We start from the raw sequence: 144179 nt of genomic DNA on the forward strand, positions 1-144179 counted from the left end.
CCCCATGGGTCTCCCGGTCGCGGCCGGCTACGACAGAGGATCTCTAGTGGCACAGCTAGCACTGCGATGCAGTGCCTTAGACCACTGCGCCACTCAGGAGATTCACCTGGGGGATCGTCTGAGGGGGGGTGCTGCTGAGGAGAATTTCTGTCTAATAAAGCCCTTTTGTTGGGATAAACTCATTCTGATTGGCTGGGCCTGGCTCCCCAATGCCCTCCCAGGCCCAAGCCCTTGCCCAGTCATGTGAAATCCATAGATTAGGGTCTAATGCATTTATTTCAATTGACGGATTTCCTTATATGCACTGTAACACAGTAAAATCTTTGAAATTGTTGCGTTTATATTTTTGTTCAGTATAGTTGATGATCCCTGGCCTTTCAATTAAGACCTAGGGCTCTATTCAATCTGTATTGATGAAACGTTACAGATTGCACGCTAGATATTAAGGTAATTTCCTAATTTAGCAGACATACATAGCTGTAGATTGATTAGGAAAACAATTTAATCCATTTTAGAATTAGGCTGTAACAATGTGGAAAAAGTAAAGGGGTCTGAATACTTTCCAAATGCATAGTATGCAGCGTTTACTGTGAATGCAGTCTCTGCTGACGCTGGAACACTGTCTTTAAATTTCAATCACGCTGTAATGCTGAATTTCCACAATATGGATTAAATAGATCCCCTAGACAAACAGGTGAGGGGAGTTCCTTACTAATCAGTGACCTTAATTCATCAATCAAGTACAAGGGAGGAGCGAAAACCCGCAGACCCTCGGCCCTCCGTGGAATGAGTTTGACACGTGATATAAATGAAAGGCTTTATTTTGCCAACATAGTGAGCTTCAGAATTATTGGGGAACATATAATGCACAACACAAGAACAAAGCAAATCTTAAACTTGTTTTCAGGATCCACACTATCAGAAAGAACAGTGGTTGTCAAGTCAGTCTGGCATTTCTCCCGTCCCTTCAAATAATACAATATCTCTAAAGTAGAGAGACCACAGTACACATTCCCAGAAATCCTACACTGTGTTCACTTCCACCCATAATGTATTGTTTTAAAAAGGAACGTATAAAGTTATCAGACAGCAAGAAAAGCAGTTACAACATTCTAGAAAAGCAGCAACTGTGTAACATATACATTTATCAAACTAACAATTGTGGAACTATTGTAGGAGCTTTCTGTCCATTATTATCATAGCTGATCTGATATGTACACACATAAGTGCATGTTGTGCGATGATGCTTTTCAAGGGGAATCACTAAACCCCACATTCTTTGAAAATAGCTTTCTAGTGTTGATGAGGGAATGTGTGGGGCTATAAAAAAAAGAAAAAAGGCCATGCACCTTTAAGGTTATTCCCTGGTTTCGGCACCAATACCCTTAAAAGGTGCAGGGCCTTTTTTTACAGGGCCATACAGTATTTCAGAAATACAGCAGGTTTACTAAAGATCTGTTTTCCAACATTCAGCTCTTCAGGAAAGAGCGCTACTGTTCATAACCATCCTGTCAGTAAGGCAACCAGAAAACAGAAATAAAACTAAGGCCACACACAAAGATAAAAACAGCCTGCAACTAGATATTAGTTTCACAACGTCGAGTACTAGGTAACTTGTAGTGTCCGTGGCATGTGCAGCCATCCATATTCTGAGGAAGAAAGATTTTTGAAGGCCAAGGGGGCGGGAGCAGTAACACCCAGTCAATGTGACTACCCAGAGAGTCAGAGTACAGTAGACCATCTTCACATAATCATGGTGACTGGTTTTGCATTGCTGGGCTTGCATCCAGAGTAGGCCGTCCAGGGTACCGCAGGCTCATTTTAGGTCCAGGACCATTGATGCCGGGTTCTCCAGGTAGTCCCTCCACAGGTTGGAGAACCGCGCCATGGTGGCCCCGTCGATGATCCGGTGGTCTGCCGACCAGCTGACGTTCATTATGTGAGCTTTCACCACCTCATCCCTCGAGTTAAACCTCGGCAGGACCTGGAAGCGGCATGAACATGTCAGGAGACCATTATTGATAAAGCAATCAAGACATCCATAACCGCTAAATAGATATAATGTAAGTACCGAGAGATTCATGAGGCTCAATCAGGCGTCTGTATCGTGTTGCCACCTCCCAGTCAGCCGGACACATGCCCACAGAGCTAAGAACCATCACCAACACTCAGCTCCCATTATCAGCAGAGGTCCGTACCCCTGTGCTTCTCACCATAGCTATCATGGACAACATAGCTGATAGTCATTTAGGATTCACAAACCTGGATCTTTCCCAGAGCTCCAATCGCCACCTCAGGAGGCAAAATCACTGGCTTTGCATACGTGCCTCCAATCTGATTCAAGGGAATACACAAATACATGACATGTAAAGACTGAACAAGCGGCCCAAGCAAGCATAGGAAACTAATAATGCAGTAGCTAGCTGTCAATTACTATTCAAGTTAGCATTACTAGATGGCTACCAAAGGCCAACCTGGCTTTTAATTATGAAAACATCAATACATTATCGGTAACACAAGCTTGAAAAAAAAATCTGTTAAATTTATCAGTATTACTTATCAAGCTCAACCTCCCAGCTTTAGCATTAGTTTCTCCCAAGGCCCCCAAACCCCACCCCCAGCTCACCGAGCCGATGTTGGAGAGGGTGAAGGTGCCTCCTGTGAGGTCGGCCGTGCCCAGCTGGCCCGTGGCGCCCAGGTTCTGCATACGGTTGAGCTCCACGGCGATCTCAAACACACTCAGCATCTGCACATTCTTCACATTGGGTACCAGCAGACCCTGGCTCGTGTCCATGGCCAGGCCAATGTTGTGGGACGCCTGGTGGGGACGGAGACAAAGCAGTACAAGTCACACCCAGTTTGGGTTCTCAATCATTTAGACGAGAGGATCTGAGAAGTTTCAACTCTCTCCATGTTCATGTTAATGATTCATTATATTTCTACCGTCCAGAATTCTGCTTGCCATGAGCAAGCACAAACACCCGAGTTATTTGAATATTTTGATGTATCAATCAATCGCATTTATTCATAAAGCCCTTTTTACAAAGTGCTATACAGAAACCCAGCCTAAAACCCCAAACAGCAAGCAATGCAGATGTAGAAGCACGGTGGCTAGGAAAAACTCCCTAGAAAGGCAGGCACCTAGGAAGAAACCTAGAGCGGAACCAGGCTCTGAGGGGTGGCCAGTTCTCTTCTGGCTGTGCCAGGTGGAGATCATTGTCTATAATAACACTGCAATATCTAGATCTGGGGGACCTAGGCACGGGAGATGTACAAACTATTGTCCCCCAACACCATCTCCCTTTCCGGCAGCCTTACCTTGTAGGTGATGTTCTGAACAGCCTCATCCACCGAGGCGTTGAGGACGGGGAAATGGAGTAGGCCAAGAGAAGCAGCCTGCTCAAACAGAGAAGATCATTATTATTATCACCACAGCAAGCAGACTATTTCTCCAAATCCTCCAACATAGTCCTTTTGGTATGACATGATGCATCCCACTACGTCATGAGACTTATGACACCCGTTGTAGTGAGGTTGCTCTTCAGGATGTTATATCACTTTAGTCATAACAGAAGCCATTTAATTGGTCATAACTATAATGTAATTTGGCATGAGTGGTCAAATGGACATGAGCTTATAACACTCATTTCAATGTCATAACAAGCATGTCAAATAAAGTGTTACAGTGCATTTTGACAATCGTGCCACTTTGACACCCAAAATGTCACTTCACAACATCATTATATCATGTCAGGAGTCAAAGGTCACCTTGATGAAGAAGGGCATGTAGCTGAGCTTGACCCCACGAGCCTCTGACAGGCCCTTCAGCTCCTTGCGCAGCTGTACCAGCCTGCTCAGGTTCACCTCATCACAGTATCCAAAGTGGGGGATTTTCAAGGCTGCAGTCATGGTCTTCACCATCGCTTTGTGGAAACCTGGTCGTTCCGAGGAATACATTGGATAAAAGGGATATGTTTTAATGAAAGAGCAACCCATCACCCATAGTGATTATTCTCTGAATCAGAGATGTATCCCAGAAAGCAAATACATTTATTGGAAGCATTAACCATCTCTGTAACGCTGCCTCTACCTTTCAGGGGCTCAGTGCTGTCCGTGCCCGAGAAGACGGGCCTGGAGATTGCAGGGAGCGGGACACTTGGTGGGAGCTTTGCCTTGGGCTTGGCGGCCGGAGAGGGGGCGGATGCTGCGGGAGGGGGGGGCTGGATCTCGTGGAATGGGGTCAAGGGTAAGATGGCCCCTGTCTGTTTTGCCAGGAAGTTGAGGATGTCCTCTTTGAGGATCCGTCCGTCTCTCCCGGTTCCGACCACTTCACTCAGCTTGATCTGAAAAGGAGTAATGGGGACAGACAGACAGGTGGACATGATGTAAAGGAATAATGGGGACAGACAGACAGGTGGACATGATGTAAAGGAATAATGGGGACAGACAGACAGGTGGACATGATGTAAAGGAATAATGGGGACAGACAGACAGGTGGACATGATGTAAAGGAATAATGGGGAGTGGCAATGAGGTAAAAGGACAGACAGGTAGACATTAGTGATGGGGGAAATAATACATTTACATATCGCAATGTTATTTTGGACGATATATAGATTTTTTTTTACTGTAGATAGCGTTAGCTAGCGCTAGTCAGCTGTACCTGCACCAAAACGCCGGATATGTTTTTGTTTGTATTTTACCCCCTTTCTCTCCCCAATTTCACTGCAACTCCCCAACGGGCTCGGGAGGCGAAGGTTGAGTCATGCGTCCTCCGAAACATGACCCACCAAACCGCGCTTCTGAACACCCGCCCGCTTAACCCGGAAGCCAGCCGCACCAATGTGTCAGAAGAAACACTGTTCAACTGACGACCGAGGTCAGCCTGCAGGCGCCCGGCCCGCCACAAGGAGTGGCTAGAGCGCGACGAGCCAAGTAAAGCCCCCCCGGCCAAACCCTCCCCAAACCCGGACGACACTGGGCCAATTGTGCGCCGCCCTATGGGACTCCCGATCACGGCCGGTTGTGATACAGCCCAGGATCGAACCCGGGTCTGTAGTGACGCCTCTAGCACTGCGATGCAGTGCCTTAGACCGCTGCGCCACTCGGGACGCAACGCCCAACACCGGTATTTTTCATCCTATAACTTGTTTTCCATCTTCTTTTTAAATAGTGAGCCACCATGTTTTCAGCACTTATTTTGTCGACTCATTTTCTCATGCTCTCTAGTCTCTCTGTAGTAGACACAGTGAGCAATATGTTTGGAACATCAAATCGCAATATCGAATCGCAATACATATCGTATCGGCACCTAAGTGTCGTGAGAATATCGTATTGTGAGGTTCCTGGCAATTCCCAGCCCTAGTGGACATCCACAAAACCAATTAGTTCTCTAGGAGGAGCGTGGGCACCACTGGTTTAAAGGGGCCGTGTGCTGCTATACTTGTGTTAACGGTTTGTGTGTGTTTTTTAATAACTCACATTGTTCTCCATAGCTAAACGACGGACAGCAGGGGTGGCCTGGGTCTTGTGTCCCTTGATTTCCTGGTGTGTGTGCTCATCGTGTGACATCGCCGGGGTCTCCACAACATCCTCCTCATGGGCCACCTCTGAAAGATCGACCATGAAGTCACCATCACCATCTTCCAACTGGAGTCAATGTTGTTTTTGGACTTCCAAAATGTTTTTTTTATGATGAACGGTAATATAAACGGTCAAGGAAACAGCTTCAAGGTTTCCAGTTCCAACTGTTCTAAAAATGTTCACTGTCAGCAACTTCATACATAAGAAGTTGGGACATTCCCATTACTCTAGTGTTGGTGCCTTGACGGCCTACCTACCCGGACCGGACTCCGTCTCGATATCCACCAGCGGTGTGCCCACTAAGGCTGTAGCATCCACCTCATAGTACAGCTTTTTAATGACACCATCATAGCGACTTGTGATGGTGACAGATGCCTTGTCACTCTGTACCTCACAGATGCTGTCAAACTGGGACACCTTGTCTCCCTCCTTTACATACCTATGGGAACAGAAAGAGACATTGAACCTAAACAAAATATGTATCTCGTAGCAGCAATGCTCTGTAATCATTAAACTTGTGTGCCCTCTAGTGGCAACGCTTATAAAAACCTAATTCATAAAGCGGTGCTCACATCGGTGTACCATATTTTCAAAACATACCATTCCTTCACCGTCACCTCCATGATGCCCTCGCCAATATCTGATAGTTTGAATGGCAGAATTAGTCCTGGTGTGACTGTAAAGAAGAATAAATGATAATTAAAACTACACATTCATTCTTTAGCCTATTACTTCCACATAGCCTTAGGTATATGACATCTGTTGTAATATAACTACATTCTTTCAAAGAAAAATATAATATTTTGTAACATAATTTGAACCTTTAAGATTGTTTGTTTACAGCCTGTGCGGCAGGTAGCTTAGTGGTTAAGAGCGTTGTGAAAGTAACCGAAAGGTCGCTGGTTCTAATCCCCGAGCCAACTAGGTGAAAAATGTGCCCTTGAGCAAGGCACTTAGCCCTAATTGCTCTTGTACATCGCTCTGGATAAGAGCGTCTGCTAAATTACGTTGATGTAAATGTGTACGCTGTCAACAGCGTTCTTCCTCATTGGGCTAGTTCGTTTTGCATGGCCTGGTGCCCCGGGTGGGTTGAGATTTAACTTAGGGAACAATGGAATGGTCAAAAAATTACAAACCCACCGGCACCGGGCCATGCAAAACGAACACGCCTTAGTTGGAATATACTGTTTGTGCAGAAGCCTACTCACCATAACTGGTGTGAAAAAACCTAGCGCTGCACAGCTGCGGGATGACGACAGAGTGGGGATGGAGGGTGTAGCCTGGTCGGCCAGTTTGGACCCTGGAACAGCAACGCTTGTGCCGATGTTCCAAAATCTGCGATGATAAACGCTGACAATAAATAGAGCCATGCCATGACCATTCATTTGATGGGGTCGTGTTTGGTCTGGGCACTAGCTGGCTAATTCAAAACACAGCATCTGAAGTTATTATATAGCATGATTGCTGGGTAGCTACCAAAAGTTTACTAGATACACAGCAAATTTAGTTATCTATTATCTAACATCCAACAAAGTGAAATCGTCAATCCCAAAATGTTGTAGCCATTCATGGATAAATTGTTTATCTAGATAGGTAACTGGAAACTTTTGTTGCAAAGACATTGTAACCGAGGGTTGACATTGGCATTCAAGTTCAATTCTGTCATACACATCGTCAACAGTTTGAGTCAATTAGCTGGCTAGCTAGATAGTTTGGCTAGTAGTAGCGAGCAGATAGCAATTTTTCGTCAATACAACACGATTTTTTTTATTTAAATCCCACTGTAATGTAGACTAGCTAGCTAGTTAGTTAACTAACGTTAGCCATTCAGCTTCGTAGTTTGTTTGCTAGTCTGGCTAGCAGCTGCATGGGTAAAGTATCTAGATTGATGTACATTGGCAGTTTTTCTAAATGTATGATCCTTGTGCATCATCAACTATTTTGCAAAGCTTTCACTTGGGGATTAACATTTGGGAAAAACTCAAACAAACATACCAAACGTCTCATAAATGTCAATGAGCCTCTAGTAAGTGCCGCCATCTTTGTCCCGTCCGGATCTGACGAACAATGCACACCCCCTTTCAATGGCCAATCAGAGATCAGTCACAAAAAATGCAGCATTTTTTATTTTTTTTAACTAGGCAAGTCAGTTAAGAACAAATTCCTATTTACAATGACGGCCTACAACGGCCAAACCCGGACGAAGCAGGTCCAATTGTGCGCCGCCCTATGGGACTCCCAATCACAGCCAGATTGCGATACAGCCTGGAATCGAACCAGGGGGTCTGTAGTGAAATGCAGTGTCTTAGACCGCTGCGCCACTCGGGAGTCCAAGCATAAAAGGGATAGTCCACTACTAATAGAAAAACAAGTTGGTTTTGACTGGACTAGTGGTCCACTAGTATAATAACTCATTTGATGTTCCAAGGAGTCTAACGCGCGCGCAAGTCAGAGGGTTTTCTCCGAACAAACCCCGCGCGCCGGCTGAGGTGGGATCCTGGCCCCGCTTGGCTGTTGATTAACTAAGAAAGTTTCTTAACACTTTTTTTTTAGGGGATGTTAATAACACATTCATTATCCATAACACATATGCAGTACAACCAAAGCTATTTATAACAAACCCAAGATAGTTAATCTGTGTCGTTTACAGTGGGAGCAAATTAATCATAGTGGGCAGAACAAGCAAGGAGGTGGGCAAAGCCAAGCATGAGCTAGCGAGATCCTATTGGTGCGTTGTGACATATATTTGCATATCCGTAGGGGAACGCCTCCTCTGTAAAATGCGCGTGTGCACAAACTCAGACCTTGCACTCCTTCTAAACAACAACAATTTTTTTTTTCCGGCAAAGCGTCGTCTATCAAACTTAGTGCACTGTGTTCGGAACATAAATGTGTTTATTGAGCTAAATAACCTGCGACTGGACTGCCTCTCACTACCATATTTGGTGGTGAGAAAACGTTCTAAACAGACGCTTCAGCCAAAGACTTTTACAACTAAACCCAGATAGATCACAGCCTGTCGTTTCCAATGGGAACAAATTAGTCATAGTGGGCAGAAGCAATGAGGTGGGCAGAACCAAGCACGTGCTAGAAAGATCCTATTGGCGTGTTCTAGCAAGCATCTGCATATTTCCGTTAAGGAACGCCTACTATGTGAAGTGCGACTGTGCAATAACTCAATTCGCCTCGGCATCCTTCTAAAAAAGCGGATTTTAAAACACTTTTGCAAAGGGTAAAGTCTACTAAACTTAGTCCACTCTGTTCATAACAGATTCTAGTTTTGAGAACAGAAAACTGTATTGAAATCAAATGTTTCATCAATGAGAAAATTTGCAGAAATCAATTTCTGCAATAATGATCAAATATTGTACAATCCAGGTATGCAAAGCTCTTACCCAAGAGAGACTTACCCAAAAACACTCACAGCTGTCATTTCTGCCAAAGGTGATTCTAACATGTATTGACTCAGGGGGTTGAATACTTATCTAATCAAGTTTAATAGTATATAGTATAATATTTCTTCAATTTAAGACATTACAGAGTATTGTGTGTGGATCGTTAACAAAAAAGGACAATTACATTATTTTTAATCCCACTTTGTAACATAACAAAATGTGTAAAATGTCAAGGGGTGTGAATACTTTCTAGAGGCACTGTAACTGTGAATTAGCAGGGATCTAAGGTGACCATTACAATTAGAGTATGCTAGCTAACTCGCTCTTACAGGAATAACATACAAAAACACATCCTACGATAACTCCAATATCTAACAGGTACCGTACACACACACACACACACACACACACACACACACACACAAACACAAATATATACACTGCATTCGGAAAGTATTCAGACCCCTTTACTTTTTACACATTTGTTACGTTACAGCCTTATTCTAAAATTTATTCAATTGTTTTTTCCCCCTCATAAATCTACACACAACACCCCATAATGACAAAGCAAAAACTGTTTTTTAGAAATAATAATATCACATTTACGTAAGTATTCAGACCCTTTACTCAGTACTTTGTTGAAGCACCTTTGGCAGCGATTACAGCCTCAAGTCTTCTTGGGTATGATGCTACAAGCTTGGCACACCTGTATTTGGGGAGTTTCTCCCATTCTTCTCTGCAGATCCTCTCAAGCTCTGTCAGGTTGGATGGGGAGTGTCGCTGCACAGCTATTTTCAGGTCTCTCCAGAGATGTTCGATCGGGTTTAAGTCCGGGCTCTGGCTGGGCCACTCAAGGACATTCAGAGACTTGTGCCGAAGCCACTCCTGTATTGTCTTGGCTGTTTGCCTAGGGTCGTTGTCCTGTTGGAAGGTGAACCTTCGCCTCAGTCAGAGGTCCTGAGTGCTCTGGAGCAGATTTCCATCAAGAATCTCTCTGTACTTTGCTCTGTTCATCTTTCTCTCGATCCTGACTAGTCTCCCAGTACCTGCCGCTGAATAACTTCCCCACAGCATGATGCTGCCACCACCATGCTTCACCGTAGAGATGGCGCCAGGTTTCCTCCAGATGTGACATTTGGCATTCAGGCCAAAGAGTTCAATCTTGGTTTCATCAGACTATAGAATCTTGTTTCTCATGGTCTGAGAGTCCTTTAGGTGCCTTTTGGCAAACTCCAAGCGGGCTGTCATGTAACTTTTACTGAGGAGTAGCTTCCGTCTGGCAACTCTGCAAGTGCTGCAGAGATGGTTGTCCTTCTAGAAGGTTCTCCCCTCTCCACAGAAGAACTCTGGAGCTCTGTCAGAGTGACCATCGGGTTCTGATTGCTCAGTTTGGCCAGCTCTAGGAAGAGTCTTGGTGGTTCCAAACTAATTCCATTTAAGAATGATTTTGGTAACTGCAGAAATGTTTTGGTAACTTTTCCCAGATCTGTGCTTCGACACAATCCTGTCTCGGAGCTCTACGGACAATTCCTTCGACCTTGTGGCTTGGTTTTTGCTCTGACATGCACTGTCAACTGTGGGACCTTATATAGACAGGTGTGTGCCTTTCCAAATCATGTCCAATCAATTGAATTTACCACAGCTGGACTCCAATCAAGTTGTAGAAACATCTCAAGGATGATCAATGGAAACAGGATGCACCTGAGCTCAATTTCGAGCCTCATAGCAAAGGGTCTGAATACTTATGTAAATAAGGTATTTCCGTTTTTTTATTTTAATAAATGTGCTAAAATTTATAAAAACCTGTTTTCGCTTTGTAATTATGAGGTATTGTGTGTAGATTGATGAGGATTAAAAAAAATCCAGGCTGTAACATAACAAAATGTGGAAAAAGGGAAGGGGTCTTAATACTTTCCGAATGCACTGTATATACACTGAGTATACAAAACATTAAGAACACCTCTTTCCAAGACATAGACTGACCAGGTGAATCCAGGTGAAAGCTACGATCCCTTATTGATGTCACTTGTGAAATCCACTTCAATTAGTGTAGATGAAGGGGAGGAGACAGGTTAAAGGAGGATTTTTAAGCCTTAAGACAATTGAGACAGATCCTTGTGACAAGGGGCCATGCAATGCTGAAACATGAGGGGATGGCGGCGGATGAATGGCACGACAATGGGCCTCCGGATCTCGTCACGGTATCTCTGTGCATTCAAATTGCCATCGATAAAATCAAATTGTGTTTGTTGTCCGTAGCTTATGCCTGCCCATACCATGACCCTACCGCCACAATGGGGCACTCTGTTCACATCAGCAATCCACTCGCCCACACAATGCCATACACGTGGTCTGCGGTTGTGAGGCCGGTTGGACTTAATGCCACATTTTCTAAAATGACGTTGGAGATGGCTTATGGTAGAGAAATGAACATTACATTTTCTGGCAACAACTCTGGTGGACATTTCTGCAGTCAGCATGCCAATTTCACGCTCGCTCAAAACTTGAGACATCTGTGGCATTGTGTTGTGTGACAAAACTGAGCATGGTGTTGCCTTTTATTGTCCCCAGCACAATGTGCACCTGTGTAATGGTCATGCTGTTTAATCAGCTTCTTGATATGCCACACCTGTCAGGTGGATGGATTGTCTTGTCAAAGTAGAAATGCTAACTAACAGGGATGTAAACACATTTGTGCACAAAATTTGAGAGAAATAAGCTTTTTGTACGCATGGACAATTTCTGGCCTCTTTTATTTCAGCTGATGAAACATGGGACTAACACTATCTACATCTTGTGTTTATGTTTTTGTTCAGTGTATATACATCAGGACATGTACATAGTGAACTCGTACACATTGTAAATATGAAAATAGAATATAGTATTTCAGAGCGTGACCTACCGCTTGCATGTCAATATCAGACTCTGAAGAATTTACGTTCGCGATCTTCCCCTATCTGCAAACGTAACCAATGGCATAACACCTTATTGATATTTAAATTCAATCAACCAATAGAAATACATAAATATTGAATGTTGAATGACATTTATTCAGTGTCAAGTGGAAACATAACCAATGTGTTATGTATGGTTTATGAATGCGTCATGTATGGGTTATGTATGGGTTATGAATGTGATATTTATAGGTTATGAATGGGTTATGTATGGGTTTTGTATGGGTTATATATTAGTTATGAATGTGTCATGTATGGGTTATGGATGTGTTATGTATGGGTTATTAATGTGTTATGTATGAGTTATGAATGTGTTATGTATGAGTTATGAATGTGTTATACATATTAAAACTGGGAAACAATCATACAATGGGTCAAAGGGGCAAAAACCTGGCTCGTCTGATTCCAATACGTATATGCTACTTGCTACTAGCCACAATGCCAATAACAATAGCAATATAATGTACCTATGTGGCAGTGGGTAGACTCAGCAATGTGACGTAGATGCAGAAAGTAAAAAGTGGGTCAATTTCCTTCAACAAATAAGAGCGTTGAAGCTCGAGGCTCAACTTCTCCGCTGTTTTAGTCCGGTGGCTATCACGCTGTAACAGCGTGAAGCGAACCCGTGCACTTGCGCAGATACTGTGTGTGTGACTGTGTGAGAGCGAAGTCTTGCATCTCGCTCATCTCAATATCTGCTGTGTTGCTCGTTGAAATGTCAAGCTGAGTCTAACTTTAATGCGCTCTCGCTCTCTTTCACACAAACACACACACACACACACACACACACATTATCTCACTGTAATACATATTTAAGGGATAGTTCACCCAAATTTCAAAATGACATGGGTTTCCTTACCTTTAAAGCAGTTTATATGGACAAGGTATGACAGCAATTCATGCTTTGGTTTTGTTTACCTGAACACTGTTTCAAATTTACATTCACATTTACATTTTCGTAATTTAGCAGACACTCTTATCCAGAGCGACTTACAAATTTGGTGCATTCACCTTATGATAGCCAGTGGGACAACCACTTTACAATTTTTTTTTTTTTTTTTTTTTTGGGGGGGTGGGGTAAGGGGGGGGGGGGTAGAAGGATTACTTTATCCTATTCCTTAAAGAGGTGGGGTTTGTACGTTTTTGGCATTTGTGGCACAAATCCAATGCAAGTCAATGGTACTTATATTAGCATGTTCACGCTTCATGTCCAAATCATATATAAGTAACTTCAAAGAATTTAGGATGATTTGGTCATGTAGCACGAAAATGCTAAATAACTAGGGTAAGGAAACCAATGTCATTTTGTAATTTCGGTGAACCACCGATTTAATGCCTATGCATTAGTTTATTGTTATGATTTCTCATAATTATTATATGATTTTGTTAGTAGTTTTTTTTCTAGGCCTTTCCCACTACTCTTCCAAATTTGAACGGGGAGGGGGTGAGTCATTTGGTTGCTTGCTGATCACAATTGCGCATGTGCAAACAATCAACATAATCAAGAGTAGCAGCTTTAATGCTGAGCGACATTTCATGGAAAAATGTGAATAACACGTTAACATCGCAGTTAAAATACAACCCGTTTTTTCGTGTCGTTGTGGGATTTAATTTTTTTTTCTCTCGAAGTAATAAGAAATTGCTTTCATTGATAACTACCGCACTGCGCAGTGACGGTTGGGGGAAGTTCTCAATTGGAGTTGCTGTCCCAGACGCCGGCGGAGTGTCTGCTACAACAAGCGCTGTAAAAAACTACTTCAGAGCAGACCATCCACATTTGCGTGTTTTCACATCTTTAAAGACAGACATCATCAATTTCTTATAGTGGGGAAGTAATTGAAAAGCATAAATATTTTTCTTCTTGTTTCAAAAATGGCCGCAGCAATGGTGGAAATGGACGGAAGTATAATGGAGGGTGTGAGTATTTCACACGATTAAAATACACTTTCTACTACATATTTTATCAACATGACTTGACATTGAACTTAGAATATGTCTTTACTGTGTATATTATGTTTTGCCCTCTTTCAGGGCGGGCAAATTTTGAGAGTATCTGCCGCACTGAGTTGCATCAACGGCGCATCCATCAGAATAAACAAAATTCGCGCAGGTAGAAGTACACCAGGATTAAGGTATTAATTTCATAACTCTATGTCTTGATATTATTGAGTATGTAGCTAGCTAGATCACAACAAAAGCCACATGTCATCCTACTAATAAAATAAAGCTTCATTCCAGTTGCAGTCTATAGCCCTGGGGCAATCCCCGGCGTCCCCAGACAGAAGTTTAGTGAATCAGAAAACAAAGCAAAGTTGGTTTAAAGGACCTTTCTTTTCCAAGCAGAACGAGCGTCAACTTTAATCTCTGACAATCGATAACTGTTTTACAGCCCATGGTCTGTAACTTGTCTGTTTTGTTTAATATTTAATGGCAGATGCCTACCCTCATAGCTACATTTTTCATGTGATCCTTTGTTGGTAATGGGCAAGCACATGGCTGTTGACTTATCGCTATCAACAACTGAACTACAAAACTTTTCCCTCATAGCCTTGTGTTATTCAGCGCAGATAATATCATAGCCAACATTTTGTCATTATTCAAGTGAAATAGTGAAGTATTTTTCCTTTCATTGTTAACCCCTACCCCCCCTTCCCCTTTTCACTACTAGACCACAGCATCTGTCAGGGTTGGAGTTGGTGAGGGACATTTGTTGTGGAAATCTTGAGGGAGGCTCAGTGGGATCCACAGAAGTCACACTCACCCCTGGGAAAATAAAAGCTGGGAATCACACCGCAGACCCACAAACGGCAGGGTAAGTCTTGTTAGGCTGCACCACCGTTATCCCTGACGGCACATTCAATGGGAGTATGGGACAGACAGTTTCTGGTTCCTAATCTCAGACAAGAAAGACAGAGCTGTGGATGGCTATCCAAACACACTTGTTAAAAACCTGACATGATACTTGATACCCATATAAACATTACCCAAAACAATATCTAAAAGTATTTGTAGAGTTTGACAATTTCACAAAATAGAAGGAAAGACATTTTGCCTCAGAAGATACAATATACTTCAGTGTCAATTTTTACATGGAAATCCATTTTGTGTATAACGATGGGGGATATTTACATTTGGGAGTATGTCTCCTGGGGCGGCAGGTAGCCTAGCGTTTAAGGGCGTTGGGCCAGTAACCAAAAGGTCGCCGGTTTGAATCCCCCGAGCCGGCAAGGTGGAAAAATCTGCCGTTCTGCCCTTGAGCAAGGCAGTTAACCCCCAACAACAACTGCTCCCCGGGCACCGATGATGTCTATTTTAGGCAGCCCCCCGCACCTCTTTGATTCAGAGGGGTTGGGTTTAATGCAGAAGACCCATTTCGGTTGAATGCATTGAGTTGTACAACTGACTAGTTATCCCTTTTCCCTTCCCTATTTATCGTGTACTTCTATGTCGCTCTGTTCCAGAAGTGTGGGGCTGCTACTGCAGGTCTCTCTACCCTGTGCCCTGTACGCTGACGGCCCCTCTGAGCTCTGTCTGAAAGGGGGCACCAACGCAGACATGGCCCCGCAGATTGACTACACCATCAAGGTATGGCTAACCCTAACCTGTGTTGGGAGAGGTACCAGTGGTTGTAATGTGGGTGTTGTGTTCCTGGGAAATCAGGTATTTTAGTTCTCTCAAATTCTTAAATGCCCTGTCTATAGATATGCCTGAAGATGGACTGCTTGGTTTATGACTGTCACTAAACATCCTCTTATTTGCCATCCTATTATTTTTAAGTTAATGTTTCTTTGTGTTGCTAAATGCCATTAGATGTACTCTAAAGTAAGTTTGACATTTTCCTCTAGGTATTCAAGCCCATTGTGGAGAAGTTTGGTGTACATTTCAACTGTGACTTGAGAATGAGGTTAGTATCGTCCCCCTGTTAGATTAATGTTGGTGTGAAAATACTGTCTGTACCCCAAAATATGACAATACATGTTCTTGTCTTGAATAGGGGCTACTACCCCAAAGGTGGAGGTGAGGTGGTGGCGAAGGTAAGCCCAGTGAGCGAGCTGAGCCCTGTCAACATGACCGAACGAGGAACCATCTCCAAGATATATGGCAGGTCCTTTGTTGCTGGGGTTTTACCCTATAAGGTACCATAACAAGCAATGACTTTGGGTTATAGTTGCCTATCCATTTTACTTTAAGTTACTGTTATACAGTGCCTATAGAAGGTCCACACCAGCTTGAACCTTTTTCACATCTTGTTGCATTACAAAGTGGGATTTAAGTAGATTTAATTGTACTTTTTTGTAATTGATCTACACAAAATACTCAATGTAAAAGTGAAAAGATAATTCTACACGTTTTGACAAATTAAATAACTAAAATATAGTCGTTGCTTAAGTATTCACCCTTTGTTTAGGCAAGCCTGAATTAGTTCAGAAGTCAAATTTGGCTTAACAAATCACATAAGTTATATGGACTCACTCTGTGGACTCACTCTCTCTCATCCCTAATAAATACAAAATGATGCTGTGGATGATATATTAAACCACCCAGACTCATCAAAGATGCAGTCGTCCTTAACTGAGCTACAGGACAGGAAGGAAACTACTTAGGGATGTCACCATGAGGCCATTGGGGATTTTAAAACAGCTACAGAGTTAAATGGCTATGATGGGAGAAAACTGAGGATGGATAATGACCTGAATGACAGAGTGAAAAGAAGAATACAAATATACAGAATAATACTGAGAAGAAGAAAAAACACGGCAAAGGAATGTACTTTTTGGCCTAAATGCAATGCCGTATGTTTTGGGTCAAATCCCACATCACTCAGTAACTGCCTCCTTATTTTCAGGCATGGTGGTGGCTGCATCATGGTATAGGTATGCTTGACATAGGCAAAGACTGGGGAGTTTTTCAGGATGTTTAGAAACGGGATGGAGATAAGCCAGCGTTTCCCATACTCGGTCCTCAGCACCCCAAGGGGTACATGTTTTTTTTGTTTTAGTTTTTTCTCCCAACACTGCACAGCTGATTTATATTTTAAATGCTTGATGATTAGTTGATTGTTTGAATCAGCTGTGGTGCTAGGGCAAAAACCAAAATGTGCACCCTTTGGGGTCCTGAGGACCGAGTTTGTGAAACCCTGAGCTAAGCACAGGCAAAATCCTAGAAAACCTGCTTCAGTCTGCTTTACACCAGACACTGGGAAAGGAATTCACCTTTCAGCAGGACAATAACCTAAAACATAAATCCAAATCTACACTGGAGTTGCTTACCAAGAAGACAGTGAATGTTCCTGAGTGGCCAAGTTAGTTTTCACTTAAATCTGCTTGAAAATCTATGGCAAGACTTGAAAATGGTGAAGTGCAAGGGCTGATTCAGGAAAGTTGTTTTATTGTATTCCCCAAAAATTTTTTGGGGGGGTGCCAGGAGAAGAGCTTGGACTGGACTGAGCGGGAGCTGCCAAGAGACCAGAGGTGGCAGTACGGAGTTGGGTTGGGGTGTAGTGTTTGAGCATAGCCTGGAGGTAGGGAGGCGCAGTTCCTCTTGCTGCTCCGTATGCAAGCACCATGGTCTTGTAGTGGATGCAAGCTTCGACTGGATGCCAGTGGAGTGTGCGGCGGAGCGGGGTGACATGCGAAAACTTGGGAAGGTTGAAAACCTGGTGGGCTGCAACATTCTGGATAAGTTGCAGCGGTTTGACGGCATAAGAGGGGAGCCCAGCCAACAGCGAGTTGCAGTAGTCCAGACGGGAGATGACAAGTGCCTGGATTAGGACCTGCGCTGCTTCCTGTGTGAGGTAGGGTCATACTCTACAGGTGTTGTAGAGAATTAACTTGCAGGAGCGTGTCACTGCTTTGATGTTTGCAGAGAACGACAGTGTTGTCCAGGGTCACGTAAAGGTTCTTTGCACTCTGGGAGGGCGACACTGTGGAGTTGTCAACCGTGGTGGAGAGATCTTTGAGTGGGCAGGCCTTCCCCGGGAGTAAGAGCAGCTCTGTCTTGTTGAGCTTGAGGTGGTGGGTCGACATCCAAGCAGAGATTTCTGCCAGGCACGCAGAGATGCGTGTCGCCACCTGGGTGTCAGAAAGGGGATAGGAGAAAAGTAGTTGTGTCATCCGCAAAGCAATGATAGGAGAGACCATGTGAGAATATGACAGAGCCGAGTGACTTGGTGTATAGAGAGAAGTGGCAAGGGCCTAGAACTGAGCCCTGGGGACACCAGTAGTGAGAGTATGTGGTGCAGACACAGATCCTCTCCACGTCACCTGGTAAGAGCGGCCTGACAGGTAGGATGCAATCCAAGAGTGTGCAGAGCCTGAGACGCCCAGCCCTGAGAGGGTGAAGAGGAGGATCTGATGGTTCACGGTGTCGAAGGCAGCGGATAGATCTAGGAGGTTGAGAACAGAGGAGAGAGAGTCAGCTTTGGCATTGCGGAGAGCCTCCGTGACACAGAGAAGAATAGTCTCGGTTGAGTGACCAGTCTTGAAGCCTGACTGGTTATCAGAGAGTTGATCATAGACAGCACGCTCAAGTGCTTTGGAAAGATTTTTAAAAAGAAGGTATACAGGTCTGTAGTTTTTGACGTCAGATGAGTTGAGTGTTAGTTTCTTGAGGAGGAGAGCGACTCCGGCCATTTTTGAAGTCAGAGGGGTGACTTGATGAGGGAAGTGAGGAATGGGAGGAGGTCTCCAGAGATGGTCTGGAGGAGGGGAGGGGATCAAGCGGGCAGGTTGTCGGGCAGCCAGACCTCACTAGTCACAGGATTCCATCTGGAGAGAAAGGGGAGAAAGAGGTCAAAGCGTAGGGTAGTTCTGTATTAGTGGGACCAGTGTACTCAATAGGCTGAGTGAATGAGTAGCGGATGTCGTCAACCTTCTTTTCATTGTGGTTGACAAAGTTGTCGGGGGGGGGGGGGGGGGGGGGGGGGGTGAAGGATTAAAGAGGGAGGAGAAGGTGGAAAATAGTTTCCTAGGGTTAGAGGCAGAAGCTTGACATTTTGTGATAGAAAGTGGCTTTAGCAGTGGATACAGAGGAAGAAAAGGTTGAGAGGAGGGAGTGACAGGATGATGGGTCCTCCGGAAGTTTAGTTTTCCTCCATTTTCGCTCAGCTGCCCACAACCCTGTTCTGTAAGGTCGCAATGAGTCACTCAACCACGTAGTGGGAGGGCCAAGCCGGCTGGGAGGAAAGGGGACCGTGCGAGTCATAGGATAAGAGAGGAGTGTAGGGTCGAAGAGGCAGAATCGGGAGGAAGAAGGATTTAACAGAAGGGAGAGATGATAGGATAGAAGAGGAGAGTGTAGTGGGAGAGTGACGATTGCGATGGTGCATGATCGGTAGGGTTTCAGGTGCTTTTGGAAGATGGGCAGGGACTCTGCTGTCTTAGCTTCATGGGGGAGCTGCTTCCAGCATTTGGGTGCCAGGTGAAGAGCTTGGACTGCACTGAGCGGAAGCTGACGAGACCAGAGGTGGCAGAACGGAGTACGGAGTTGGGTTGGGGTGTAGCGTTGAAAGGAAAGGGAGACAGAAACGGAAGCGAAGTAGTAATCAGAGACCTGTAGGGGGGTAGCCGTGAGATTAGTAGGTAAACAGCCTCTAGTAAAGATGAGTTCAAGTGTATTGCCAGCCTTGTGAGTTGGAGGGGATTGGAAAAGGGTGAGGTCAAAACAGGCAAGGAGGGGAAAGAGAGTTGGAAAGAAATGAATCTAAGGCAGACGTCAGGAGGTTGAAGTCGCCAAGTACGAAGAGCGGTGAGCTATCGTCAGGAAGAAAAAAAAGCTGTAATCGCTGCCAAAGGTGTTTCCAACATGTATGGACTCAAGGGGGTGAATACCTATCTAATCAAGGTATATTAGTATTCTATTTTTCATTAATCGTTATAAAATGTTTTACAAGTGTCTTCCACTTTGACATTACAGATTACAATGTGTAGATCGTTAACAAAAAATTGCAATTAAATTAATTTTTATCCTACTTTGTAACGCAACAAAATGTGGTTCAACGGCCGTAGGCTTTCTATAGGCACTGTACCTGTGTGTGAAAGATGTTCTCCGGTACTTTTGTATACTTTTTAGCCAGTAGTTCTAAAAGTAGCAATCACGATCCAAAAGTGGTCCCCGAAAATTGCGTATTTTGTGATATACAGAAAAAATTAAGAGACCACTGCACATTCTTAAATCAGCATCTCTACATGTATGACAGCCATTCTATTCCAGTGTCTGTTGAATTCCAACACAGGCACACCTCATTCTACTGAATTAGGTACTGATTAGGTGATCACATGAACCAAATCTTATTTAACGAGGAAAAGTATAAAAACCACTGCTGTGGTCATCACTATCCTCTTGCAATAGGACCAGCTGGATGGCAAAAACAGTGCTAATAGAATCTCAAAAGTAATATTAATAAAAAAATAACTATTGACCATGCCAAAAGAGTTGAAAAGGAACGTTTTGAGTGAGGAAAATAAGGGGTCAATTCTGGCTTTACTGGCAGAGGGATACAGTGAGCGTCAGGTTGCTTCCATCCTTAAAATTTCAAAGATGGCGGTTCATAAGAACAAGGTCAAGCAGCAGACATTGGGGACAACAAAGCTACAGACCGGCAGAGGGCGAAAACGACTCTACTGACCGGGATGACCGCCAACTCATTCGAATGTCACTCAACAACCATAGGATGACATCAAGTGACCTACAAAAAGAATGGCAAACGGCAGCTGGGGTGAAGTGCACGGCGAGGACGGTTCGAAACAGGCTCCTAGGGGCAGGGCTGAAGTCGTGCAAAGCTAGAAAAAAGCCCTTCATCAATGAGAAGCAAAGAAGAGCCAGGCTGAGGTTTGCAAAAGGCCATAAGGATTGGACCGTATAGGACTGGAGTAAGGTAATCTTCTCTGATGAGTCCAATTTTCAGCTTTGCCCAACACCTGGGCGTCTAATGGTTAGACGAAGACCTGGAGAGGCCTACAAGCCACAGTGTCTCGCACCCACTGTAAAATTTGGTGGAGGATCGGTGATGATCTGGGGGTGCTTCAGCGAGGCTGGAATCGGGCAGATTTGTCTTTGTGAAGGACGCATGAATCAAGCCACGTACAAGGTTGTCCTGGAAGAAAACTTGCTTCCTTTTGCTCTGACATTGTTCCCCAACTCTGAGGATTGGTTTTTCCAGCAGGACAATGCGCCATGCCACACAGCCAGGTCAATCAAGGTGTGGATGGAGGACCACCAGATCAAGACCCTGTCATGGCCAGCCCAATCTCCAGACCTGAACCCCATTGAAAACTTCTGGAATGTGATCAAGAGGAAGATGGATGTTCACAAGCCATCAAACAAAGCCGAGCTGCTTGAATTTTTGCGCCAGGAGTGGCACAAATTTACCCAACATCAATGTGAAAGACTGGTGGAGAGCATGCCAATGTTAAAATATTACTATTGTGTTTAAAAATTAACGTGAACTTATTTTCTTTGCATTATTCGAGGTCTGACAACACTGCATCTTTTTTGTTATTTTGACCAGCAAATAAATGCTCTAAATGACAATATTTTTATTTGGAATTTGGGAGAAATGTTGTCAGTAGATTATAGAATAAAACAAAAAAGTCATTTTTACCCAAACACATACCTATAAATAGTAAAACCAGAGAAACTGATAATTTTTCAGTGGTCTCTTAATTTTTTCCGCAGCTGTATGTGCACCACGTCATTGCTCTCTCACTGCTGTGTCCACTGAGCCGTTGGGCCCGCCCTGCAACCTCATTGGATAACACTGGGCAGGCCTTTTTGCTAGCTGTCACTCAAATGCGAGGGGCTGAAGCTCATTGGCTAGAACTCAAATTGCTAGGGGGCAGGCCCACATGGGAGGAAATGTAGGGTAATGGCGCGGCTTCAAGAAAAACGTTGCTTTCAAACTAGTTATTTTGTGGCTAATTGAGGTAAGATGTTATGCATGTATGAACTACACATTGACACATCCAGCCAAAAGCGGGTGGTAGTCACCAAGGTACCGGAGCATGTCTTTTAATGTAGTACTGTAGTAATTACTTTTAGCCCTACCTACATGTACATATTACCTCAACTACCTTGTACCCCAGCACATTGACTCCGTACGAGTACTCCTTGTATAATCTTTTCTTACTTTGTTGGGAAAGGGCTCGTAAGTAAACATTTCACAGTAAAGTCTACACCTGTTGTATTCAGTGCATGTGACAAATAAAATAACATTTTTAATTTGGAATTAGTTGTGGTTTTCATAATTACACCAGAGAAATAGGGATTGGTCCTTATTCCACTTGTGTACTTACAAACAACCGACTTACAGTGGGGGAAAAAAAGTATTTAGTCAGCCACCAATTGTGCAAGTTCTCCCACTTAAAAAGATGAGAGAGGCCTGTAATTTTCATCATAGGTACACGTCAACTATGACAGACAAATTGAGAAAAAAAATCCAGAAAATCACATTGTAGGATTTTTAATGAATTTATTTGCAAATTATGGTGGAAAATAAGTATTTGGTCAATAACAAAAGTTTCTCAATACTTTGTTATATACCCTTTGTTGGCAATGACACAGGTCAAACGTTTTCTGTAAGTCTTCACAAGGTTTTCACACACTGTTGCTGGTATTTTGGCCCATTCCTCCATGCAGATCTCCTCTAGAGCAGTGATGTTTTGGGGCTGTCGCTGGGCAACACAGACTTTCAACTCCCTCCCAAAGATTTTCTATGGGGTTGAGATCTGGAGACTGGCTAGGCCACTCCAGGACCTTGAAATGCTTCTTACGAAGCCACTCCTTCGTTGCCGGGCGGTGTGTTTGGGATCATTGTCATGCTGAAAGACCCAGCCACGTTTAATATTCAATGCCCTTGCTGATGGAAGGAGGTTTTCACTCAAAATCTCACGATACATGGCCCCATTCATTCTTTCCTTTACACGGATCAGTCGTCCTGGTCCCTTTGCAGAAAAACAGCCGCAAAGCATGATGTTTCCACCCCCATGCTTCACAGTAGGTATGGTGTTCTTTGGATGCAACTCAGCATTCTTTGTCCTTCAAACACGACGAGTTGAGTTTTTACCAAAAAGTTATATTTTGGTTTCATCTGACCATATCACATTCTCCCAATCCTCTTCTGGATCATCCAAATGCACTCTAGCAAACTTCAGACGGGCCTGGACATGTACTGGCTTAAGCAGGGGGACACGTCTGGCACTGCAGGATTTGAGTCCCTGGCGGCGTAGTGTGTTACTGATGGTAGGCTTTGTTACTTTGGTCCCAGCTCTCTGCAGGTCATTCACTAGGTCCCCCTGTGTGGTTTTGGGATTTTTGCTCACCGTTCTTGTGATCATTTTGACCCCACGGGGTGAGATCTTGCGTGGAGCCCCAGATCGAGGGAGATTATCAGTGGTCTTGTATGTCTTCCATTTCCTAATAATTGCTCCCACAGTTGATTTCTTCAAACCAAGCTGCTTACCTATTGCAGATTCAGTCTTCCCAGCCTGGTGCAGGTCTACAATTTTGTTTCTGGTGTCCTTTGACAGCTCTTTGGTCTTGGCCATAGTGGAGTTTGGAGTGTGACTGTTTGAGGTTGTGGACAGGTGTCTTTTATACTGATAACAAGTTCAAACAGGTGCCATTAATACAGGTAACGAGTGGAGGACAGAGGAGCCTCTTAAAGAAGAAGTTACAGGTCTGTGAGAGCCAGAAATCTTGCTTGTTTGTAGGTGACCAAATACTTATTTTCCACCATAATTTGCAAATAAATTCATTAAAAATCCTACAATGTGATTTTCTGGATTTTTTTTTCTCAATTTGTCTGTCATAGTTGACGTGTACCTATGATGGAAATTACAGGCCTCTCATCTTTTTAAGTGGGAGAACTTGCACAATTGGTGGCTGACTAAATACTTTTTTCCCCCACTGTAGATGTTTCTGAACAGGTGAAATCCATGTGATGGAGCAGTTTTCTTCACCTGTCCATCTGCTACCCCTCTGGACTTAAATGCACATGAAAAAATGAAGTAGATTCTGAGATCAGATTTGAGTGAGCTCAAATACTAATTTTCTTCCAGCTCGCCAAGGACATGGCAACGACAGCAACAAGAGTTATCAGGCGAGAGATAAAGGACCTTTACATCAACATCCAAACACTGCAGGAGAAGGACATGGCCTGTGGAAGTGGCAACGGCATCATGTGAGCTTATTTACATGACATTAACCATTGCATTACCACTCAATCAATCAAATGTATTTATAAAGCCCTTTTTAAACCAGCAGATGTCACAAAGTGCTTATACAGAAACCCAGCCTAAAACTCCAAACAGCAAGCAATGCAAATGTAGAAGCACAGTGGCTAGGAAAAACGTAGGCTAGGAAGAAACCTAGAGGAACCAGGCTCTGATGGGTGGCCAGTCCTCTTCTCGCTGTGCCAGGTGGAGATTATAAGAGTACATGGCCATTAAGGCCAGATCGTTCTTCAAGAAGTTCAAACGTTCATAGATGACCAGCAGGGTCAAATAAGAATCACTGGTTGTAGAGGGTGCAACAGGTAAGCACCTCGGGCATAAATGTCAGTTTGCTTTTCATAGCCGAGCATTGAGGTCGAGACAGCAGGTGGGGTAGGGAGAGGGATGGGCGAAACAGTAGGTCCGGGACAAGGTAGCACCTCTGGTGAACAGGTCAGGTTTTCCATCGCCTTAGAAACTGGATCAGAAGCACAACCAGGTGGACTGGGGACAGCCAGGAGTCATCAGGCCAGATAGTCCAAGGGTTCGGGAACTCCGGGAGGGGAGAGAGAGATGGGAGAATTAGAGGGACACCAGATAAAACTGTAAACACTGTCAAAAGATATCGATAGCTGTATGACCTCAGTAAACCTGTATCAATCACAATCAATGGTAATGTTTTCTGTGAAGATTCTTGTCAAGACAGTTGCACTAGTAGAGGATATTTGGTGTAATTGAACATCATTCATAGGTAGACTGATGGCTTGCGTAATGTTTTGTGTCCCTAGTGTGGTGGATGGACAATAGAGAAGGCTACTGTACCCATGGCAGTTCTGTTGAGTCTGTCATCTTAAATGCTATCCACCTCTACCACATTTTTGATATGGTGTCTCGATTCTCCCCAGAATCATCGCAGAGTCTTCCACAGGCTGTATATTTGCGGGGTCAGCTCTTGGCAAGAAAGGTGAGAAATCCACTGTTCTTGTGTACAGACCAATATGTACCACTAGTGGGCAACATTCTACAAAGAATGCCGACCATGTCTATGTTATGATGTGAAACTGTATATACGCTTGGATGGTGAGTGTATGCATCTGAATTATTTAAATATCAAACCGAACTCTATCCAATGACCTGGTTTGCACCTCCCCTGTGACTCTCTGGCACCCCCTCGCACACCGATAACCTCTGGGCCAGTATTCTCAAAGCTTCTTAGAGTAAGAGATCTGCTGATCTGGGATCAGTTTAGCCTTTTCGATCAGAATCGTATAAGACTCTTATTCTAGGGAGACCTGATCCTAGATCAGCGCTTCTGCTCTTAGACACTACAAATACGGGCCCAGATATAAAATAATTAAAAAGTTGACGACAAATGCTGAGAGGATTGGCTGTCTAATACTGGTCCCCCAATGCCTCAGGTGTGTACCCAGACAAAGTGGGCTTCGAGGCTGCAGAGATGCTGCTCAGGAATATAAGGCACAACGGCTGTGTGGACGAGTTTCTGCAGGACCAGGTTAGTAATGACACACACACACACACACACACACACACACACACACACACACACACACACACAGGGGTATTTCACAAAGCAAGCTTAGGTGTCCTCCTGTAAGTAATCTAGGATCATTGTAAGTAACGTGTACTTCCAAATTCAAGTTAAGAATAGGTGCTTGACACCACACCTGTCCTTGCCTCACTCTCCATCTCACAGCAGCCACTTGGACTTCCTCTGTTTGTAGTCAGCTGGTGAACTCTTCTTCTCCCTCTATCTCCCTCTATCTCTCTCTGGCAGCTCATCCTCTTCATGGCCTTGGCCAACGGCACCTCCAGAATCCGCACTGGCCCAGTCACCCTACACACGAAGACTGCCATCCATGTGGCAGAGCAGCTCACCCAGGTGGGTCCAAAAACACAGTTTAATTGATTTCCAAAGACTCCATGGGAAAATTAGTATACTCAATCCATGGTTTTATAAAGTCAACTTTTTTAGATCAAATTCTTTCCTTATTCCCAGGCTAAGTTTACAGTGACCAAGGCAGATGACGAGAATGCCAGCAATGACACCTACATCATCGAGTGCCAAGGAGTGGGCGTCACCAACCCTCATTTCTAGCCACGCCCACGTGTCTAACCGCCCCTTTTATGTTGAAGTCTCCACCTGCAGCCGTGGATAGAGGTAGAGGCACTGGAGACACTATTGTGATGTCACTGAACGGTCGGATGCTGCTTCTATTTATATTATGATTTATTATGGCCCTTGTGGCGCGATATTCAAGCAAATGAATTATTGGTTTACAAACGCACAGCCACATGACAGTTTCGTCATCGTTGTCCTTTCCCCCCTATTGCATTAACTGTCATTTACCCTCGTAGCTTGTATAACTCAGGGTATTAATGCCTTACACTGTTATAATAAAAACATTAGATTTCTGCGTAGAAGGGGTGTACGTTTCAGTAGTCTGTTGAAGCGCCTCAGTGCATACAGGCTTTTATGGCAAAAAAACATTGTTCATGTTCTCTGTCCCTAGTTGATCATTGTAGTGCCGTTATGCATCGTACGGGGAGGATTTCTCTATTTTGGAAGATATATATATATATATATATATATATCTTGAACTTGATTGCTGACAAGCTAAATGTAGGGACTATGGCACCAATGGACTAATGAAACAAATACCAATATATTGTTTTTGGGTGGAGTTTTCCTATAAGTCAATTATTTCACTTTTATTTTTTGTTGTTGCATTGTTTGTCACTCTCAGGTAATGCAGATTAGACTGCAGAGTTGTTGGCTACTGTATTAGTCAGTTAAGGTTTAAAAGACCATTTGGAGATTGTGTTCCACATTTTTTTGAGAAAATATGAATAAAATACCTTATTTTTCCTTCTCTGAACAAGAGATGATCTTGAGTAAAGGATTTCTGACAGATCATGGATTAATTAATGTATCTTCTCTTCCCCAGAAATGTGTAGCTGGATGTCTGTCATCACTCATAGCATTAAAAAAGTAAATCCATATCTTTTACATATCATGGTTGTGATTCAAACAAATATTTTAGTACAGGAGACAATTTAATTCCAATCAATGACACGTTCCAGAAGTCTTAGATGTGCTAAAGAGTACATAGACATAGCATGGAGTTGCCTGTCTGATGCTAATAACTATCTAGCTGACCCAGCATGATAGCATGGTCATGTTATCCTTGCCACCTAATGATTCACCAGCAAGAACCTTTGCTTTTTGCCACTACAAATGTTGAAGTGCATAGTGATCTTATTCCAGATCACTAGAAGAAATAGCTGCAGGTTTGTCTGACTGGAAAGCATGCAGGCAGACACCTTAAGCATTTCACTGTATTTGTGCATGTGACAATAAAACCTGAACTTGAAGTCTTCAGGAGTGAAGTGTAGACCTGTGGAAAACCTTATGTAACTTCTCTCAGCAATGCTGACTTTTTTCCTCCCGTCTGCGTCTACTTGACAACTTTTTCAATAAGCTCTCCAAGTAATGAAAATATAATGTGAAGGTCAACTACGGTGTGTTTTAGCTTTGCTCGTTGAGTGGTTATGAAAGTAAGTGGTGAATGTGAGGGCTTAAGGGTTTTACTGCAAGGCTTGTTGGTTAGCTATTTTTGTGGCCTATTCCAGTCCTCTTGACTCACCACCAGATGCAGGGACAATGGAGACAGATCTCATTGGGGATGTTGTTGTGACCACTGAGCTTTATTCAATCTCCAGTTATTCATAACAGTAATCTACATGTGTTGCTGATAAAGTCAAAAACTCCCTAATTTTACCCTATCGTTTTAAATTGAAAATAATATAGTTTTTATTGGGAGCTCGGTCAATGAATTGTATACCGATTTACAGTACATCCATAGAACAGAAAACTACAAATTCTCATAAATAAAACCGTACTACTACACCCAGAATAGTGGCACTATATAAACTATAGGCTGCTGTGTCTATTTCAGGGACTGGACACCAGGTCCTGGCTATGTACTCACGGCAGGGGATATTGTGTAATCTTAGGCTTATCAGTTATCATTTCGCCCTGTTTCCTTCCATCTTTTCATCGTTCTTCCTCTTTCTCCACCCATCCTGTTTCAGTCTGTTCTAAGACAATAAAAGGTACCAAACCTTAGACTGTTTAGAGAGCTGATGTAGGACTTGAAAGTATGTGAATGAGAAAGATTTGTTTGCTACAGTACAGTAGGCCTACAATGTAATCTCTGTGCGTTCTCAAACTTGTGGTGGTGCTGATAGATACAGTATGTCAACACCACATGACTTTAGGGCCGTTGTGGCATTTTCACTGCAGATAAAGCAAGATAAACAAACAATATAGTCAATATTATCAGGTTCATAGTGTAGGATGACATGAAAGAACAGGCCTGAAAATGTAAAATGTAAACAATATACTGTAACCTGTATTTGTCTAATATACACGCTTGTATGTTGTTCCTCGTCAACCCTTGCTTAACCTTTCTGAACTGCCCTAACAATGGTTGCGTAAGGTATTATTGTCAACACGCTTCTGAAGTGAAAATATTTACTGGGAGAATTGGCAGAGCCATAAAAGCCTATGTTTCAACACCAGTGCTATTTCAACTGCCCAACACTGAGAGGTTGGGGAAATTGCATCACTTCACTGTTTTAAAGTTAGCAAAACACACAAACTCCCTGTCAAGACAACTTCCTTGGTGTAATACGCCTATTGTCTGGTGGTTCTTTAGAATAAACAGATTAGAGGAAACTATGCACGTCCAAACATTCCCTTGTCTGAAATTGCTTTCCTTGTTGGCTTACCTGCACTGTACAGGAGGTTGGTGGCACTTTAACTGTCCCAGCCATTATTATGAGCCGTCCACTGCTTTACAAGTACAGGTTTGCTTGTCCTTCTTTTCCATGATGTCAGATGTGGAGAGTATCAGGTCGTCTCAACGTGTGCCCGATTGACATGACCCCAAATACGAACAACTCGTCAATGCATGTGGTGTGTGTAAAATACTGTAATACACAGCACAGCAATTAGATGACAAATGAGCAGCATTTATAGGGCAGATCGATATCTATCTACAGAGAGGAAATTACACATTAGTGGTTGATAAATCGGAGAGGGAACTCAAGGAAGCTTGAAATTCACACCTTGGCTGCTGTGTAACAGGAGCCCCATGTGAGGGCCGATCACATTGCAGTAACCTGAGATGGTTACCTGATCCCACCGTCCTTAGCTTTGTGTTCCTCTGGGACGCTCAGGGGTACAGCACTCACAAAGCCCCTTTTTCTATCGTTTGGTAAACATCGACTCCTTTATATTCTGGGGTTGGAAGGGGCACAGTGATCCACAGAGTTGTCGCCAAGGTCCAGGGTGGCCCCCAAACCTCCCGTTTTGTTGCACACCAATGAAGTCATGTCAGACGTTGCGTCCTGGAGGGCCCAGGAGCACAGTGACTGGAGCCAGCCTGCAGCCGCAGCATCAGCCTCGCAGCGGGTCTGGATCTCTCTCATAGCAGGTGAGCTGGATCCGTGGAAAACCACATTCTCTCCCTAACTGCTGCCAGAGGCATCAACCTTTATTAGGATCAATGTGTATTATAGTTTGTTTTGTGGTATCTCTTCTAAGATCCACTTATTGATTGGTAATAACCGTATTATGGGACATTTTCTGTGAGGTGAAAACAGGCACAGTCTTTATTGCAATCCTGTGATTGAATGAAACAGCTACTATCATAAATGGCATGCTATCACAGATGGTGAAACTGCCACGTCCATTTGTGATATTAAAACAAAGGAGTTAATGTAAACAATGAACAATTTTTTTCTGGCCACGCTATAGAACAGCAAAAAATATATATGCGTGACACGCCTCAGCTCTGCTTCGTCAACAAAACAAAAACAGCAGTGGGGCGGCCACTGACGCTGTTTCCCCTACTGTGGATTCCATCTTTAAAGGACGGTTCACTAAAATACAAATGTATATGATTTTGTGCTTACCAAATAAACCTGAGTATGCTCATAGGGTTGATACAAGCCTAGGTAATAAGTAAAAATTAGATACATGTATAGTTTTAGTGAACCATCCCTTTAAGAAAGCCTACCTTGAAAGGCTAGAGTTTGTCCTGGTCAAGTTCTGGATAATATTTGTCAATTTAGGGGACTTTGACTCAAGAGCAGCTCCAGAGGCATAAGTTCAGTGTAGCCTCTAACTTAGCCCCAAACTGTGCATGATGGCAATAACAAGGGGTTGCTTTACTCCCTCTCATTGAGGGTGACCCACATAAATACTGGCACAGGGAATGATACCCATATAGATCCTATTAAATTACTATTAAGTGACATAGTGCCTTCGCAAAGTATTCAGACCCCTTGACTTTTTCCACATTTTGTTAGGTTACAGCCTTATTCTAAAATTGATTAAATTGTTTTTTTTCCCCCTCATCAATCTACATACAATACCCCATTATGACAAAGCAAAGCGTTGCTGCACAGCTATTTTCAGGTCTCTCCAGAGATGTTCGATCGGTTTCAAGTCCGGGCTCTGGCTGGGCCACTCAAGGACATTCAGAGACTTGTCCTGAAGCTACTCCTGCGTTGTCTTGGCTGTGTGCCTAGGGTCGTTATTATTATTTACTTTTTATTTTATTATTTATTTCATACTGGCCCCCGTGGGAATCGAACCCTGCTCTACATCCCTGCCGGCCCGGTCGCGGCCGGCTACAACAGAGCCTGGATTCGAACCAGGATCTCTAGTGGCACAGCTAGCACTGCAGTGCCTTAGACCACTGCGCCACTCGGGAGATATTGTGTGTAGATTGCTTAGGATTTGTATTTATTTAATACATTTTAGATTATGGCTGTAGCATAACAAAATATGGAAAAAGTCAAGGGGTCTGAATACTTTCCGAAGTCACTGTAAAACAACAATTGACACATCAATCCATTAATTTCAATTTAAGCTATTATATAAAATACTTGCTACAAAAAGAATGCTCAGTTTATGGGGCATTGAACAGTCAGCCTTGTGCAGACTCTGCCACAAGGAAACACAATCAATAGAACATATTTTCTGGTACTGTCCATCGGTGGCTCGCTTTTGGAGTCGGGTCCATGAATGGTTGTTATGTCATAATATCAGGGTTCAGATGGACCTGCACACAGTATTGTTAGGGGATCTGAAAAAACACCATCCGTCAATGGGAAATATAATTTTACTCTTGGGTAAAGTATTTATTTTTAGGGCAACATCGGTATACATTTTACAAATAGGGAGGTTCAGGACCATGTAAGACATCACAGTAAAATGGAGGCTTAACCTGGTGTGACATTTTGATAACCGCGTAAATCTCTCAAGGACAAGGGGACTTTTATTAATATGTTCGGCTCTATTTACTCTCAGATTTGAAAACGCAGAAGAGTTTTGAAATCTGCCACACCCCCCTTTGAATCAGCTTTTGTTTTGTCAGTGGAGAAAAACATGCACAGGTTTTAAAACAATATGCTACCTATTGTTTTATCTATAAAATGTCTTGCACAAAAAAATTAAGTAATAATAGTCATTATTATTACTATACTATTATTAGTATTCTAATTCCTACGCTAATTATATGATGATACCTGATTCTGGTGTCACAGTGTACTTTAGGGGCAGTACTTATGTTTGGAAATAAAGATAAATTACACGTTGAGGATGAGATTAAGCTGAGATCAAGTTTGGTTGTATATTGTATTGAGTTTATCAGATAAAATAAGCACCATCCCACTTCTGACACCAGTGAAGCGAAATTCAGGGAATCGCCCCGACTCCATGATCCAAGTTCCAGCAACCAAGATCTTAGCCATTACTCCAAGAGGTCTGAAATTCTTTATGCGGTCGCTAAGTAGGCGTTTGGCTAAGGTTGCTAAAATATTAACTGACGTTTCAGTTGCTCATCTCAAGCTATATATTTATTTACATCTATAGTTCTGGTGGGTTTATAGCATGTCATGATGTTTTTTCCTGCATCCTATAACTTTTGTAAATAATCCACTGGGCCATGCTGAACAGGCATAATCAAAGTGTGTTACTGACATAGGCCTCAGTGTTCACCCATATACGTTTTTATTCTACTGTCTTTACTGGGTCCTTCCCTCCATTGTCGATTTTAGACAATGTTTTTGATCGCTGATTGGTTGAGGGAGACCATGCCCTGGCAACGTGCCTTTGTGTGGTGATAGGGTTTCTGGTTACCATGTGATCATGTCCCTTTAAGATGTGTGCTTGTAGTCGAATGACTATCCGCAATCATGGCAGGGATTCAGGGAAAAGATTTGTGCGGTGTCTGGGTCGGAAATAAGTCAAGAGGACGTCTGCTATTTGTAATGCATGGATATTTTCCTCAGCGCTGAATGAAACGAAGAGACACGCAAATATTTTCTGCTGCAGAGCTTTACTTTTCTTTGTCATGGATTTTGAATTGGAATTTGCAAATTACGTCTAATTTATTATTTTAGCCTAGAAAGAGCAGAGCAAAGTGCGTGGCTGCTAGCAAACCGCTAGCTACTAGGATAGCTTCTATCCAACTAACTTCATTAGCTACTCTACGTTTTTAAATGTTGTCTAATATCATTATCTAGTTAGCTTTTTACCAGTTTAGTCGGTCTTGGCAACTTGTCTGTGTGTCGATGACTCTCGAAAGCCTTAAACATTCTCCTATCCTTTCAACTTTGTTTAAAATGGCAGACGACATAGAATTGATAGGAGCGTGTGAATTAATAAAAGGTAAGTTAACATTTGTTAGCTGTGTGTGAACTTTCTGCTAATTAGTTATCGCCAACCTGGCTAGTTAGCCTTCTTATTTTGCACCTCGCGAGCCAGTCTAAGCTGTCTGTTATTGATACGAATTGGTTCGAGAACAACTAACTATGGCTACTGGCTAACTTGATAACTTATATTTTCTTATTTTCAAAGTAAACTAAGATAGCGAATTAATCTGCTATTTTGAGATAAACTGACATTTTGAATGAATGTAGTTTTGTACGGCAAATCAGATACTTTGTAATCACAGCTCGCGGAAAGCGAGTGATACAATCGCACGAGTAAACAATGTTGCCAACGCAGTCTTCCTTTGTAAAGTGTGATGACAGATTATTTTAAATAACTAAACCTAATTGTTCTATCTGTGGTGTGATGACTGTTTTTATGGCCCCTGAAGGTTTGCTGTTCATACATGTATGTATCCTTTTTATTTATTTATTTTTTAGATCGATTATATTTTGCTACCCTAAGAAGCAAACCAAAAAGCACTGCAAACACGCACTACTTCTGCACGGATGACGAATTTATCTATGAAAAGTAAGTTTTGTTTTCCCCCTCAGTATCTCTTCGCACTTCCATTCGCTTCAGTGCATTTCTTTAGCTACGCTCCACTGGACCGCGCCAACAAGTGTTGCTGGGGCTGCTGAAGAGCTTTCATGCAATTATGTAACAGCTTTTAATTGAACGTTTTCCAATTCAGATTAATAAAGCCATTGTGTTCCACTCGGCTTGGGGTTGACCAATGGTTTACATAATGCAAGCGTTTGATTAACCCTCCCTGTTGAACTTGTGAAAAGGAAAGTAAAACAAACAAAATGGTGGTTCAATACACAAATTTCATTGATAAGAAATATGACAGATGGGGTTCATTCCTGAATTAGGATAGCTAAGTCATCTCTATATTAGGCATTTCTATGTAGAATGGAAATATGTTTTAACCAGTCCAGTTAAATGTTAATTATATTTCAGCTTCTATGCGGATTTTGGACCCCTCAACCTAGCCATGCTGTACAGATACAGCTGTAAACTCAACAAAAAGCTGAAGGTAAGTCATGTGCCTCTCTGTTCATGCCTTTCCTCAGTAAGAATGTATGTTATGCATCTGTGACAACAAAACCAATTAGTGTAGTTCTACCTCGCACACCCTCATTGACAACAACCGCAAGGACTGTGGCATTTGAAAACATGCCAACACATACAGTATTGTAGTTTATGGGGTTAGTTTTTAGATAATTACAAAACCCACACACTGCCCCCTCGGCTAGAGTTTAGCTACTTGCAAGGACAATACTAAATACAGAGAGGCCTTTAGCTATAGTATGTGAGCATCTTTGGCAGTGCATCTCATTGTAAAACCATTGTGAAACTAGAAGGGTAGGTATGGAATGAATGGACAAAACAAAAGTCCTCTGACCATGTAAAATCAAGGCTTTGGCAAAGTAATTGGCTTTCTGTTTTTAGCCACTGACTCACCTGTCCCAAAGCTGCGTTGGCACTTTCCCTCGGACACAGAGAGTCATTGGAGATGCCAGGATAATCTGTGTGGGTTGACACAACACCACAATCTGCTACAGCTCGTAGTGTAGGCTACAATATACACTCAGTGGCCAGTTTATTAGGTACACCCATCTAGTACCATGTCGGACTCCCCTTTGCCTCCAGAACAGCCTGAATTCTTCAGGGCATGGAAACGTTGTTCAATTGGTATAAAGGGACCTAACGTGTGGCAGGAAAACATTCCCCACACCATTACACCACTGCCACTAGGCTGTACCAGATAGGATGGGCCCATAGACTCATGCAGCTTACGCCAAATCCTGACTCTGTCTTCAGCATGACGGAACAGGAACCGGAATTCGTCGGACCAGGCGATCATTTTCTACTCCTTAATTGTCCAGTATTGGTGATCGTGTGCCCATTGGATGTTTTTAGCTGATAGGAGTGGAACCTGGTGTGGTCATCTGCTGCAATAGCCCATCTGTGACAAGTACTGTTTCGTTCCGATATGCTGTTCTGCACACCACTGTTGACCTGCGCCGTTATTTGGCTGTTTGTGGCCCGCCTGTTAGCTTGCACGATTCTTGCCATTCACCTTCGCCCTCTCATCAACAAGCTGTTTTCGCTCACAGGACTGCCGCTGACTGGATGTTTTTTATTTGTCGCACCATTCTCGGTAAACCCTAGACCCTGTAGTGTGTGAAAAGCCCAGAAGGCCGGCCGTTTCTGAGATACTGGAACAGGCACACCTGGCACCGACGATCATACCCCACACTAAGTGGCTTAGGTAACTCATTTTGCCCATTTCTAACATTCAATCAAACAGTAACTGAATGCCTTGATGCCTGTCTGCCTGCTTTATATAGCAAGCCACGTGACTCACGAGCAATATTCCATCTAAGCTGTGCGCCTGGGTCCCCGGGGCAGAGTGCAGAAGAAATATCAACCCACAGAGAGAAGCACGAGATTGAACTTCACTCAACTTTCTAGAGTTTTCCCTGTTAGTTAACACTATCAACGTTTCCCTTTACTGTGGCAATTGTGTTCGAATCAACGCAATATTAGCCACTTTCAATGCAATATACCGAAACAAAACAAACTATGCACAAGATTTTGTTGTAGGCAGAACGCATCTGAGTAGGGTTCTATTGGGCACGACTCAGCCTGTACACAGACTGGTGCAGCATAAACAATCAGAGCTGCAGTAGGCCTATATGCAAATAGACCATTGCCATATATGGATCTGGGCCATTCACTTTCAACTGGACTGTATTTACAGCTGTGGTCGTGAGTAGATGTGCTTGTTTTGAGATCAAAGTAAGAGCTGCATGTAGCCACGTGTGCACATTTTGTTCATATCCTTTGCTAGGTAGTGAGTTATTGGCCCAGTTATAGATAATTTGTAGTCCGCAATAGGGGAGTGATTGCTTCCGACAAGAGCACAACACGTGTACGTTTCTAGACAAATTTGAAAGCGAATCGGGTAAAGAGTTTGTTTTTGTCTTAAAGATTTTGAGATAGGCTTGAATAAGCTGAGTAGCCAATAGGCAGAGGGTAGCATAATTTGTCTGATTCTCTGTGATAATGGTATGGGAATAATGATTTTGTAAAGTGTTTTCTTGCATCAAACAACACAAACATTTTCAGTCACCTCCTTGTCTGAAGGACAAGTGGATAAACAGGTTAATGTCAAGCCCTGCGTGTTTCAAAAGTCTCATGGAATGTAGGCCTACATTGAACACCACACATTGGCTGCTACTGTAGGCTGAATGATAGAACATCTATTTCCATGTTAAAATGGTATGGGATTAGTTTTCTCCATAGTTTTTGATGGTAGGACACTGGTAGGCCAACATTAGGATCAAATAGCCACAGTAGCCTACTTGGTCACTGTTAAAACTGTAACTTAAAGCGGGTACAGCCTCAGTGTTCACAGTAAACGCACGTTGGAAGTTGCACCGAATTTTCACAATGTTCAATTTTGCGCTCAGCAGACCTGAAATTTGCTCAGTGCCTAACATTTTTTGAAGGAACATTGCTCACAAACCATTTTCGTGAACGGGGTGGTGTACCTTATAAACTTGTGTACCTAATAAACGGTGTATTTTGGTCTATTCTGGAGCCTCCCCAAAGAATGATGAGATACTACTGTTTGTCATGTTTGGTGCAAACAAAATCTTCAGTGATTATTAGGCTACCACTATTGATAACAGGAGTTGTCATAGGAAATGTTTGTAGTTGACATCCAGAAAAAAGTATATGCCTATTGGCACACATACTAAATTAAAATTAGAAAGTAAAAAATGTTGATCTATAACCAGGTTTCCATCCAACCTTTTTTTATGCGAGTAAAGTAAATATCTGAGAAAAATTGTCATGACAGGCCTGATGGAAACAAAACATTTGTCAGTAAACTTTCCAAATGTTGACTAAACAAAATATGCTAGACAAGGTGCGATCTTTCTGTGTCTGTAAATTTATTTCTGTGTAAAATGTAGGTGGAAACACTTTTATGCGCAACTATTGATATAATGACCATCATATCAAAGTAAACTTGGAGTCACGCGATGACGTTGTGTGGTCCTCCCACTACGACTCGTCGGGAAAGCATGCAGTTTATTAGGATACAGATTAAATAAATTATGATGAACTTTACAGGGTGGTGAAAGGTGATGAGCTTGATGCTCCTTTCCAATAAACATCAAGGGTCTTATTCAGGTGACATGATCATCGATGCTTGCCGTTTGACAAACAAATTATCTTGCCCTTTTGTCCATAATAATCTCATCATGTAGGCTATACCCGCACTGTATCTGCCAGCTGTTGGCTAGAGCGCATGTGCCAATAACAGAGAGGGGACACTCGCTATATAACACAAACATTTTTGTGAGAGAACCATCAGTAGAGTTAAAAATGCGATGGAAACCCATTTAACTTTATTTAACCGCAAAAGGTATTTTTAAGTGCACTACGTCATCATGCACAGCCTTTTATCCCCAACAAGTCAATTTGATGGAAACATCTCTGGTGGGAAAATGTGCATATTGTTTTTATGCAGATTTGAGAATATTCGCATAAAAATGTCGCCAATTGGATGGAAACCTAGCTAGTTTAAAAGGATTTCAGTGGTTATGCCTGTCAAGTTCATGGCATGTTTATAAAGCTATCTTTGTTCTTGTTTATGGATGTGCATTAGAATTCATTTGAGTTCAATCAGGGCTTTTATCCAGGAGTCGTAACACTTCTGCTGTTTACGATGATCTATGACACTTTTATGCCAATTTCTACATTAATTCAGTTGCTGTTAGGCTAACCTGAGTATTTGAGTTCTTGTCGTCATTCTGGGTGCTTAAATTCTCCCAATATGTTTATTGTTCAGCAATCTCAATTATCTTCAGAGGTATGTGGGGTAAAGGAGATGTGAAGTTCTTGCTAGGTCAACACATTTTTTTTTGCTCTCAATTGGCCTTTTTAAAAGGCCCACCAGGCCAAAACCTTCTCATAAGACCCTGGTCAAGGGGAGCTTCCAACTTCTCGGACACACACACATTTTGTCTAACTCATATGCCTTTCTACCCCCATGTGAATGTTACTCTCGGAAAGAGAGAGTTTCATTAATAGAGGTTCTGCGTCTTTTTGTCCTGTCATTTTTCCGTCGACGCAGACAATCTGTAGGTCTGTCGTATGTAGGTGTTGGTCGATGTTGAAGGTAAAGTCTCAAGCAAGCATGATGTTTTTATGGCTGTCTCCCCCTCCCTCCTGTCCACGCCACCACGCTTTGTCCTCCAGTGTTTGTGTTGTGAACAGTGTGTTGCCTTAGGGACAACATTCCTTTGAACCTCATTGGTTTGGATCTGCTGCATGACAAGTAGAGTATCATCGCGGAGAGAAAAAACCCCCAAGAAAAGTGGACAACCCTGATTTGAGAAATGACACCGTTTTGGAGGATGTGAACATCCCACACCTGTGGGACTTGAGATCTGGGGCTTACAGAGTCCATTTGATATGTGTTGTTGCCCCCACTCACCTACCCTATTTCCACATCCTCTCACCACTCATGCTTCTGTCTGGCCTGGCCTCAGTTTGGTCTGGCTTAACCTGCTTAACTCTGACCTTTACCCAGAGAGGATCAAGCAAGTCTAAACATATGTTGTGTTCACTGCTCATGATATTTGTGAAGTAGAGTAGATTTAATTCATTTCCCAGATCATTTCATAAACATTACAAAGCCATAATTCAAATCCATCTGTCTTTTGGAAATATATTTATTCAATATCTTGGAGGTTTAGGCCTATTATTTTAGTCGTAGGCCTACATCCTCTAACAGCCTTGTTAGCTAGTCTTTTGAAGTATTTTACATATAAGGTGAAAGTATTAAAGCAGATTGAGTCTATTTCCCCCACAGTGCATTGTGGGCTATGTCCTCATGCTCATATAGCCATCACTGTACTGGAAACACTGACAGTGTAGTACGTAGGCTACATTTTTCTGTGATAAAGCATTTTTTTCTATAAAGACTAGCGTATTGTTGCCATGAATGTAACAAGTAGGTCGCTTCCCTCATGCCTGGGTGATGTTATTGGCCTTTTTCTAATTTGGACAAAAGTCCGTCCTCCACCCTCTCACCTCCGTCCTCTCTCCTCCGTGACCCAGAAGCCGGTAAGTGGTCGAAGAGTGTCTCCCCTCCTCGATAGCCACCTTTCATTGAGGATAGAGTTTTGAAATCTGCCACACCCCCTTTGAATCAGCTTTTGTTTTGAAAAGCATGCACACGTTTTAAAAACAACATGCTACTTATCGTTTTAACTATAAAATGTCTAGCACAACTAACTTAATTAGTTTGTATCACTTTACACATGTATTTTGGGATCCACCCCTGTAAACATAATTTGCCTGATGACCCGCTAGTGGCAAAGGAGTCTCATTTCATACAAGCGCATTTTCGTCCACGTTCCCTCTCCTCGCCACCTCTTCTCGATTTACCTTTGACATTTTTTCAAAAGGAGGCAAGAGAGGACGGAGGGGAGAGGACGCAGGAGTTGAGCAAATCCAATTGAGGAAAGGCCATTGATTCATGACCACACCCTTCCACTGTATGTTGCTGCCTAGGTTTTCCTCTCGGGGGCGGGTCATCCTTACAAGCCTTTGTGGTTTCATTTCCATACCACACTTCAATTAGGATAGACTCAAGCATGCTGTTCCTGATATTACTGATTAGCCCTATGTAGCAGCGTCTATCTTCTAGGTTGCCTGTGCTGCTTCAAGAGTGCTTTGGCCGCCTCGGGCAGTGATTCTGAACGAGAACACTGACTGGGCACACACACCTGCAGCCCACCTGTTCTGCCAGCGGCTCCTCTCCCTAACGGATCAATGGTGTCCTGAGCATCTACCACAGCGTCTATCTGCATCTGTCCAAATAATATAGCCTAATATAATATAATATACAAGCCAGCACAGTGCCAGAACCAGATGTTCCTTCAGGTCTATTAATTAGCCCCGAAACTGACACGTTCTTGCATCTTTTTTGAGTAGAAAATAGGAGGCTGCCGAGTTTATCGTTATTGATTTCTGTGTGTGGCATTAACACTAGTATTTATAGGACTAGTGTGTTTCAATGCCAGATAGAAATGCATGATCATGCACAGTGCTGTACAACCTTTGGTCACCTAACCATTGTTGTTTAGACATGGTTTAGTTGAGTTTGCTGTGACTCATCCAGTGTTTGTAGATATCTTTATCAATTATTCTAATCTAAAGTAGCTTTAATGTGAAGAGGTTCTAAATTAATGTGATTGTTGCTGTTTTTCCTTACATGTATTTTTCTCCTTTTGTCTGCAGTCGTTCACACTGACCAGAAAGCGAATCGTACACTACACCAGCTTTGACCAGCGGAAAAGGGCTAATGCTGCTGTTTTAATCGCTGCCTATGCTGTGAGTATCCCCTCCTCCTCCTCCTCCCTTTCTTTCTCTCTCTCATTCTCTGCAGGGAAGGAAGTTAGGCAAGGGGAAAAAGTGTATTTTGGGCCGTTGCGTCATGCTGCACCCCTCAAAAAAATGCAGCTCTACTCATTTTGCATTAGTATCAATGTACCCAGATGGCCCTGATGCACTTTTCCCCTAGTGTGTTTCTGCAGTATTGTTGTCGACCCAGGCCTTTTCAGTGCTTCTTTCAGTCAATGCTGATTTCCTTTTAAGGTGGCACAACCCCTGCAGTTTTAACCCTGCCAGCCAGGTCTCTCGCTGACTCCCTTGGAGAAACGGATGGGAGAGGACTGGTATAGACAGCCCTATTGTCCTGCCACAGTGGCCCAATCTTCCAGACCCTTTAAATGCCCAGCAGCTCATGTTGCACTAGTCCCTATTCATTTGGTCCCTTGCTGCCAGCCATGGTTGAAGGCTGTCCTTTCACTCCCAGTCAGATACCAGCCTTGACTGTAATGTGTGACGGCATCCCCTGCCAGCTGGCCGCTCTGTCACATGGCAGTAAACGAGAGGATTTATCCGGATCTTTTGTTGTTGCTGTGCTATGATGAGGACATGCCTTATGACAGAGGCCGGAGATGGCATGATGATGATCTTTTCAGGCAATGTGGGTCAGTAGTGTTTTACTCCGTGGACTGTGCCCAGTCCTTACCCCAAGGGAACAGACAGAGGAACAGCAACCGTCATGACATACTTTGTATGTAATTTAAGGCCCTTTTCTAAATATCTTTCCATTGTGATGCCCTGCATGGACTAGAAGCACGATATAGGCTATATCAATCTTCCTTCTGGTTTTGGCCCTTAATGGCTGTGCACATGATTGATAAAACGCAGATGTTGGGTTTCTCACTGTAAACATGGTTTTCTTAACTAGCTAGTCTATATAAATCCCAAAGTATATTCTTATACTGGCTTGGATTGAATAGGGACCATGGTCCTCAGAACTCTTTAGATGTGTTCGAATTCCCATACTAACATACTGTATACTACATACTTAATGAGTATATACTATTAGTTCATTTTAGTATACTGTAAACGAACGGTATCGTTTCAGCTGAGCATACTAGCGCTTCGCCTGTCTACCGGAAGTTGATGCTGTTGCTATGCAACCTCTTGCTAGCATGTTAGCATTACAAATGACTAGCTAGACATTTTACGATTTCGGGTGTGTTCCTAAATTAAACCTGGAGTGACAGAGAGACCTCTGGGCGTTCGTAAATTCAGAGCGTTGTCAGATTGTCCGTTCGTAAATTCAGAGCGTTTTGCTCTCGGAGCGTTCAGAGCGCACACTGGACACTGACATAGGAGTAGGGTTGATCCAAGCGTTCTGACCTTACAACGGTAGTCAAGCACCGAAGCTAACTGGCTAACGTTGGCTAGCTACTTCCAGACACAAATGAGAGAACACCTCACTCTGACCATTTTACTCGCCCTAGCAGAGCTGGTTAGGCTGTTTTCATGTTATCCAGAGCGCTGGTGACTGTAACTGTGCTGCTGGCAACAATTTAATAACGATTATTTTTGGCGCCGTTTACTGACACCGGCCATATTCAACGGGTGTTCAACGTTTGTAAATTCCTCAGTTATTCTGCACTCTGGCACGCTCTGAAATCGGAGTAGATAGCCAGAATGAACTATGTCCATTTGAGAACGCACAACGACTATACCACTTAGCTAAGAATGACGTGAATAATCAAGTCAATAAACGTTGGGTAGTTAGATAGCATATAGTTAATATACTGCCTGGCAAGTTCGATGTATTAGTAGCCAACTAATGTTAGGTAACTAGCTAACATACCGGTACATACTGCTGTAATACTATGCGGTTCGTAAGGATAGCGTAGCTCTAACAAATTGTCAGCCAACATAATGTGTAACGTAACTTATTTGAAAAGTCATTACTTTATTATATTGCTCCACATTTTCTTAACATTTGTCATAATTAGTTAAAGCAATGAATTTGTATCCCCTCTCGCTTCTCGTCAGGGATGTAGCTCAGTTGATAGAGCATGGCGTTTGCAACGCCAGGGTTGTGGGTTCGATTCCCAAAGGGGGTATGAAAAAAATAATGTATGCCCTAACTGTAAGTCGCTCTGGATAAGAGCGTCTGCTAAATGACTAAAATGTAAAAATGTAAAATGTAATGTCAGACTTCGGCTACATATTTTCTTCAAACGTTGTGAAGTCACGCCCATTTTCTGAACAATTGCATTATGGGCCCTAAAAGTGCGTAAATAGTGCCCACTGCTTGTATACCAAGTATTTTGGCGAATTTAGTACGACATCCGGGAACTTTTGGCATACTAATTATATCCATACTATGACCAATGAGCATACTACATACTCAATTTACGTCACAAATAGTAAGGTTAGTGAGGTTAGTATGAGTATTCGAACACAGTTTTTGTCTTGTTAGCATCCCAGGCAGGGCCCCAGTCTCATAGCTCTGGGTCTCCCATGCTAGTTTAGTCCTGTCAGCATGTCTAGACACTAGCCATATTGACACATGGTCAGATGCTTGTCAATATCTGTCCATGCTACAATATCTGTACATTCTACATTTCCTGGATTTGCCAATAGGAGACTGATGACCTTGTGGGTTGCAGGAGTTGAATTGCACTGATGGTGTGTCTAATCTGTCACTCAGTGACCCTATTAAAGCTGCTGTCATTTATTCCTTCCTAGACAATCTCTCAAGGGTAGATGCACAAGGCGACGCGCTCTGCTAAATTTAGCCTGAACCCTGATCGATTCCCAAGATGAACTCCTCATTCAATGACACTGAATTATCAGCACCTCTTTCAAAACCAGGCCATATCGTTTCTTCCCACTGCACGAGTGATTGGCTCACAAATGCACACAGAGGACATAGCATTCAGAAATCAATATCAAGCCTGATGAACTGGAACTTGGATGTGAGGTTCGTCTGCAATGTCGTAACCTCTGTTCTGCTGTGTGTGTGTCTAGCTATTTAGCCTCCATCATGTGGATTGTGTTGTCTTTAGTAATGAGAGCAGGGAACGTGGCAGGGCTTTCTAACACTCCTTGTTGTTTTCTCTCCGTGGATCTACATTGATCCGGTCAGGCTCCGTTGAGCCCTTCTGGCCCTGCTCTCATTACAGATGTTTTAATACAAATGACCCGCTTTGATCCCAAGAGGATTATGTGTGTGGGACGAACAGCTGGCCCTGTGGGACTCCAAATGATGTGTCATGGATCACGTGGGACAACATACACACACACCAGCAGTAGAATTTAAGCTTGTGCATTTCAGCGATATCCAATTGTCTGACTGGTGAATATTTCATGAAGCGGGAGCAGGAAAAACAAAGCTCTGTTCTACTTGCTGAGGAGACACAGGCTTCATGCACTATTTGGCCTCCATGTCACCAGACCTACTGACACACAAGCTGCATTCACAAGCCCACTCTCCCATCCAAGCCTCCTAGTTGAGACAAATCATCCAGTCAACCTTTGCAAAATGTCCAGATTTGCTAAGTGTTTCACACCAGGGCAGTTTGGACCTGTTATTTCAGCCTGGTCTCATAGACTAGACGTAACATAGTAAATGTAAATCCAGGTTACTTAAATTAGTATGATATGTCACGTTTGGTATGGTTACATAAGACAGATGGTTACTTAAGGCAAAAACGAAAGTGGGGCGGATAGGTGGGCAGGAAACCAGTCAGTTTCTGGTGTGACCACCATTTGCCTCGTGCAGCGCGACACATCGCCTTCGCATAGAGTTGATCGGGCTGTTGAGTGTGGACTGTGGAATGTTGTCCCACTCCTCTTCAGTGCAAAGTTGCTGGATATTGGCGGGAACTGGAACACGCTGTCGTACACTTCAATCCAGAGCATCCCAAACATGCACAATGGGTGACATGTCGGGTGAGTATGCAGGCCATGGAAGAACTGGGACATTTTGCGCTTCCAGGAATTGTGTACAGATCCTTGCGACATAGGGCCATGCATGATCATGCTGAAACATGAGATGATGGCGGCGGATGAATGGCACGACAATGGGCCTCAGGATCTTGTCACAGTATATCTGTGCATTCAAATTGCAATCGATAAAATGCAATTGTGTTCGTTGTCCATAGTTTATGCCTGCCCATAACCCCACCACCACCATGGGGCACTCTTTTCACAACGTTGACATCAGCAAACTGCTCGCCCACACGATGCCATACACGTGGTCTGGTTGTGAGGCCGGTTGGACGTACTGCCAAAATCTCTAAAAACAACATTGGAGGCGGCTTATGGTTGAGAAATTAACATTAAATTCTCTGGCAACGGCTCTGGTAGACATTCCTGCAGTCAGCATGCCAATTGCACGCTCTCTCAGAATTTGAGACATCAGTGGCATTGTGTTGTCTCTGCCCTCCACTCTCTGTCGTTACGACTCCTTGTATGGATGTGGGATTCCGAGGTGTTGATTTTAGCAGTGTTTAGTTTGAGAGTTGATTCAGATAAGCCCTGCTTTTCTGACCCAGGGTTGGGAGAGCAGCACGTTCATGGATGGATGAGTTGGCTAGTATGTGTTTATGTAGGCCTATGTCCTCCATTTGGAGAGCCTGTGGCGCTGTGACAATGCCGTCTGGCCTCAGGGCTGATGCCTGGGAAATCTCATGTGACACATTGTCTCCTTGGCCCAGTCCTTGTCTCCCTCTCCCTGTTATATTCCCTTTCCCTGTTATATTAGTGCTCTAAGAACAAATCTTTTCAAAACCAGAGTAAATCGGGAAGCTGAAGGATTAACAAAATGAGGGAATGAAAGCTGTGGCTTCAGTGATTCCAAGCCATGGTTTACTAACTGTGTTCTCTCACACACTTCCTCTCTCTTCCTCTGTCCTTCTCTCTTTCTCGCTCTCGCTCGCTCTCCTTTCTCTGTCGCTTTCTCTCTCTTTTACTCTCTTACTCACTCACACACTAATTCAATTTAATTTCAATTTAAGGGCTTTATTGGCGTGGGAAACATTATGTTTACATTGCCAAAGCAAGTGAAAATTTACATTAAATGTTACACTCACAAAAGTTCCAAAACAATAAAGACCTTTCAAATGTCATTATGTGCAAATAGTTAAATAAATATGGGTTGTATTTACAATGGTGTTTGTTATTCACTGGTTGCCCTTTTCTTGTGGCAACAGGTCACAAATCTTGCTGCTGTGATTGCACACAGTGGTATTTTACCCAATAGATATTGGAGTTTATCAATATTGGGTTTGTTTTCTAATTCTTTGTGGATCTGTGTAATCTGAGGGAAATATGTGTCTCTAATATGGTCATACATTTGGCAGGAGATTAGGAAGTGCAGCTCAGTTTCCACCTCATTTTGTGGGCAGTGTGCACATAACCTGTCTTCTCTTGAGAGCCAGGTCTACCTACGCCGGCCTTCCTCAATAGCAAGGCTATGCTCACTGAGTCTGTACATAGTCAAAGCTTTCCTTAAGTTTGGGTCAGTCACAGTGGTCAGGTATTCTGCCACTGTGTACTCTCTGTTTAGGGCCAAATAGCATTCTAGTTTGCTCTGTTTTTTTGTTAATTCTTTCCAATGTGTCAAGTAATTATCTTTTTGTTTTCTCATGATTTGGGTCTAATTGGGTCTAATTGTGTTGCTGTCCTGGGGCTCTGTGGGTTCTGTTTGTGTTTGTGAACAGAGCCCCAGGATCAGCTTGCTAAGGGGACTCTTCTCCAGGTTCATCTCTCTGTAGGTGAAGGCTTTGTTATGGAAGGTTTGGGAATCGCTTCCTTTTAGGTGGTTGTAGAATTTAACGTCTATTTTCTGGATTTTGATAATTAGCGGGTATCGGCCTAATTCTGCTCTGCATGCATTATTTGGTGTTTTATGTTGTACGCAGAGGATATTTTTGCAAAATTCTGCATACAGAGTCTAAATTTGGTGTTTGTCCCATTTTGTGAATTCTTGGTTGGTGAGCGAACCCCAGACCTCACAACCATAAAGGGTTGTATAACTGATTCAAGTATTTTTAGCCAGATCCTAATTGGGATGTAAAATGTTATGTTCCTTTTGATGGCATAAAGGCCCTTCTTGCCTTGTCTCTCAGATCGTTCACAGCTTTGTGGAAGTTACCTGTGGCACTGATGTTTAGGCCGAGGTATGTGTCGTTTTTTGTGTGCTCTAGGGCAACAGTGTCCAGATGGAATTTGTATTTGTGGTCCTTGCAACTGGACCTTTTTTGGAACACCATTTATTTTTGTCTTACTGAGATTTACTGTCAGGGCCCAGGTCTGACAGAATCTGTGCAGAAGATCTAGGTGCTGCTGTATTGGGGTCAAATCTGTCTCCACTTTTGTGGATTGCGGTGAACAGTCCTTGTTTACAAATATTGGGGAAGATGCCAGAGAAGTGGTTTACCCATACATCTCCGTTTTGGATAGATAACTCTTTGTGTTGTTTGTTTAGTGTTTTCCAATTTTCCCAGAAATGGTTAGTCTATGGATTCATCAATTACATTGAGCTGATTTCTGACGTGCTGTTCCTTCTTTTTCCGTAGTGTATTTCTGTATTGTTTTAGTGATTCACCGTAGTGGAAGGCGTAGGCTCAGGTTTTCTGGGTCTCTATGTTTTTAGTTGGATAAGATTCCCTATTTCTTTCTTAGGTTTTTGCATTCTTCATCAAACCATTTGTCATTGTTAATTTTCTTCTGTGTTCTGTTTGACATTTTTAGATTTGATAGGGAAGCTGAGAGGTCAAATATACTGTTTAGGTTTTCTACTGCCAAATGTACACCTTCACTATTACAGTGAAAATCTCTCTCTCTCTCACTCTCACTCTCTAATTGGAATTTGTGGTCTGTATATTTTATCATTTCATTGAGGATACCATCAACACCACAGGCTTTTTGGGGTTGGAGGTTTTGAATTTTGTCATGTAGTTCATTCAATGTAATTTGAGAATGCAGTGGATTTGTAGTTGATCGTGTATATGTTTTTGCTGTTTGTTCTTTATTATAGGGCCAAAAAGATTGGAGAGGTGGTTTATCCATACATGTCCGTTTTGGATAGATAACTCTTCGTGTAGTTTGTCTCTTACTCTACTCTCTCGCTCTCTCCCTCTCGCTCTCTTTCTCTCTCTCTCTCTCTCTCTCTCTCTCTCTCTCTCGCTCTCTCGCTCTCTCGCTCTCTTACTCTCTCTCTCTCGCTCTTTCTCTCTCTCTCCCGCTCTTTCTCTCCCGCTCTTTCTCTCCCGCTCTTTCTCTCTCTCTCGCTCTTTCTCTCTCTCTCTTACTCTCGCTCTTTCTCTCTCTCTCGCTCTTTCTCTCTCTCTCTCTCTCTCTCTCTCTCTCTCTCTCTCTCTCTCTCTCTCTCTTACTCTCTCTCTCTCGCTCTTTCTCTCTCTCTCCCGCTCTTTCTCTCCCGCTCTTTCTCTCTCTCTCTCGCTCTTTCTCTCTCTCTCTTACACTCTCGCTCTTTCTCTCTCGCTCTTTCTCTCTCTCTCCCGCTCTTTCTCTCCCGCTCTTTCTCTCTCGCTCTTTCTCTCTCTCTCGCTCTTTCTCTCTCTCTCTCTCGCTCTTACACTCTCTCTCTCTCTCTTTGTCTTTCTCTCTCTCTCTCTTACTCTCTCTCTCTCTCTCTCTTACTCTCTCTCTCTCTCTCTCTCACTCTCTCTCTCTCTTACTCTCTCTCTCTTTCACACTCTCTCTCTCTCTCTTTCTCTCGCTCTCTCTTACTCTTATCTATCTACCTACCTACCAGGTCATTTACTTAAAGAAGACCCCAGAGGAGGCATACAGGGCTCTGATCTCAGGCTCCAATGCTTCATATCTTCCCTTCAGGTAAGCCCAGACCAGCCATGTCTTCTCTACCACACAGCAGCATGATTTCTAACCACAGAAACAATAATTTGATATTTGTCTAGGAAGCACATCTTGGCTAATTGCCTTACATTTGTATCATTACAGTTGTATCATTCCGTACAAATGCTTACAGAGGTGTTTGTTTACGTTGTGTCTCTGTAAACTTATTCTGGAGCTTCAAGCAGCTCGCTAGACCTTAATGATTGGTTTATTGGTGCTCCTCTGTCCTGTCTGGTTTCCACCTCCAGAGGAGACGGGCACCAGAGGCCTTCCCCAGTTCCCCTGTATGTTTGTCTAACCTGACACTGACGCGCTGCCTGGCCCTGGGACATCTAATGCTCTGTAATCACCCCTTCATGCCACCTGACAACAAAGACCTAGGTCACAGCTCCACAACACCTGTCCCACTCCTCCCTCTGTGTCATCCTCATCACTGTCATCATTGTCCCTTGTAGTCATTATCCTCTTATTAACAGGGTGTGTGTGTCTTACAATAGATTGGGCCTGTGTGTATACAGTGGGGAGAACAAGTATTTGATACACTGCGGATTTTGCAGGTTTTCCTACTTACAAAGCATGTAGAGGTCTGTCATTTTTATCATAGGTACACTTCAACTGTGAGAGATGGAATCTAAAATATCCAGAAAATCACATTGTATGATTTTTAAGTTATTACTTTGCATTTTATTGCATGACATAAGTATTTGATCACCTACCAACCAGTAAGAATTCCAGCTCTCACAGACCTGTTAGTTTTTCTTTTAAGAAGCCCTCCTGTTCTCCACTCATTACCTGTATTAACTGCACCTGTTTGAACTCGTTACCTGTATAAAAGACAACTGTCCACACTCAATCAAACAGACTCCAACCTCTCCACAATGGCCAAGACCAGAGAGCTGTGTAAGGACATCAGGGATAAAATTGTAGACCTGCACAAGGCTGGGATGGGCTACAGGACAATAGGCAAGCAGCTTGGTGAGGAAGCAACAACTGTTGGCGCAATTATTAGAAAATGGAAGAAGTTCAAGATGACGGTCAATCACCCTCGGTCTGGGGCTCCATGCAAGATCTCACCTCGTGGGGCATCAATGATCATGAGGAAGGTGAGGGATCATCCCAGAACTACACGGCAGGACCTGGTCAATGACCTGAAGAGAGCTGGGACCACAGTCTCAAAGAAAACCATTAGTAACACACTACACCGTCATGGATTAAAATCCTGCAGCGCACGCAAGGTCCCCCTGCTCAAGCCAGCGCATGTCCAGGCTCGTCTGAAGTTTGCCAATGTCCATCTGGATGATCCAGAGGACGAATGGGAGAAGTGGTCTGATGAGACAAAAATATAGCTTTTTGGTCTAAACTTCACTCGCCGTGTTTGGAGGAAGAAGAAGGATGAGTACAACCCCAAGAACACCATCCCAACTGTGAAGCATGGAGGTGGAAACATCATTATTTGGGGATGCTTTTCTGCAAAGGGTCCATGTATCGCGAGATCTTGGCCAACAACCTCCTTCCCTCAGTAAGAGCATTGAAGATGGGTCGTGGCTGGGTCTTCCAGCATGACAACGACCCAAAACACACAGCCAGGGCAACTAAGGAGTGGCTCCGTAAGAAGCATCTCAAGGTCCTGGAGTGGCCTAGCCAGTCTCCAGACCTGAACCCAATAGAAAATCTTTGGAGGAAGCTGAAAGTCCGTATTGCCCAGCGACAGCTCCGAAACCTGAAGGATCTGGAGAAGGTCTGTATGGAGGAGTGGGCCAAAATCCCTGCTGCAGTGTGTGCAAACCTGGTCAAGACCTACAGGAAACGTATGGTCTCTGTAATTGCAAACAAAGGTTTCTGTACCAAATATTAAGTTCTGCTTTTCTGATGTATCAAATACTTATGTCATGCAATAAAATGCAAATGAATTACTTAAAAATCATACAATGTGATTTTCTGGATTTTTGCTTTAGATTCCGTCTCTCACAGTTGAAGTGTATTTATGATAAAAATTACAGACCTCTACATGTTTTGTAAGTAGGAAAACCTGCAAAATCGGCAGTGTATCAAATACTTGTTCTCCCCACTGTATGTGTACATAATGGTTCTGTATGTATGACGCATGACTGGTGAGGCTCAAATAACATCCGGAGTGTCTCGTGTCCATCAGAACCAGGTCAGTTATTATACCTGAAAAAGCAGTTGAATCGATGCCCTCTCGGATAGTAATTATACTTCATATAGTAAGGTCTGTGGTTTTCCCAGGCTTGTGGCAATGACAAAACATTTTCTATGTCCTACAAGTTTAGATCCCCAAAAATGTCTTCTTCAGTTATTAATCCTGCCTTACTCTGAAACAAAACACACTTGTTTTACTCTGTATATTCCAACCACTCCATAAAAACACACATCCTGTCTCTCTCCCAAGCATTACATGGACTAATCCGCTTTCGCGTAGCGTAAGATATCTATGCCTGTTGTGGATCAGCGGACTCACTCTTTTTAATAGGATTGAACTACATTTCAGAGGAGTGAAAGTGACAAATACAATAAACAGGAATGTTTTCTTATCATTTACCACTGTTACGTGCAAACATTGTTTAATCTTGATGTTATCCTGGTTTGTTTGTCTGTCATATAACACAAACAAACGAACAAACAGTTTTCATGCATCTGGATGGAGTGGACGGTTTAGAATAGGTAGCTGGATTAGATTAGCAGCTTTAATTTGGGATTATAAGGATGGGTCAGATGGGGCTACTGTTATCCAAGCCACTATCATCTTGGGTTAGGATTGTTTTTGCAATTGGCCACCTCCTTGTTAGTTTGACCTTTTCCTTGAATAGATCACAAATACCAGGAACGAGGCTATAGTTGTGTGTGTGTGTTGGGGGACGGGGTGGGGTGTACATGCTCTGTAGCAAATAACCTTATCTCATCAGCTCCTTCCTAATGAACTGTGGAGTGAGTAACACCCTCATGACCACAGTCCCATCGGCATTCCAAACCAATTCCACATGGAGGTCAGGAATTGGGGTGGGGGGAACATTAATGTGGTAGCGGGAAAGGGACTGAGTGAATAATGTGAAGGCATGTCGTGCTGTTGCACCCTCTCTGCCCCTACATTGACCTGTATGTTTGCTTTCTTTACTTGTCTTGCACACACTAACTGTGATTCATTGCCCTGTGACATGGGTTGGCAGCCAGGCTCTAGGATTGATTTGGGTAATGTTGGCTTGAGTTATGATAGTGACAGATATTGGCTCTTCGGGCTTGTCTCAACCTGCCTACGTGTTTAGAGCGAGAATGACAGTTTACTTGACCAGGTCTATTGGGCCCCTAGCTAACGGGATGGCACTTATGTAATATGTTTGAAATTGGTTTAGAATGAACTAGGGGAGCATGGCGAAGAAGGGTGATGGCGTTCTCATCATTCCATCATTAGGCTCTCTGGTCCAGCGCTTGAAAACGTGCAGTCTGTAATGTTCATTTTATTTCCCCCCAGTGGTAGCTTGAGGAATTACAAACACAAACAACTAAAGTCAAACAGCAATTTGAATAGCTTTAAGAGCTGTGTGAGTATTCCCAACTAACCTACAGCCTATAGGCCTAGTTTTATGTACTTGTACAGAGAGGCTGGACCAACCCTCCTCCCATCACTCTGCATAGCCAGCACTGTTTAGTTTTCTTTTAACTGGATTTGATGGATATCTTGAGCTACTTTTAGAAAGTCTATTTCTAACTGGGCCTTTTGACCTTGACTTTTCCTCCATCTCTCCCCAGTGGTTCCCTCCAGAGGGTCAGTCAGTGTGGTTAGAGAATGTTGGCATGCTGGGATAGAGGTAGGAAGGGAGGGGTGATAGACGGAGGGAGGGAGGGACACAGATGCTACCCTGAGGGATGATCCCAGTATAGCGATATTGTCACATCCCTACTCAGTAGTGGTTGACCTATTTTAACTGTGTGCAGGCTGGAGTTTGAGATGGGATTGTTACAATGTCATGACAGGGAAATGGATGGACCCACACACACATGCACAGTGGTACATAGACACACATTACGGTACAGAGACTCACACACTATGGCATATAATCACACACATGGTTTCTGTGTGTGCGCGTGAATATGTGCGTTTGTGAGTGGTGTCACGGTAACTGAGCTCCTCGTGCTTCCAACACACTGCTTTGTGTTGGTGGCCTCTTGAAGGTTCTTGGTTGGACCTCTGTCCCATTCACGTTGAAGCTCCTGTCAGTAGCAGAACACTCACAGCCTGCAGCGACACTCAAACCTAGAGAGCAGTAAGGGAACACAACAGCTGAATTTGACCCAGATTATTTCTGCCATCTACAATATGCATACGAAATGAGGAATCAAGTAAACTCACGCCGCATAATGTTCATTCTGAGATTGTGTGTGTATGAGACAGAAACTATGTTATTGACTATGCCAAATAGGGCCGCAATGCAAATGCTTTGATTTTGTGAAAGATCTCTTCCACATTGTCTGGTGTCCTCTCTCAGGGCCAACTCTCTGCAAGCAACATCCCCATAAGAACATGGTCTTACGCTTTGCACCATGAATATACAGAGCCCTGTTTCAAGCCCTGTTTCAAAACGGAATGTTTTTTATTATCCTTTGTCGCTGGCCTATTATTTAATTTCCATCTATCCCATAATATGAGACACTCCAAATGTCTCCAAGGTGACCGTCAGTGTCACCCTCAGACTGTATCTCAGGGGTTCTATATCTAGGATGTAAACTGAGAAGTGGATGGTGACATCACTGTTGTCCTGGCTCAATGATTGGTTCAATTGGAGCATTCCTCTTGGTACCCATGTCCCACAAAGATGATATCATTTATTTTATAGATTTGGAAAGGGGTTGCTTATTTATGTGTGTGTGTGTGTGTGTGTGTGTGCAATGGGGATGTTTTCTATATTTTGAATCTTGTATGGGTGTTTGTGTGTGTGGAGGGTTGATACAAGGATGCTACATTGGCTGTCCTCCACCAATCTCTCTGAAGTACTTAGAAAAACATGGAGACTAACTATATAGCCTACCCTATTCAAGGAGCACCTTGTATACCCTCTTATCCATAGGTCCTCCTATACAGTAGCCATGTGTGGGCTCCAGCATATTGTTTTTCCAATCTCTGATGTGTTCATTGCGACACTATCACACACTCATCTTTCAATTGTTCACTCACGCCTTCATTTCTTTGTGTTTCAGGGACGCCTCGTTTGGAAATTGCACATACAACCTGACGGTTCTCGACTGCTTACAAGGAATCCGGAAAGTGAGTTTTATGTATTTATGGACTTAGTGGATTTACAGTAAATCGTAACGTTAAATAGAAAGCAATCCGTTGTGTAACATATCTGCTCCCTCCTGTCCTCCCTCTTTCACCATTCTAAGCACTTTCTTATATCCAAGGCTAAGCCAACACTTTACAGGAAGTGATGCTGGCCTTTAGTTACTCAGTAACTACCATGGTGACCTAAACGTAAATACGGTACTTAGGTCAACATTGACATGTGTAGTTACTGTGTAATTACTGTAATTCTGAATGAGTTACCAAATTATTTGACACCCTACACATCTACATGGTATATCTGCAGCTTAACCTAAAGTTAGTGACACCTTCAGCCTAAACTGAGGAAATCTAGACTTATTCTACTTAACGAGTTAGGATGAGTCTTGCAGTGTGACGGGGTTACAAATGAAATGACCCAAGTCTTTCATCTGTCTCATAAAACCAATTATAAACTGGGTGGTTCAAGCCCTGAATGCTGATTGGCTGACAGCCGTGGTATATTAGACCGTATACCATGGGTATGACAAAACATTTGTTTTTACTGCTCATATTGCATTGGTAACCAGTTTATAATAGCAATAAGGCACCTCGGGGGTTTGTGGTATATGGCCAATATACCATGGCTAAGGGTTGTATCCAGGCACTCCGCGTTGCGTCGCGCCTAAGAACAGTCCTTAGCCGTGGTATGTTGGCCATATACCACACCCCCTCGGGCCTTATTGCTTAAATAACCTGCTTTCATCCAACCAATATAGCATTGCGACTCCATGCTCAACCAAACCTGCCATAGCAGTCTAAAGCATTGTCTTTGTTTACAGCTTTGCCCGCACATCCTGACCTAGCATTATTAAGACCGTAATCCCAGACTGAGGGCAGAGTTATGTAATCCAGCGGGGTGATCAAATGTTGTGTGTAGTCTATGGGGTACGAGGGTGTTCTACTTTGTCGGGGGGACGGTAATGTAACCCTGCAGGTGAGCGGTAGGAAGGTAGCATGGCCTCACGTGGCACAGCAGGTGGGGCACTCTTACCTGCAGCTACAGGGACAAAGGCTCGCTTGCTCGCTCGCTCGCTCTCTCCCCTTAGGTTACACAGTGGCTAAGCTGGGGATTTATTGTGCCAGCAGTGTGTGCCTCTCAGTCTGTTCTTATCATGGCTTACTAATCCTCCTCCAATCAGCCTTGGAGGTCAGTATGTGGGTAGATGCATCTCCCAGAACATTCCCTATAGATACAGCATCTCCCAGAACATTCCCTATAGATACAGCATCTCCCAGAACATTCCCTATAGATACAGCATCTCCCAGAACATTCCCTATAGATACAGCATCTCCCAGAACATTCCCTATAGATACAGCATCTCCCAGAACATTCCCTATAGATACAGCATCTCCCAGAACATTCCCTATAGATACAGCATCTCCCAGAACATTCCCTATAGATACAGCATCTCCCAGAACATTCCCTATAGATACAGCATCTCCCAGAACATTCCCTATAGATGCAGCATCTCCCAGAACATTCCCTATAGATACAGCATCTCCCAGAACATTCCCTATAGATGCAGCATCTCCCAGAACATTCCCTATAGATGCAGCATCTCCCAGAACATTCCCTGTATTTAATGGCAAATCTCCTAGTGGTCAAAATGGAATGAGAACTAAACAAACAAAACCCAGAACATCCTTATGCCACCTTAGGCTTTTTCTTTTGTCTATTAAGTTCAGTATATTTCTGTGCAGAGTGTGTGCAAACCTGGTTATATTTAGTTGCTGGAAGTCATGGAGAAATCTTTACAGTGCTGTTTTCTAGCTATCTTTACAGTGCTGTTTTCTAGCATGTTTTGACATGGAATGGAGGGCCTCTAGTTAAATTGGGATAATGTGAACTTCCTTATTACGTACATAGCATCAACACTTGGTGGCAACTTACTACAACCGAATCTGTGTGTGTTTGGCCATGTCATTCCAGAAAGACTTGTCATACAACCATCGGACAGGAATGTTTCAGATCCCTCTGCACATTCCAGCTTTTTCCGTTATCTTCCCAAAAAGGCCCTAGCACCCACCCCCACCCCCCTTCACTACGTCATTCCCCAAAAACCCAGGAAATGTCTCTTCCCATTGTGAGAGGCAGGGAATAACAACAACTTAATCCATGGCAGTATTGAAACTTTTCAGCGATTTGAAACTCCAGTGCCCATTTATTTGAAATTAGGATTTGGGGGAATTTAAATTTGTTTCCTTAATTGTCATGAAATGTATTCACATCCTGGTATAGGCTAGTATAGCCCTCAGAACAACTTGCCTACTTTCCTTCGTTGCTGTATTGCAGGTGGTTTAAGCATCCATTTCCCCACCTCTTTATGGCCCTGTAATGCTGTGAGTCTCTAATGTATGGTGTTGGCTCAGACGGCTGCCTGCTGTGTTAATTGCAGGCTGTTTCGGTTCTAATCACAGTGATCTGTTCCATGATTCACTGTTTGGCTGTTTTCTCTGCTCTGTCTTCTCCCAGTGCCTCCATTAGCATGTCACTGTGCTAAAGAATTAATCGCTTAACACACTTATGTGTCGTACACACCAGGGTTTCCGTTAGCTGGAAATACCAGTCGATGTGCTCCAACTTCAAAGGCAAATATACTTCATAGGCTAATAAATCCTCAAGCTGCTGGGACATTAGTGTCGGGTGTTTTCAATTTTTACTCCCTCAAAAGACGCGAGGTCCTCATAGGGACTTCAGCTAAGTGTACCCTGACTGGGCAAAATTGGGCAGAATTGTGTTGATTATCCCCGTTTCCAGTGTGCCCGCCAAGAGGGGATTCTTTCTCCAAAACCGAGTAAAGTCTGCCTCAAGATGGCGCCTTCTTGAGGACAAAGTAACAAAGCTGATGTGCATAAAGCTGCTCCAAGGAGTTGGACAGTGTTGACTTCCCAACTGCAGCGGCTCACTGTGATCAGGCCAAGGTCTGCCGCAAACACAAGGAAATTAGAAGCACATTATTGTGTTCATCAGGCCCAGTCCTAGCAGTTCTGCTGCCACCTTAGGCAAGATCAACACCATGCTGCCCCTGTCATGTATAATATAAAGATTTGGAATGGATTGATAGACTAGAGTAGACTAAGGATGTGTATCATGCGCAAGTGGGTGGACGCCCTAATGTGTTACGCACCTAATGCATATGGATGTTCGGTAAATTTATCAAATGTCCGGTAAATCTAAAATCTTGCAGGTCACGTTGTCCGGCGCCAAATTTTCCTAACGAAAACCGTGGTACGCACGTACGCACACACACAAGTGTACACACACACACACAAACGTACATACAGCACACAGAGACAGGTGGGTCAGGCACCACAGTATAAACTGTTTAAAGTGATTTCCTTCCTTTGTAAACCTTAACATGGTACAGAGAAGGAGTAAGACATTTTCACCATTGTTTACCCTGGCTGGCAGAGGGGTTCATTCTCTAAGGGACCTGCTGCCCAGGAGAACTGAGAACAGGTACATAATACAGACCTGGGGGAGAGAGCAGCTCAGACAGCTGTCAACACCACAGACCTGACAGGGAGAATAGGAGATGGAAAGAGGCTTTGTGTGTGTACACATGCCCACAGCTCGCTCACGTGTCCAATGTTTGTGTGCATCTTTGTCCACTCAGTTTCTCTGTCTGAACTGGATAGTCTCCTACACTGCCTTTCCATTGATTTCTGTTTTATAAAGTGATTTTAAATTTAATTCACTGTTTTTATAAAATTGAAGGTCCCCAGTGGCCATTATTCTTAAATGGAAGAAGTTTGGAACCACCAAGACTCTTCCAGTAGCTTGCCACCCAGCCAAACTGAGCAATCAGGGGAGAAGGACCCGATGGTCACTCTGACAGAGCTCCAGAGTTCCTCTGTGGAGATGGGGGAACATTCCAGAAGGACAACCATCTCTGCAGCACTCCACCAATCAGGCCTTTACGGTAGAGTGGCCAGACGGAAGCCACTCCTTAGTAAAAGGCACATGACAGCCCTCTTGGAGTTTGCCAAAAGGCACCTAAAGGACTCTCAGGCCATGAGAAACAAGACTCTCTGGTCTGATGAAACCAAGATTGAACTCTTTGACCTGAATGCCAAGTGTCACATCTGGAGGAAACCTGGCACCATCCCTACAGTGAAGCATGGTGGTGGCAGCATCATGCTGTGGGGATGTTTTTCAGCAGCAGGGACTGGGAGACTAGTCAGGATCGAGGGAAAGATGAACGGAGCAAAGTACAGAGATCTTTGATGAAAACCTGCTCCAGAGCGCTCAGGACCTCAGACTGGGGTGAAGGTTCACCTTCCAACAGAACAACGACCCTAAGCACACAGCCAAGACAACACAGGAGTGGCTTCAGGACAAGTCTCTGAATGTCCTTGAGTGGCCCAGCCAGAGCCCTGACTTGAACCCGATCTAACAACCCCCGGAGAGACCTGAAAATAGCTGTGCAGTAACGCTCCCCATCCAACCGGACAGAGCTTGAGAGGATCTGCAGAGAAGAATGGGAGAAACTCCCCAAATACAGGTGTGCGAAGCTTGTAGCGTCATACCCAAGAAGACTCGAGGCTGTAATCGCTGACAAAGGTGTTTCAACAAAGTACTGAGTAAAGGGTCTGAATACTTATGTAAATGTGATATATATATTTATTTTTTTGCTTTGTTATTATGGGGTATTGTGTGTAGATTGATGAGGGGGGGAAAAAACAATTTAATCCATTTTAGAATAAGGCTGTAACGTAAGAAAATGTGGAGAAAGTCAAGGGGTCTGAATACTTTCCGAATACGCTGTACACTACATCTTGTTATTGACAGCCAAGTCAAAGCGACGCAAAATGCGACTAAATGGTCGCAGTCTGGAGCCCTGGTGCGTACAAAGTTCACTAACAATGTTTAAACTAAAGCCTAAATAAACTACTCAAGTCTTATTAAACTGGGACAGGGTGAAATGAAGCTTTGTGATGAGTGCCTGTAATGGCCTGACCGGAAAGGAACTGCATAACAGAGTAGCTCCTGTCTGTGTTATGTGAGGAGCAGGGGCGGATTGGCCATCTGGCAAGTCTGGCAAATATCAGATGGGCTGCACAATATTTTTAGTTGGGTGGGCTGGTCGAAATTGACACACAAAAATATTTGAAAAGGGAAATCAAATTAAGGTGACATGGCTGGCGGCCCATGAGCCTGCTAATATTATTATTATATTATTATTATTATTATTATATATTTTCTTTGCATAATTTCTCTATTACACTTATCTATAATGAGCCTTTGGCTGATCAGTGGGCAACGGCTGGCCCCTCTACCAAGATGGACCGGCCCGGTTTCCTGATAGGCTGAGCTGAGGTCACGTAAACTCGCATTCAAAGTCAAACAGGGCATCAGCAAAGAGACCTTCTCCGACTATAAAAGTAGAAAGGGCACATTCTACATTGTCACCTCACTCAAAATGACTACTAAAACCCTGATTTGATCATACAGTAAAGTGCATTATCCTGTCCAGTTCAAGTGTTCAGCAATGTGATGGCTTGTAGATAGAAACAGTCTCTGAGCCTGTTGGTATCAGACCTCATGCTCTGATACCGTCTGCTCGACGGTAAGGGAGTGAACAGCTCGTGGCTGGGGTAATTTGGTCACAACCGGTTTTGATTTAAGAACAAAGGCCTGGTCTTCCCGTCTTTCTGACTTTTTGGTTGAAGTGAAATGTATTAACTAGAAAAACAATATCTCTTAGACTCCAAAGTCGGCATGATTGCCTAACTGATCTAGACATGGGAAACCAGAACTGTGAAGTCTGTGGCCAATCCATTAAATCAGTTGATAATTGTTTTCCGGTGGATAAAGAACCAGTCAAAACTTCCGGACCTCCAGGACGAGCTAAATAGCTCTTTGGCTCAGCCGAACTATAATATTCACTAAATAATGAACTTCATTGTACAGTGCTGTGAATCACGACCCCCTAATGCTTACCGATTCCAGTTCTACAGCATATGGCTGATACAATGTAGTACTGACTTCACACACCCTATTTGACACCACTGCCACACATGTCACAGGCCTTAGACAGGAGGGACACAGTGGTGGGAGTAGGATGGAATACTGGGAAGGAGCATGGTGATATCATGTGTTCTCTCCTCAGGCTCACCATGGCCCTGGTGGCTGGATGCTGACTGATATACTCAGTGTATTTGAGTGAGGTTAAAGTGCACAAATAATCATCCTTAGTAATTTAACCTCGTACCTAGCGACCACATCGTGTCACGTCGTCGTGCCGATAATTACAGTACCACATACCATCTTGCTTTTATTATTGCTTTATTATCCCTACCCTTTTAAGCAATAATTATCAACACAGCTAGCTTTGATACAGCTGGTAATGACTGCGTGGGTCACTTTGCCGATCTCAGCCATCACAGATTATAATCCGTCATCATGATGCTGCAAAGTCTTTAGTGCGTCAGGCTTCCCAGCAGACCGCGGGTTTGAGGTCACTCTAGTTCTGGGGCTGTCTGAGTCACTAGTTTTGCTTGGTCATGAATAATTTGACACACACACACTCGCATATATATATATATATATCTGTCTCTTCTCTCCTCTCCAGGCCCTGCAGCATGGATTCTTTGACTTTGAGACATTTGACGTGGATGAATACGAGCACTACGAGGTAATGTTGTCATGGTGACCTTAGACCCGCTTCAATAATAAGCGCTCACTCATCAGTTTGAACAGCGGAGCATCTGTAAATGCAAACCACAGCACCCCTACAATATTCACAATCCCACTCTAAAATCTTACGCAACTCTGTGCTCCACTGATGACCTGACATTACTTTTTAGATTCATGAATAGTTATCTGTGAGCGTTATCAGTTTCATTTGACCCGACTCGGAAAGAACGGACAGAAAATTGTCACCGAAAAAACTGTTTGGCACGTAGTCACTAAAACAAAAGCAGCAAAGAAGAGGAATTAGTCCTTCGTAAATTGAGCGGTTGTTGATAATGACCGCTCCTCAATTTAGGTTGTTACTGAAGATGGCTACTAACTGGTGGCCAATCTGATTAAATAAAGGCTAAATTCTTAGGATCATTTTTCAGTCAGAGCAAAATGTCCATATAATTCTGGGTCCCTGTTTGATGTCCTTTTCCCCCCATTTTTTAAAACCTTTATTTAAACAGGGAAATCCCATTGAGACCAAGGCCTCCATTACAAGGGAGCCCTGCATGTACACAATTATACAGATTCACAACATTTACAATCAGTCGAGACAATCAGTCTTCTCCCTTCGCTCTGTGTTTATAGCGAGTGGAAAACGGTGACTTCAACTGGATCGTGCCGGGGAAGTTTCTGGCCTTCAGTGGACCCCATCCCAAAAGTAAAATTGAAAATGGTGAGATGAGTTTTGGATTCAGTCCTTGACCTTTTTATGTGCTCTTTTCCTTTAAGAAAAACAACAGCTGTTCCAGATTAATTTAGTAAAGTTGTCTCCACCGATGAACCTTTGACAGGGTTTAGATTCAGGTTTAGATTCAGGTAGACTCCCTATGCATCTGTTCTAGTTAATCCTTTCTCCTCTGTAACAGCAGATGGCACCATTGGTGTAGTAATACGTTTGACAACATACTAAGGAAGATTGCTCTATGCTTCAACAGAATCAGTTTTCCTTACCTACGTTTTACACAAATTAACTGACCTGAATCTCCTTCCCCTCCCAACCTAGGCTACCCTCTCCACGCCCCAGAGGCGTACTTCCCCTACTTCCGGAAACACAACGTGACCACGGTGGTGCGGCTCAATAAGAAGATCTACGACGCCAAGCGCTTCACGGATGCCGGCTTCGACCACTACGACCTGTTCTTCGTGGATGGCAGCACACCCAACGACGTCATCACCCGCCGCTTCCTGCACATCTGCGAGAGCACTGATGGAGCCGTGGCCGTCCACTGCAAGGGTGAGACGCGCGCACACACACACACACACACACACACTGCAGTATCTGTTGAGATATGTAAAATATCTGAAATACCTGAGATGTGCTTGATTTGGCTTGCCTGGCATATGGAGTCTGCTTTTATGGGACTATATAGGTGTATTGCGTTGGTGTGCCTGGCAAGCTAAATCAAGCGCACCCTGAGTATTTTAAATATGTAAAGAGGGAATTTAGAGTTCACTCTTCATTTCAAAGTAGTTTGGCTGCCATGTTGGCGGAGCCAAGTTAATCAGTAATGCAACTGTAGGATACATTTTGGATTCTTGGCCCCGAAGGCCTGTTTCTGTAGGTCTGATACTTGGCTTAACAAGTCACATAATAAGTTGCATGGACTCCCGCTGTGTGCAATAATAGTGTTTAACATGATTTTTGAATGACTTCTTCATCTCTGTACCTCACACATACAATTATCGGTAAGGTCACTCAGTCGAGCAGTGAATTTCAAACACAGATTCAACCACAAAAGACCAGGGAGATTTTCCAATGCCTCGCAAAGAAGGCCACCTATTGGTAGATGGGTAAAATTTTTAAAAAGCAGACATTGAATAACCCTTTTGAACATGGTGAAGTTATTAATACAAAGTGTTCTGTTCCAATTCATCCCTAAGGTGTTCGATGGGGTTGAGGTCAGGGCTTTGTGCTGGCCAGTCATGTTATTCCACACCGATCTCGACAAACCATTTCTGTATGAAACTCGCTTTGTACACGGGGGCGTTGTCATGCAGGAAAGGGCATTCACCAAACTGTTGCCACAAAGTTGGAAGCACAGAATCATGTTATTGTATGCTGTAGGAAAACCTGCAAAATCGGCAGTGTATCAAATACTTGTTCTCCCCACTGTAAATAGCAAATATCAAGGAATTAAGTGGTTAAAAAGTACTGATTTTATAGAACTTATTCCATTTTCTAATAATTGCGCCAACAGTTGTTGCCTTCTCACCAAGCTGCTTGCCTATTGTCCTGTAGCCCATCCCAGCCTTGTGCAGGTCTACAATTTTATCCCTGATGTCCTTACACAGCTCTCTGGTCTTGGCCATTGTGGAGAGGTTGGAGTCTGTTTGAGTGTGTGGACATGTGTATTTTATACAGGTAACGAGTTCAAACAGGTGCAGTTAATACAGGTAATGAGTGGAGAACAGGAGCGCTTCTTAAAGAAAAACTAACAGGTCTGTGAGAGCCAGAATTCTTACTGGTTGGTAGGTGATCAAATACTTATGTCATGCAATAAAATGCAAATGAATTACTTAAATCATACAATGTGATTTTCTGGATTTTTGTTTTAGATTCCGTCTCTCACAGTTGAAGTGTACCTATGATAAAAATTACAGACCTCTACATGCTTTGTAAGTAGGAAAACCTGCAAAATCGGCAGTGTATCAAATACTTGTTCTCCCCACTGTATATATCTCAAGACCTGAAAATGGTTGTCTAGCAATGATCAACAACCAATTTGACAGAGCTTAATGGGCAAATGTTGTACAATCCAGGTGTGGAAAGTTATTCGAGACTTACCCAGAAAGACTCGCTGCCGAAGGTGCTTCTACAAAGTATTGACTCGGGTGTGAATACTTATTTAAATGCGATATTTCTGTATTTAATTTTCAATACATTTGCTAACATTTTTAAAAACATGTTTTCGCTGTCATTATGGAGTATTGTATGGAGTATTGTGTGTTGATGGGTGAGATTTTTTTAAATTCAGGTTGTAACACAACAAAATGTGGAATAAGTGAAGGGGTATGAATACTTTCTGAAAGCACTGTATGTTACTTTTAATCTGTTCTATTCATTTCCTTATTTCTGAAACATTACCTCATTGTTTTCTCTATCTCGTCATCAGCTGGCCTTGGGCGTACTGGTACCCTGATAGGCTGTTACCTGATGAAGCACTACCACTTCACGGCAGCAGAGACCATCGCCTGGATCAGGGTCTGCCGGCCGGGCTCCGTTATCGGCCCTCAGCAGCACTTCTTGGAGGAGTAAGTACTCCTAATAGCTGGTCCTAGATCAGTTTCCTTCAGCTACATGTCCCATTCATATACACTGAACAAAAATATAAACGCAACAATGTCAAAGAGTTTAATGAGTTACATTTCATATAAGGAAATCAGTCAATTGAAATAAAATCATTAGGCCTTAATCGATGGATTTCACATGACTGGGAATACAGATAGTAATCTGTTGGTCACTGATGCCTTTTAAATAAATAAATAAAAAATCCAGCATGCCAGTGGCCATCGAAGGTGAGCATTTTCCCACTGAAGTCGGTTATGACGCCGAACTGCAGTCAGGTCAAGATCCAGGTGAGGACGACGAGCACGCAGATGAGCTCCTCTGAGACGGTTTCTGACAGTTTGTGTAGATGTTGTGCAAACCCACAGTTTCATCAGCTGTCCAGGTGGCTGGTCTCAGAGAATTATTGGCACACTGCTCGCTTAACCCGGAAGCCAGCCGCACCAATGTGTCGGAGGAAACGCTGTACAACTGGCGACCGTGTAAGCGTGCATTCGCCCGGCCAGCCACAGGAGTCGCTAGAACGCGATGGGACAAGGACATCCCAGCTGGCCAAACCCTCCCCTAACCCGGATGATGCTGGGCCAATTATGCGTTGCCTCATGGGTCTCCCGGTCGCGGCCGGCTGCGACACAGCCCGGGATCGAACCCGGATCTGTAGTGACACCTCTAGCACTGCGATGCAGTGCCTTAGACCGCTTGGTAACTCGGGAGGCTAACGATCATTATGTTCAATCAGCTTCTTGATATACCACACCTGTCAGGTGGATGGATTATCTTGGTCAAGGAGAAATGCTCACTAACAGGGATGTAAACAAATGTGTGCACAAAATTTGAGAGAAATAAGCTTTTTGTGCGTATGTAACATTTCTGGGATATTTTATTTCATCTTATGAAACATGGGATAATTTATATTTTTGTTCAGTATACATTTTTTTTGGACATTTGAGTATTTTTGAAGACGCTCTTGTCCAGAGCAAATTACTCTTTGAAGAGGTAGAGTTTCAGACGTTTTTCGGAAGATGGGCAGGGACTCTGCTGTCCTGACGTTAGAGGGAAGCTGGTTCCACCATTAGGGTGCCAAGACTGTCTTGATGTCGTTTTCTCACCTTTGACTACCAGTTCGACTTGTTCTTTCAGTTGCTACAGGGCATTCAGTTGCTACTGTAGGGGGTGCCTGGAAATGTTTGCAGCACCAAATGTTTGTACCTCAGGTTATGACCAGAGGGGAATCCTATGAAGCAGGTTTGAGCAGTGCTTAATTTGTAAATTTGGAGGTGCCGGAACAAAAGGTGAGCGAGATAAGGGGGTGACCTGGGGGGCTCTGAGGTACCGGATTACATACATTTTTTAAATAAAAACATTATAATAAAGCATTGCATGCATTATCATCGCTTTTGCGTAGTGGCATAGAGCAGTAGTGTAGAGGCGCTTGCAGAAGTTGCACACGTGGCCTTTTTTATAAAGACAGATTGATATTCTCTTTTCATCAGGAGCCATTTGCTTTCCAACCTGTGTTTTCCTGCGATTGTATTTGAAATATTGCGAAAGGCCTGTTTTTGGTTGCATGCTGTTCACTGACAGATTGAAATCAGATTCCCTCCCTCTTGCAAGGATCATCCCCTTTTTAATTTGATGAAGACGACTGATTTTTAAAATATTTGATTAATACAATTTAGTAATGTTAACCTATATCACGTTACACATTTAGCAATGACAGAGTGCATCTTAAACTTAATGTAACACTTTTGTATGACTTAATAACAAGAAGAATATTGCTAGAAGTGGGGGGAAAAGGTGCTTGTGCATTGATAAGCACACTAACGACAACATTCCACACCATAGCCTGCTGAATCTGCTAGAACTTTTCTTAAATTTTGATTTCCAAACAAATTAAAACGTGGCACTGACTTGTGCGTGGATTGGTGTTTCAGCATGGTCTCAATGAAGAGTTCGGCGTTCGACTAGCCGTGTGCGACATGCACACGCAGTTACAAGCCTGCTAGAGTTCACGGCGGGCGGACAAGCAATATCCACGGTCGTAGTACAGATGAATCCTGAGCTGGATTGTGAAGCTAACTGATGCTGGTTAGCTTTAGAAAACCCTGAGTAGATCAAGCTTGCTTCTTTGAATACCGTTCAGATGAAATGCTGAATTGTTCCAAATTGTTGTAGATTTTAGCAGGGGAGAATCTGTAATTGTGTTTTTCTTTATACCAGTTCAGTAAAATGTGTGACCTGACCTCTTCTTTCTTGTTGCTGACTAAAGCAGAAACTCTAGCTCTGTGTGTGTGTGTTGTCAAGGGGAGAACACACTCTTGTTCTGAACCACATCTTTTTTTTGTTACGTTCCATCCAGCAATATAAAGTTCCGAACCGGTTCAAACCCTCAAAAAGTACTGGTTAATATCGTTCCTTTCTTTTCCTTTTTTAACCTGTGAAATCAACAGTTTTTTAAATATATTTATCTTATTAAATGACTTCACCAATCAGTGTGGATAGGGCAGTCAAGCTAGTTGTTTACATGGGTGATGGACAGACAAGTGTAGCCTATGGCGCAAGATGCGACTGAAATTTTGCGGTTGAGGAGAGATTGAGAGCGGGTTGAGGAGGAGGTATGAAGCGCTGGACATCTTGTTATGACATGCATTATCTGAATTAGGTCCACAGAATTATACAGCTTGCAGATTTACTACTTTTCAGCTTGCAGGCAGACACTGAAATACATTTCTGAGTGACAGAGTGAGGTCTTTGCATGGGCGCTTTGTCGTATTTTTTGTGAGAAACAAATGCCTGGAACGTAAAATAATGTTATTAACCTGTTCCTTATTTTCGGGTTGTTCCCTGAACTGGTTCCATCCCCAGCTTTAAACACATGCCTGTGATATGTGGTTGTCCCACCTAGCTACCTTTTGAATACCCCTCTGATGAAATGCTGAATTCTTCTGAATTGTTGTAGATTTTGGCAGGGGAGAATCTGTAATGTTTATTTTTATACCAGTTCAGTAAAATGTGTGACCTGACTAAAGCAGAAAGTCTGGCTTTCGGTGTGTGTGTGTGTGTGTGCGCATTGTCTGTCCATTTCCTGTTAGACTTTCCCCCATGGAGGAGTGTGTTCTCCCCTTAACAACACACACCAGTAGGACGCGTTTGACAGCTTTTCAGGCTTACCCAACAGCCGTTCTGTGGGAAATGTGTGTCTGTGTGTGTCTGCTTGAGGGTTTTTGTGTTTAAACCATGGGTTGGAACCTAGCTATCTTAGGTGAATGCACTAACTGTAAGTCACTCTGGATAAGAGCAACTGCTAAATGACTAAAATGTAAATGTTGTTTGTCCTAATTTCTCCAATCTGTCCATGTTCTGGGGTGAACAAAGGGGTAAAGATGAAATGGGGTTCTTGGTCAAATCTGCTCCGCTCTTTTCAATCCTTAAACAGCAGTTGTGGTCTTATCTCTTGGCATAGTTTCCATCCCAGTGCAATGGAATGGTATGGAGAAGCTGGTCTGTATTGGTCTCTCTGATCAGGGCACAAGTGACATGGTGTTATAGACTTGAGGTCACACGGTAGGCGAGGGTGTACTAATGCAACCTCTCTATCTTTCCATCTCTCTCCTTCCCTCTTTCTCTCTCCCTCCCTCTCTCTTTTTGTCTCAGGAGGCAGGCAGCCATGTGGATGCAAGGGGACATGCAGCGTTCGCAGCAGAAGCAGCCGAGGGGCGTGTCTCACCTCATCACCAGCATGGATGACCTCACCCTCAGACCCACCCACACCTCCATCACCACCAGCAGCCCTGCTGGCATCCTCAGGTCCCACAGTACCGACCGCCTCCAAGAGGTCAGTGCCACCCACAACCCTGCCCTGGGTCCTGTTCATTAGGCACCAAACGGAATAAAACAGGCTGAAACAAAAATGAGCGTTTCTTATTGGACAAGGTAGTCCCTCCCTGTTTCAGTCCGTTCTCTTCCGTTTGGTGCCTAATGAACACGACCCTGACAATGCCCCATTTTCCCTGTTGATGTGATGTACAACTGCATTGTTTCCAACTGAGGTTGCAGATATTCCCCTACCTTTTATGGAAAACCAATTTTAGTGTTCTGTCTGTTGATTGGAGAAAGTCTGCGGTGTATTATTTAGTACATACCTGTAATGGAATGAGTTTCATTTATTATTCAAACCAGCACTAGACAGTCTACAGCAGTGTTTCCCAAACCCGGTCCTCGGGACCCCATATTTTTGTTTTTGCCCTAACACAACACAGTCATCAAAGCTTGATGATTAGTTGATTATTTGAATCAGCTGTGTAGTGCTAGGGCAAAAACCAAGATGTGCATCCCTTGGGGTCCCGAGGACCGAGTTTGGGAAACCCTGGACTAGAGGATTTATTTTTATAGACAACTGTTCTTATACACCAAACAGTACCATTTTTTGCTCTGTTAATCCAATCTACTGTAGATAATTAGCCACATTATCGTATGGGATCATGTGTTCTCTCCACAGAACGACGAAATTGGGGAGAACGGGCTATGCATGACCCAAGGAGATAAACTGCGTGCCTTAAAGGGCCGGCGCCAGCCCAGGTCGGCCACAACAGGAGCCCTAAGGTAAGAGCTGCCTGGGATACCCCAAACTTCCCCTTTTAAGATCCTCCCGCCTTATTAGTTTCCACCTTTTTGAGATCTCAAGGACTGTCCTCTGCGCTATGGAAAGTAATGCATAGTTAAGTATTTCAGTTAGACATTTCGGTTAGAAACATTTGTTACTCAACCTTTAATGTCGTTCTATTACAGGTGAAACATTTATACAGGAGATATCAGATCAGTGTACGTCGAGGCAAAACAAAACGCTGAGCTGAAGTAAATAGAGATCAAGCCAGAAGTGTACTGAACAAAAATATAAACGCAACAATTTCAAAGATTTTACGGAGTTACAGTTCATATAAGGAAATCAGTCATTTGAAATATATTAATTTGGCCCTAATCTATGGATTTCACATGACTGGCCAGGGGTGCAGTCATGGGTGGGCCTTGGAGGGCATAGACCCACCCACTTGGGAGCCAGGCCCAGCCAATCAGAATTAGTTTTTCCCCACAAAAGGGCTCTATTACAGACAGAAATACTCCTCAGCACCGGTTGGACGTACTGCCAAATTCTCTAAAACGACGTTGGAGGCAACTTATGGTCGAGAAATTAGCATTCAATTATCTGGCAACAGCTCTGGTGGACATTCCTGCAGTCAGCATGCCAATTGCACGCTCCCTCAACTTGAGGCATTGTGTTGTGTGATAAAACTGCTCATTTTGAAGTGGCCTTTTATTGTCCCCAGCACAAGGTGCACCTGTCTAATGATCATGCTGTTTAATCAGCTTCTTGATATGCCACACCTATCAGGTAGATGGATTTTCTTGGCAAAGGAGAAATGCTCACTAACAGGGATGTAAACGAATTTGTGCACAAGATTTGAGAGAATTTTTTTGTGTGTATGGAACATTTCTGCAATTTATTTTTATTTCAGCTCATGAAACATGGGACCAACACTTTACATGTTGTGTTTATATTTTGTTCAGTGTAATTTTGCTGGCACGACAAGTTCCGGTTGGCATGGAAACCACCGCCCTGCTGGTTCATTGTCGAGGAGGCTTCAAGTTGTATTAGTCATATGTACGGGATACACATAGGATACATCATTCAACGAAATGGAATGATTTGGATTTATCTGTCTTTGTCTAGCGCTGTCTTCTAGCTAGTGAGACAGTCTGTGGCTCTGTGATCTGATTCGGGGCTCTGGTTTCCATGGTTACCTAGCTGAAATAACACAAGCACTGTCAGGCAGGATATTCAGTATATTGGCTCAGTGTCATGCTGGGGTTTTCTGTTAAATACTTGCTTTACTGACTTAGTAATCAGTAAAGTGCTTCAAAAGCTAGTCTAGTAATACCTACTTTCCCAGCGCTCTAAGGAAATATACAGTGCATTCGGAAAGTATTCCGACCCCTTGACTTTTTCCATTATACCCCATAATGACAAAACAAAAACAGGTTTTTAGAAATGTTTGCAAATGTATTAAAAATCAAGAACTGAAATGTCACATTTACATAAGTATTCAGACCCTTTACTCAGTACTTTGTTGAAGCATCTTTGGCAGCCATTACAGCCTCGAGTCTTCTTGGGTATGACGCTACAAGCTTGGCACACCTGTATTTGGGGAGTTTCTCCCATTCCTGTCTGCAGACCCTCTCAAGCTCTGTCAGGTTGGATGGGGAGCGTCGCTGCAAAGCTATTTTCAGGTCTCTCCAGAGATGTTCGATCGAGTTCAAGACCGGGCTCTGGCTGGTCCGCTCAAGGACATTCAGAGACTTGTCCCAAAGCCACTCCTGCGATGTCTTGGCTGTGTGCTTAGGGTTGTTGTCCTGGTGGAAGGTGAACCTTCGCCCCAGTCTGAGGTCCTGAGCACTCTGAAGCAGATTTTCATCAAGGATCTCTCTGTACTTTGCTCTGTTCATCTTTCCATCGATCCTGATCCCAATCCCTGCCGCTGAAAAACATCCCCTCAGCATGATGCTGCCACCACCATGCTTCACCGTAGGAATGGTGCCAGGTTTCCTCCATATGTGACGCTTGGCATTCAGGCCAAAGAGTTCCATCTTGGTTTCATCAGACCAGAGAATCTTGTTTCTCATGGTCTGAGAGTCCTTTGGTGCCTTTTGGCAAACTCCAAACGGCCTGCTGTGCCTTTTACTGAGGAGTGGCTTCCGTCTGGCCACTCTACCATAAAGGCCTGATTGGGTGAGTGCTGCAGAGATGGTTGTACGTCTGGAAGGTTCTCCCATCTCCACAGAAGAACTCTGGAGCTCTGTCAGAGTGACCATCGGGTTCTTGGTCACCTCCCTGACCCAAGGCCCTTCTCCCCCGATTGCTCAGTTTGGCCGGGCGGCCAGCTCTAGGAAGAGTCTTGGTGGTTCCAAACTTCTTCCATTTTAGTATGATGGAGGCCGCTGTGTTCTTGGGGACCTTCAATGCTGCAGACATTTTTTGGTACCCTTCCCCAGATCTCTGCCTCGACACAATCCTGTCTCGGAGCTCTACGGACAATTCCTTCGACCTCATGGCTTGGTTTTTGCTCTGACATGCACTGTGAACTGTGGGACCTTATATAGACAGGTGTGTGCCTTTCCAAATCATGTCCAATCAATTGAATTTACCACAGGTGAACTCCAATCAAGTCGTAGAAACATCTCAAGGATGTTCAATGGAAACAGGATGCACCAGAGCAACATTTTGAGTCTCATAGCAAAGGTCTTAATACTTATGTAAATAAGTTATTTCTGTTTTAATTTTTTTTATACATTTGCAAACATTTCTAAAAACCTGTTTTCTCTTTGTCATTATGGGGTATTGTGTGTCGATTGATAAGTAAAACAAATAATTTAATCCATTTTAGAATAAGGCTGTAACGTAACAAAATGTGGAAAAAGTCAAGGGGTCTGAATACTTTCCGAATGCACTGTAAGTGTGCAAACATGCTGCCTCTGGAAATAAACCCTCATTTATCATTCTTCCTCTTTTTTTTCCCAGACTCGAAGACATGAAAATGCACACCAGGTCACCATCCCAACCTTTTAGGTACCTTTACAATAGTGTTGACTATGCTGTTTGTCTATGTGGCAGGGGTGTATCCTAGCTATCACAAAACACACACAGTCTCCTCAATAGAAGTGGCATCAACACCTCTCTCGAGTCTCAACACATATCTCTGCACACACAATGTCCCTCACATGCTACCATGCCTGCCTATATTTCATTCAATTCGGTGCAAAGTATAGCTCAACTCAAGCTGGAACTAGTCTACCTCCAGCACAGTGCTGGATGGCCAGAGGTAGAGGCGGAGAGGCGACTTGGAGTGTGAAGAGGGGATGGAAATAGAACTCCCTCTTTTGTGCTAAAGTACAGCCCTTAATTAATTTTCCTCAGAGGAGCGAGAGAAGAGGGCTCTTACACAGCTCTCTCTCCTCCCACTCCTTTAGTCCTCGTTCTTTCACCTACTCAAAGGTGGCGTGTTTGTTGTGTGTGTGTTGTTTGTTTGCTTGCGTGTATCTCTGCATGTGTGTGTCTGTCTACTTGACAGCGTGTGTGTGTGTCACTGAAAGAGGCTACTCAGACTAGCACAATCTCCTCTAATTGCTGTACCTTCCTGAATGAAGATGAAGTCCTTCAGCCCAGTACAGACAGACTTTCTTTCTTTTTCTTTCTTTCTTTTTCTTTCTTTCTTTTTTTCTTCTTTTCTTCTTTTTTTCCACTTTTTTTCTTTCTTTCTTTCTTTCTTTCTTTTTTTCTTTCTTTTTTCTTTTTTTCTTTCTTTCTTTTTTTCTTTTTTTCTTTATTTCTAGCAGGATGAACCTTGGAGTGGGCACTCAGGGTACCATCTCCCCCCTCAAGACATCCAAAGTCCCATCATCCTCTGCCACGGCCAAGAGAATCAGCCACAGCTCCTCCTCCTCGGCGTCCAACCTCAAGAGGTGAGCCCAACCCCCTGCACACCCCTCCCCGTACACTTCTTACCCTTTACTCCTCTTCTTTTTTTTTTATCTACTCACTCTTTCTTTTCCCCGCTCTCCTTCCATTTCTTCCTCCCTTTTCTTCCTGTTTCATACTGCGTAGCCTCCCATCCCTCCATTTATCCACTTACCCTTTCTCTTGCCTCCTGTAGATTTAGTCTTTTCCTCCTCTAACCTTTCTCTCCTTCCCTCTCTTTCCCTCTCCTTCTGGGGTGTCTCATTCCCCTGGTTGTGTTTCTGCCTGTCTGTGACTACCCCATGTCCTGAGAGCAAGTGGCAGGTGGAAGGATACGCAGTTGCAGGACCGGGAACACGTGTGCAGTGTGTCTCACTGACCAGACCGATTGACGCGCTGCAGGCTGTGAGCTTTCCCAACAGACCAAATCTAAATCCCCTGCATTCTGCACTGCTAGAGACAGAAACAGGCAGATAACACAACAGAGAAACATGCCACAAAAACCTCTCCTCTGGAGCGGTACAAGACCTACTCTGCTTTGTGGTCTGTTCAGGATTTGTTAATGTCTTTATTTTTCTATTCTACTGAATTATTTAACATTGAATGTGTAGGTAGGGAGCCATGGCAATGACTACTCCAGATTCCTCCCGGTGAATCAGTCTACTATTACTGTCTGAATAAATCCACTATTGCAGACTGCTCGCCGACAGTGTAAATCAGTTTTGTGTAATAGGGCTAACCCCATTTAGTCGACTGGTCGATTGTTGGTCGATAGAGTGTTGGTTGACTGCTAATTTTTTAGTCGAGCAGTCTTGATTCACGCTGTCTCAGTGGACTAATCCATTGTGGAGGCCGCAGGGATGGCTCACCAGTAGTACATTTACCTTCATTCCCATCATTTCTCATCTACAATGTTTGTTTGGTTACTGTAATTTTTGTTAACAAATTAAAAATACTATTATTACAGTATTTTACAGTTCTCATTGTCGGAGTGGACACGTTGTTTGCAGACCGCACAACCTAGGCTACACCTTTGAGAAACAAGTTTTGATTTATTTCATTCCATTTACGAGTTGGCAATTTATTCATTTTGTTTTGTTTGGAGCACTCCTGTCAATGTTGAGCAAGGACATGCACCGGATTCCGCATAGAAGTAGGCCTAGGCTACCTGGCCTTCGTGCAAATGTAGGCTTATCAATGTGCCATTTGGGGATCTGATAGTATTTCTGATTGTCTTAACTCACCACCACTAATGAGCTGTGGAGCTTCTCAAAGTATTTTTTTGTGGAGCTTCTCAAATAATATTTTATACAATGTTGCAAATTTGTTAGTGCAAGCTTCGGGCTGGACCAAGATAGTTAATACAATGATTCAAGTTCCTTGCAGACAGGCCATGCGTAGCCAATGTGATTTATTTATTTTTATCAGGATATGTTCTACCTGCAGCCTGCAATGTTTTTATTTGTTGGTTTTATGCAAGTTATTTTTACGTAGTTGGCAATGGCAATAGAAGTTACTTTTAGATTTGTATAATTTTCATTTAGATATAATATGACAATGATTTTGAGATACGAAGACTTTATTCTAAAAGAAATGAAACTGTTCCACGAAAATGTGCATATGAAAATCGTAACTGGCACGCAGTATAAATGGTAAGATAAATTGGCACTCCAAATGGAAAAGGTTGCCGGCCCCTGGTGTAGCCCATTACCTGCAACTTCGGGAGTGTAATGGGAGAATCTGCAAAGGCCAGCAGCAGCGGGATGAGGTGGTTTGGGAACAGTTTTTTTTTTCCGTTCTGGTTAGGTTATCTTGATCTCTGGCTCCCTCTTGTGTCATTTGTGTGTCTTAATTATTTAATCACAGTGTGCTTAAAGCATCAGACAAGCTGAGTAGCCTACATATAGTTGATTTTATTAGAACACATGGGGTGTGTCTATCTATGGAAAAATACAAGTCTTAAAATTTAGACCAGTCAATTGTTCGAAAGAACAGACGACTCTTGGTCGACCAAGATTTTAGTCTTGGACAGCCCTAGTGTGTAGATCAATCCACTATTAGATCCACAGTACCAGTACACAGTAGGCAGCCATCCTCTCCTGAGCCTGTGAAAGAAGGCAGTGGATATCCTCTTGTCATTGTGTTTGTTTGGTGTTTGGGATGTGTCCTGTGTATTTACATGTCCCCTTCCCCGTTCCCTTCTACCTTTCCCTCAGCTCCTTCATTAACGCCAGGCTAGCCAGCTCCTTAGGCAACCTGTACGCAGCCGACGGCAGCGAGGACAATTGGAAGATGCCGTACACCCCCTCTTCATCACCCTCTTCCTCCTCTCCTCCCTCCACCGTCACCACCCCCATCCCTCCGTCGGGCCGGGCCGTCCCCGTTCACGGCTACGTGGCTAACGGTATGCGCGGAGCTAATTACCACCACGAGGTCAACAACAATCAGTATAACTCCTCCCCTACCGGGGTCTTCATCCACGGTGGCCCCGCAGGGGCCCCCCAACACGCTGCAGGCAGGCTGGGCCCCGGGCCTGATGAATACGGCCCCTTCAGACCCCAGCAAGGGGTCTACTCCAGGCTCAGTGGACCCTCCGGCCGCTACCTCAGCCGCTCCATCCCCGTAAGTGTGCGTCCCCCACCCAAAAAAACGAATTGGATATTTCTACTCTTTTACCCTTATTTTGAACTGTCGTATTTCCTCTCTGCACTTCTGTCAAACACAAGTTTGCTGCTGCAGGTTCTCCACTGTGTGTCTAACTCTCTGGCGGCTCAACTGAACTCCTCTCTATTCCGCGTCTGTTGTTTGCATGGTGCTGAAACAGGACCTGCGATGTCCTAGTTCCACTCTAAATGGCCACTTCATACACACTAACCATGGCTATTAGGCCATTTCACACCAGCTACGCGTCTCCAGTTAAAATAATTTACTGGCACATTTGGGCAGAAGTCTAATTAGTGTTATGAACGATGAAGTGCCTCTTCAATTGTGTGTTGGGTGAGTCATTTTGCGGATCTGCTCTGCTCTTCCGTACCCTGTTAATCTACTGTATTCACCTCTGTTGAGTGGATTGTAGCATCACATAACAATTAAAAATAATAAAGCTGATCAACAGAATGAACACTAAACTGAAAATGTGGTTGAACTACTAACCAGGTGGATTCTGGGTAAACAAAGGTTTTTTGGACACTGGCCTCATTTGGCTGATGTGCGAGGTGCCTCAGTCATGTGATTTCCTCTTCATTGGGTGATTGGCTGGATTTCAGGGTGGTTCGTTTTGGTTTCTGGCTTTAACATAATAATATAATAATATGCCATTTAGCAGACGCTTTTATCCAAAGCGACTTACAGTCATGCGCGCATAATTTTTTTTTGTGTATGGGTGGTCCCGGGGATCGAACCCACTTCCTTGGCGTTACATCTAATAATGTAGCCATCTAACAACACTTGAAACATGAAGACTAAAAGATATTCACATGCGTGTTCGATAGATGCAAGGGGAGGCCGATCTCACACATAATTTCCCCCCCCAACATCGTAGGCCATCATATGCCTAAAAGAGATTATAGTTTGGGTCATTTCCACTTCCAATTGATTCGGTCCTGGAAACGTATACATCTTTGTCCATTCTGACTTTTGTGCTTTTTTTCATTCAACGCTGGCCACCGGAAGGCCTTTGTATACATATTTTTCATTTAAAACTTTTTTTTCCAAAGAGGCCCTTTATTATCAAATCTAGACTATGTCGTTGTCCACTTGTACAGGGCATTATCCTAAGCGCATCTATCCATCCATCCATCCATCCTCAGAAGAAAGCTTCTCCCTCTGACTGCCTTAGCCCAACCCGGAGGGAAATCCTAACTTCCCTTCTTAAAAGCAGTTGTTAGGGCGTTGTGCCAATAACCGAAAGGTCGCTGGTTCGAATCCCAGAGCCGACTAGGTGAAAAATCTGTCAATGTGCCCTTGAGCAAGGTGCTTAACCCTAATTGCACCTGTTAGTCACTCTGGATAAGAGTGTGCTAAATGACTAAAATATTTTTTTAAACATGTTTTTAGGCTGGCAGTCTGGCGCTGGACCCAAACGATCTGCTCTCTGCTATTACAATGATTTGACACGCTCAGCCATACTGTAGCGCTCACTCATTCCCTGAGAGGCCAGTCAAGTAATCCTCCTCTTCCTTTATAATGAACATATGGAGGCCTTTCATAGGCCCTGACCACGAGGGGGGCCTTTCATAGGCCCCCACCACGAGGGGGGCCTTTCATAGGCCCCGACCACGAGGGGGGCCTTTCATAGGCCCCGACCACGAGGGGGGCCTTTCATAGGCCCCGACCACGAGGGGGGCCTTTCATAGGCCCCGACCACGAGGGGGGCCTTTCATAGGCCACGACCACGAGGGCCAGACATCTAAGGCTAGTTCCCAGAACTTCCCATACTTGATTCCGCTCAGAATAGGAGGACACTGTTCAGACAATTTATGATACAGAGCAGTACTTTCAAAGATTGGTGCAGTGTCTCTCTCTTTTGGATTACATGGGGAAAGCTGGCGTTATTTCTCATTCTACACCACTTGTAGCATTTTGGTGATGTAGGAATGCTGCTTTGTGCCAGCATTCTCACAACTACTTCTCAGGCAACCTAGAGTGTTGCACCACTATCATTCATTTAACATTAATTTGGCATTGGAGCAGGGACAGACTAAAAAGCTGCTACCCTTGCACGGATATCAAGTTAATTCACGTTCGTTCTCCATCCCCTTGCCTACTAAATAAAGTGTAGATTAAATCTCATCATCTTCCAATCTACTCCCCTAACCCTTCCTAGGTGATAGTGACACACCATTCTGGCAGCCACCAGCCCACAAACCGTGTGAATAGGAGGTACCAGGTGATGTGACGGATAGTGAGTGGTTATGGCAGAGGGGGTGGTTGACAATGGGGAATATTGGAGGACTATCTGGTATGAATGTCCCTGCTGTCCTCTCATTTCCTTGTTTTGCCAGTCAGTGGAGTTGTGGCTTAATCAGAATCACATACGCTTTTTCCTTCTCTCTCTCTGTCTCTCGCTCTCTCTCTCTCTCTCGTTCGCTCCCTTCTTGCAACATGCCTCCCACCCCCATCTGTTTGTCAGTCCTGCTAATTCCTTCTCTAGCTGCGTACCACTGCCCCCACCCCCACACACACAGAGACAGAGACACCCTGTCTGTCTTGTCCACTATAAATGTATTCATTAGTTCAGGCAAATGCATTTGGCATTTTAATGATTGTATATTTTAATGGCTTTTCTGTACCTTTGCAACCAACAGTTCTATTGTACCCTGTTAGAATATAATATTTCATGCAGGCTTGTTATATAACAACCTTCTCCCTGCATGTTCTTTGTCTGCCGTCAACACTTTGAAAACAATTCCATGCAGAAATATGCTTTTCCATTTGCCATGGAGCCATAGGTTGTGTTATGATGCCCTGTGATTCACTGTCATTATACTCAACGTCATATTTTGTGTATCTCTCCACCTCTTGCAGTCCCTTCAATCTGAATATGTTGAATACTAAAGCGGCGGTTCTGCGTTGACCAAGACCGGACAGCCAATGTGACCACTGAACTGGGCGCGATGGAGTCTCCCATCCCCCTTTTTTGCTCTATCCCCCCCTTCTCCCCCGCTTTCTCCCACATACTGAAAAGGGAATTGAATAAACCAGGAGGCGCTATATGACATATGACATTTATTCTGCACTCTTGGCTTCTGGACGGCTGTGGTCTTTGGGGGCAGGCACATAGACAGCCACAAACTCACAAGGGCTCATGGAACTTTGCGTTTTGGGCTTCTTCTGTCAGCGTCAGACGGCCTTGATTCACCTTAACGGAAGTCACTGTTAGGATAATACTAACAAAGAGAGATTGTTTACCCAGATATAGTCAGGCTTTGCCAGGCTGTAACTATGTGAGTGCTCTGTCTTTTTGAAGCTGAGATATGGCCATATACAGTAGACTGGAGGCTCTCTGCTTTCCTGCATCACATATTTCCGTTTTATGACTTGTACTGAAAAAATCTGATATTTTCTGACGAAAGGATTTTATACATGAAACATGAAAATTGTATTGCCTGGATAAAGAAATATGTTTATATTTACAAGTGGGTTAAAGAACATGTTTTTGTTTATCACAATTCTATTTTTGTCTCCCGAGTGTTACTACTTCACTAACAACATCCAAATATGCGAGGGGTTTATGGAGAAGTATTTTGCGAGCCGTGTTCCTTAACAGCAAAGTATTTGCCGCACAGTAGCAGGCTCAGGGTAAAGTGCTCTTGCATTTCTGTTTCTGTTTCGTGCATGAGAGTGTAGGCCACGTGTGCGTGCTGTACGTACCATAGACCGTATGAGAATGTGCGTGCTGTACGTGAGCGTGTGTGAATAAATGAGAATGAGTAGTGACAGTGTATGTAGAGACCATGTGTATGCAGTTCTCCTCTGCCCATGGAATGAAATAATGACGTATAGGGAAGAGATGAGTGCTGTCTCCTCTTCACTAATTTAAATCGATTTTTATTGAATTAATCAATTAAATGGACTGGTGGGATTTGGTACCCCCCCCCCCCCCCCAATTAGAACTAATGAATGCTTAATGTTCTTCTGTCACAAGCCTACATGACTCCATTGAATAGGAATAGAGGATAAATACAGAATATTATCACCAAAAAGGATGTAGCTGATTTCATAAACCCTCACAAGTCTATGATATGACAACTAATGTCATACCAATAACCAAACTAGGTTATTGTGACCAAACTAGGTTATATGTTGAGCATGATGAACAGTGGTCATTAGTAGAGAAAATCTAGTGGTGTGTTGTTGGACAGACACCACCCACAACACAAGCCTCAGTCCCTGCAGTTTACCCTACACAAGGCAGCTTAGCAACCTCCTCCACAGACACAAGATCCCACTGCAATAATGCTCTTTGAAGGGAAAACTTGTCCGATTTTAATGAGCACATTTTCAGTGTTATTCGACACGCTGTGGATTATGGAAGTTGATTTGTGGCAGCCTATTTTAAACCACACCTACTGTAGAGCCAATTATGTTAGAGTTGTTATCATCAAGGCACAATGGTAACGGATGTTCATCACTATTACTGAAATATTTCCCAGTTGTGTGGTGTGTTTGTGTCGAATGTAAAAACAACGCAGAAACATTTTTCTGTGTATTACGATTCTTTCAGATTGTAGAAAGTGAAAAACATTTCAGTTTTGCAGGTAGAGGTTCCTAAAAAACTGAAAAGCACAACTGTCCCCCAAATTACCGTCTTTATTATCTCATGCTGGATGTCATTGGGTGTACAATGCAGCAGTCATTATCAAATCTTGTTTTCTACCAATGAATATCACCTCCTGTGACTCGACTAACTCGTCCATTTTCTGTTGGACCTTATAAGAGTCCCTATATTTGTATGCTTGTTTTTTTTACTTTTAAACTGTTGTTGAATTTCAAAGTTGATTTTAAATAAATGTGTACCGAGGTGTTTGTTCATGGCTGCAAGGAATGATTTTAAAAATTATGTTAGAGCTCTGTACATTCCTGGCAGTGAAATGCGTTTCTTTGTTTCGAAATGGGAGAATCTTAATAATGCAGGTATTCTACCTCCTTGAAATGTACAATTTATAGCTGTAAAATTCGTACTTGCATATATTTTTTCAAGCAGTATGTAAAGAAAATATATCATAACTGTAGATGAGTATTTTTTGCTTTCCATTTTCATACAGTAAGCATAGTAAAATGAAAATGTCTACTGTATATTTTACAGTGAATGGAGGTTGCTGAAGGAAGTAACACAATTAAAAAATATCATTTTCAAGGATCTTGCCTCTGTAAATTCTGTTATTTATTCTGCTTGCTCCTACTGTCTCTTTAGAACTCTTGCCATCTTGCCAGATAAGAATTAACATTTTATTTTAGCAAAGGAATGGAATACAAGCGCTGACTGATGCTGGTTGTCTTGGTTTCACAGCTGTTCTGTCCTTTCAGCTGTCAAAAAGGTTAACGCTTTATTTGAAAACGCTAACTGAACGTAGCATCTCTTTATAAATAGCATATTTATTTCCAATGACGACTACTTAGGCACATCAACTCAGAGCCTTCTATTGCAATAATGGCTTTGCATCAACTGCTAACCAGGGTAGTTCACCTAAATTCTTATATTGCAATAAAGGCTCTGCATCAGCTCTGCTAAGCAGGGTAGTTAACCTACATTTCTTATGTTGAAAGAGATTGGAAACCGCCACAATCGTTATCATGAGCGTCGATTTACCAAATACATTTGTATAATATTCCACAAAGATACAATAAAAGAAAAACACCATTATTTCAAGTGTAACTATGTTTGCCATACTGCATAGTAAATCGAAACAGAAAGGGTCAATTAGTCTCTTTGGTCCCTAAATACTACTTTCAAGATAAGGAAGCATTGAATTGATTTAGGTGAACTTTCCCTTTAAATCAGTGACAGTTGTTTTTCTTGTTTCTGCCTTTCCTTTTACCATCTTTGGTACTCAACTGTGTGGTTGTGTGTGAGCACAGTCTATAAGTGGACAATTAATTCTAATAAGTTCTGCATGTGTTTGTAATGCTAATGACAGCTTTATCATTTAGTTTTTCATAGCTTGGCACCAAACAGCCCAGTTTTGATTACATGGCTATAAGAATCAGCGTGAGATTTACTTTTCTCCCTTTTATAAAGTGGTTGTTTTGTTTATGATTTTGTTTCGGTAGAAAACTAGTGAGAGGCTTGGATAGGATTTGTGGCTGGGTGTAACTTGGACAGTATCTCATTACAGAATGTTTAGAGAGTGCGTTCTTCCTTTGTACGTGAAGTACACATAATAGGACCATTGGATGTTTGGAGCTGAAGTCCACATTTCTTAGCAGTGAAGAGATACACAATGATATATATTTTTCAAAACATTGCTTTAAATTACATGATTTGCCCTAACAGCCTATGGAGATTACATAAGGTGTAAATAAGTACATGTGATTGTAGTGTGTTTATACAGTGTATTAAAGTTGTGCAGTGTCCTGTATAAGCTATGGTTAGACACCTGCTGTTGAATAATTTGAAACTGATCCAAATGCATGAGGCCTTATCTTTCCATCAGCTTGTTCCAAAGTTGATTATTTTTCATGTGAATGTCTTGTTAGCTATTGAAATGCTGCAGTCATGTTTGCAGTGGTGTAAAGTACTTACAGTTGAAGTCGGAAGTTTACATACACCTTAGCCAAATACATTTCAACTCGGTTTTTCACAATTCCTGACATTTAATCCTAGTAAAATGTCCCTCTTAGGTCAGTTAGGATCACCACTTTATTTTAAGAATGTGAAATGTCAGAATAATAGTAGAGATAATTATTTATTTCAGCTTTTATTTCTTTCATCACATTCCCAGTGGGTCAGAAGTTTACATACACTCAATTAGTATTTGGTAGCATTGCCTTTACATTTTTTTTACGTGGGTCATACGTTTCGGTAGCCTTCCACAAGCTTCCCACAATAAGTTTGGTGAATTTTGGCCCATTCCTCCTGACAGAGCTGGTGTAACTGAGTCAGGTTTATAGGCCTCCTTGCTTGCACATGCTTTTTTAGTTCTGCCCACACATTTTCTATAGGGTTGAGGTCAGGGCTTTGTGATGGCCACTCCAATACCTTTACTTTGTTGTCCTTAAGCCATTTTGCCACAAATTTGGAAGTATGCTTGGGGTCAATGTCCATTTGGAAGACCCATTTGCGACCAAGCTTTAACTTCCTGACTGATGTCTTGAGATGTTGCTTCAATATATCCACATAATATTCCTTCCTCATGATGCCATCTGTTTTGTGAAGTGCACCAGTCCCTCCTGCAGCAAAGCACCCCCACAGCATGATGCTGCCACCCCCGTGCTTTACGGTTGGGATGGTGTTCTTCGGCTTGCAAGCACCCCCTTTTTCCTCCAAACATGACGATGGTCATTATGGCCAAACAGTTTTTGTTTCATCAGACCAGAGGACATTTCTCCAAAAAGTACGATCTTTGTCCCCATGTGCAGTTGCAAACGATAGTCTGGCTTTTTTATGGCGGTTTTGGAGCAGTGGCTTCTTACTTGCTGAGCGGCCTTTCAGGTTATGTCGATTTAGGACTTGTTTTACTGTGAATATAGATACTTTTGTACCTGTTTCCTCCAGCATCTTCACAAGGTCCTTTGCTGTTGTTCTGGGATTTATTTGCACTTTTCGCACCAAAGTACGTTCATCTCTAGGAGACAGAACGCGTCTCCTTCCTGAGCGGTATGACGGCTGTGTGGTCCCATGGTGTTTATACTTGCGTACTATTGTTTGTACAGATGAACGTGGTACCATTTGGAAATTGCTCCCAAGGATGAACCAGACTTGTGGAGGTCTACAATTTTTTTCTGAGGTCTTGGCTGATTTCTTTTGATTTTCCCATGATGTCAAGCAAAGAGGCACTGAGTTTGAAGGTAGGCCTTTAAATACATCCACAGGTACACCTCCAATTGAGTCAAATTATGGCAATTAGCCTATCAGAAGCTCCTAAAGCCATGACATCATTTTCTGGAATTTCCCAAGCTGTTTAAAGGCACAGTCAACTTAGTGTATGTAAACTTCTGACCACTGGAATTGTGATACAGTGAATTATAAGTGAAATAATCTGTCTGTAAACAATTGTTGGAAAGATTACTTGTGTCACGCACAAAGTAGATGTCCTAACCAACTTGCCAAAACTATAGTTTGTTAACAAGAAATTTGTGGAGTGGTTGAAAAACGAGTTTTAAAGTGTATGTAAACTTCCGACTTCAACTGTAAGTAAAAATACTTGAAAGTACTACTTAAGTAGTTTTTTGGGGTATCTGTACTTTACTTTACTATTTATATTTTTGACAACTTTTACTTCACTACATTCCTAAAGAAAATTATGTACTTTTTACTCCATACATTTTCCCTGACACCCAAAGGTACTCGTTGCATTTTGAATGCTTAGCAGGACAGGGAAATGGTCTAATTCACACACTTATCAAGAGAACATCCCTGGTTATGTTACGTTGGCCCCAGTGATGTACCGGGCCGTACGCACTACCCTCTGTAGTGCCTTGCGGTCGGAGGCCAAGCAGTTGCCATACCAGGCGGTGATGCAACCAGTCAGGATGCTCTCGATGGTGCAGCTGTAGAATTTTTAGAACTATCATGGTCCAAACACACCAAGACAATCGTGAAGAGGGCACGACAAAGCCTATTCCCCCTCAGGAGACTGAAAAGATTCGGCATGGGTCCTCAGATCCTCAAAAAATTCTACAGCTGCACCATCGAGAGCATCCTGACTGGTTGCATCACCGCTTGGTATGCAACTGCTTGGCCTCCGACCGCAAGGCACTACAGAGGGTAGTGCGTACGGCCCAGTACATCACTGGGGCCAAGCTTCCTGCTATCCAGGACCTCTATACCAGGCGGTGTCAGAGGAAGGCCCTCAAAATTGTCAGAGACTCCAGCCACCCTAGTCATAGACTGTTCTCTCTGCTACCGCACGGCAAGTGGTACCGGAGTGCCAAGTCTAGGTCCAAAAGACTTCTCAACAGCTTCTACCCCCAAGCCATAAGACTCCTGAACAGCTAATCATGGCTACCCGGACTATTTGCACTGCCCCCCCACCCCATCTTTTTACGCTGCTGCTACTCTGTTAATTATTTATGCATAGTCACTTTAACTCTACCCATATGTACATATTACTTCAACTACCTCAACTAGCCAGTGCCCCCGCACATTGACTCTGCACTGGTACCCCCCTGTATATATATAGCCTTCCTATTGTTATTTTATTTTACTTCTGCTCTTTTTTTCTCAACACTTTTTTGTTGTTTTATTTTACTTTTTTATTAAAAATAAATGCACTGTTGGTTAAGGGCTGTAAGTAAGCATTTCACTGTAATGTCAGCACCTGTTGTATTCGGCGCATGTGGCCAATACAATTTTATTTTATTTGATCCCTACTGCCTCTGATCTGGCGGATTCACAAAACACATGCTTCATTTGTAAATGTTGTCTGAGTGTTGGAGTGTGCCCCTGTCTATCCGTACATTTTAAAATGGTGCCATCTGGTTTTCTTAATATAAGGAATTTGAAATCATTTATACTTTTACGTTTACTTTTGATACTTAAGTATATTTAAAACCAAATACTTTTAGACTTTTACTCAAGTGTGATTTTACTGGATGACTTTCACTTTTACTTGAGTCATTTTCTGTTATGGTATCTTTACTTTTACTCAAGTATCACAATTGGATACTTTTTCCACCACTGCGTGTTTGAAAATGAGAGGACTGTCATTGACTGGTGTGGGTTTTGGCGATATATAAATCTGTCAATGATGATCCATCAAAACTTATGTCAGTCACTGACACACTCAATTAGCCATGTCAGCTAACAATTTTTATGTGACCAGGGGCCCTGAACTCCAGGGGGCCCACATTGATTTTGTCACTCTCACTCAGATATCATTAACATGGCATAAGTCATGGCAAAATGTGTAGAACTGCAGGTAATTAGCTTTAAAACTGCAAAAATTACTGTCCGCAACATGGCAAAATTTGTAGAATTGCAGGAAACTACCATCAAAGTGTTTTGCCTGCGAGGTGGGGAGGCCCCCCCCCCCAACCATATCTTGCCCCCAAAAGGCTAGGGCCGGCCCTGAATCAGTTACCCAACCAAGACAGTTACCCACGTGGGCCCCCTACCTCCTCTCCTCCCCCATCTGATGAATAGCAGAGCACAGCAGCAGGCTGTCTACACTTACTGAGAACGGGCTCCTGAGTCATACTGTGGTTGGCAGTTGCATAAAAAAATTTATAATATATACAGTGAGGGAAAAAAGTATTTGATCCCCTGCTGATTTTGTATGTTTGCTCACTGACAAAGAAATGATCAGTCTATAATTTTAATGGTAGGTTTATTTGAACAGTGAGAGACAGAATAACAACAAAAGAATCCAGAAAAACACGTCAAAAATGTTATAAATTGATTTGCATTTTAATGAGGGAAATAAGTATTTGACCCCCTCTCAATCAGACAGATTTCTGGCTCCCAGGTGTCTTTTATACAGGTAACGAGCTGAGATTAGGAGCACAATCTTAAAGGGAGTGCTCCTAATCTCAGTTTGTTACCTGTATAAAAGATACCTGTCCACAGAAGCAATCAATCAATCAGATTCCAAACTCTCCACCATGGCCAAGACCAAAGAGTTCTCCAAGGATGTCAGGGACAAGATTGTAGACCTACACAAGGCTGGAATGGGCTACAAGACTACAGGCTGATCCAACTTTGTAATGTAATGTCCTTAAAACAAGTCAAAATGAGGCTCAGTAGTGTGTGTGGCCTCCACGTGCCTGTATAATAATAATAATAATAATAATAATAATAATAATAATAATAATAATAATATGCCATTTAGCAGACGCTTTTATCCAAAGCGACTTACAGTCATGCGTGCATACATTTTTTGTGTATGGGTGGTCCCGGGGATCGAACCCACTACCTTGGCGTTACAAGCGCCGTGCTCTACCAGCTGAGCTATGACCTCCCTACAATGCCTGGGCATGCTCCTGATGAGGTGGCGGATGGTCTCCTGAGGGATCTCCTCCCAGACCTGGACTAAAGCATCCGCCAACTCCTGGACAGTCTGTGGTGCAACGTGGCGTTGGTGGATGGAGCGAGACATGATGTCCCAGATGTGCTCAATTGGATTCAGGTCTGGAGAACGGGCGGGCCAGTCCATAGCATCAATGCCTTCCTCTTGCAGGAACTGCTGACACACTCCAGCCACATGAGGTCTAGCATTATCTTGCATTAGGAGGAACCCAGGGCCAACCGCACCAGCATATGGTCTCACAAGGGGTCTGAGGATCTCATCTCGGTGCCTAATGGCAGTCAGGCTACCTCTGGCGAGCACATGGAGGGCTGTGCGGCCCCCCAAAGAAATGCCACCCCACACCATGACTGACCCACCGCCAAACCGGTCATGCTGGAGGATGTTGCAGGCAGCAGAATGTTCTCCACTGCGTCTCCAGACTCTGTCACGTCTGTCACATGTGCTCAGTGTGAACCTGCTTTCATCTGTGAAGAGCACAGGGCGCCAGTGGCGAATTTGCCAATCTTGGTGTTCTCTGGCAAATGCCAAACGTCCTGCACGGTGTTGGGCTGTAAGCACAACCCCCACCTGTGGACGTCGGGCCCTCATACCACCCTCATGGAGTCTGTTTCTGACCGTTTGAGCAGACACATGCACATTTGTGGCCTGCTGGAGGTCATTTTGCAGGGCTCTGGCAGTGCTCCTCCTGCTCCTCCTTGCACAAAGGCGGAGGTAGCAGTCCTGCTGCTGGGTTGTTGCCCTCCTACGGCCTCCTCCACGTCTCCTGATGTACTGGCCTGTCTCCTGGTAGCGCATCCATGCTCTGGACACTACGCTGACAGACACAGCAAACCTTCTTGCCACAGCTCACATTGATGTGCCATCCTGGATGAGCTGCACTACCCGAGCCACATGTGTGGGTTGTAGACTCCGTCTCATGCTACCACTAGAGTGAAAGCACCGCCAGCATTCAAAAGTGACCAAAATATCAGCCAGGAAGCATAGGAACTGCAGTGGTCCTCTGTAGCTCAGCTGGTAGAGCACGGCGCTTGTAACGCCAAGGTAGTGGGTTCGATCCCCGGGACCACGCGTACACAAAAAAATGTATGCACGCATGACTAAGTCGCTTTGGATAAAAGCGTCTGCTAAATGGCATATTATTATAATTATTAACTGAGAAGTGGTCTGTGGTCACCACCTGCAAAACCAGTCCTTTATTGGGGGTGTCTTGCTAATTGCCTATAATTTCCACCTGTTATCTATTTTATTTGCACAACAGCATGTGAAATGTATTGTCAATCAGTGTTGCTTCCTAAGTGGACAGTTTGATTTCACAGAAGTGTGATTGACTTGGAGTTACATTGTGTTGTTTAAGTGTTCCCTTTATTTTTTTGAGCAGTGTGTGTATATATATATATATGTGTGTATATATATATATATGTGTATATATATATATATATATATATATGTATATATATATATATATGTATGTATATGTATGTATGTATGTATGTATGTGTATATGTGTATATGTGTATGTATGTATGTATGTATATATTATGTATATATATATATATATATATATATATATATATATATATATATATATGTGTGTATATATATGTATATATTATGTATATATACTATGTATATATACAGTGCCCTCCACAATTATTGGCACCCCTGTTTAAGATGTGGTCGAGGACTTCCAAAAATGCTCCTTTTTTTTAAACAACATAGAACCCAAATGCAAAAAAAGAGAAAAATCCAACCTTTTATTTAAGTACATTACTTTGGTGTAAAAAAAAAAAAATCACACATTTAGAAAAAAATAACTTGAAATCATGTGTCCCACAATTATTGGCACCCCTGATGTTAATACTTTGTACAACCCCCTTTTGCCAACAAGACAGCACTTAATCTCCTCCTATAACATTTCACAAGATTGGAGAACACAGAGAGAGGGATCTTTGACCATTCTTCTTTGCACAATCTTTCTAGATCATCCAGTGTCCTGGGTCCTGTCTTATGCACTCTCCTCTTTAGCTCGCCCCACAGGTTTTCGATTGGGTTGAGGTCTGGGGACTGAGATGGCCATGGGAGGACCTTGAATTTGTGACTGCTGAACCATTTTTGTGTAGATTTTGCCACATGTTTTGGATCATTATCCTGCTGAAAGACCCAATGACGACCCATCTTCAGCTTTCTGGCAGAGGCCATCAGGTTTTTATTTAAAATGTCCTGGTAGTTCAAAGCGTTCATAATGCCATGCACCCTAACAAGGTTCCAAGGGCCTTTGGAAGAGAAACAGGCCCACAGCATCACAGATCCTCCACCATACTTCACGGTGGGCATGAGGTGATTTTCGGCATACTCATCTTTTGTTTTACGCCAGACCCACTTAGAGTGTTTGTTGCCAAAAAGCTCAATCTTAGTCTCATCTGACCAAAGCACACGATCCCAGTTGAAGTCCCAGTGCCGCTTAGCAAACTCCAGACGTTTACGTTTGTGAGTGTTAGTGAGAAAAGGCTTTTTCCTTGCATGCCTCCCAAACAGCTTGTTGGCATGTAGAGAGCGTCTGATGGTTGTTTTGGAGACTTTGTGACCCCAAGATGCCACTCTTTGATGCAATTCTGTGACAGTGAGTTTAGGACTTTTTTTTACTTCTCTTACCATCCTCCTCACTGTGCGTTGTGGCAAGATAAACTTGGGACCTCTTCCAGCCTTGTTTGTCACTGTTCCAGTTGTTTTAAACTTCTTAATGATTCCTCTGACTGTAGATACGGGCAAGTTAAGGCGAGTGGCTATTTTCTTGTAGCCATTGCCTGACTTATGAAGGTCGACACAAATCTGCCTTACTTGAATGGTGTTTTCTCTTGTCTTTGCCATGTTGACAAATGGGTTAGAGAATTAGGCCTCTGTGTCACGTCATATTTATACCCCAGGGAAACAGGAAGTCATGAATTACTAATTGAAAGTTCCTAGATACCCTGACCAACTTTAGCAACTACAGAAAAATATATTTTTTAAAAAATCAATTAAAATTTTCAGCGGAATTGTTAGGGGTGCCAATAATTGTGGGACACATGATTTCAAGTTTTTATTTTTCTAAAAGTGTGATTTTTTTTTTTTACCACCAAAGTAATGTACTTAAATAAAAGGTTGAATTTTTCAATTTTTTTGCATTTGGGTTCTATGTTGTTTAAAAAAAAAGGAGAATTTTTGGAAGTCCTCAACCACATCTTAAACAGGGGTGCCAATAATAGTGGAGGGCACTGTGTGTGTATATATATATGTGTATATATATATGTGTATATATATATGTGTATATATATTATGTATATATACTATGTATATATGTGTGTATATATATATATATATTATGTATATATACTATGTATATATGTGTATATATATATATATACTGTATATATGTATATATATATATATATATACTGTATATATACTGTATATATGTATATATATACAGTGGGGAAAAAAAGTATTTAGTCAGCCACCAATTGTGCAAGTTCTCCCACTTAAAAAGATGAGAGAGGCCTGTAATTTTCATCATAGGTACACGTCAACTATGACAGTCAAAATGAGAAAACAAAAACCAGAAAATCCCATTGTAGGATTTTTTATGAATTTATTTGCAAATTATGGTGGAAAATAAGTATTTGGTCAATAACAAAAGTTTCTCAATACTTTGTTATATACCATTTGTTGGCAATGACACAGGTCAAACGTTTTCTGTAAGTCTTCACAAGGTTTTCACACACTGTTGCTGGTATTTTGGCCCATTCCTCCATGCAGATCTCCTCTAGAGCAGTGATGTTTTGGGGCTGTCGCTGGGCAACACAGACTTTCAACTCCCTCCAAAGATTTTCTATGGGGTTGAGATCTGGAGACTGGCTAGGCCACTCCAGGACCTTGAAATGCTTCTTACGAAGCCACTCCTTCGTTGCCCGGGCGGTGTGTTTGGGATCATTGTCATGCTGAAAGACCCAGCCACGTTTCATCTTCAATGCCCTTGCTGATGGAAGGAGGTTTTCACTCAAAATCTCACGATACATGGCCCCATTCATTCTTTCCTTTACACGGATCATTTGTCCTGGTCCCTTTGCAGAAAAACAGCCCCAAAGCATGATGTTTCCACCCCCATGCTTCACAGTAGGTATGGTGTTCTTTGGATGCAACTCGGCATTCTTTGTCCTCCAAACACGACGAGTTGAGTTTTTACCAAAAAGTTCTATTTTGGTTTCATCTGACCATATGACATTCTCCCAATCCTCTTCTGGATCATCCAAATGCACTCTAGCAAACTTCAGACGGGCCTGGACATGTACTGCAGGATTTGAGTCCCTGGCGGCGTAGTGTGTTACTGATGGTAGGCTTTGTTACTTTGGTCCCAGCTCTCTGCAGGTCATTCACTAGGTCCCCCCGTGTGGTTCTGGGATTTTTGCTCACCGTTCTTGTTATCATTTTGACCCCACGGGGTGGGATCTTGCGTGGAGCCCCAGATCGAGGGAGATTATCAGTGGTCTTGTATGTCTTCCATTTCCTAATAATTGCTCCCACAGTTGATTTCTTCAAACCAAGCTGCTTACCTATTGCAGATGCAGTCTTCCCAGCCTGGTGCAGGTCTACAATTTTGTTTCTGGTGTCCTTTGACAGCTCTTTGGTCTTGGCCATAGTGGAGTTTGGAGTGTGACTGTTTGAGGTTGTGGACAGGTGTCTTTTCTACTGATAACAAGTTCAAACAGGTGCCATTAATACAGGTAACGAGTGGAGGACAGAGGAGCCTCTTAAAGAAGAAGTTACAGGTCTGTGAGAGCCAGAAATCTTGCTTGTTTGTAGGTGACCAAATACTTATTTTCCACCATTATTTGCAAATAAATGCATTAAAAATACTACAATGTGATTTTCTGGATTTTTTTTCCTCAATTTGTCTGTCATAGTTGACGTGTACCTATGATGAAAATTACAGGCCTCTCTCATCTTTTTAAGTGGGAGAACTTGCACAATTGGTGGCTGACTAAATACTTTTTTTCCCCACTGTATATGTATATTAATATGCCATTTAGCAGACGCTTTTATCCAAAGCGACTTACAGTCATGCGTGCATACATTTTTGTGTATGGGTGGTCCCGGGGATCGAACCCACTACCTTGGCGTTACAAGCGCCGTGCTCTACCAGTTGAGCTACAGAGGACCACAATATACTGTATGTGTATATATATATATATATATATATATATATATATATATATATATATATATATATATATATATATATATATATATATATATATATATATATATATATATATATATATATATATATATATATATATATATATATATATATGCTGTATACATTTCCTTTTTATTCATTTTACATTTTGCCTCTTGGGCCCTCTATGGGGCTCAGGGCCTTCCCCTGTAAGCCCCTCCTGCATTAATCTGGCCCTGCCTATTTGCCTTTCTAATTATTTAGTTAATTCAGTACCTGGAAATCATTCAATATTAATGAACACGCTGGGTGCAGTAGGCTAGATGTGTAGGCTAAGTGTTATCATGAACCTGCGCGCTGCTCCAGTCTTTTTCTTATAGGTCTTTGTTGAGCTAGTGTCTACACTCTGCAGCATCACAACAGGCGCGCTGCGCTCATAGCCTATTTCCCCCCAAGAAACTGTATCACTGCCGCCTCAACATGGGAAACATATCCAGTGAATAGGGGATTAACATAAACAATATTGCAAAAGGACTCCTTACCGTTTTTTGGTATGAAAACCATTTTTTATTCTTCAAACATGACAAACGACTCGGCTCAACTGACAGACTGCGATGTGGGACACAATGCCAAAATCAGCCTTGCGGCACTCTATTCTCTAATTTGCCTGTTTGGGACTATTTTAAACCTTTTAGTTGTCTACCTTGTCGTGACATTTAAAAAACTTCGGACGGCTAGCAATGCGTTCATTGTGAATGGCTGTATAGCCGACCTGTTGGTGTGCGCGTTTTGGATGCCGCACGAGGCAGTGGAGATTTCTTCTGGTAGTCCTTTCCCCGCTGAGTACCAAGCCTTCAAAGATGCGCTCCTATTCCTCGGTATCACTGTCTCTCTTCTCTCCCATTCCCTAATAGCCGTCAACCGATACGTGTTGATTACCAAATCACCAGCGACCTATCTGTTAATCTACCAAAAAAGACACACAGAATGGATGATAATTGCGTCGTGGCTTTCGGCGCTGGGATTTCTTCTACCCTGGATCACGTCTTCGCGGTACCCACAGGAAGGATGCTCATATCTCCCGGCTTCCGCAGCATCACTGCTCAAAGGAGGGAAACCCATTCTCTCTGACCCTTTTGAAGCTAGTACCCTGGTGTTGAATATTATTGGTCAGACAATGGTTGTTTTGTATTGCTATTTCAAAATATTTCGAAGGGTGCAGATCAGTGTGAAGAGGGTCAGCATATTACATTTTCCTATCGTGAATAATCTTCCCTATTCGCTCCCCAGAAAGGACAAACGTTTGGGGTTCTACGTGTTGGCAGTGTGTTTCATATTCATCCTCACTACAGAGCCCCTTTTCTGGGTGTTATTAACAGCACTTTTTACCACGGTGCCATTGGAATTTAGGACTTGTTCATGGATGATTTTCTGCACTATCTTTGTTACAAACCCATTTCTCTACACGTGGAAGAACGAGGAGTTTAGAAAATCTTTCAGATCCATGCTCAAGGGAGAACTTTGGAGAGGGTCTGCAGTTGGGGTTGAGCCCATTACAATTAATACAATATCTCACCTTCTCCCAAGACATAATAGTCGAAGGGCATTTTTGGCCGAGATGAATTGAACATAATCTGAACTGCTATGACATTGGTTATTGTAAGGATACAGCTGCTACAGTGTTTTTTAGAAAGCCTACCTGACAACTCAATCGAAAATTACACTATAATGTTGCCCTCAATTGGAAAATATTAGTGATTTTTAGTCATTTAGCAGACGCTATTATCCAGAGCGATTTACAGGAGCAATTAGGGTTAAGTGCCTTGCTCAAGGGCACATCGACAGATTTTTCACCAAGTCGGCTCGGGGATTAGAACCAGCGACCTTTCGGTTACTGACACAACGCTCTTAACCACTAAGCTACCTGCCGCCCCAGTGATGCTGTTACAGCATTTTCTGTAGGTCCATTATGGAATACATTGTCAACTGGAAGCACACTCAGCAAGTTAGTAAATTGTTTGTAAAAACATTGTGTATAAAACTAGTTTGTATAGTTGAATGTATTTTTCAATATACCGTTTTATGGACCATGGTTGTAATAGTGTTATATGCAAATTGTAAATCAGTTTGTGTTCATTTTAATAAAACTATGTTTAAGTGCAAAAACTTTTTTTCAGATCTGGCTATTACAGGAGACGAGGGGTTTCTTTCAAAAGAAGCCCTTCTTTATCATCACTCTCAATCTCTCGCTCTCTCACACACGGTTTCCTTCCTGCCTTAAAGGTTTGAATTGGACAATGGCTTTAACGAGTCTATAATAACAGGAAAAGATCTTGCTCAGCCCTTCTCGTCACATGCATCCTGGAATATCCAGTCAGGTCTTTTTAAAGTAAAAGGTGGATACCTTGCACGTTGAGTGGTCAAGCTCCGCAGCAAAACAAGCTCAATATTCTACCCGAAAATGGATATGAAAAAAATGCTACTTCTGCAACTGTGTGCCTTATTCCATGTCACAGGTAAACATAATTTATATGATCAATGAATTAATATTATTAATTCCATTTAAGCTATGGACATTCAATGTATTTAATTAATGTATTTATTGTTGTTTTGTAGTCGGTAGTCAGATCGAAGAAGTAGCCATTTCACCTCCTGGGAAAGAGGTATTTGTGCTGGCAGGTTCAGCCTTCCAGTTCACCTGTGCTTGCGTAGGTAGTTGTAAAACACCACAGTTCAGGTGGACAAGAGCTAGTACTGACTCTGATGGTACGCTAACCAAAAACGGCACTCTCAAATTATCCAACGTGACGCTTGAGGATGAGGGCCGATACACCTGCGAGATAAAGTGCGATGGCAGTTCAGAGAAAAAACGAACAACTGTCAAGATGACTGTTTATGGTAAGTAGAAGAATTGTAGCATGTGATGACATAACCTCAAAAACTACTGTCAATGCCTTGAATAATGTCTTGAATAATTTGACATATTTACGCTGTAAAAGATAATGCTAGTCTACTTTAGCCAAGGCCTAAATAACTTGTTTTGCCATCATGTGAAAGAGCAAAATCACTCTCCATCAACTTCTCTCTGGTTTTACAGCTTTTAGTCAACCTGTGTTGGTGATGCCATTTATTTTGATGGAAAATGTGGCTTCTGATGTAACATGCAGTGTTGATGCATTTGACCACGTTGACCATGTCCACATAAACTGGTATCTAGGAAGTGAGCTTCTTAAAAATGAAACCCAGCAGCCATTGGATGCAGCTAAGGTGTCAGACACACTGACTCTTACTCCCCTGAGGGCCCATACTGGGAAGAAACTGACCTGTGAAGTGAAAGCAGACATGAACAACAACTCAAAACAGAGTTTTTCCTATCTAGACATACACTGTGAGTACCTTATTACAATTCAGATTCTTTAGAATGGGTATACAGTGTCTTCGTGATAGTCCCTAGTTAATTTGTGAAAAAATAATGGTAACACTTTACTGGAAGCATCCACGTATAATGCATTATGATGCAGCTATGCATTGTGAGACTTGTCATGAGCATGTTTGAACCCCTTTTGTATTGTATTATAATCATTTGATATCCCCTTTTTATAATGTCTTATAATCCTAATGATCTGGACTAAAATACCAGACAGTTTGAGACGTTTGAAAATGTTACGCATAGAGAGACATAGAAAATAAGACTTTGATATAAGACATAATGAAGGCTCATAAATGCTTTTAACAAAGTTAGTGTTACCGAAATGATTCACTGTGTTCAAAGATGTCTCCTTCCAGCCTTGATGGCAGTACTGTACACTTAATGCTTGAGCTATTGAACTGTTTGACTTATGCTGAATTACTAATTGCCCTCAAGGCGCCACTCCCTAGGCACTCATGTAGATCAGACAGGATCGGATAGATCCTTAAGCAATATGATAACAGGCTGATGGGTATAAAAGCCTTGTAAACGTCCTCAGATATCTCATAGTAACGTGTGTTGTGGCGCTCCAGATGCACCCAAGGTCAACATCAGTGCTTCCTCGTCTGGGATGGAAGAGGAGGAAGTGGTGATGAGCTGCACAGGTGACGGTCACCCTGCCCCCACCATTGAGTGGGAGAAAAAAGGGGAAATCTGGCCCAAGAATCTTCATCGACACACACAAGGAATCGTCACGGGCCGGCTTCACCGCAGCAACCAAGGGGTTTACCAGTGTGTGGCCAAGAATATGGTGTCCGAGGCAAAGGAAGAGATGAAACTGGAGGTACAATGTAAGTGTACTACTAACTGCTTTAGTCAGGGGCCAACAAGCAGGGGTTCCACATTGCTAAGCTTAAGACACCTTATCTGATGGTACTGGAAATTTAATAATATCCCCACGGTAATTGTTATGACAATACATAATATTTAATTGTACTATTTGCATTTACAAATGACAGCAATTTGACAGCTATACACAACAAAAATATAAACACAACATGTAAAGTGTTGGTTTCATGAGCTGAAATAAAATATCCCTGAAATTTTCTATATGCACAAAAAGCTTATTTCTCTCAAATGTCATGCACAAATTTGTTTACATCCCTGTTAGTGAGCATTTCTCCTTTGCCAAGATAATCCATCCACCTGACAGATGTGGCATATCAAGAAGCTGATTAAACAGAATGATCATTAGACAGGTGCACCTTGTGCTGGGGACAATAAAAGGCCACTCAAATGTGCATTTTTGTCACACAACACAATGCCACAGATGTCTCAAGTTGTGGGGGCGTGCAATTGGCAACACAGACTGCAGGAATGTCCACCAGAGCTGTTTCCAGATCATTTAATGTTCATTTCTCTACCATAAGCCACCTCCAATGTCGTTTTAGAGAATATGGCAGTACGTTCAACAGGCCTCACAACCGCAGACCACGTGTAACCACGCCAGCCCAGGACCTCCATATCATCTTCTTTACCTGCGGGATCATCTGAGACCAGTGACCCGGACAGCTGATGAAACTGTGGGTTTGCACAACCAAAGAATTTCTGCACAAACTGTCAGAAACCATCTCAGGGAAGCTCATATGTGTGCTCGTCGTCCTAACGAGGGTCTTGACCTGACTGCAGTTCGGCGTCGTAACCGACTTCAGTGGGCAAATGCTCTCCTTCGATGGCCACTGGCACGCTGGAGAAGTGTGCTCTTCACGGATGAATCCCGGTTTCAACTGTACGGGGCAGAGGGCATTGTGTGGGTCAGTGGTTTGCTGATGTCAACATTGTGAACAGAGTGCCCCATGGTGGCAGTGGGGTTATGGTATTGGCAGCCATAAGCTACGGACAACAAAAACAATAGCATTTTATCGATGGCAGTTTGAATGCAGAGAGATACCGTGACGAGATCCTGAAGCCCATTGTCGTGCCATTCATCCGCCGCCATCACCATGTTTCAGCATGATAGTGCATGGCCCCATGTTGCAAGGATCTGTACACAATTCCTGGAAGCTGAAAATGTCCCAGTTCTTCCATGGCCTGCATACTCACCAGACATGTCACCCATTGAGCATGTTTAGGATGCTCTGGATCGACGTGTGTTCCAGTTCCCGCCAATATCCAGCAACATTGCACAGCCATTGAAGAGGAGTGGGACAACATTCCACAGGCCACAATCAACAGCCTGATCAACTATATGCGAACAACATGTGTTGCACTGCATGAGGCAAATGGTGGTCACACCAGATACTGTCTGGTTTTCTGATCCATGCCCCTGCCTTTTTTATAAAGGTATCTGTGACCAACAGATTCACCTCTGTATTCCCAGTCATGTGAAATCCATACATTAGGGCCTAATTAATTTATTTCAGTTGACTGATTTCCTTATATGAACTGTAGCTCAACATCTTTGAAATTGAAATGTGACATTTTTGTTCAGTTTATATGCTTCCATATTATCTATGCATTTTTAACAACATTTGTTTGATCTTTGCAGATGGACCAGCAAACACAAGTATCCAGGCCTTCTCACTGCAGGCCATGTCCTATGGGGTTCAGCTGAACCTTACCTGCTTGTCAGACATGCAACCCAAAGCCAAGCAGTACGTCTGGACCAGGATCCCAGGTATGGCCCTACCCAAGGAGGCCGTGGTTACAAACAGCCATTTAATCATAGAGAACTTCCAAGAGCACCACCAAGGCATCTATGAGTGTAGAGTGATTCACCACAGTGGGAATACAGAGAGAGCATTCTTTACCGCCTCTGTACAAGGTACGTAATAGCCACCTGTGTGTTGTCATGTGTTGTCATATTTTCTGCCTTGTAATTTTAGCATTTGTATTTATTAGGGATCCCCATTAGCTCTTGCCAAGGCAGCAGCTACTCTTCTTGGGGTCCAAACATATTAAAGCACTTACATTACATATAAAACAAAATATAAAACAGTATATCATATGACATTATTACACCACTACCTATCTACAATACCATACAACAATATTACAATGTGTGCATATGCATGTGTCTATACCCTTGTGTGTGTCTCTTCACAGTCCCCGTTGTTCCATAAGGTGTATTTTTACCTGTAAAAAAAAAAAATCTGATTCTACTGCTTGCATAAATTACCTGATGTGGAATAGAGTTCCATGTAGTCATGGCTCTATGTAGTACTGTGCGCCTCCCATAGTCTGTTCTGGAATTGGGGACTGTGAAGAGACCTCTGGTTGCATGTCTTGTTGGGTATGCATGGGTTTCCGAGCTGTGTGATAGTAGTGTAAACAGACAGCTCGGTACATTCAGCTTGTCAACACCTCTTACAAAAACAAGCAGTGATGAAGTCAATCTCTCTTCCACTTTGAGCCATGAGAGACTGACATGCATGCCATTAATGTTAGCTCTCCATGTACTTTTAAGGGCCAGCCGTGCTGCCCTGTTCTGAGACAACTGCAATTTTTACAAGTCCCTCTTTGTGGCACCTGACCACACTACTGAACAGTAGTCCAGGTGTGACAAAACTAGGACCTTTAGGGCCTGCCTTGTTGATAGTGTTGTTAAGAAGGCAGAGCAGCGCTTTATTATGGACAGACTTCTCCCCATCTTAGCTACTGTTGTATCAATATGTTTTGACCATGACAGTTTACTATCCAGGGTTACTCCAAACAGTTTAGTCACCTCAACTTGTTCAATTTCCACATTATTCATTACGAGATGTAGTTGAGGTTTAGGGTTTAGTGAATGATTTGACCCAAATACAATGCTTTTAGTTTTGGAAATATTCAGGACTAACTTATTCCTTGCCACCCATTCTGAAACTAACTGCAACTCTTTAAGTGTTGCAGTTATTTCAGTTGCTGTAGTAGCTGACGTGTATAGTGTTGAGTCATCCGCATACATAGACACACTGGCTTTACCCAGTAAATGAAAATATGGCAAATAGGAGTGGCAATATCGTCCGTTATTATCCTAAGCAATTTTCCATCCAAGTTGTCATACCTCGGTGGCTTGTCATTGTTAATAGACAACAATAATCTTTTCACCTCTTCCACACTCACATTACGGAATTAAAAATTACAATGCTTGTGTTTCATAATTTGGCCAGATATACTTGGATGTGTAGTGTCAGCAATTGTTGCTGGCATGTCATGCCTAAGTTTGTTAATCTTGCCAATGAAAAAATTATTAAAGTAGTTGGCAATAATCAGTTGGTTTTGTGATGAATGAGCCATCTGATTCAATGAATGGAGCTGAGTTTGCCTTTTTTCCTAAAATGTCATTTAAGGTGCTCCAAAGCTTTTTACTTTCATTCTTTATGTCATTTATCCTTGTTTCATAGTGTTGTTTCTTCTTCTTTTTATTCAGTTTAGTCACATGATTTCTCAATTTGCAATACGTTTGCCAATCGGTTGTGCAGCCAGACTTATTTGCCATTCCTTTTGCCTCATCCCTCTCAACCATACAATTGTTCAATTCCTCATCAAACCACGGGGATTTAACAGTTTTTCTTAATGGGTGCATGCTTATTAGTAACTGGAATAAGCAATTTCATAAATGTGTCAAGTGCAGTGTCTGTTTGCTCCTCATTACACACCACGGACCAACATATATTCTTTACATCAACAACATAGGAATCACTACAAAACGTATTGTACAGTGGGGAAAAAAAGTATTTAGTCAGCCATCAATTGTGCAAGTTCTCCCACTTAAAAAGATGAGAGAGGCCTGTAATTTTCATCATAGGTACACGTCAACTATGACAGACAAAATGAGAAAGAAAATTCCAGAAAATCACATTGTAGGATTTTTAATGAATTTATTTGCAAATTATGGTGGAAAATAAGTATTTGGTCAATAACAAAAGTTTCTCAATACTTTGTTATATACTATTTGTTGGCAATGACACAGGTCAAACGTTTTCTGTAAGTCTTCACAAGGTTTTCACACACTGTTGCTGGTATTTTGGCCCATTCCTCCATGCAGATCTCCTCTAGAGCAGTGATGTTTTGGGGCTGTCGCTGGGCAACACAGACTTTCAACTCCCTCCAAAGATTTTCTATGGGGTTGAGATCTGGAGACTGGCTAGGCCACACCAGGAACTTGAAATGCTTCTTACGAAGCCACTCCTTCGTTGCCCGGGCGGTGTGTTTGGGATCATTGCCATGCTGAAAGACCCAGCCACGTTTCATCTTCAATGCCCTTGCTGATGGAAGGAGGTTTTCACTCAAAATCTCACGATACATGGCCCCATTCATTCTTTCCTTTACACGGATCAGTCGTCCTGGTCCCTTTGCAGAAAAACAGCCCCAAAGCATGATGTTTCCACCCCCATGCTTCACAGTAGGTATGGTGTTCTTTGGATGCAACTCAGCATTCTTTGTCCTCCAAATACGACGAGTTTAGTTTTTACCAAAAAGTTCTATTTTGGTTTCATCTGACCATATGACATTCTCCCAATCCTCTTCTGGATCATCCAAATGCACTCTAGCAAACTTCAGACGGGCCTGGACATGTACTGGCTTAAGCAGAGGGACACGTCTGGCACTGCAGGATTTGAGTCCCTGGCGGCGTAGTGTGTTACTGATGGTAGGCTTTGTTACTTTGGTCCCAGCTCTCTGCAGGTCATTCACTAGGACCCCCCGTGTGGTTCTGGGATTTTTGCTCACCGTTCTTGTTATCATTTTGACCCCACGGGGTGAGATCTTGCGTGGAGCCCCAGATCTAGGGAGATTATCAGTGGTCTTGTATGTCTTCCATTTCCTAATAATTGCTCCCACAGTTGATTTCTTCAAACCAAGCTGCTTACCTATTGCAGATTCAGTCTTCCCAGCCTGGTGCAGGTCTACAATTTTGTTTCTGGTGTCCTTTGACAGCTCTTTGGTCTTGGCCATAGTGGAGTTTGGAGTGTGACTGTTTGAGGTTGTGGACAGGTGTCTTTTATACTGATAACAAGTTCAAACAGGTGCCATTAATACAGGTAACGAGTGGAGGACAGAGGAGCCTCTTAAATAAGAAGTTACAGGTCTGTGAGAGCCAGAAATCTTGCTTGTTTGTAGGTGACCAAATATTTATTTCCCACCATAATTTGCAAATAAATTCATTAAAAATCCTACAATGTGATTTTCTGGAATTTTCTTTCTCATTTTGTCTGTCATAGTTGACGTGTACCTATGATGAAAATTACAGGCCTCTCTCATCTTTTTAAGTGGGAGAACTTGCACAATTGGTGACTGACTAAATACTTTTTTCCCCCACTGTATGACCTCTTATACACAATATTAGGCCCAGCCTTTGGAACTTTGGTTTTTCTAGATATGGCTACTAAATTGTGATCACTACATCCAATGGATTTGGATACTGCTTTCAAACAAATCTCTGCAGCATTAGTAAAGATATGATCAATACATGTTGATGATTTAATTCCTGTACTGTTTGTAACCAACCTGGTAGGTTGACTGATAACCTGAACCAGGTTGCAGGCACTGGTTACAGTTTGAAGCTTTCTCTTGAGTGGGCAGCCTGATGAAAGCCAGTCAAAATTTAAATCACCCAGAAAGTATACCTCTCTACTGATATCACATACATTATCAAGCATTTCACACATGTTATCCAGATACTGACTGTTAGCACTTGGTGGTCTATAGCAGCTTCCCACCAGAATTGGCTTCAGGTGAGGTAGATGAACCTGTAGCCATATTACTACAGTATTTAACATGAGATCCTCTCTAATCTTCACAGGAATGTGGTTCTGAATATAAACAGCAACACTTCCACCATTGGCATTTCTATATTTTCTGTAAATGTTATAACCTTTTATTGCTATCAATGTATCATCAAAGGTATTATCTAAGTGAGTTTCATAGGTAGTCAGAATATGAATGTCATCTGTTACTAGCAAATTATTGATTTAAAGAACCTTGTTTCTTAAGCTACATATGTAAACATGGGCTATTTTGAGCACTTTTCTTCTGGGATGCTTACTTGTTTTTATTGCTTTACTGGGAAGCTTAGCAGCAGTAGATGTGCTCATGTTTTTTATGTTAGTGCAGGGTGAGCTGCCTCCTCGGGCACACCGGCTCAGTGCTAACAGTATAAATCTGGTTCCTAGGCACATGATCACTGGTTCCTAGGTAATGATTTCCTCCATCAATAAATTGATATAAATGTACAGAATTACCAGTACATGTATAAGTCAGGGCTCTCCAACCCTCTTCCTGGAGAGCTACCATCCCGTTTTCAATCCAACCCCAGTTGTAACTAACTGATTCAGTTTATCAACCAGCTAATTATTAGAATCAGGTGCGCTAGATTAGGGTTGGAGCGAAAACCTATAGGACAGTTTCTCTCCAGGAACAGGGTGTAAGTACAGTGGGGAGAACAAGTATTTGATACACTGCCGATTTTGCAGGTTTTCCTACTTACAAAGCATGTAGAGGTCTGTAATTTTTATCATAGGTACACAAAAATCCAGAAATTCACATAGTATGATTTTTAAGTAATTAATTTGCATTTTATTGCATGACATAAGTATTTGATCACCTACCAACCAGTAAGAATTCCGTCTCTCACAGACCTGTTTGAACTCCTTAACTGTATAAAAGACACTTGTCCACACACTCAATCAAACAGACTCCAACCTCTCCACAATGGCCAAGACCAGAGAGCTGTGTAAGGACATCAGGGATACAATTGTAGACCGGCACAAGGCTGGGATGGGCTACAGGACAATAGGCAAGCAGCTTGGTGAGAAGGCAACAACTGTTGGCGCAATTATTAGAAAATGGAAGAAGTTCAAGATGACGGTCAATCATCCTCAGTCTGGGGCTCCATGCAAGATCTCACCTCAGGGGCATCAATGATCATGAAGAAGGTGAGGGATCAGCCCAGAACTACACGGCAAGACCTGGTCAATGACCTGAAGAGAGCTGGGACCACAGTCTCAAAGAAAACCATTAGTAACACACTACGCCGTCATGGATTAAAATCCTGCAGCGCACGCAAGGTCCCCCTGCTCAAGCCAGCACATGTCCAGGCCCGTCTGAAGTTTGCCAATGACCATCTGGATGATCCAGAGGAGGAATGGGAGAAGGTCATGTGGTCTGATGAGACAAAAATAGAGCTTTTTGGTCTAAACTCCACTCGCCGTGTTTGGAGGAAGAAGAAGGATGAGTACAACCCCAAGAACACCATCCCAACCGTGAAGCATGGAGGTGGAAACATCATTCTTTGGGGATGCTTTTCTGCAAAGGGGACAGGATGACTGCACCGTATTGAGGGGAGGATGGATGGGCCATGTATCGCGAGATCTTGGCCAACAACCTCCTTCCCTCAGTAAGAGCATTGAAGAGACAACGACCCGAAACACACAGCCAGGGCAACTAAGGAGTGGCTCCGTAAGAAGCATCTCAAGGTCCTGGAGTGGCCTAGCCAGTCTCCAGACCTGAACCCAATAGAACATCTTTGGAGGGAGCTGAAAGTCCGTATTGCCCAGCGACAGCCCCGAAACCTGAAGGATCTGGAGAAGGTCTGTATGGAGGAGTGAGCCAAAATCCCTGCTGCAGTGTGTGCAAACCTGGTCAAGACCTACAGGAAACGTATGATCTCTAATTGCAAAGAAAGGTTTCTGTACCAAATATTAAGTTCTGCTTTTCTGATGTATCAAATACTTATGTCATGCAATAACATGCAAATTAATTACTTAAAAATCATACAATGTGATTTTCTGGATTTTTGTTTTAGATTCCGTCTCTCACGGTTGAAGTGTACCTATGATAACAATTACAGACCTCTACATGCTTTGTAAGTAGGAAAACCTGCAAAATCGGCAGTGTATCAAATACTTGTTCTCCCCACTGTAAATAGCAAATATCAAGGAATTAAGTGGTTAAAAAGTACTGATTTATAGATCGAGAGTCATTTGTAATAAGGAAACATAGAGGTTTTTACATGGAAGACTAACCAGTCAGAGCTTAATGCTGTTAATATTTCCAGTTCCACATCTTTAAACAGCTTAGTAATACAGGCTTTTGCATGTCTTGCACCCCATTCCCTAAAATGCCATGTTATCTAACTGTGGTGTCCCTCTGTTGTACCTGCAGCGGAGACCAAGTCTACTCAGTTGGTGGCTGCAGTGACTGGCAGTCTTGTCAGTGGAATCACAGGAGGGATCGTGGCAGGATTCATGTTAGCTAAATGGCTCGAGTGATGCTACCTTAGATCATCTCACTGTGTGGGATCTATTCCAGAGCCATTCAGATGGTCTCACCCAGAGTGCCTTACAGTCAATTCATACAGCGAAGGAGCTTAACAGCTAGTAATGTACAGTGCCTTCAGAAAGTATTCATACCCCTTGACTTATTCCACATTTTGTTGTGTTACAGCCGGAATTCAAAATGGATTAAATATATTTTTTAATAACGTTGATTTAAGTCCAAACTGTAACTAGGCCACCCAGGAACATTCAATGTCGTCTTGGTAAGCAACTCCAGTGTATATTTGGCCTTGTGTTTTAGGTTATTGTCCTGCTGAAAGGTGAATTTGTCTCCCAGTATCTGTTGGAAAGCAGACTGAACTAGGTTTTCCTCTAGGATTTTGCTTGTGCTTAACTCTATTCTGTTTCTTTTTATAAAAAAAAAACCTCCCTAGTCCTTGCTGATTACAGGCATACCCATAACATGATGCAGCCACCACCATGCTTGAAAATATGAAGAGTGGTACTCAGTGATATGTTGTGTTGGATTTGCCCCAAACATAACACTATGAATTCAGGGAAAAAAAAGTTAATTTCTTTGCCACATTGTTTGCAGTTTTATTTTTGTGCCTTTTTGCAAACAGGATGCATGTTTTGGAATTTGTTTATTCTGTATAGGCTTCCTTCTTTTCACTCTTTTAATTAGGTTAGTATTGTGGTGTTTTCTCCTATCACAGCCATTAAACTCTGTAACTGTTTTAAAGTCATCATTGGCCTCATGGTGAAATCCTTGAGCGGTTTCCTTCCTCTCCTGCAACTGAGTTAGGAAGAAAGCCTGTATCTTTGTAGTGACTGGGTGTATGGATACCCCATCCAAAGTGCCATTGATAACTTTACCATGCTCAAAGGGATATTCAATGTCATCTTTTTTAACCAATAGGTGCCCTTCTTTGCGAGGCATTGGATATCCTCCCTGGTCTTTGTGACTGAATCTGTGTTTGAAATTCAATGCTTGACTGATGGACCTAACAGATAATTGTATGTGTGGGGTACAGAGATGAGGTAGTCAATCAAAGATCATCTTAAACACTATTATTGCACACAAGTCCATGCAACTTGTGTGACTTGTTAAGCACATTTTTACTCCTGAACTTATTTAGGATTGCCATAGCAAAGGGGTTGAATACTTATTGACACAAGACATTTCAGCTTTTCATTTTTAATTAATTTGTACAAATTTCTAAAAACATAATTCCACTTTGACATTATGGGGTATTGTGTGTAGGCCACTGACAGAATCTCAAAATGTGGAAAAATTCAAGGGGTACGAATACTTTCTGAAGGCACTGTATGAAGGCTAATATTGAAAGTACCTATGTCTAATCTCTGTTATTGTACTGCATATATTACCAATTACTGTGGGTGGAAAAGATAGATAGAAAGCAATTTGTTTGTTTAGCCGTTCAAAGGAACAATGGGCATTGTAATAGTCTGCATGACTGAGGAATTAAGTCATTTTCAGACGCCCAGCTTCATTATAGTTGTAATCCAGGATCTTAAGCACAACAAATTCGTAACATATAGTACGAATTAGATTTGTGACATATCATACCAATTGGATGACGTAGTACATAATTTTATGACGTAGTAAACAAAAAACGGGGACTACTTTTAACTCGTGAGCACCACTTTCAAAACTACTGGCTGAAATTCTACAGTTTGAGAGTGCATCTTTAATTAAAGGAAATATTTGTGTTTGTATGGTATTTTATACACTGAGTGTACAAAACATTAGGAACACCTGCTCTTTCCATTACATACTGACCAGGTGAATCCAGGTGAAAGCTACAGTGAGGGGAAAAAAGTATTTGATCCCCTGCTGATTTTGTACGTTTGCCCACTGACAAAGAAATGATCAGTCTATAATTTTAATGGTAGGTTTATTTAAACAGTGAGAGACAGAATAACAACAAAAAAAGCCAGAAAAACGCATGTCAAAAATGTTATAAATTGATTTGCATTTTAATGAGGGAAATAAGTATTTGACCCCCTCTCAATCAGAAAGATTTCTGGCTCCCAGGTGTCTTTTATTCAGGTAACGAGCTGAGATTAGGAGCACACTCTTAAAAGGAGTGCTCCTAATCTCAGTTTGTTACCTGTATAAAAGACACCTGTCCACAGAAGCAATCATTCAATCAGATTCCAAACTCTCCACCATGGCCAAGACCAAAGAGCTCTCCAAGGATGTCAGGGACACGATTGTAGACCTACACAAGGCTGGAATGGGCTACAAGACCATCGCCAAGCAGCTTGGTGAGAAGGTGACAACAGTTGGTGCGATTATTCGCAAATGGAAGAAACACAAAATAACTGTCAATCTTCCTCAGCCTGGGGCTCCATGCAAGATCTCACCTCGTGGAGTTGCAATGATCATGAGAACGGTGAGGAATCTGCCCAGAACTACACGGGAGGATCTTGTCAATGATCTCAAGGCAGCTGGGACCATAGTCGCCAAGAAAACAATTGGTAACACACTACGCCGTGAAGGACTGAAATCCTGCAGCGCCCGCAAGGTCCCCCTGCTCAAGAAAGCACATATAAAGGGCCGTCTGAAGTTTGCCAATGAACATCTGAATGATTCAGAGGAGAACTGGTTGAAAGTGTTGTGGTCAGATGAGACCAAAATCGAGCTCTTTGGCATCAACTCAACTCGCCGTGTTTGGAGGAGGAGGATTGCTGCCTATGACCCCAAGAACACCATCCCCACTGTCAAACATGGAGGTGGAAACATTATGCTTTGGGGTGTTTTTCTGCTAAGGGGACAGGACAACTTCACCGCATCAAAGGGACGATGGACGGGGCCATGTACCGTCAAATCTTGGGTGAGAACCTCCTTTTGTTATTCTGTCTCTCACTGTTCAAATAGACCTACTATTAAAATGATAGACTGATCATGTCTTTGTCAGTGGGCAAAATCAGCAGGGGATCCCACGGGGGTCCAGAATGGAAAAAAATAAAAATAAGAGATAAGAGCGTCTGCTAAATGACGTAAATGTAAATGTAAATGGGATCAAATACTTTTTTCCCTCACTGTATGATCCCTTATTGATGTCACCTGTTAAATCCACTTAAGTCAGTGTAGATTTGTATTTGTATGTATTAGAATTCAAAATGTTTAATATCACAATGTGTGCGTATGCATGTGTCTGTACCTTTTCTGTGTGTCTCTTCACAGTCCCCATTGTTCCATAAGGTGTATTTTTACCTGTTTTAAAAAAATCAGATTCTACTGCTTGCATTAGTTACCTGATGTGGAATAGAGTTCCATGTAGTCATGTGATGAAGTCAATCTCTCTTCCACTTTGAGCCATGAGAGACTGACATGCATGTCATTAATGTTAGCTCTCCATGTACTTTTAAGGGCCAGCCGTGCTGCCCTGTTCTGAGCCAACTGCAATTTTTATAAGTCCCTCTTTGTGGCACCTGACCACACGACTGAACAGTAGTCCAGGTTCGACAAAACTAGGGCCTTTAGGACCTGCCTTGTTGACAGTGTTGTTAAGAAGGCAGAGCAGCGCTTTATTATGGACACTGTTGTATCAATATGTTTTGACCATGACAGTTTACTATCCAGGGTTACTCCAAACAGTTTAGTCACCTCAATGTGCTCAATTTCCACATTATTTATTACGAGATGTAGTTGAGGTTTAGGGTTTAGTGAATGATTTGTCCCAAATACAATGCTTTTAGTTTTGGAAATATTTAGGACTAACTTATTCCTTGCTACACATTCCGAAACTAACTGCAGCTCTTTGTTAAGTGTTTCAGTTATTTCAGTCACTGTAGTAGCTGACGTGTATAGTGTTGAGTCATCCGCATACATAGACACACTGGCTTTACTCAAAGCCAGTGGCATGTCGTTAGTAAAGATGGAAGGGGAGGAGACAGGTTTAAGAAGGATTTTTAAGCCTTGAGACAATTTTAGACATGGATTGTGTATGTGTGCCATTCAGAGGGTCAATGGCCAAGACAAAACTTTTACAGTAACTGCCTTTGAATGGGGTATGCTCGTAGGTGCCAGGCTCACCAGTTTGAGTGTATCAAGAACTGCAACGCTGCTGGGTTTTTCACGCTCTACAGTTTCCCGTGTGTATCAAGAATGGTCCACCACCCAAAGGACATCCTGCCAACTTCACACAACTGTGGGAAGCACGGGATTCAACATGAATTGAGGCTGTTCTGTGGGCAAAAGGGGGTACAACTCAATATTAGGAAGATGTTCCTAATGTTTTGTACATTCAGTGTATATTGTAAAGATAACAGGTTGTTCTTAACCAATCAAATAAAACTGAAATAAATTGAATGAATATCGCTGCTTGTTTTCAATGGAAGGATTTAAACCTTACCAGAAAGTCTACAACATAGGCTGTGTATGGGTTTTACTGTAATGCTATACCATCTCTATTGCGAATATGATCAGTGCCCTTCCCCCCACCCCAAACACACGCTTGTTATATTTTTGTAATGTTTTGAAGTAAAGAGATGTTCAGTCACATGGGCGACGATATGAAAACAAATCCAGATATAAAAACTTTGATGAAAAATAAAGACTTTCTCAGAAACAGGACATTTCCAGGAAGTTCAACAGGCCCTTCCTTTTCCTTTGGATTGTTTCATACCAGGTGGCTATCTAAGTGTTTCAGGGCTTTTCTCTAAGAGGAGCCACTGTGCTTTTAGCTGCCAGTGGTTTTATAGAAACTACCCAGTGGGCAAAACCTGGTTGAAAAGATGTCAGAATTACCTTTTCTGACCACCATACTACCAGTTGGTCATAATTGTGACCTCTATCTGACCAGATGGTCATAATTCTGACTACTATATGATGTGCTATGTTATGTAGCCTGCTGGTCATAGTTAAGACCTCATCATAACCTGGTAATGGGGGTGCTGCAGCACTCTCAGCACCCCTACTTCACGCAGCTACTGTTGAAGTCAGAAGTTTACATACACCTTAGCCAAATACATTTAAACTCAGTTTTTCCACAATTCTTGACATTTAGTCCTAGTAAAAATTCCCTGTCTTAGGTCAGTTAGGATCACCACTTTATTTTAAGAATGTGAAATGTCAGAATAATAGTAGAGAGTGATTTATTTCAGCTTTTATTTCTTTCATCACATTCCCAGTGGGTCAGAAGTTTACATACACTCAATTAGTATTTGGTAGCATTGCCTTTTAAATTGTTTAACGAGTCAAATGTTTCGGGAAGCCTTCCACAAGCTTCCCACAATAAGTTGGGTGAATTTTGGCCCATTCCTCCTGACAGAGCTGGTGTAACTGAGTCAGGTTTGTAGGCCTCCTTACTCGCACACGCTTTTTCAGTTCTGCCCACAAATGTTCTATAGGAATGAGGTCAGGGCTTTGTGATGGCCACTCCAATACCTTTACTTTGTTGTCCTTAAGCCATTTTGCCACAACTTTGGAAGTATGCTTGGGTTCATTGTCCATTTGGGAGACCCATTTGCGACCAAGCTTTAACTTCCTGACTGATGTCTTGAGATGTCGCTTCAATATATCCACATAATTTTCCTTCCTCATGATGCCATCTATTTTGTGAAGTGCACCAGTCCCTCCTGCAGCAAAGCACCCCCACAGCATGATGCTGCCACCCCCGTGCTTTACAGTTGGGATGGTGTTCTTCGGCTTGCAAGCTTCCCCTTTTTCCTCCAAACATAACCATGGTCATTATGCTCTTGTTCTGGGATTGATTTGCACTTTTCGCACCAAAGTACGTTCATCTCTAGGAGACAGAACGTGTCTCCTTCCTGAGCTGTATGACGGCTGCGTGGTCCCATGGTGTTTATACTTGCGTACTATTGTTTGTACAGATGAACATGGTACCTTCAGGCGTTTGGAAATTGCTCCCAAGGATGAACCAGACTTGTGGAGGTCTACATTTTATTTTCTGAGGGCTTGGCTGATTTCTTTTGATTTTCTCATGATGTCAAGCAAAGAGGCACAGAGTTTGAAGGTAGGCCTTGAAATACACCCACAGGTACACCTCCAATTGACTCAAATAATGTAAATTAGCCTATCAGAAGCTTCTAAAGCCATGACATCATTTTCTGGAATTTTCCAAGCTGTTTAAAGGCACAGTCAACTTAGTGTTTGTAAACTACTGACCCACTGGAATAACCAACCACAGTTTGCCGGGTAATGTTTCCCAATATGCCTTGTTTAATCTGAAACATACACTTCTAGATGTCAAAGGTTGTCCATTGTTTATTTCACTGTGACCACATGTACGGCTTTCTTTCCAGTACACAGTATTTCAGTGACTGAGTGAAGTGGATTGATCATGTGTCATGCTCTCCTGACTAGTCACGGGACTAGGACTGACAGGCTACAAGTGGTCTCTTCATCACCTTCAATGGGTCTGCAATGGAAGCTGTTACATGTTCACAATATAGGCCATGCATACAGTGCATTCGGAAAGTATTCCCACTTTTTCCACACTTTGTTACGTTACAGCCTTATTCTAAAATGGATTAAATAAAACATTTTCCTCATCAATCTACACACAATACCCCATAACGACCAAGTGAAAACAGGTTTTTAGAAAGTTTTGCAAATGTATTAAAAATAAAAATCTGAAATACCTTATTTACATAAGTATTCAGACCATTTGCTATGAGAATCGAAATTGAGCTCAGGTGCATCCTGTTTCCATTGATCATCCTTGAGATGTTTCTACAACTTGATTGGGGTCCACCTGTGGTCAATTAAATTGATTGGACATGATTTGGAAAGGCACACTGCTGTCTATGTAAGGTCTCACAGTTGACAGTGCATGTCAGAGCAAAAATCAAGCCATGAGCTCGAAGGAATTGTCCGTAGAGCTCTGAGACAAGATTGTGTCGAGGCACAGCTCTGGGGAAGGGTACCAAACATGTCTGCAGCATTGAAGGTCCTCAAGAACACAGTGGCCTCCATCATTCTTAAATGGAAGAAGTTTGGATCACCAAGACTCTTCCTGGAGCTTGCCGCCCGGCCAAACTGAGCAATCGCGGGAGAATGGCCTTGGTCAGGGAGGTGACCAAGAACCCGATGGTCACTCTGACAGAGCCACAGAGTTCCTTTGTGGAGGTGGGAGATCCTTCCAGAAGGACAACCATCTCTGCAGCACTCCACCAATCAGGCCTTTATGGTAGAGTGGCCAGACAGAAGCTACTCCTCAGTAAAAGGCACATGACAGCCCGCTTGGAGTTTGCCAAAAGGCACCTAAAGGACTCTTAGACCATGAGCAACAAGATTCTCTGTTCTAATGAAACCAAGATTGAACTCTTTGGCCTGAATACCAAGCGTCACGTCTGGAGGAAACCTGGCACCATCCCTACGGTGAAGCATGGTGGTGGCAGCATCATGCTGTGGGTATGTTTTTTAGCGGCAGGGACTGGGAGACTAGTCAGGTTTGAGGGAAAGATGAACGGAGCAAAGTACAGAGAGATCCTTGATTTAAAACCTACTCCAGAGCGCTCAGGACCTCAGACTGGGGCGAAGGTTCACCATCCACCAGGACATCGACCCAAAGCACACAGCCAAGACATCGCAGGAGTGGCTTCGGGACAAGTCTCTGAATGTCCTTGAGTGGCCCAGCCAGAGCTCAGACTTGAACCCGATCGAACATCTCTGGAGAGACCTGAAAAAAAGCTGTGCAGTGACGCTCCCCATCCAACCTGACAGAGCTTGAGAGGATCTGTAGAGAAGAATGGGAGAAACTCCCCTAATACAGGTGTGCCAAGCTTGTAGCGTCATACCCAAGAAGACTTGAGGCTGTAATCGCTGCCAAAGTTGCTTCAACAAAGTACTGAGTAAAGAGTCTGAATACTTATGTAAATGTGATATTTCTGTTTTTTAAAATATATATTTGCAAAAATGTCTAAAAACCTGTTTTTGCTTGGTCATTATGGGGTATTGTGTGTAGATTGATGAGGGGGAAAAACAATGGATTCAATTTTAGAATAAGGCTGTAACGTAACAAAATGTGGAAAAAGTCAAGGGGTCTGAATACTTTCCTAATGCACTGTATGTGGGAGAATACTACAGTCTGTAAATCAGACTGCTCTTATCACATGGATGTCTATGTCCTCAGATGCATTGGTGTGGTCCTAGAAATAAATTATATTGATATTGCTAGGGGTATACTTAATGCTACATTTAGGTGGTAACCCACAGAGATAGCCTACACATATTTATGTTAATAGCGACTTACTTTTGCAAAATATATGTTGTATACATGACAGACAGACAATCAGGCAACCAGACAGATAAAATACATCCATATAGTTTATGTATGGAACATGTCTATGTTAGTTAACATATCATGTCTGTGAATTTGAGGGATCCCAAATATATTGCTCCTCAGCTAAAATATAATTTATTCACGTTTTAAAGGAAACCATTTTGAGTTCCATTTAAACCAGCAGAGGGGGTTGTGATTCACAACCAAACCAGACAAAGGGAGAGAGGGAAAGAAAGAAGAGAGAGAGAGACAGAGTCCGAGACTAGAGGCCACTCAAGGAGTGGAGGAATTCATCCATTACGTACTTGGTATTTTAAGGGGGTGTTTTAAATATCTATTTCCCCCCTGTTGCTATCCACCCTATTACAAGTGATAGATCCACAGGCTCTGGTTCTGGACACTGGGCAGACCAGACACAACATCCACAGCATAACAAAGGAGGACTAAGGACATTTACAGTCTAGCTCAATGTCTCTGTTATGGATAGTGATACTACCAGTAACAGGTAAGCTGTGATTATATTTCTATCATGCCAACAGATTAATACTTTACAATCAATGTGACTTGTCTTCAGTCTATATACTGTAGGGAGCCTACTGTGTTTCATGCATTTTAATAGATTATGGGTAGGCTTGCGATTTGAACTAATCAGAAAATGTCAGTATTGTACTTAATGATATGTACATATTTAAATGCAGCCATATTAGGCTAAATATTATAATTTACTAATAGGCCTACATTATAACCAATAATAGAGACGGAATAAAAAACTGTCATGACCTCAACATTCCCTAGACAACTTTATAATGGTGAAATACTTACCGTTATGTGTTATTGATTATGAATGTGAATTCTAATTCATTCTTATTTTTTTATTTCAGCCTTTGCATTTCACGTGGAGCTAAAACCAAAGAGTGCTTTTTTCAGAGTTGGTGATAGGCAGCAACTGCGATGCTCCGTGAAGGATTGTAACGAAAAGGTTACTATCTCCTGGGCTTTGCTGGGGGATAAACCCATGTTTGCTAAAATACACACCTCAGGGTCAGAATCCGTGGCGGACTTTGACCCTGTGATGACAGTACATGATGAAACACTTCTCTGCAAAGTCAGTTGCGGAGCATTGACGAAACAACAGCGTGTGGTTGTCAAAGTGTACTGTAAGTCCATTAAACTTGATTCAGTAAGCCATCATAAACCATTGTAATAAGCCAATATAAAATGCATATGAATGCTTATAAGGTTGTCAATGATTATTATCAATATTATGAATGCTTATGAATTGTAATGCTTTTCATACATATAAATGCTTATAAATGCTTATAAATGAAATATGAATGAAATTAATAAATGGTTTATTAATACTTTAATAATCAAGCAACGCATTATAAAGTATGTATACAAAAAAAATGTATGCACGCATGACTGTAAGTCGCTTTGGATAAAAGCGTCTGCTAATTGGCATGTTATTATTATTATTATTATTATTATTATTATTATTATAAAGTTAGCAGTATGTAACTTAATTCATTTTGTTGTGTTACAGCCTGAATTTAAAACGGATTAAATTGAGAAATGTTGTGTCACTGGCCTACACACAATACCCCATAAAAACAGTTACAGAGTTTAATGGCTGTGATAGGAGAAAACCGAGGATGCATCAACATTGTAGTTACTCCACAATACATACCTAAATGACGGAAGGAGAAGGAAACCTGTACAGACTAAAAATATTCCAAAACTGCAAAAACTGTGGCAAAGAAATGTACTTTGTTTATTGAATACAAAGCATTACGTTTGGGGCAAATCCAACACAACACTGAGTACCACTCTTAATATTTTCAAGCAGGGTGGTGGCTGCATCATGTTATGGGTATGCTTGTCATCGGCAAGGACTAGGGAATTTTTATGAATACAAAGAAACGGAATAGAGTTAAGCACAAGCAAAATCCTAGAGGAAAACCTAGTTCAGTCTGCTTTCCAACAGATACTGGGAGACAAATTCACCTTTCAGTAGGACAATAACATAAAGCACAAGGCCAAATACAGTGGGGGGAAAAAAGTATTTAGTCAGCCACCAATTGTGCAAGTTCTCCCACTTAAAAAGATGAGAGAGGCCTGTAATTTTCATCATAGGTACACGTCAACTATGACAGACAAATTGAGGAAAAGAAATCCAGAAAATCACATTGTAGGATTTTTAATGAATTTATTTGCAAATTATGGTGGAAAATAAGTATTTGGTCACCTACAAACAAGCAAGATTTCTGGCTCTCACAGACCTGTAACTTCTTCTTTAAGAGGCTCCTCTGTCCTCCACTCGTTACCTGTATTAATGGCACCTGTTTGAACTTGTTATCAGTATATAAGACACCTGTCCACAACCTCAAACAGTCACACTCCAAACTCCACTATGGCCAAGACCAAAGAGCTGTCAAAGGACACCAGAAACAAAATTGTAGACCTGCACCAGGCTGGGAAGACTGAATCTGCAATAGGTAAGCAGCTTGGTTTGAAGAAATCAACTGTGGGAGCAATTATTAGGAAATGGAAGACATACAAGACCACTGATAATCTCCCTCGATCTGGGGCTCCACGCAAGATCTCACCCCGTGGGGTCAAAATGATCACAAGAACAGTGAGCAAAAATCCCAGAACCACACAGGGGGACCTAGTGAATGACCTGCAGAGAGCTGGGACCAAAGTAACAAAGCCTACCATCAGTAACACACTACGCCGCCAGGGACTCAAATCCTGCAGTGCCAGACGTGTCCCACTGCTTAAGCCAGTACATGTCCAGGCCCGTCTGAAGTTTGCTAGGGTGCATTTGGATCATCCAGAAGAGGATTGGGAGAATGTCATATGGTCAGATGAAACCAAAATATAAACTTTTTGGTAAAAACTCAACTCGTTGTGTTTGGAGGACAAAGAATGCTGAGTTGCATCCAAAGAACACCATACCTACTGTGAAGCATGGGGGTGGAAACATCATGCTTTGGGGCTGTTTTTCTGCAAAGGGACCAGGACGACTGATCCGTGTAAAGGAAAGAATGAATGGGGCCATGTATCGTGAGATTTTGAGTGAAAACCTCCTTCCATCAGCAAGGGCATTGAAGATTAAACGTGGCTGGGTCTTTCAGCATGACAATGATCCCAAACACACCGCCCGGGCAACGAAGGAGTGGCTTCGTAAGAAGCATTTCAAGGTCCTGAAGTGGCCTAGCCAGTCTCCAGATCTCAACCCCATAGAAAATCTTTGGAGGGAGTTGAAAGTCCGTGTTGCCCAGCGACAGCCCCAAAACATCACTGCTCTAGAGGAGATCTGCATGGAGGAATGGGCCAAAATACCAGCAACAGTGTGTGAAAACCTTGTGAAGACTTACAGAAAACGTTTGACCTGTGTCATTGCCAACAAAGGGTATATAACAAAGTATTGAGAAACTTTTGTTATTGACCAAATACTTATTTTCCACCATAATTTGCACATAAATTCATAAAAAATCCTACAATGTGATTTTCTGGAGAAAAAAAATCTCATTTTGTCTGTCATAGTTGACGTGTACCTATGATGAAAATTACAGGCCTCTCTCATCTTTTTAAGTGGGAGAACTTGCACAATTGGTGGCTGACTAAATACTTTTTCCCCCCACTGTATACACTGGAGTTGCTTACAAAGACGACATTGAATGTTCCTGAGTGTCCTAGTTACATTTTTGAGACTTGAAAATGGAGACTTGAAAATAGCAATGATCAACAACCAATTTGACAGAGCTTGAAGAATTTTTATAATGCACACATATTGTACAATTCAGGTGTGCAAAGCTCTTAGAGACTTAAAAAAAGACTCAAAGCTGATGTAATCACTGCCAACAATGATTGACTCAGGGGTGTGAATACTTAAGTAAATTAGATATTTCTGTATTTCATTTTCAATAAATGTGCAACATTTTCTAGAAACATGTTTTCACTTCGTCATTATGGGGTATTGTGTGTAGATGGGTGAGAAATTTGGATTTCGGGCTGTAACACAACAAAATGTAGAATAAGTCAAGGGGTATGAATACTTTCTGAAGGCACGGTACATGTACATGTTGAAGTAGGTCTATGAATTTCAATTTCAAACATGTGTAGCTGCCCTAAGATTGTCATTTGATATTCCAGCATTTCCAGAGGCTCCTGTCATATCAGGCTACGACCATCTTCTCTTGGGCCAGACCAACACTCTGACATGTGAGGTGACAGACGCTTATCCCGCGGAGTACCTGCGGCTTGAGTGGCTGCGAGGAGACAGGATGCTCCAGACAAACGCAGAGTCGGTTGTATCTACCTACAGGTTCACACCTACCTCAGAGGACAAAGAGGCAAGCATCACATGCAGAGCCTCTCACGATCAGGATGGTGTGCCTGATGATGAAAAGACCAAGGAAACCACTGTCTCTCTCACAGTGCTTTGTAAGTTACTAAAGTATAAATGTTAGACAAAGGGTCATCTCTGTTAACCCAGAAGTAAAATCTTGCTTAAGCACAATTAATTTCTGTGTTCATATGTGTTAGAGTTCAGGCAAAAACGAAGTCTCCACCCTCACAAAAGGAAATCCCCCCCCCCCCCCCCCCTCCCAGCACCACCTTCGCCAAATCCTATGTCCAAATAACCAGTGACAAAACACAGAAACTGGAACTAATGCTGCTTATTATCTCACACATTCCATTAAGTCCTGGCAGATTCTTCGGCCTGCATGCAATAGGAGATTAGGCAAAGGGAAGTTGCTGCTGTGTCCAATACTGTTGAGTTTACAGTGATGGGTAGACTAGTGATAGATCGATGCATGGTTGACATTATATGAATAATATAAATATGGTCCCTAAAAGCACTGATCTTTAAATTCAGTGTGGTTTAGGCAGTTATTCGGCAACGACTGAATTTGATCCATAGTTCACGACTGATAGCTTTCGAGAACCCAAGGAAGCCCAAGGTGGTGTACAGCAGGTCTCCATCTTGGGTTCTCAGTTGATGGTATGGAGGACAGCTGGTTCCAGTGAACTACAATACGGTTTGGAAACATTTGGAACTTAACTTTCATAACAGCAACAAAATAATCTTTAAAATACAAAAGATACACTTACTGTGTGCAGTTTAGCAATTAGTAATGTCTCAATGGAATGCAATGGAATTTGAGTCATGAATAAGGGTCAACAACCACATCAAAAATATATTCTTAATTTTTTCCAGATGCGCCACAGAATATGTCAATATCTGAGGCGACTGCTGTGAGAGTTGGCTCCAGTCTCACATTGTCGTGCCATGCTGAAGGGAACCCCAGACCAGATACACAGTGGAAGGCCTTTGGTCCAGATGGACAGGCTGTTATAGTGGGGCAGAGCGAAGAGCTTGTCCTTACAGAGATTACACTGGTGGATTCTGGTCAATATGAGTGTGTGGCAAGCAACACCGTTGGAAACATCACAGCCAGCGTGAATGTCATTGTTCAAGGTAGGATAACTTTGAATTTCTCCTTGGTCTTGTATTTTAATTCATTACTGTTTGGTGTCATTCTGTGATAGTTTAATAGTTAGGAGTAATCTTTATAGCTTTGTCTAAATCTCAATTAAGTAACGTCTAAACTAGCAAGCTAAAGTTTTGTCTTGTGTTCTCTATCCTGGATGATTTCCCTTCTGGCAGCTCCCCCAACCAACACCACCATCACAGTGAGCCCAGCCAGTGATGTGAAGGAAGGGGAGAGCGTGATGGTGTCCTGCCTGTCAGACGGAGCTCCGGTGGGACGTATGGTGCTGAGGAGACTCTCTGAGGACCAGGATGTAGAACTCCAGTCCAGCAACGGCTCTTCCACCTCCTTCACCCTCTCCTCTGCCCTGCTAGCAGACTCTGCTCTCTACCAGTGCGAGGCCTTCAATGAACACGGCAGTCAGAAAGTCAGCGCCTTGCTCTCCGTTGAAGGTGAGATTTTTTAAAACATTTGGGTAACATTACATTAGACTTAATGCTTTTGCGCAGTAGTTACTATAACTACTTTAGTAACCAGATTAGAATTATGTAATTGGAGCTTTGTTCATGAAACAATGGCAGGATACTAATAATGGAAACTGGCCAAATTATTTTTTCAAAATAGTTACTTGGTTACAGTTTATTACATGTAATTATACCCAAGTAACTGCATAATATATTTCAATGTAAAGTGTAACCTAAATACAGTATGTACTGTTCTGCAAAAAGGTAACCAGTATGTCTGGGTGGTTGTCCTTCAGTTGAACTATAAGAATGAACAGAATGTTACCTTAGTCATGTGTATGTAAAAGGCATGTCCTGTCGGAAAGGGGGAATTTGTCTTATTAAACGTATTGAAACCCCAAATTCTCTGTGGAGCAAACAGTGTTGCGTCACCAGGCCAGTAGGTTCCCCTCTGTGTACAAGAGCCATAGAACAGTGGCATAGCAGATAGCAGAAATAGTAAATGATCTGTTCACACGCGTACAGACGTTTGAGAGACTCTCCAATGTGGATTGCTGCTCTTTTTACTCTGAGGATATGCTTCACACCTCCAGGTAAGATGAGATAAGTACAGGAGCTATTCAGAGTAATAGTTAAGTTAACCCATACTGTGATTGAGTAGATGATAAGAGCGTTGGGCCAGTAACTGAAAGGTCGCTTGATCGAATCCCTGAGCTGACTAGGTGAAAAATCTGCCGATGTGCCCTTGAGCAAGGCACTTGGCAAAATGTTCATTGTGTTACCCTTCAGATAATTTTTATGATGAAACTTTACTTTGTGATGTATCTTCACTCTTTTTAATATACTGTAATGTTTGCCTTGTTTTTTCTGTTGTGGATTAAGATGTAAAAACATTTGATTTTGCTAAGAGTTTTTCTTGCAGGATAGTGGATTGGTTTTAATTTAATTCAATTAACTGAACTGAATTTAACCGAAATGGAACAGAATCAAATTGAACTGAATTGATCTCTATTCAACTGAACTGAGCATAGAAATGGCGACGTCATCTATCCTCTCTCCTGTGGTTGTATTCTCTCAGCGTATCCCTTGGAGGTGACGATTGATGTGGGGGTGACGGCTGAGATGGGATCCAACCTGGTGCTCTCCTGCCGGGCTTCGGGCTGTCCCCAGCCAGCCTTCCACTGGAGGAGCATGCTGGACATGCCCGTCGATAGCCGTGCACACACCCAGGACTCCCTCTCCCAGCTCCACCTGGGCCCACTTGGGCTGGCCAACGAGCAAGCCTACACCTGTGAGGCCAAGTGTGGCTCTGTCATCAAGGCCAAGCACACTGAGGTCAAGGTCTTCTGTGAGTATACTATACATCATCAGAAAGACGGCTTGGTTTAGTTCACTGTATTTGCTTTGAAACGTGCTATGCATCAGCCACCTTTTTACAGGAGTCCAATGCCAGATTGATATAATGAATTCAAGCTTATTTGGAAATGTCCAGTTGAAAACAAAGTTAGTTGGGGTTGTGTGTTATTTGCCTTACACTTGTTCAGTGGTACCAGGGCCTGGCACATTAAATTCTACAGGTTTATGTTGATATAGTAACTGTTTTGCTCAGTTTTGGGTAATGCTTAGGGTCACTTCACTGACTTGAAAAGAGTACAGTGACCCTTTGTAGGAGGTTAGAAGAATAGTCAAGCTTGAATGATCACTCTGCTGCTCTCCTGCACAACATGGGCAGAGGTCCAGTTTGCTTTTGTGGGAATGCACTGGGATCAGTAGTCTGGTTCAATGTGGGAGAGAGATCACCAAGAAGTGATGAATGATGAAAGCACTCCAGGGTCACTGAAGTGAAGACATTTCATATTTCCTGTATGTGAAAGTGATTGTGTTGAAGGGGGTACGGGATGCTGCATTCTAGGTCTTTGACTCATGATTATATCCAGAGGGATGTTTCGCAAGTTGTGTGGATTAATGCCTCCCTTACTGGAAGTCTTTTAAAAGTCTGGTATCTTATGGAAATGTGTCAGGTCCCGACATTCAGATCTGAAACACATTTACATTTTAGTCATTTAGCAGACGCTCTTATCCAGAGCGATCAGTTAGTGAGTGAATACATTTTCATACTGGCCCCCCGTGGGAAACGAACCCACAACCCTGGCATTGCAAGCACCTCATATTTTAACCTATATTTAAAGGGTCTACTGTTTAACATGCCTGACTAACTCGCTCACATCTCTGTCTGGTCTCATGTTCTTTTAGTCACATATTGATATTTTCATCTACCCATTGCTCTCTCCTCCCCCAGCTTTCCCCTCGGACCCTATCATCGAGAACACTGGCCCCTTTCTGGAACACAGGGTAGCCACTTTTTATTGTTCGGTAGCCGACGTCTACCCAGCCAGTCACCTGCAGATCCAGTGGCTCGATGGGGAAATCGAGCTACACTCCGAGGTGGGTCAGTACTCCAGTGAGCTCCAGAATGTGACGTCAACGCTATCTTTCTCGGTTGGACCGGAGGACCAGGGCAGACAGATCACCTGCAGAGTCAGTCTTCAGATGGACGAAGTCCCTCAGAGTGGGAGAGAGAGACAGGCGGTGACTGGACTGGAGCTCCACTGTAAGGGGTTTTACAGATCATTGAAGTGTGAATAAAATCATTAACTTATTTTATGGCCATGGGGTGGATAAGGATTGTGACGGTCCTGGAGAGCCACAAGGTGGTACAGGATTTTGTTCCGCCCCAGCATTATAACTCACCGGATTCCACACATTGTGTTCTGAAGGGAGGACCATGTACAGTTAATTGCTTGAATCACTTTTGTTTATGCTGGGGTGTCCACCCCCGTGGTGCCTTCAACTTAGGGAATCCGTTATACCGAACTTCAGTACTTGAGGTGTGAATGGCAGTTGTGTAGTGAGGGTTTATGAAGCCTTATAACCTATGTCTGTGTTTATAAACCTAAACTAAGTCGGATGTTTGCTGTGCAGATGCCCCCAGGGGAACCACCATCAAAGTGAGCCCAGCCAGTGAGGTAAAGGAAGGGGAGAGCGTGTCGGTGTCCTGCCTGTCAGACGGAGCTCCGGTGGGACGTATGGTGCTGAGGAGACTCTCTGAGGACCAGGATGTAGAACTCCAGTCTAGCAACGGCTCTTCCACCTCCTTCACCCTCTCCTCTGCCCTGCTAGCAGACTCTGCTCTCTACCAGTGCGAGGCCTTCAATGAGCACGGCAGCCAGAGAGCTAACACACACATTACAGTTAAAGGTGGGTGCCAGGCTTCAGGCAAGCACACACCTCATTATCTCTTTATTCTTCTCCCAGGCAACAACAGTAAACTTTCCCTAACCCTGTTTTTTTTTTGCTTCTTCAATGAAGTTACTGGTTTTTCGCTTCTTGTTTACAGTCTTGTATTTGCTCTCGTTTGTTGGAGTGTGGCCTTTCCATTGTCATGTGGCAGCTGCAGTGGTGTAAAGTACTTAAGTAAAAATACTTTAAAGTATTACTTAAGTATTTTTGGGGGGGTATCTGTACTTTACTATTTATCTTTTTGCCAACTTTTACTTTTACTTCATTACATTTCTAAAGAAAATAATGTACTTTATACTTTGCTTTATCTTGGCCAGGTCGCAGTTGTAAATGAGAACTTGTTCTCAACTGGCTTACCTGGTTAAATAAAGGTGATTTTTATATTTTTTTATATTTAACTCCATACATTTTGATTGTCCAATTCACACACTTCTCAAGAGAACATCCCTGGTCATTCCTACTGCCTCTGATCTGATGGACTCACTAAACACAAATGCTTTGTTTGTAAATTATGTCTGAGTGTTGGAGTGTGCCCCTGGCTATCCGTAAAAAAAAAGAAGTAATAATAAAATTGTGCCGTCGGGTTTGCGTAATATAAGGAATTTGAAATTATTCATACATGTACTTTTACTTTTGATACTTAAGTATATTTAAAACCAAATACTTTTAGACTTTTACTCAAATAGTATTGTACTGGGTGACTTTCACTTTTACTTGAGTAATTTTCTATTAAGGTATCATACTCAAGTATGACAATTGAGTACTTTTTCCACCACTGGGCAGCTGTCAGTATCTAAGAACATGCTCTATAAGCCAGTCATTGGCTGAGCTGTTGTCACACTGTACCAAAATAGAATATCACACTTATACCACACTTAACATTGCACAGGAACTCAACAACATGAAATGACAAAAGTAATTCTAGATAATGAGTTCTATAGGATATGTCTCATTGATATTTCACTCATTGTTGTCAGTAGTTCCACACATTTTGCTCAGTAATCAACAATATAACGGACGGTAATGGTACACATGAACAAAAGTATGTGGACACCTGCTCGTCGAACATCTCATTCCAAAATCATGGGCATTAATATGGAGTTGGACCCCCCTTTGCTGCTGTAACAGCGTCTATTCTTCTGGGAAGGCTTTCCACTAGATGTTGGAACATTGCTGCGGGGACTTGCTTCCATTCAGCCACAAGAGCATTAGTGAGGTCAGGCAGTGATGTTGGGCGATTAGGCCTGGCTCACAGTCGGCGTTCCAATTCATCCCAAAGGTGTTCGATAGGGTTGAGGTCAGGGCTCTGTGCAGGCCAGTCAAGTTCTTCCACACCGATCTCGACAAACCATTTCTGTGTGGACCTCGCTTTGTGCACGGGGGCAATGTAATGCTGAAACAGGAAAGAGCCTTCCCCAAACTGTTGCCACAAAGTTGGAACCACAGAATCGTCTAGAATGTCATTGTATGCTGTAGTGTTAAGTTTTCCCTTCACTGGAACTAAGGGGCCTAGCCCGAACCATGAAAAACAGCCCCAGACCATTATTCCTCCTCCACCACACTTTACAGTTGGCACTATGCATTGGGGCAGGTAGCGTTCTCCTGGCATCCGCCAAACCCAGATTTGTCCGTCGGACTGCCAGATGGTGAAGCGGGATTCATCACGCCAGAGAACGCGTTTCCACTGCTCCAGAGTCCACAGCGGCGAGCTTTACACCACTCCAGCCGATGCTTGGCTTTGCGCATGGTGATCTTAGGCTTATGTGCAGCTGCTTGGCTCCATTTCATGAAGCTCCAGACGAACAGTTCTTGTGCTGACGTTGCTTCCAGAGGCAGTTTGGAACTCAGTAGGGAGTGTTGCAACCGAGGACAGACGATTTTTACGTGCTACGCGCTTCAGCACTCGGCAGTCCCGTTCTGTGAGCTTGTGTGACCTACCACTTCGCGGCTGAGCCGTTGTTGCTCCTAGACGTTTCCACTTCACAATAACAGCACTTACAGTTGACCGGGACAGCTCTAGCAGGGCAGAAATTTAACGAACTGACTTGTTGGAAAGGTGGCATCTTATGACGGTGCCACGTTGAAAGTCACTGAGCTCTTCAGTAAGGCCATTCTACTGCCAATGTTTGTCTATGGAGATTGCATGGCGGTGTGCTCGATTTTATGTACCTGTCAGCAACGGGTGTGGCTGAAATAGCTGAATCATTAATTTGAAGGGGTGTTCACATACTTTTGTATATATAGTGTATGTTGCATTGCAAACTGCCAATAGACCAAATGTCGTACGGTATTTCAAGGCAGTCTCAAATGTCTTCCCTCAGTATTGAAGTGTGTTCTATTTGCCTTGTGTCCAGCACCTCCTAGGAACACAACAGTCATGATATATCCATCCGCTGAGGTGCAGGAGGGCCAAAATGTCACCATCTGCTGTCGCTCTGTTAGTTTCCCCCCACCTGCTGTGGTTTTAAGGAAACTGGATAATGGCACAGAGCTCTACTCCCCAGATGGGAACTTCCTGCTGGTGAACCTTACTCCCAACGATACAGGCCTATACCAGGTGAATGTTACCAATGACCTGGGTTACGAGACCGAGATCTTCAGCATCAACGTCATAGGTGAGTGATGTGGTTCAGTGTTCGCTCTTTAGCTCGACATGCTAGAAGTTACAGGAAGAGAGCTCTTTATTTCCCTTCACCACAAATATAATTATTATATTTGTTATTATTATATAAAATATAATTCACAATAAAACCAGTTACTTGAAACCACTTTGAACCCCATGTTTAACTGAGAAATTGGGAATGGAGAGAACGGAGATGCAACTAACAACAGTGTAGTTTGAGAACAGTGAAGCTTGCAAAAGTCAAGAAAATTCCATCCACCAATAACAAACACTGGTGTCATTTGAGAGGACTCGAAAGCTGTAAAAACATAAAATCAAAACATTTGGCCAATCTGCCTCATCTTCACTGTCTACCTGTTCTTCCCCTCTTCCCTTGGCCTCCAGAGAATCACTCCAGTACTTCACCGGACTGGAACCAGATAGTCATTCCTGCTGTCTGCGTGGGTATCATGGTGACCACCATGGGCCTAGTCCTGGACTACCTGAGGAGAGCCAGGAGGAAGGGCTTCTATGAGCTGGCCAAGTGTAAGCCCGGCTCTAAATAGACTAGAGGAGTCTAAAACCTGCAGGCCGTGAGCCAGATTATGGCCCCCACTTGTGCTACCAACATGACCATTTACTGTATGTGTATCACGTAGGTGAGTGTTTTGTGCAGCCGTGCAAAAATGTTTCCTCAGGCAAAATGACTTACCTGGCATACCAAGGGACAGACTCACCTAGAGTGGAGAGGGAACAGACGAGAGGTTTGCCCATTGTCCAGTGTCCAGGTCTCTGTTGAAGGACAAGGCCGTATGACCTTTTGGATGTTACTAGAAGAGGAAAAAAGAAGTACCTTTAAGGATGTGTTGTCTTCTGGATGTGTGTGTATGTGTGAACCATTGACTTGCATATCCGTTGAGCCTTAGGTTCCCATTTATATTAAACCTAAGCTATAAGTCAGTAAAAGGTGTAATAATTGAACTGTATGCATCTCACTATAATTTGCTCCTTCATCACTTTATCACTTCTTGGCAGCTTTTGTTAAACCCATTGATGTCTAAGTGTCAAAACTATTGGATGAATGCAATATGTTACATGTATTAAACAAAATCCTCCAATTTGTAATTGGCTGTGATAAAAAGTTGCACTGTTTAACATGTTAATACAATGCATTTGAAATGTACAAATTAAATGAAGTTGTTATATCAGTATGAAATGTGCGATAGGACAGTGGTTTCCCAACGAAAGGAAAAGTCAGTGTTGTGATAATTGTTTATAGGTCTTTCAAGATGGAATCTGCAGTAGGGGAAACAGCGCCACTGTCCACCCCACGGCCGTTGTTTTGTTTTTGTTTTGTTGACTAAGCAGAACTGAGGAGCGTCATAGTAACAAAAAAATGCAGTACATATGCTGCTGTTCTATCGCGGGTGCAATGATGTCCGAGGGAAAAAAACTGTGTTTGTTTGCATTAACTTATTTTGTTGTTGTAATATCGCAAACAGATGTGGCAGTTTCACCATTAAGGATTCCAGCTTTAATGTAGACACTTACTAGAAGTGTTTGCATGTGTGGAGAGGGTGCAATGTGCATGGGGTATTTTTGTCCCACACCATTTACTTTATTGCTGTGGGAAATTAGAGCCAGTTTGGTACGTGATTAAAGAAGCTGTTGTTTTTAAATCAAAACCTGTATAGAATGTATTTGTTATGTTTATGACTGTTCATTCTCACTTTATATGCTTTGAATATGTTTTGCCCTATTTTTATGTGAATTGTGTTTGAATTATTAATAAATATTTATTTATTAACTAAAAGCTGTTCATTGATATAGGAGCTTTGGATTTGGGGTCTCCAGTTGCAGTGGGGAAAGCCAAGGGACTTTTCAACAATTATCAGGTGCTTTTGTGCGAGTCACAAAATGCTTACTTACAAGCTCTTTCCCAACGATGCAGAGTTAAATAAGAAAATAAAAACACATTAGAAATCCAGTTTAGATCCTTTATGTAGTCTCATATCTTAGTCTTCTCAACTGTGGCAGTCATTCTGAATGCAGGTAACAGGTGAATAAAAATTCAAAATGTTGGATATCCCCACTCTGGCTGGATTCCAATAGGAATTACACATCACTTTGCAAGCCAGCAAAATGTGACTTGTTGGCCTGATGTGGCCTGCAAACCATGAGTTTCAGGCCACTGTATTATGGTAAACTAGGCCCTCAAAATAAGGCCTTATGAAATATGTATTGAATTGTCTTAAATAATGTAATGATAACATATTCACTTAGGATCTCACTTGGTGAAAGCCACATGACTGAAAATGAATGAACGCAACAACCATGTCTCTGTCACAGCAAACACAGTAATGGGTTGTACCAGAGAGGAAGAGGCGAAGCGAGAGGGCTGACTCCGCCCTAAAATCTGTCTGCGTGACAATGAAGCGTGAAATGGGAATTTTTTGCATGGAGGTCAATGAGAGTGTCGAATTTGGTCAACATAAAATTGAATTCCTAATTTGCTAAGTGGGGCTTATTTGTTCAAATAGAAGTTTCGTAATGTTTAGTTTGTTACAAATGTACTGATATAAGTAGACGCACGTGGCATCATGGCAACTTTCAGAAAAACTATTTTATATTAGAGTTGTGCCTGTTGTTCACATGCGAGTCTGCCCTCTCATTGGCAAGAATGTTCCTGCCTGCCTTCCGCCTTTGTGGACATTTAATCGCATTGTTAAAGTGGTCAGTCCAATATATAGATAATCTTAACTCTAAAATTCCCTCGAAAGGCACCGTGTGAAATATGCAAATCAGGCTCAACACCCAAACCAACACCCCAAAAACATCAAAATAACTATTATTTGTTCCATATTATTGTGGAACAAATAATGGTTCTTTGAAGCTCTTGATTTTTGTATGGTTCTTCAAATAACTATCCCATTTGAAGGGAAACCTCACCGCTAGACACTATTTGAGGTGTTTTTCCAGGGTGTTTCAGACTGTAGCTGTATTTTTGCATTTTTGCACCTGTCTGATCTAAAAATGAATGGTCATGTTTTGTAGCAATTATTTTGGCATTTGTGTTTTGCCGATTGCATGCCCATGCTAGCAGGGTACTCCCGTTACTCCAATGTTAAATTGACTACTTTACTCATAACCCGACAACAGCTGTATTATTTTTTCTTATCATTCTATAATCATTTTGGATATGCTTGGTTGGTCGTTTTTAACATACTTCCATTGTGTCTTAATCAACAAACTAAATCACACCTAAAAACACTTTCATTCTAAACGTAAAATTCTTAGTATGGACAGTGGCATGAAATGTACACTACCAGTCAAAAGTTTGGACACACCTACTCATTCAAGGGTTTTTCTTTATTTTTACTATTTTCTACATTGTAGAATAACAGTGAAGACATCATAACTATGAAATAACACCTATGGAATCATGTAGTAACCAAAAAAGTGTTCAACAAATCAAAATATATTTTATATTTGAGATTCTTCAAATTGCCACCCTTTGCCTTGATGACAGCTTTGCACACGCTTGGCATTCTCTCAACCAGCTTCATCTGGAATGCTTTTCCAACAGTCTTGAAGGAGTTCCCACATATGCTGAACACTTGTTGGCTGCTTTTCCTTCACTCTGCCGTCCGTCTCATCCCAAACCATCTCAATTGGGTTGAGGTCGGGGGATTGTGGAGGCTAGGTCTTCTGATGCAGCACTCCATCACTCTCCTTCTTGGTTAAAATATCCCTTACACAGCCTGGAGGCTGTTGGGTCATTGTCCTGTTGAAAAACAAATGATAGTCCCACTAAGCGCAAACCAGATGGGATGTTTGTAGTAAGGACTAGTGAGCTGTATCCATCCAAATAACAGCTCTAATATTTTTCTTCATTTGGATATTTATGCAAATCTAGAGAATCCACCAAGTAGGTGTAGATATCGCCATAGCATAGGCTACTTTGTGCCATTTGGTAGGGTTGTCTCGCCAGCTGGTCTCCAGCAAGTTGAAAGGACATATAGGCAAGCCAACAAGAATAAACTTTTCTGAATACCTAGACCGTTCAAGCAATTACGTGACATATCTAAGACTAGCGAATTAGATCAAGATTAATTTATCTCGCTAGCCAGCCAGCTAATGTCAGCTAACCTACAAAAAAGCTAGGGGTAAACAAACAGTGACGTAAGTATGATGTGACAGCTTTACTAGCTTTACTGTCAGTGTTACCAGGTCGGGTAACAAATTAGTGGCAGAATAAGTATAATGTAAATCATTTGTTGTTGTGACAGCCAATGTTTATTGAAACAACACAAAAGTGTCAGTAGTTTGCTTAGGATGCCGGCAAAACATTTTTTTATGTTCTTTTACAGCCCTATTTATTTTAGCCGGAATACACTGAAGAGGAGTTGAGACAGCAAGAAAAATAATTGCGAGAAGAGCAAGCCTAGACCAGCTGGAGCAGGACTCAGGAGGGTAAATGACAACACTAGTAAGTTGTTTTGCTGTCGGTAGCTAGCTAGCAATAAAAGCTCTCTTTTTACACGAGGCAGTGTTGTTCAGTACAGTACAATTTGGTGATCGATTCGGCCATAATGGGGGCTAGTACCACTACAAGCCAAGCTAGACAAATTTAGCTAGCTAGCTAACTGTGTTTGCTATACCTAAAATGTACTGTAGTCTAACATTATAGCTAGCTAACTAGCCTAGCTAGCCTAAGTGCCTCTCATTAGGTGAAAAACTGGAGAAATGTTTTGATGATGATGGCGGAGAGTAAAGGAATTACTTTGGCTTGATGACTCATATTAGTCTTGGTGTATCTATACCTGTGTGTTGTAGCTAGCTAATGTGTGTGTGAGATGTCTCAGTCTACACCATGCTGCTACAGTAGGAATACAGACAGTACACAACGATTGCCTATGAATGTGTAATAGTATTTTCGTCTTTCTCTCACAGATAATACCACTTTGATACAAAGAAGTTGATGACTCAAGAGATGTGAAAGGTCCCATAACAACATTCTCCTCTTGTATCAAAGTGTCTCTGAACACCTCACTGCACCACCGAAACACACCATATGCAAGTATTCCCTTTGTAGAACTGTAGTATTTATTTTGAGCGTTAGTAGTATATTTTGATTTTAATGTATATATGTCATATATTGCCATAAGTGTTCCTGCATACTGCTATGTAAACTCACCTCGGTCTCCAGAGCAAATAAACGTTGTCTTGAATACAAGCCATCTCTACATATTTGCTATATTGACAGACTAATATACTGTTTTATTAAAACATGTTTACTTGCCAACAAATTAAAGTTTAACCAACTCCCTGCATCATTTGTTTTAGCAGTAAGACTGAAGCTAGTTTATCCAAATTCATTTCATGAATATCACAATGAATTGATCAAGAACGCCAAGGTAACCTGCCTAAATTACTTCTGACCCATAGCACTCACGTCTGTAGCCATGAAGTGCTTTGAAAGGCTTGTCATGGCTCACATCAACACCATCATCCCAGAAACCCTAGACCCACTCCAATTCGCATACCACCCCAACAGATCCACAGTTGACGCAATCTCTATTGCACTCCACACTGCCCTTTCCCACCTGGACAAAAGGAACACTTATGTGAGAATGCTGTTCATTGACTACAGATCAGCGTTCAACACCATAGTGCCCTCAAAGCTCATCACTAAGCTAAGGACCCTGGGACTAAACAACTCCCTCTGCAACTGGATCCTGGACTTCCTGACAGGCCGCCCCTAGGTGGTAAGGGTAGGCTACAACACATCTGCCACGCTGATCCTCAACACGGGAGCCCATCAGGGTTGTGTGCTTTGTCCCCTCCTGTACTCCCTGTTCACCCATGACTGCATGGCCAAGCACGACTCCAACACCATCATTAAGTTTGCCGAGGACACAACAGTGGTAGGCCTGATCACCGACAAAGATGAGACAGCCTATAGGGAGGAGGTCAGAGACCTGGCAGTGTGGTGCCAGGACAACAATCTCTCCCTCAACGTGAGCAAGACAAAAGAGCTGATCGTGGGCTACAGGAAAAGGAGGGCCGAGCACGCACCCATTCACATCGACTGGGCTGTAGTGGAGCGGGTCGAGAGCTTCAAGTTCCTTGGTGTCCACATCACCAACAAGCTATCATGGTCCAAACACACCAAGACAGTCGTGAAGAGGGCACGACAATGCCTATTCCCCCTCAGGAGACTGAAAAGATTTGGTATGGGTCTACAAAAAGTTCTACAGCTGCACCATTGAGAGCATCCCGACTGGTTGCATCACCACCTGGTATGGCAACTGCTCAGCATCTGACCGTAATGCGCTACAGAGGGTAATGCGTATGGCCCAGTACATCACTGGGGCCAAGTTTCCTGCCATCCAGGTCCTCTATACCAGGTGGTGTCAGAGGAAGGACCTAAAAATGGTCTCCAGCCACCGAAGTCATAGACTGTTCTCTCTGCTACTGCATGGCAAGTACCGGAGCGCCAAGTCTAGGTCCAAAAGGCTCCTTAACAGCTTCTACCCCCAAGCCATAAGACTGCTGAACAGTTAGTCAAATGGCTACCTGGACTATTTGCATTGACCCCCTTTTTAGCATTGCTGCTACTCGCTGTTTATTATCTATGCATAGTCACTTTACCCCTACCTACATGTACATATTACCTCGACTAACCCATACCCCCACACATTGACTCGGTACCGGTACCCCCTGTATATATCCTCGTTATTGTTATTTTATTGTAACTTTTTTCACTTTCGTTTATTTAGCAAATATTTTCTTACTCTGCATTGTTGGTTAAGGGCTTGTAAGTAAGCATTTCACGGTAAGGTCTACACCTGTTGTATTCGGCATGTGAAAAATAAAAAGTCAACACTTTATTGGTTTCTGATGCAGCTGGAATCATTTAGTCACTTGTCAGTACACTTGTAATTTTTTAAAATATAAAACACCATTATATACATACAGTATGTACAACAGCTAGCAATCTCTATATCACAATTCAGTTGTGAGCCGACTAGGCATTCTATATTATACTACACATCAGTCTAACTGAATATGGATGTTGTGTTGGTTGAATGTTCCAGGCAGGTTCCAGAATGTTCTGGTGAACCTGTCGAGGAAATTCTTACACAGTGTCGTGGAAATTACCACTAGAGACACTCGAAGTCAATCTTAAATGAATGATTGTTTATTGTCAGCGCGCTGGAGAGGTTCCAACAAACTTAATGCACCATAGTGAACGTCTGTCAGAAGCTCTGCTGGGGCAGTCCCTGCAGTTGTCTTATAAACGGCTATACTAAGACAAGTTACATTTGCATGATTTAGCATAATTATTTCAACATTACCGTTTTGTTTCATTCATGTGACAGACCAATACTGGTTCATAACATGTGACAGGCCAGTACCTCACAAGGCTTCATCTCTCTAAGCTGAGACCTTGAAACTGAGATATCTTTCGTTCTCACAACAAAGGTCTTGGCGTACTGCCAAATTGCAGCTACTGATAGTGAGGTTTGTTCAGTCAGACACTTGCATGAACACAGAGCATGAACACAGAAATTGGTTTACAGAAAAGCACAAACATAGAAATTGGTAGATAGAAAAACACCAACATTAAAATGTCCATCACAAACCTCTTATCTATTCTTCATTACAGGGAACATTGATTTTCTCAATTACATAGTGAAAAGAGCCCCAGGTGTCTTACACAATCAGATTGCATGTTCAGAGAATTCTAGTAGACTGAGGATGTCACACCAAACTAAACTGTGGAATCATTGGGTTTCAACGTCATTAGTGTCCATAAAAAGCTTCCATGTTCTGTCTTTAAAGGTTACTTTAAATGATGGCCATTGATGTCTTTAATCAAACGTATGTTAAGCCCCCATAGGCACTGATAGTCGTTCTCAATGCGCTTAATATGGCGAACAAATCAGGGTGGACAAATCAGGACAAAGCATTGCTGCTTTAACAAGCCTGTATCATGTTCCCAGCTCCTTTCTTCAGCACATTGTCTATTGATTTTATTTTCCCTTTCCTCCATATTGGCCAGTCGCCATGGAAACAGTCACAATGCCTGGCTTCAGAAGGGAAGACGGGTGTCGGGGTTGTTAATACCCAGAGGACAAAGACAACCCCAGAGGACAAAGACGTGTGAGAGAGTAGGGGAGGTACAAATGGAACATTGTGGTCTGTCTTGGAGAGGTGGCAAAGTAGGTTTCTCCAGGCCACTGATGTCTTCCAAATATACAGAGAGTGAGTGAGAGACCCATTGGTAGCGGACCATGTTAGGGGTGAAGAGGAGCTCCTTGGGTGTAGGTCTATTTTGGGATCATATGGATCCAAAGAGTAAGGGTTAAAAATTCAATTTTGCTGAATGGGTTAACAATGCATGTTGCTGAATGCGAAAAGAACCAGTCCTTCTCTGGAATGAATTAGTGTTCACAAGCAGTTCCAATGGAATACATTTACTGTTCACCTTCATTAAGTTGAAATACTGCTCTTCATTTATAAAGACTTAGACTACCGGTCAAAAGTTTTAGAACACCTACTCATTCAAGGGTTTTTCTTTATTTTTACTATTTTCTACATTATAGAATAATAGTGAAGACATCAAAACTATGAAATAACACATATGGAATGGAATCATGTAGTAACCAAAAAACTGTTTAACAAATCAAAATATAGGCTGAGCATGCACCCTTGTGGGGGCCCAGTGTTGAGGATCAGCGAAGTGGAAATGTTGTTTCCTATCTTCACCACCTGGGGGCGGCCCGTCAGGAAGTCCAGGACCCAAATGCACAGGGCGGGGTTCAGACCCAGGGCCTCGAGCTTAATGATGAGCTTGGAGGATACTATGGTGTTGAATGCTGAGCTATAGTCAATGAACAGCATTCTTACATAGGTATTTCTCTTGTCCAGATGGGATAGGGCAGTGTGCAGTGTGATGGTGATTGCATCATCTGTGGATTTATTGGGGCGGTAAGCAAATTGAAGTGGGTCTAGGGTGACAGGTAAGGTGGAGGTGATATGATCCTTGACTAGCCTCTCAAAGCACTTAATGATGACAGAGGTGAGTACTACGGGGCGATAGTCATACCTTTTCTTTCTTAGATAAAGGAACAATTGTGGCCATCTTGAAGCATGTGGGAACAGCAGACTGGGATAGGGTGAGATTGAATATGTCCGTAAACACACCAGCCAGCTGATCTGCGCGTGCTCTGAGGACGCGGCTAGGGATGCCATCTGGGCCGGCAGCCTTGCGTGGGTTAACATGCTTAAATGTCTTACTCACGTCGGCCACGGAGAAGGAGAGCCCACAGTCCTTGGTAGTGGGCTGCGTCGGTGGCACTGTGTTATCCTCAAAGCGGGCGAAGAAGGTGTTTAGCTTGTCTGGAAGCGAGACGTCGGTGTCGGCGAATTGGCTGGTTTTCCTTTTGTAGTACGTGATTGTCTGTAGACCCTGCCACATACGTCTCGTGTCTGAGACGTTGAATTGCGACTCCACTTTGTGTCTCTACTGATGTTTTGCCAGTTTAATTGCCTTGAGGAGTGAGTAGCTACACTGTTTGTATTCTGTCATATTCCTAGTCACCTTGCCATGGTTAACTGCGGTGGTTCGCGAGTGCTGCCATCTATCCACGGTTTCTGGTTAGGGTAGGTTTTAATAGTCACAGTGGGCACAACATCTCCTATACACTTCCTGATAAACTCAGTCACTGTTTCAGTGTATTCGTCTAATGACCCAAAACACAGCCTGGAGGTGTGTTTTGGGTCATTGTTCTATTGAAAAACAAATGATAGTCCCACTAAGCCCAAACCAGATGGGAATGCTGTGGTAGCCATGCTGGTTAAGTGTGCCTTGAATTCTAAATAAATCACAGACAGTGTCACCAGCAAAGCACCCCCACACCGTAACACCTCCTCCTCCATGCTTTACGGTGGGAAATACACATACGGAGATCATCCGTTCACCCACACTGCGTCTCACAAAGACAGGGCGGTTGGAACCAAAAATCTCCAATTTGGACTCCAGACCAAAGGACACCTTTCCACCGGTCTAATGTCCATTGCTCATGTTTCTTGGCCCAAGCAAGTCTCATCTTATTATTGGTGTCCTTTAGTAATGGTTTCTTTGCAGCAATTCGACCACAAAGGCCTGATTCACACAGTCCCCTCTGATCAGTTGATGTTGAGATGTGTCTGTGACTTGAACTCTGTGAAGCATTTATTTGGGCTGCAATTTTGAAGGCTGGTAACTCTAATGAACTTATCCTCTGCAGCAGAGGTAACTCTGGGTCTTCCATCCCTGCGGTGTTCCTCATGAGAGCTAGATTCATCGTAGTGCTTAATGGTTTTTGCAACTGCACTTGACTGCAAAAGTATTCATCCCCCTTGGCATTGTTTTCTTTTTTTTTGCATTACAAACTATAATTTAAATTGATTTTTATTTTTATTTCATGTAATGGACATACACAAAATAGTCGAAATTGGCGAAGTGAAATGAAAAAAATAACTTGTTAAATTTTTTTATTTAAAAATAATAACGGAAAAGTGGTGAGTGCATATGTATTCACCCCATTTGCTATGAAGCCCCTAAATAAGATCTGGTGCAACCAATTACCATCAGAAGTCACATAATTGGTTAAATAAAGTCCACCTGTGTGCAATCTAAGTGTCACATGATCTGTCACATGATCTCATTAAATATACACCTGTTCTGAAAGGCCCCAGAGTCTGCAACACCACTAAGCAAGGGGCACCACCAAGCAAGCGGCACCATGCAAGGGGCTCTCCAAACAGGTCAGGGACAAAGTTGTGGAGAAGTACAGATCAGGGTTGGGTTATAAAAAAATATCAGAAACTTTGAACATCCCACAGAGCACCATTAAATCCATTATAAAAAAAATTGAAAGAATATGGCACCACAACAAACCTGCCAAGAGAGGGCCGCCCACCAAAACTCACAGACCAGGCAAGGAGGGCATTAATCAGAGAGGCAACAAAGAGACCAAAGATAACCCTGAAGGAGCTGCAAAGCTCCACAGCGGAGATTGGAATATCTGTCCATAGGACCACTTTAAGCCGTACACTCCACAGAGCTGGGCTTTACAGAAGAGTGGCCAGAAAAAAGCCATTGCTTAAAGTAAAAAATAAGCAAACACGTTTGGTGTTCACCAAAAGGCATGTGGGAGACTCCCCAAACATATGGAAGAAGGTACTCTGGTCAGATGAGACTAAAATTGAGCTTTTTGGCCATCAAGGAAAACGCTATGTCTGGCACAAACCCAACACCTCTCATCACCCAAGAACACCATCCCCACAGGCCCCATAGGTTCTGTTTTTTTGTCTTATTTCTTGTTTGTTTCACTTTTTTATTTATTTTGCATCTTCAAAGTGGTATGCATGTTGTGTAAATCAAATGATACAAACCCCCCAAAAATCAATTTTAATTCCAGGTTGTAAGGCAACAAAATAGGAAAAATGCGAAGGGGTTGAATACTTTCGCAAGCCACTATTGTTGTATTAGGTTCTCTCCGCAGCATAAATTTGAACACATTAGGGTGGGCATGTGGGGTGGGCATTGATATGCTGCTCAGCAAGTTGGTGTTGTTCAAGAATGCACTTGGACAGTCTGAGTCTAGGGCCAGCCTACACTAAAAGAAGAGTTCCAGAAATGTATTTTTCAAAGAAGATAATAATCATGGAACATATTTACAAAGCATTTTTCACCAATTAGCTATGGTAAATCAATGGAGCTCAGCTAACGTTCAACACCTGTACGGGAGTAAAGGACAGTTCTGTACATGGTGAAGCACATGAGCTGCTCTCTTGCTTCAGTGTCCTGTGCCATAGTGGTATTAAAGGGGGATGAACTGGACAACTTATGCGGCTTCAGACCATTTATCTACTGAGACATTAAAGGAGATAAAGTGTTTAAATAGCTTTCCTGTGACGGCCTTTTTGTGTTTAAAAAAAGAAATTTAGCAGACGCTCTTATCCAGAGTGATTTACAGGAGCATTTAGGGTTAAGTGCCTTGCTCAAGGGCACATCAACAGAGCCTTGTCGGCTCGGGATTCAAACCAGCAAACTTTCAGTTACTGACCTAACGCTCTAACCGCTAGGCTACCTACCTGTTAAGTAGAAGTCTCACACTGGACCCCGATGACCGTTAACCTTGTCGTGAAAAAAACGGTGTAAATCACCTAAGACCTGAGGAGGATGTTCTGCAGATGTTCTCTTATCTTGACTTGGGGACAATGATTTGTGCTGGGATTTAGGGTTAGGAGTGTTTTAAAGGGTAACTCTCAACCCCAATTTCAGCCTTTGCCCAACATCTTCAAATAAAAAAAGATGCATTCAGGTGAGAAGTTGTGGGTGGGGGGAATTAATCATAAATATTCATTTTGGGGGTGTACTCACTCACTCACGTCATTTAGCAGACGCTCTTATCCAGAGCGACTTACAGAAGCAATTAAGGTTAAGTGCCTTGCTTAAGGGCACATCGACAGATTTTTCACCTAGTCGGCTCGGGGATTAGAATCAGCGACCTTTCGGTTACTGGCACAACGCTCTTAACCACTAAGCTACCTGTCGCCCCCCGTGTAAATATAGTTGTCCCTGATCCCAACACTTTTTCACTAAAGCATACTGAAGTCCACTGGCACGCTCTGATTATAAAATGATGTGCATCGCGAATAAATATGGCTCTGGACAGTAAGCTCTCAGTGGTAAGGCGCAGAGTTTCTGACATCTATTGCCACTTGTGGTGTAAATTAGAATCCTCCATGGGGCGCAAAAAATATATCTTTGAAATATGCAGTGTTATTTGCGGTATTGTTTTGGGAAGAGAAGTGCAATCATCAGTTAGAAAATTAAGATTAGGGGCTCAGTTCAATCAATTTACGCAGTAGCTCTATTTCCAATGGTTAAATTAACTCACAGATTGGGGTACTGTATTAAAACTACTACCAGGGCGAACCCTATCACAGATATGCTTTCACTTTTCAGAATTAGAAATGTGTGGGCAAGGGATTAATATTTTAAAAATAAAAATATATCTGCCCCATGTGAGATTAAAACTCACAACCATTGAACTATGAGTGAACTGACTTAGCAGACAGTGCCATCAATCAATCATAGAAGTTAGGAAATAATCATAGAAGTTAGGACTCAGGGTTGTGAATACTTTATGTACATTAGATATTTCTGTTTTTCATTTTCAATAAATCTGCAAAAAATTCTAAAAACATGTTTTCACTTTGTCACTATGGGGTATTGTGTGTATATGGGTGGTAAAAAATCAATTTAATCAATTTTGAATTCCGGCTGTAACACAACAAAATGTGGAATACTTTCTGAAGTATGCAGATTATTATAATATTTTTTTTACATAGAATTAAGCATAATGATTTATGGCTCTAGATTGCAGAAAAAAGCTGTTTTAGACGTTTGAAAAATGCTAACCCCCCTCCAGACCACTCCCCAGCCATCCTCACATACTTTGTGCCCCCTCAGATTTTTGGGGTGCATGACGCCCCTGAATGCTTACCAAATAGAAATGTACTATACTAAACAATAATATCAACGCAACATGTAAAGTGTTAGTCCCATGTTTAATGAGCTGAAATAAAAGATCCCAGGAATGTTCCATACACACAAAAAGCTTATTTCTCTCAAATTCTGTGCACAAATTTATTTACATCCCTGTTAGTGAGCATTTCTCCTTTGCCAAGATAATCTATCCACCTGACAGGTGTGGCATATCAAGAAGCTGATTAAACAGCATGGTCATTACACAGGTGCACCTTGTGCTGGGGACAATAAAAGGCCACTCTAAAATGTGCAGTTTTGTCACACAAAATATTCTGAGAACAGCCACCCGGACAGCTGATGAAACTGTTGGTTTGCACCACCAAAGAATTTCTGCAGAAACCATCTCAGGGAAGCTCATTTCATGTGGTCCTCTGTAGCTCAGCTGGTAGAGCACGGCGCTTGTAACGCCAAGGTAGTGGGTTCGATCCCCAGGACCACCCATACACAAAAAAAAAAATTATGCACGCATGACTGTAAGTCGCTTTGGATAAAAGCGTCTGCTAAATGGCATATTATATTATTATATTCCCGTGCCTGTCGTCCTCACCAGGGTCTTGACCTGACTGCAGTTCGGTGTCGTAACCGATTTAAGTGGGCAAATGCTCACCTTCGATGGCCACTGGCATGATGGAGAAGTGTGCTCTTCACAGATTAATTCCGGCTTTAACTGTACAGGGCAGGTGGCAAACAGTGTATATGGCATCGTGGGTGCTAGCGGTTTGCTGATTGTTGTGAACAGTGTGCCCCATGGTGGCAGTGAGGTTATGGTATGGGCAGGCATAAGCTACGGACAACGAACACAATTGCATTTTATAGATGGCAATTTGAATGTACTGAAATACTGTTATGAGATCCTGACACTGAGCTTGTCTGATGCTTTAAGCGAACTGTTTGATAAGTAAGATGTAAGATGGCGCCAACAGACATGGCAGCTCTGCTTCTAGCTCTTAAGAAACGTTGCAGTATTTAGTTTTTTTGTGTGTTATTTCTTACATTATTAGCCCAGAACGTTTTTTTGTGTTATTACATACAGCCAGAAATAACTTTTGGATATCAGAGCGACGGTAACTCACCAACATTACTACCAGGAATACGACTTTCCCAAATTGGATTCCTTTGTTCGTACCCCCCAGGGCAATTGAACTTATCCCAGAGGCTGCTCCAAGATGCCGCCGGCGGAGAAGAGGTATTCAGAGTGGACTTCTAGTCCGACTCAGGAGGCATGCACACCATCCACCACTTCCGAGTATATTACTCACTAATGTTCAGTCTCTGGACAATAAAGTAGACGAGCTCAGGGCGTGGATCTCCTTCCAGAGAGACATCAGGGACTGTAACATACTCTGTTTCACAGAATCATGGCTCTCTCGGGATATACTGTCCCCGTCCGTACAGCCAGCTGGGTTCTCAGTTCATCTCGCAGACAGGAATAAAGAACTCTCCGGGAAGAAGAAAGGAGGTGGTGTATGTTTCATGATTAACTTCTCATGGTGTGATTGTGATAACATACAGAAACTCAAGTCATTTTGTTCACCCGACCTAGAATACGTCACAATCAAATGCCGACCGTATTACCTCCCAAGAGAATTCTCTTTGGTTATAGTCACAGCCGTGTATATTCCTCCTCAAGCCGATGCCACGATGGCCCTCAAGGAACTACATTGGACTTTATGCAAACTGGAAACCACATATCCTGAGGCCGCATTTATTGTAGCTGGGGATTTTAACAAAGCAAATTTGAGGAAAACGCTACCGAAGTTCTATCAACACATTGACTTTAGTACTCGCTTAGGAAAAACACTAGACTGCTGCTACTCGCCTTTTCGAAATTCCTACAAGGCCCTCCCCAGCCCTCCCTACGGCAAATCAGATCACGACTCCATTTTGCTCCTCCCTTCCTATAGGCAGAAACTCAAACAGGAAGTAGCCGTGCTAAGGTCTATTCAATGCTGGTCTGACCAATCAGAATCCATGCTTCAAGATTGTTTTAATCACGCGGACTGGAATATGTTCCAGGTAACCTCTGAGAATAACATTGACGCATACACGGACACGGTGACTGAGTTCATCAGGAAGTGTATAAGGGATGTTGTTCCCACGGTGACTTTTAAAACCTAGCAAAACCAGAAACCGTGGATAGATGAAAGCATTCGCACAAAACTGAAAGCGCAAACCACCGCATTTAACCATGGCAAGGTGACTGGGAATATGATTGAATACAAACAGTGTAGTTATTCCCTCTGTAAGGCAATTAAACAGGCAAAACGTCAGTACAAAGTGGAGCCGCAATTCAACGGCTCAGACACGAGACGTATGTGACAGGGTCTACAGACAATCACTGATTACAAAGGGAAAACCAGCTACGTCGTGGACACCAACATCTTGCTCCCAGACAAGCTAAACACCTTCTTCACCCGCTTTGAGGATAACACAGTGTCACTGACGCGGCCCACTCCCATGGACTGTGGGCTCTCGTTCTCCGTGGCTGACGTGAGTAAGACATTTAAGCGTGTTAACCCTCGCAAGGCTGCCGGCCCAGACGGCATCCCATGTCATGTCTTCAGAGCATGCGCAGACAAGCTGGCTGGAGTGTTTACGGACATATTCAATCTCTCCCTATCCCAGTCTGCTGTCCCCACTTGCTTCAAGATATCCACCATTGTTTGTGTACCCAAGAAAGCAAAGGTAACTGAACTAAATGACTGTCGCCCCATAGCACTCACTTCTGTCATCATGAAGTGCTTTTAGAGGCTAGTTAAGGATAATATCACCTCTACCTTACCTGACACCCTAGACCCACTTCAATTTGCTTACCACCCCAATAGATCCACAGATGATGCAATCGCCATCGCACTGCACACTGGGTCCTGGACTTCCTGACGGGCCGCCCCCAGGTGATGAAGGTAGGAAACAACACCTCCTGTACTCCCTGTTCACCCATGACTACGTGGCCAAGCACGCCTCCAACTCAATCATCAAGTTTGCAGACGACACAACAGTAGTAGGCCTGATTACCAACGATGACAAGACAGCCTACAGGGAGGAAGTGAGGGCCCTGGCTGAGTGGTGCCAGGAAAATAACCTCTCACTCAACTTGCAACAAAACGAAGGAGCTGATCGTGGACTTCAGGAAACAGCAGAGGGAGCACGCCCCTATCCACATCAACAGGACCGTGGTGCGGTCTGCCCAACGCATCACCAGGGGCACACTGCCTGCCCTCCAGGACACCTACAGCACCCAATATCACAGGAAGGCCAAAAAGATAATCAAAGACATCAACCACCCGCGCCATGGTCTGTTCACCCTGTTATCATCCAGAAGGCGAGGTCAGTACAGGTGCATCAAAGCTGGGACCGAGAGACTGAAAAACAGCTTCTATCTCAAGGCCATCAGACTGTTAAATAGCCATCACTAGCCGGCTACCATCCGGTTACTCAATCCTGCACCTTAGAGGCTGCTGCCCTATATACATAGACATGGAATCACTGGCCACTTTAATAATGGAACACTAGTCACTTAAATAATGTTTACATATTGCTTTACTCATCTCATATGTATATACTTCAGTCTATGTTACTGTATTTTAGCCAATGCCACTCCGACATTGCTCATACTAATATTTATATATTTCTTCATTCCATTCTTTTAATTTTAGATTTGTGTATATTGTTGTGAATTGTTAGATACTACTGCACTGTTGGAGCTAGGAACACAAGGATTTCGCTACACCCGCAATAACATCTGCTAAATATGTGTATGTGACCAGTAAAATTTGATTTGATTTTGATTTGATTTGAATAATTAAGACACACAAATGACTAGAGGGAGTCCGACCTCATTTGATTTGATTGTTCTAGGCCTGGCTTAGACTTGCTGCGCCATGTTAAAAAAAACAGCAAGTGACTGTGTGACTAGCACCCGTTGTCTCTCTCTCCTCCCTGCTGCAGCGACCACCACAGAACATCAACAGTGTGTATCGCGCTGTCCCTGTTGCTGAAGCTGCAACATAATTAAAGCCATTTCTGACTGAAAAGTTCTGTTACCGAAATCCCTCATTTGTTTAGGAAAATCATTCCCTATTCCCTTAACCCTTGCTCTCTTTACGTGACACATGTATGCATCGCATGCACGTGAGCAATAGGGCTTGACCTATAGCATATCATAATCACATCAATAAATTGGTTATAACAAACTCTGAACACCTAACACTAACACATGTGACAGCAAAATGGATGCAGACGACATGACAAATAAACTCGAAACGGGGGAATGTTTACTGGTTGCTCAGAAGGTAAAGGGGAAGTCAGATGTGTGTAATAAATGTGACTAGTTGTGGAAAATACTGGAGATCAATAAAAATAAATGAAGGAGCAAGTGCATAAAAGGCGATTACCGCGACTCAACGGTCATTTGCTACGTGCATATTATGTGTGCCAAACAGGTGCTGTTAGATTACAATAGAATTTTTCTGACCGTTTGGAACAATGTTAACAACACTAAATAAATTATAAGCGTACCAGAGAGTCTGTTGTAACTGTTTTTTTTTGTAAAGCCTTTATTACAGCAAAGACTAAAAACAGTCGCATTTTCCAAAATGGAACAGTTTAGGCCTATTTATTGTTTACGCAAATTATTCAATGGTCTCTTTATTTGATTTCAAAACTAAAATGCTTGATTGCATTTCAAATCATGAATGCTGTGTGATGACATGAACAAATAAATGATTGATTGGAACAGTAGCCTACATAAGTATTGAAATATAGGCCTCAGTAAATTACGGTATTAAGACTAAACAGGATGCGTTCTTAGGCCTACAGCTTAATGGTGGTTATACAAGGCTGCTATACTAAACCTACTAATGATAATGACATTACTTATTGTTATAATGATGATCATAATAATAATAGCAATAATAACATTAAGAAGGAGATCAAGGAAAAAGGAGGGTTATTATTATTATTATAAATATTTTTTGACTGTAATTTTTCCAACAATTTGGAACAGTGTAAACTAAAATTAATTATAAATAATACCAGAGAGGCTGGTCTAACAAAAAAAAAGTATAAAGCCTTTATTACAGCATAGCAAAGATTAAAAACAGCGGAATTTGTCAAATTGTTTATCCAACATGTTGTGGTTGCGTGAGGCTTGGTGCTCATGGAATCAGTAGGCTATTAAACAAACACTCAAACAGGCAACAGAAGCAGGATCTGTTCTGTAGAAATAAAAGGATGATTTATAAAGCCAGGCACATTTAACAGTTAGGCTATTGATTATAGACCTAATTAAGTTGGGGTTTCCGCTCTCCTCACTTTTCTTAGAAAATAAAGGCGAGGGCTGTTTTCTCGACTACTAACTCTGCTGCTGCCTCCGCCGCATCGTTCTCAACACCAATATACTTTGCTATTATGCACATAGCAACATGGTCTAGGAAAAGGCGCCAATTCAACAGCGCACTGATGTATTTCAGAACCCACTGTCAGTGACCACTATCCAACGCGGGAGAAAGCGCATTTGTTATAAAATAATATTCTTTGTATTTGTGTTGCACCATTGTTCTTACATAATATTACTATATACAATTTCAGTACCAAATGTCTTAGACTGATGGACTGTGTGTCACGGTTTCGGCCGAGGCGGCTCCTCCTCCTTGTTCGGGCAGGTTTCGCCGGTCGTCGTCTCCGGAGTTCTAGCTGCCACCGCTCTATGTTTCTTGTTTGTTTGGTTTTGTCTGTTAGTCACACCTGTTTTGTGTTAGGTCTCATTTAGCACCCTATTTAGTTTCCTTGTTGTTAGGTTAGTGTTGTGTGTAATTGTTCATGTCGTGGTTGCGCTACCCGTGTCGGTACGCTATTTTCCTTCGTTGCCTCCTTGTGTGTTTAGGAGAGTTTACGCACCTGTGTGTGCGCTCGCATTTACGCCTGTGTGCGTCCTTTTGCCTCCGGGCTGTTTTGGATTATTTTTGTGCTTCAGTAAAAGTCTTGTTGGACTTATCCTCTGCTGCCTGCGCCTGATTCTACACCACACCTACACAGCACCGTGACAGAATTACACACCATTACATGGAATCAGCAGGAGCACCCGTCGACCCCATGGAGGAGCGTCTCCTTGGGCAAGAGCACCGGATCAACCGAATCGGGCACGCCTTGGAGGGCGTCATGGACACCCTTCGTCGATGGGAGACCAGCGGGGTTCCCACAGCCCCACCTATCGCACCATCACCACCGGACAGCCAGCCCGTCCATCGACCGGAACCCAGTGGGATTCGGCTCTCGCTCCCGAGGGCGTACGACGGCACCGCTGCCGGGTGTCAGGGGTTCCTCTTACAAGTGGAGCTCTACATTGCCACCATACACCCGGCGCCCTCGGGATACGAGAGCGTTTCCGCCCTCATCTCCTGTCTCACCGGCAAGGCGTTGGAGTGGGCCAACGCCGAATGGAGGGGAATAGACGCCGCCACAGTCACCTATGCGGAGTTCTCCCGTCGCTTCCGTGCGGTCTTCGACCATCCACCAGAGGGGAGAGCGGCGGGGGAACGTCTATTCCACCTCCGACAGGGGATGAGGAGCGCTCAGGCGTTTGCGCTGGAGTTCCGGACTCTAGCGGCTGATGCGGGGTGGAATGAGAGGGCCCTCATAGACCACTTCAGATGTGGCCTTCGGGAGGACGTCCGCAGGGAGTTAGCCTGCAGGGACACTACACTAACATTTGACCAGCTGGTGGACATGGCCATTCGACTGGACAACCTGCTGGCTACCCGCGGACGTCCCAGGTGGGGGCCTCCCATTC

The 144179-nt window shown here is 42.7% G+C and overlaps 6 protein-coding genes across 10 annotated transcripts; 5 read left to right on the forward strand and 1 right to left on the reverse strand.

Annotated features, from left to right (window-relative positions):
• Positions 1–803: 803 nt before the first annotated feature.
• On the reverse strand, positions 804–7676 carry LOC311137735 (lipoamide acyltransferase component of branched-chain alpha-keto acid dehydrogenase complex, mitochondrial-like). Of its 3 annotated transcripts, XR_014613973.1 has the most exons (12): positions 7579–7676; positions 6792–6918; positions 6184–6259; positions 5841–6022; positions 5482–5609; positions 4091–4343; positions 3769–3935; positions 3319–3396; positions 2627–2818; positions 2263–2334; positions 1422–1984; positions 804–1349 (listed from the first exon to the last, which is right to left on the reverse strand). XR_014613973.1 is itself a non-coding variant. In XM_084172301.1 (11 exons), the coding sequence occupies exons 1-11, from the start codon at positions 7621–7623 to the stop codon at positions 1817–1819; spliced, it is 1488 nt and encodes a 495-aa protein (XP_084028427.1). In that variant the 5' UTR covers positions 7624–7676; the 3' UTR covers positions 804–1816. The 3 variants fall into 3 exon arrangements, 2 of the variants coding, with proteins under 2 accessions (XP_084028427.1, XP_084028426.1); XM_084172301.1 differs by having other exon boundaries at positions 804–1984; XM_084172300.1 differs by having other exon boundaries at positions 804–1984; positions 6792–6933; positions 7579–7644.
• A 5729-nt stretch (positions 7677–13405) lies between these two features.
• LOC311137784 (RNA 3'-terminal phosphate cyclase-like) lies at positions 13406–27174 on the forward strand. 2 transcript variants are annotated; one of them, XR_014613980.1, is made up of 12 exons: positions 13406–13849; positions 13964–14064; positions 14601–14744; positions 15394–15517; positions 15778–15836; positions 15927–16068; positions 23989–24110; positions 25047–25105; positions 25560–25654; positions 25937–26041; positions 26159–26320; positions 27108–27174. XR_014613980.1 is itself a non-coding variant. In XM_084172368.1 (11 exons), the coding sequence occupies exons 1-11, from the start codon at positions 13805–13807 to the stop codon at positions 26255–26257; spliced, it is 1095 nt and encodes a 364-aa protein (XP_084028494.1). In that variant the 5' UTR covers positions 13409–13804; the 3' UTR covers positions 26258–27043. The 2 variants fall into 2 exon arrangements, 1 of the variants encoding a protein (XP_084028494.1); XM_084172368.1 differs by lacking the exon at positions 27108–27174 and having other exon boundaries at positions 13409–13849; positions 26159–27043.
• A 5301-nt stretch (positions 27175–32475) lies between these two features.
• On the forward strand, positions 32476–79923 carry LOC311137315 (dual specificity protein phosphatase CDC14AB-like). Its single transcript, XM_084171751.1, has 16 exons — positions 32476–32905; positions 33388–33478; positions 33911–33986; positions 40277–40369; positions 48144–48223; positions 53456–53522; positions 60155–60217; positions 60853–60940; positions 61271–61501; positions 63381–63519; positions 67208–67388; positions 68052–68155; positions 71127–71174; positions 71939–72067; positions 74279–74684; positions 77589–79923. The coding sequence occupies exons 1-16, from the start codon at positions 32809–32811 to the stop codon at positions 77616–77618; spliced, it is 1923 nt and encodes a 640-aa protein (XP_084027877.1). The 5' UTR covers positions 32476–32808; the 3' UTR covers positions 77619–79923.
• Positions 79924–91545: 11622 nt separating this feature from the next.
• LOC311137704 (G protein-coupled receptor 88-like) lies at positions 91546–92592 on the forward strand (the record flags this gene model as incomplete). The annotated part of the gene is made up of 1 exon (XM_084172256.1): positions 91546–92592. One exon carries the CDS (start codon positions 91546–91548, stop codon positions 92590–92592), a length of 1047 nt encoding a protein of 348 aa, XP_084028382.1.
• Positions 92593–93307: 715 nt separating this feature from the next.
• LOC311137117 (vascular cell adhesion protein 1-like) lies at positions 93308–103717 on the forward strand. Of its 2 annotated transcripts, none has more exons than XM_084171456.1 (5): positions 93308–93481; positions 93582–93863; positions 94063–94353; positions 94968–95225; positions 96923–97513. In XM_084171456.1, exons 1-5 carry the CDS (start codon positions 93427–93429, stop codon positions 97204–97206), a joined length of 1170 nt encoding a protein of 389 aa, XP_084027582.1. In that variant the 5' UTR covers positions 93308–93426; the 3' UTR covers positions 97207–97513. The 2 variants fall into 2 exon arrangements, with proteins under 2 accessions (XP_084027582.1, XP_084027583.1); XM_084171457.1 differs by lacking the exon at positions 93308–93481 and adding an exon at positions 103519–103717 and having other exon boundaries at positions 93770–93863; positions 96923–97198.
• An 8427-nt stretch (positions 103718–112144) lies between these two features.
• On the forward strand, positions 112145–125549 carry LOC311137241 (vascular cell adhesion protein 1-like). The gene is made up of 10 exons (XM_084171624.1): positions 112145–112415; positions 112792–113067; positions 116069–116359; positions 117138–117398; positions 117588–117863; positions 118954–119223; positions 120175–120486; positions 120858–121133; positions 123530–123790; positions 124183–125549. The coding sequence occupies exons 1-10, from the start codon at positions 112379–112381 to the stop codon at positions 124341–124343; spliced, it is 2421 nt and encodes an 806-aa protein (XP_084027750.1). The 5' UTR covers positions 112145–112378; the 3' UTR covers positions 124344–125549.
• The last annotated feature ends 18630 nt before the right edge of the window (positions 125550–144179 follow it).

This window comes from Coregonus lavaretus (assembly GCF_964263955.1).
Source record: "Coregonus lavaretus genome assembly, chromosome: 11".
Classification (NCBI taxonomy): Eukaryota; Metazoa; Chordata; class Actinopteri; order Salmoniformes; family Salmonidae; genus Coregonus; species Coregonus lavaretus.

Excerpts from the sequence above, each read along its gene's own strand:
- LOC311137735 (XM_084172300.1), bottom strand. The coding sequence starts at position 7,623 with ATGGCGGCACTTACTAGAGGCTCATTGACATTTATGAGACGTTTG. Across the intron at positions 6,260-6,791 it reads GTTTTTTCACACCAGTTATG|TCACACCAGGACTAATTCTG; the intron begins GTGAGTAGGCTT and ends TCTTCTTTACAG. Across the intron at positions 2,819-3,318 it reads TTCAGAACATCACCTACAAG|GCGTCCCACAACATTGGCCT; the intron begins GTAAGGCTGCCG and ends CGTCCCCACCAG.
- LOC311137784 (XM_084172368.1), top strand. The coding sequence starts at position 13,805 with ATGGCCGCAGCAATGGTGGAAATGGACGGAAGTATAATGGAGGGT. Across the intron at positions 13,850-13,963 it reads ACGGAAGTATAATGGAGGGT|GGCGGGCAAATTTTGAGAGT; the intron begins GTGAGTATTTCA and ends GCCCTCTTTCAG. Across the intron at positions 25,655-25,936 it reads ACGAGTTTCTGCAGGACCAG|CTCATCCTCTTCATGGCCTT; the intron begins GTTAGTAATGAC and ends TCTCTCTGGCAG.
- LOC311137315 (XM_084171751.1), top strand. The coding sequence starts at position 32,809 with ATGACTCTCGAAAGCCTTAAACATTCTCCTATCCTTTCAACTTTGTTT. Across the intron at positions 63,520-67,207 it reads CAGCAGCACTTCTTGGAGGA|GAGGCAGGCAGCCATGTGGA; the intron begins GTAAGTACTCCT and ends TTTTTGTCTCAG. Across the intron at positions 72,068-74,278 it reads TCGGCGTCCAACCTCAAGAG|CTCCTTCATTAACGCCAGGC; the intron begins GTGAGCCCAACC and ends CCTTTCCCTCAG.
- LOC311137117 (XM_084171456.1), top strand. The coding sequence starts at position 93,427 with ATGGATATGAAAAAAATGCTACTTCTGCAACTGTGTGCCTTATTCCAT. Across the intron at positions 93,482-93,581 it reads TGCCTTATTCCATGTCACAG|TCGGTAGTCAGATCGAAGAA; the intron begins GTAAACATAATT and ends GTTGTTTTGTAG. Across the intron at positions 93,864-94,062 it reads TGTCAAGATGACTGTTTATG|CTTTTAGTCAACCTGTGTTG; the intron begins GTAAGTAGAAGA and ends CTGGTTTTACAG.
- LOC311137241 (XM_084171624.1), top strand. The coding sequence starts at position 112,379 with ATGTCTCTGTTATGGATAGTGATACTACCAGTAACAG. Across the intron at positions 112,416-112,791 it reads AGTGATACTACCAGTAACAG|CCTTTGCATTTCACGTGGAG; the intron begins GTAAGCTGTGAT and ends TTTTTATTTCAG. Across the intron at positions 121,134-123,529 it reads CACACACATTACAGTTAAAG|CACCTCCTAGGAACACAACA; the intron begins GTGGGTGCCAGG and ends CCTTGTGTCCAG.